The sequence below is a fragment of the Gadus morhua genome, chromosome 19, assembly GCF_902167405.1.
Source record: "Gadus morhua chromosome 19, gadMor3.0, whole genome shotgun sequence".
In the NCBI taxonomy this organism is placed as follows: domain Eukaryota; kingdom Metazoa; phylum Chordata; class Actinopteri; order Gadiformes; family Gadidae; genus Gadus; species Gadus morhua.
This window is the reverse complement of record NC_044066.1, coordinates 8,554,489-8,697,999: the sequence shown is the minus strand read 5'-3', so window position 1 is coordinate 8,697,999 and position 143,511 is coordinate 8,554,489. Positions and strand designations below refer to the sequence as shown.

At 45.8% G+C, this 143,511-nt stretch overlaps 6 protein-coding genes and 3 long non-coding RNA genes across 15 annotated transcripts in view; 5 read left to right on the top strand and 4 right to left on the bottom strand.

The window, feature by feature from the left end:
* nup214 (nucleoporin 214) overlaps nucleotides 1-20,068 on the top strand; it is a 33,167-nt gene extending 13,099 nt beyond the window's left edge. Inside the window, exons 17-36 of one of the 4 annotated variants that reach the window (XM_030342558.1) lie at nucleotides 1-33; nucleotides 674-777; nucleotides 1,195-1,395; nucleotides 1,583-1,668; nucleotides 1,782-1,868; nucleotides 2,251-2,577; nucleotides 3,249-3,416; nucleotides 4,083-4,185; nucleotides 4,627-4,672; nucleotides 6,945-7,005; nucleotides 7,194-7,272; nucleotides 7,375-7,424; nucleotides 8,092-9,642; nucleotides 11,712-11,782; nucleotides 12,296-12,491; nucleotides 13,237-13,392; nucleotides 16,310-16,556; nucleotides 18,438-18,604; nucleotides 19,001-19,034; nucleotides 19,879-20,068. The exon at nucleotides 1-33 is cut by the window's left edge and continues 126 nt beyond it. In XM_030342558.1, the coding sequence (XP_030198418.1) occupies nucleotides 1-33; nucleotides 674-777; nucleotides 1,195-1,395; nucleotides 1,583-1,668; nucleotides 1,782-1,868; nucleotides 2,251-2,577; nucleotides 3,249-3,416; nucleotides 4,083-4,185; nucleotides 4,627-4,672; nucleotides 6,945-7,005; nucleotides 7,194-7,272; nucleotides 7,375-7,424; nucleotides 8,092-9,642; nucleotides 11,712-11,782; nucleotides 12,296-12,491; nucleotides 13,237-13,392; nucleotides 16,310-16,556; nucleotides 18,438-18,604; nucleotides 19,001-19,034; nucleotides 19,879-19,915 (3,804 nt within the window). In that variant the 3' untranslated portion in view covers nucleotides 19,916-20,068. Of the gene's footprint in view, nucleotides 34-673; nucleotides 778-1,194; nucleotides 1,396-1,582; nucleotides 1,669-1,781; nucleotides 1,869-2,250; nucleotides 2,578-3,248; nucleotides 3,417-4,082; nucleotides 4,186-4,626; nucleotides 4,673-6,944; nucleotides 7,006-7,193; nucleotides 7,273-7,374; nucleotides 7,425-8,091; nucleotides 9,643-11,711; nucleotides 11,783-12,295; nucleotides 12,492-13,236; nucleotides 13,393-16,309; nucleotides 16,557-18,437; nucleotides 18,618-19,000; nucleotides 19,035-19,878 lie in introns of all 4 variants that reach the window. The other 3 variants (XM_030342556.1, XM_030342555.1, XM_030342557.1) reach the window with 3 other exon arrangements.
* A 12,206-nt stretch (nucleotides 20,069-32,274) lies between these two features.
* fam78ab (family with sequence similarity 78 member Ab) lies at nucleotides 32,275-38,644 on the bottom strand. 4 transcript variants are annotated; one of them, XM_030341572.1, is made up of 3 exons: nucleotides 37,625-38,644; nucleotides 37,022-37,504; nucleotides 32,275-34,929 (listed from the first exon to the last, which is right to left on the bottom strand). In XM_030341572.1, the coding sequence occupies exons 2-3, from the start codon at nucleotides 37,342-37,344 to the stop codon at nucleotides 34,404-34,406; spliced, it is 849 nt and encodes a 282-aa protein (XP_030197432.1). In that variant the 5' UTR covers nucleotides 37,345-37,504; nucleotides 37,625-38,644; the 3' UTR covers nucleotides 32,275-34,403. The 4 variants fall into 4 exon arrangements, with proteins under 4 accessions (XP_030197432.1, XP_030197434.1, XP_030197435.1 ...); XM_030341574.1 differs by having other exon boundaries at nucleotides 37,022-37,325; XM_030341575.1 differs by having other exon boundaries at nucleotides 37,022-37,325; nucleotides 38,184-38,644.
* A 592-nt stretch (nucleotides 38,645-39,236) lies between these two features.
* On the top strand, nucleotides 39,237-44,613 carry LOC115532080 (inactive phospholipid phosphatase 7). The gene is made up of 4 exons (XM_030341570.1): nucleotides 39,237-39,328; nucleotides 39,437-39,565; nucleotides 39,793-40,583; nucleotides 42,681-44,613. The coding sequence occupies exons 3-4, from the start codon at nucleotides 40,082-40,084 to the stop codon at nucleotides 43,067-43,069; spliced, it is 891 nt and encodes a 296-aa protein (XP_030197430.1). The 5' UTR covers nucleotides 39,237-39,328; nucleotides 39,437-39,565; nucleotides 39,793-40,081; the 3' UTR covers nucleotides 43,070-44,613.
* Nucleotides 44,614-46,912: 2,299 nt separating this feature from the next.
* prrc2b (proline-rich coiled-coil 2B) lies at nucleotides 46,913-72,782 on the top strand. Its single transcript, XM_030341568.1, is given in 32 exon segments — nucleotides 46,913-47,095; nucleotides 50,671-50,848; nucleotides 51,139-51,313; nucleotides 52,154-52,256; nucleotides 52,396-52,459; nucleotides 52,570-52,713; nucleotides 53,050-53,155; nucleotides 53,157-53,430; nucleotides 53,932-54,062; nucleotides 54,163-54,329; nucleotides 54,695-54,782; nucleotides 55,391-55,562; nucleotides 56,312-56,711; nucleotides 56,903-57,186; nucleotides 58,103-58,301; nucleotides 58,666-58,870; nucleotides 59,541-61,757; nucleotides 62,354-62,502; nucleotides 62,846-62,946; nucleotides 63,166-63,307; nucleotides 63,598-63,674; nucleotides 64,712-65,011; nucleotides 65,308-65,409; nucleotides 65,673-65,853; nucleotides 66,190-66,287; nucleotides 66,707-66,834; nucleotides 67,327-67,567; nucleotides 67,947-68,096; nucleotides 68,548-68,627; nucleotides 68,779-68,851; nucleotides 69,359-69,568; nucleotides 70,092-72,782. Coding segments are annotated over 31 exon segments (7,080 nt in total). The 5' UTR covers nucleotides 46,913-47,095; nucleotides 50,671-50,733; the 3' UTR covers nucleotides 70,296-72,782.
* Nucleotides 72,783-76,650: 3,868 nt separating this feature from the next.
* edf1 (endothelial differentiation-related factor 1) lies at nucleotides 76,651-81,084 on the top strand. The gene is made up of 5 exons (XM_030341576.1): nucleotides 76,651-76,946; nucleotides 77,751-77,802; nucleotides 78,292-78,452; nucleotides 80,041-80,134; nucleotides 80,507-81,084. Exons 1-5 carry the CDS (start codon nucleotides 76,869-76,871, stop codon nucleotides 80,569-80,571), a joined length of 450 nt encoding a protein of 149 aa, XP_030197436.1. The 5' UTR covers nucleotides 76,651-76,868; the 3' UTR covers nucleotides 80,572-81,084.
* A 2,525-nt stretch (nucleotides 81,085-83,609) lies between these two features.
* On the bottom strand, nucleotides 83,610-103,336 carry prag1 (PEAK1 related, kinase-activating pseudokinase 1). Its single transcript, XM_030341569.1, has 6 exons — nucleotides 103,081-103,336; nucleotides 99,131-99,538; nucleotides 97,017-98,776; nucleotides 90,056-90,213; nucleotides 87,878-88,743; nucleotides 83,610-86,494 (listed from the first exon to the last, which is right to left on the bottom strand). The coding sequence occupies exons 2-6, from the start codon at nucleotides 99,413-99,415 to the stop codon at nucleotides 85,373-85,375; spliced, it is 4,191 nt and encodes a 1,396-aa protein (XP_030197429.1). The 5' UTR covers nucleotides 99,416-99,538; nucleotides 103,081-103,336; the 3' UTR covers nucleotides 83,610-85,372.
* Nucleotides 103,337-133,724: 30,388 nt separating this feature from the next.
* Nucleotides 133,725-134,272, top strand: LOC115532676 (uncharacterized). Its single transcript, XR_003974087.1, has 3 exons — nucleotides 133,725-133,912; nucleotides 134,010-134,103; nucleotides 134,187-134,272. It is a non-coding gene; the product is annotated as an uncharacterized LOC115532676 (long non-coding RNA).
* Nucleotides 134,273-137,370: 3,098 nt separating this feature from the next.
* Nucleotides 137,371-138,563, bottom strand: LOC115531861 (uncharacterized). The gene is made up of 2 exons (XR_003973957.1): nucleotides 138,166-138,563; nucleotides 137,371-138,067 (listed from the first exon to the last, which is right to left on the bottom strand). It is a non-coding gene; the product is annotated as an uncharacterized LOC115531861 (long non-coding RNA).
* Nucleotides 138,564-139,538: 975 nt separating this feature from the next.
* The window catches only part of LOC115531869 (uncharacterized), a 6,126-nt gene continuing 2,153 nt past the window's right edge, over nucleotides 139,539-143,511 (bottom strand). Inside the window, exons 2-4 of the long non-coding RNA XR_003973958.1 lie at nucleotides 142,364-142,458; nucleotides 141,969-142,048; nucleotides 139,539-140,220 (exon numbers count right to left, since the gene is read on the bottom strand). This is a non-coding gene — a long non-coding RNA (uncharacterized LOC115531869). The remainder of the gene's footprint in view (nucleotides 140,221-141,968; nucleotides 142,049-142,363; nucleotides 142,459-143,511) is intronic.

Below are 143,511 nucleotides of genomic sequence, written 5' to 3'. Positions count from 1 at the left end.
CCCCTGGACCCGCGCAGCGAGGAGCGCCTCAAGGTGGGCGTCAGGGGGGGTCACCGTCACCCTGCTTCTGCTGTTTCCTTAACTCCTGATCCAGAAGATCAGGAAGGAAGACGTGCACTTTGAGGGGGAATGCATTGGTGACTCTTTAAAATAAGTGTAGGTTAATTGACATTAGGTTATATAGTAATGCACGTTATTATTAGCGTTAGCATAGGGTTATGGGTTAATGGGTTGAGGTTAACCCTAATCCTATTAAATCCTTTCTAAATGAATACCCTAGTTAACATGAACAGCATTACCTAAGTTATAATAAAAAACATTACTTTAGTCAACTTAAACATTATAGAAGTACTAGTAAATTATAACGGACCATTAGTTAAATGTTAGTTAACATTTAGTTAAATGTTAGTTAATGCTCATGACTGAATTAACTAAGATAAGTAATGTATCCTAGTTATTAAGTGTTATGAATACCTTTTTGAAGGATTACAATGTTTTCGGTAGATTCCTTGATAACATTTGGTGATGATTTGTAGATTGTCTTTTTTGATAACCATCATTTTTGGGGTGAATGATGTGGACATTCCAAACGATGTTAGTCACACACCATCTATTATTCCCTCATGTGTGATCAAACGGACTGACGTGTGCTCCGTGCTCTGCCTGGCCCCAGGAGATCCGTCGGCTGTACCAGTACGTCATGTTCGCCGTGGAAGATGTGAACGACGTGTTGGACATGGAATGGGAGAAACACCTGGAGAAGAAGAAGAAGCAGAAGTAAGGGTTGAAAGAGACGGGCGATGACATTACTCCTGGGATTGGTCCAAGCGCAGGCCTACTATGTTATAGAGCCCTAATCTTTTTATTTTGCCTCCAGCTCATGCTGTGACTTGATCAACTTAAAGTTCCCTGCCTCCAGTGACATGATTGCTCAAAAACCAATAGGAAGCGAACGAATTTATATCGCCCCTGTCGCCGTTTGCTATCAGACTTCAGATATTCATTTGAAAGTCTGAATTGGGAGACTATAATAATGACCAAACACGGTTCGACATGGGAGTTCCCAGTGTCTACTGCACCTTTTAACCCCGGCGGTGTTGATAGCAAGCCTCCCCAGTGGATCAGTGCTACATAATGCTTGATCCGGTTCATGGTTATTTCACATTAATGAACACAACGTTGTCGTCCACCCAGGCACATGATGGTCCCCGGGCGAGAGGCCCTCTTCACCACCCTGGCCAACAACCTGTTCATCATCAACCAGCAGAAGAGCCGCCTGGACCAGCTGGTCAAGGAGCTGTCCTCCCTGCACCTGTACACTAAGACCACCGCCTGGACCGCCGCCCCACCCGCCGCCGGCTCCTCCTCCTCCAGCCAGACCTCCACCCCCGCCAGGTAGGAGGGGGGGGGGGTGCCCCGGGGGTACTGGGGCAAGCCGGGACTGGAGATCTGGGCGCATGGATATGGGAAAAATGATATGGACATCGATGACAAAGAAAATGTCCAATGTGTATATATGTGTAGCTGCGAGTTTAGAGGTGTTGTGGTTAGATTGTTGATTGCTTTGATGTTGTGAATGCAGTTTGGACCGTGAGCTGGAGAGCTTGAGGGACGCTCTGCTCAAAGCCAAGCTGGACACTACTTCCCCCAAACCCTCCAAAACACAAGGTAATTTAAACCGGGGGTCAACAGAGGTCAACTCATCAATGCTTCCATTGATTTCTCTACACACGGTGTGATTGTTGTTCTCATGTACTCGGTGTGTTTGTTGTTGTTTACAGCCAGCAAGTTGTCCCCAGTGAAGAGGTCCCAGCTGCGTAACTTCCTGTCCAAGGGCCAGATGCCCCCTGTCCGCTCCACTGCACCAGGTACGGCAGGAGGCTTCCTCCTTGTGACCATAAACTCTTCTTGGTTGGCCGTTTTTCCTCTCGGCCATGGTTCCACCAGCGCTGTTTTAAAAACAGTGGAACTCAAACCAAAAAAAAACAAAAAAACTTTATTCATACAGCACTTATCATACACGGACAGACTCAAAGTGCTTCACATCGGCATACAATGGAATGAAATAATAAAATAAGTAAAAGAGACGTTTTATTGGGTAATTCTTCTTTAAACCAAGGTACGGAGATACCTTTATTGTGTGGGTGAAACCCCTCCTGGCAATCAATCACATTCTGCTCTACCAGTCATTAACAAAGGAAATGACCCCCAACAAACACTTCTAATGTTGAACTCCCCCCCCCCCCCCAGCCAACCTGTCCCGCTCGGCCTTCCTGTCCCCCAAGTACTACGAGGACCTGGACGACGTGAGCTCCAGCTCCTCCCTGTCCCCGTCGCTGGAGGCCGGCCTGGACCCCCTGGCCTCCTACCTGGAGCCCCACCCCGCCCACCTGGAGCTGGAGGACGAGCTGGAGGACCAGCCCCTGCCCCTGCCCGTGCTCCCCATGCCCCGCCACCCCGCCGTGGTCCGGACCACCTCCATCCAGCCCGGCTTCGGGGGGCTCCAGTCCACGCCGGCCTCCAAGATGGCGGCCACGCACAGCATGGGCGTGGTCCTCAGCCCCATCGTGTGCCCAGGTACGTGGAGGAGGGCACCCGAGTGCCGACTAGTGGTTAATAGGCCTTGTACATCGCAACGTCACCACCCAATGACCTCTGCCATTTTGGGAGCATGGGGTCATTGTCATAACGGGGAGCCATTTTTATAACCAACCTTGGTTACGGTGTTTTTATTTAGATCTAGGATTGTACAGTACTACAACTCTCTCGAGTCCTCTCAATATGGTGGAGTATTGCCGATACAAAATCCCATGATGCATTCTGAAGTACAAGCCCTCTATTAGTGATAACCGTGTATGTAAAACAAGCCCAAACCTACAGTCGGGCGGTCCCCACATTGACACTTGAGACCTTGTGGAGTGTGGAAAAGTTTGTAAAAGTGACGCTTACTCATTCAGCGATGTCTTATTGTTTTGCTGACGGTTATCCAAACACAACTAAAACATGTATTCTTGATTGTTCAAATTGATGTCCTAGCCATCAGTTCAAGAGGGCAACCGGTAATGTTAAGGTTCATTTACCTTGCTTTAAGCCAATTCATATAGGTCAAAAATAGGTGTGAATGTCTTTAAGATCATTGAAAGTCAGTCAACGTTTTGCAAATCGTATCATTTTAGAAAGGTGTTTCTTTTTCTTTTCTTCTTTGTGATGTGTTCACGTCCACACATCCTGTTCACTTCCTGGTCCAGTGCCGACCAATAAGATGATGCTGGTGGGAGCCGACAGCACCGCCCTCGCCACCAAGACGGTGAAGCACGGCGCCCCGCCCACGGAGAAGGCCATTCCCGCCACGCTGCCCGCCCACCAGGCCGCCGCCAGGGCCGCCTTCAGCAGGCAGATGGCCAATCAGAAGCCAGGTAACCGGGCGGGAGTTTCAGGAGCATTATGAACGTTTAAATAAGGGCACAAGAACCTCGTGTTGCTGTTTTGCGCTTTATAGATGGAGACTATAACCACCTATGATTCGCTGATGGAGAGGATAGCACCTAATATGCAAACGTACTTGCACACCCATATAGTCTGATAGGGGCAAGGTTGGACTTATTCAAAGTCAAAGTCAGCTTTAATTTCAATTCAAATTGTACAAATGTACAAGACAAATGGAAGAATCTGAAATTCGTTTGTCTCTGACCCACAGTGCATTAAGTATAAAAGGATACAATTAGGTAAGACGAAATAAAATAAGTAATATTTACAATAAATTAATTTGAAATAGTTCACAGTAGTCTTGAATAGTGCAAAGGTAGGAAAACCAAACGATGAAATTATTGGATTTAGTATAGAATGCAACGTTAACTTCTTTGATCGAATGCTGCTTATTTAGGAGTGTATAGTCTGTAATATTGGAAGACAAAATGTCTGTCACTAGGGGGAGACAAAGACGCTTAATGGTGAACTCCCAGTGTTGGTTTGGTGCTTGGTTTGTGTTACTTGGTTTGTACCTTTCATGTACTGCACATTTAATTTGTGTATGAAATCAAACATGACATTTTTAATCATGCAATTATTGTGTATGCGTTCAGTGGGGTCCCTGACTGAGTCCACGCTGAAGACGGTGCCTCAGGTTGTCAACGTTCAGGAGCTGAAGGACAAGAGCTCCACAATGCCCCTTTCCACTGTCATAGGGTACGCCTCCTCCAGCTCTGTAGTGGACCAATCGCATCACTTTAAACCACTTCCCGCCGGCCTATTGACCAATGGCATCGCTTTAAAGTGTTAAAATGATTCATACCAAACCACCTCGTTCTAACTTGACACATCTAAAGACCATAGAATAATGCAACTAAATAATAAATAGTTTAATAATATAATTAATGATACAATTCATTACTTTCTTTCTCCTCATATGTGTAGAAAGTGTCTTCGCCTGACTTTGTGTCAAGATGCAATGGAATATGTGGGAAATGGAGTTATTCAGTGACAAATATACAACATATGTAATATAGTTCAAGCAAGGTATTTTAAATAACATGTTTAGTTGGACTATTACATTTTTGTATCTTTTGAATAAAGATATTTATTTAATTATATATTCTGATTATAAATATTTTCTCTTTACCTCCTCAGTTCCTCAGCCCAGGGGTTTGCCACCGTTGCCAACCAGGCAAAGAGAGTACGTATCTTCTGTTTCCATCCTCCTTTTGAGTCTTCTTTCCACCACCTTAGTAACGTCGGTGTGCAGCCCTAAAGTGACCAACTTGTCTTACGTTGAGAAGAACTAAGGCCATCCCCGATCGACAGAGTAGTCTGATCAGTGGGCAGATTCATAGAGTAAACAATAAAAAGTCAACAATGTATCAGACTAGGGTTGCCGCGGTGTGGACATTTTCCCACGAGTAATACAATATAATATAATTTTATATATAATATCACAGCCAAAAGCTCTGTTCGCCTCCGGATGGCCGTAGCGCGGGGAGCTCTCGTAGGGATTGGGCTTTGCGGGGTTTGTTTACCGGCGTTGCTATGGTTACCGGTCTTGTGTGTTCCAACGGTTTATTAGGTAGCCTATCTATTATTATATCCATCTATTATTATTACATTTTTATTTTCTTAATTATAATTATATTATTAATTTCTACTGATACTTTTTTTTTTTATTACTGGAAAAAATAAAAAAAAATAACTGTTGCCGGTGTGTCCTCAACACCGCCAACACCGGTAATAGCGTATACCGCGGCAACCCTATATTAGACGCTTTTGTTCAAAGTGACTCAAGGTTTATATCATTAGGTAGGGGTTAGACATCTTGGGACATTCAGGTTTGATCCCAGAACCAATTGCCTCAGAGTCAAACACTCCTCTCTAATCATTAGTTGTAGCCCTGATCATCATTATAATATGATTATTATTGATGCATTTCTTGAAAAGCGTTCAAATGGCCTAATTCCCAGCTGTCCTAGCGTTCATAATATAGCAGATACAAACTAATTGTCATCATACATGCACCTGGTGCTCGCGGACTCCCCCATCACAGAACCCACTGGCTACAATGTGCAGGGCTGTGCGTCTGCCCGGCCGGGCTCCCACACTGTTAACACACGGCCCTGTGTTTAAGGGGAGCGGAGGGAAACCGTGTTAGCAGCAGGGGTGAGAAATGCCCTGGCTCCCTCCCGAGCTGGTGGTACAAATCTCACCTGGGTGGGGAGCCATTCATACATACACACAGAGACTGTTACGCTGTGTGTAAAATAACAAAATAGACGCCGATCCTCATTGTGTAGCGGTGTCTTCTGGCAGGTACCCAGGCCTCGTCGCTATGGCGGCATGTCTCTGCCAGAAATCGCGAGGATACTCGGTGCACACAAATGATTACTGCAAGCCCTTTAACTGGCGTTCGCTACTGGCGGCAGAAGCTCGGGTTGACCGGTAACTGGAAGGTTGCTAGTTTGATCCCCGGCTCCTCCTAGCTGTGTGTAAAGGTGCCCCAGAGCAAGGCACCCCACACTGATTGCTCCTCACGAGCTGGCTGTCGCCCCGCGCGGTAGACTCCGCCGTCGGTCTTTGAGTGTTTGAATGAATCGGTTTGGATAAAAGTGTCAGCAAAATCCCCTACATGTAAATGTTCCCGCAGTATTTCTCTGATCATTTGAGCAGTCATACCGCCTGTGTGGAGGAAATCATTTGTGGAGCCTGCACGGAAAATGAAGCAGGTCTTTGCTCTCGTGCACCCAAAGGGTTTTCCCTGCGTGCTTTTTTTTTTTCGGATTTTCGGTTTTCCTTTTGGCCCCAAGTTGGCGGAGTCAGCCCAGGCCATAGAATCCCTGACTGTGATTTGCGATTATGATTTGTCGCTCTCATCTATCACATAAAGCATTGACCTGACTCAATTTAATGATTGTGTCGTATCACTACGCACTATCACTAACTTTGTTACAGCGGGTCAATGCTTACTATTCGTGTAGTTTCCCTTTTTAAATCAATGGAAACTTTAAAAATTGTCTCGCCTTGCTTTAATAGCAGAGCATCTTCCCTGATCAGCATTTTTACGTTTCTTTCTCCTGGTCTTTTGATACTCAAATGCTGCTAATCTTCAAGGCTTAGGCTATGGGTCACTCTGCCTGATGAACCTGCTTCTATTCATGACGCGCATAGGAATATGTTTTGCTAACAACTGCAAAACTGTCTTGAGGTGACGTGTACAAACACAATGTTTTCACTTTGTCGTTGTGGGTACCTGTGTTTGTAGATGTATAGCCCAAAATGTTAATTGGATACATTCTAAATACTATCTGCATCAAGTGATATGGAATGAGTCTGAAGTCTGGGTCTGAATACTTTGCGAAGCAGCTGTAAACAGCGTATCTGTTTTTTCTTACAAATCCCTGGGCATGTTTTGCTTTGTCATTCCCTCCTTGTGCTCTAAACCGTGTGCTTTGTCTCCTCAGAATCCTGCGCAGGGCGTCTTTAAGGTGCCTGCGGAGAGCGCTGCATCCGGCTTTGTGTTTGGTAAATAGTGCCACATATGCACACAAAACACACGCATTCTGATGTACTGAGTGAGCAATTCATGTTAATGTTACTCCATGGGCGGCATCGCAACTCGTTGTATAGATGAATATGCTACGTATATGTATCAACATATATATCTATATTAAATGTCATTGTTTTGTGTGGTTGTGTATCTATGTTTTCAGGGCCCAAAACGGACAGCCCGGTGGTTCTTCCAAGTGCCGCTGAGCAAGGCAGCAGTAAAGCGTTCAGCTTCACTCCGGGGTGAGGCCACCACCATGAATTGAAACCTAGCAAATGGGCAGGGCATCTAAAGAACCAGTTCAGTCCTCCGGTGTGGCTCTAAGCATATTTATTTATTTGCAGGGCCTCAAGTTTCAGCTTTGCCTCGGTTTCGCAGGGATCTGGAAGCACAGGTAACAACATCACCTTTATTACCTAGCAAAGGTCGCAGATTGACAGAGCTTTACTATTATTTATTATTGAATAAGAGCTTGAAACTATCAAGCCAAAGACATCAAAACTATCGTCATTTCTATGAATAACATTCAAGCTAATGCGCTGACAGTCCGTCGAACAAAGCCGTGTTCATTTGGAAGCCTTGGTGGTGAATGCCATATTTTTAGAATCGTTCCTAACATGTCTCCCACACAGCTTCCTTACTTTCATGCAGTACGAATGATAGGATATCGAATGCCATATATGGTAAATAGAACATTTCACTAGCGCTTTTATCCAAAGTGCTTTACAATATTGCCTGACAGTCCCCCATTCATGCACACCTTCACACACCGAGGGCAGAGTCAGCCATGCAAGGCGACAGCCAGCTCGTCGGGAGCATTAGGGTGAGGTGCTCAGGGACACCTCGACACTCGGCACAGCTAGGAGGAGCCGGGTATCGACCTATATATGTCATATTATTCCCATCATCACATTTGTTTCTCATTTGATTCCCCAAGTCATACCTCCCTAGCCACAATTTATAGGAAAGATAGGATTAAAAAATGACACTTTGAACCTTCAATGAAGGCCCAGCATCGTTCCCTAACGTCCTCTTCCTCCCTCCCTCTTCGTCCTCCTCAGGGAAGGACATGAGTAAGTTTGCCTTCGGCAAGAGTGTGTTTGGCTCGGCCGGTGAGGAGCCCTTCTCCTTCGCCTCCAAGTCCAGCTCCCCGGCGCTGGGCGTCAGCACCTCCTCGGCCACCCCGCCCCCCAACATGTCCGGGGACCCCGCCCGGCCCTCCTCCACCACGCCGGCCCTCCGGGTCGTGGAGCCCCAGGCCCCCACGCCCACCGGCGGCGAGACGCTGGGCAGCTTCTCGGGGCTGCGCGTAGGCCAGGGCGAGGAGGAGGCTCCGGCCTACGGCAAGTTCTCCTTCGGCGAAGCCGCGGCGCAGTTTAGCTTCGGCGGCGTCAGCCCCGCCCCCGCCGCCGACCTCGCCAAGGGCCCCGTGACGGCGAGCTCGGGCAGCGTGTTCCGACCGCCCGACTCGAGCGCCAAGCTGGGCTTCTCCTCGCCGCCGCCGTCGGCCGATGCCGCAGCGATGCCCACGCTCAGCAGCCTACTGGCCGCCGCCACCGCCGCCGCCGCCAGCCCCCTGGACTCCCCCGAGGAGCCCGGGCCGCCGGGCGCCACCCCGGAGCCTTCGATGCCCGCCCCCTCTCCGTCTGTCGTAGAGGCGGCTCCGGCGGCGGCCCCCCCGGCCACGCCCGTCTCAGAGCCCGCGCCGCGGGCCCCGACGCCTCCGGCGCCCACGCCGGTCATCGCGGTGTCGCCTGACCCCTCCCCTGCCCCCCCGGCCTACTTCACCCCCCCCACCACCGCCACAGAGGCCCCTCAGCCCCAGGCCCCGGACCTCGCTCCCCCCACAGGGGAAGCCCTGCCCCCCGCCACGGGGCCCGACCCGGCCCTAGGCTCCGCCCCTCTGGAGCCCGTCCCCCAGGCGCCGCCGCCGCCGTCGTACCAGGCGTCCACCACCACCGCCGCCTCCCCCACGCCGGGGTCCATCTTCGCCCAGCCCCCCCCCGCCCCCGTCTCCACGACGGCGAGCAGCATCCCGGAGGGGCCCAACATCAACACGGCCTCCGAGGCCACGGCCACCACGCTCACCCCGACCGTCACCAACCCGACCGCCGCCGCCCCCGCCACCACCACCACCTCCTCGGTGTTCGGCCAGCCGGCCGCTGACCCCTCCCCCCCGGCCCCCACCGGATTCGGCTCGGCCGCGTTCGGCGCTCCCGCCGGAACCGGATTCGGGAAGTCCCTCTTCGGCCAGGCGACCGGGTTCGGCCAGCCCGCCGCCGCCGGCGCCACCGGCCCCGGGGGCTTCTCCTTCGGGGGCCCGGCGTTTGGATCCCCGGCCCCCGCGGTCAACATGGGGGCGGCCGCGGGCGCCGGGGGAGGCGGTGTGTTCGGAGCAGCCACCGCCAACAACGCCAGTTCCTTCTCCTTCGGGTCGGTGGCCACCGGCTCGCCCGGCGGCAGTGGCGGAGGCGGCGGCGGCGCGGGGCCCTTCGGGCAGAGCGCGGCCCCCGCGTTCGGCCAGCCCAGCCCCGGGTTCGGACACGCGCCCGTGTTCGGGAGCAACACCACCACCACAGCCTCCACCGGGTTCAGCTTCAGCCAGCCCTCCGGTGAGTCTCACGAGGACCACTCAGGGGGTTTCATTTTAAGGGGGTTTGCATTTCCAGCGGCGCAAACACAGAAGGGATAGTTTGTTTGAGCCCGGAGAGCACAATTAATGTCTGCAGTTTTTTCGCTTTTAAAGACAAACAAACACCCAAAACAACAAACAGAGTTTGCTCTTCCTGTATGGACCCAAGGCTCAGCGCAGTAGTGGGCATAAGCCAATATAAATGCTAACACCCAGAGAAACTGAGGTGAACCCTGGAGTATTAACACAGGATTTATTACACAGCGTTGTGTTAGGGCTGCTTAGCCTGGCTTTTCCTCTGATTTTCACAGTTTTATATTCCACCATAACTAATCCCCATAGGGACTTCAGGGCATGTTTTCTCAAGGCACGTTGGGCCGTGGTCCACCACGAATGAATTAACTAATTAACATTAATTCACCGCCCTTTCCGTTTATCCATGTGCCATTATGCTTGGAATGCTATATAATTATGCTTATATATCACGTTGTGCTACATTAAAGGCCAGTATAGAATTCAAAACTACAATAACGGCCAATGTGGAACTTTGAGCTATTATAAAGGGCAATGTAAAATTAAGAACTACAATAAAAGCCACTATGGAATGTAGAACCACAATAAGGCCAGTAAGAAATGTAGAACTTGAATAAATGCCAATATAGAATGTAAAACCATAACAAACACCCATTTGGATTGTAGGAGGACAATAAATGTAGAAATGCAATAAAGTCAAGTATGTAAAATAGAACTACAATATGAATTCTGCACTGCAAAAATACCTGCAGACATTGAGTGCCAAACTGCAATAACAAGAATCCAACAATGAAATGTAGAACAAATTGAACTTGCTACCCCAGGGGGAGGAGAGTCAAATAAATGAAAACATTTAATGCTCCTACTATTATTACATCTGCCCTACCAACTAGAGGGAAGCGAGGGCAGCCAACCTAAAATAGGCCTGCATATTAGATTTGGGATCAGCTTTAGGGCCGGGGATGAAGTGTCTTATGCCCGCTCCAGCAGTTGCTGTGAGATTTGGTTCAGACTTGAGCTCTTAAAGAGGGGAGGGGCGGTGGCTCCTCCATTCCCCAAGATTCCTCGAATTCCCTCCCTGCTCCTTTTTAACACACACACACACACACACACACACACACACACACACACACACACACACACACACACACACACACACACACACACACACACACACACACACACACACACACACACACACACACACGTGTGTAACAGTTTAACCTTGGTGTGGCGGTGAAGACAGCTGACGGGTCAGTAATAGTACCGGCGTGACTCTCCCACGCCTCGCCTTGTTTCCGAGTTTAAACGGATTCACCGTTTGTCTGAGGTCCGGCGGGTAACAATTCTGACATTCTCCACATTCCCCTCTGTTACATCACAGTGGTCCACTTCTTCAATCCAATGATGTCAAAAGAATTAGAATGACAGCTTTAGTACACTCTTTTTTTTGGGCTGTCAAAGAAGGTTATGGCCATGGCCGTGTTATAACCACATCATCTTCATATTCAAATGAATGAATGCAGTGATAAAGTTTAAGATGCATAAAGATTACTCATCTCATCCCCCTGTATTTCACCCCAGGCTTCCTCAGTTTATAGTCTCTGGGCACCAATAGATTAGTGAGCAAGAAATTGAATGAGCCTCAAAATCAATTCATTAGCTTGCCTTTGGGCAGCACACACACACACACACACACACACGCACAGAACACTCACTGCCAATGTGATTCTTGAATTGTGGAGGACATTAAAAATTGATCTTTGTGGATTTTACACGTATTACATACATGTACTCTATGCACAATGTTTTGTCAGCTATACTTTTGACATCACCAAGGAATTCTGAGATATTTTTAATAGTTCTTTGTATGGATCTTCATTCTCTCTCCAACTTCTACCAATGGTATTCTACTTAGTATTAAACCTACTAGATGGCTGGTTCTCAGGCTGAGGCCTCTCCTCCACGTTCCCCTGCTGTTTCGGTTAACCTGCTTCACTCTTCTTCTCCCCGCAGCGTTCGGAAGCTCCTCCTCCCCCTCGGTGTTTGGCCAGCAGCCTAGCGCTGGAGCCAGCGTGTTTGGCCAGGTACCTCCCACCACCACCACCACCTCCTCATCCACCACGTCCTCTTCATCCATCTATCTGTCACCTGATTCAATAGCACCCTGATTGCTGCAGTAAAACACTGCGTGTTTGAATGGCACGGCATTAACCACGTAGACATCGCGTCTTGTCGGGGAACCAGGTTTGATTCCCGACTGGGATCTTGTGGCCGGGGGGGGTAGGGTAGTCTACTGGTTGGGGTGTTGTACCCTTGGCCAAGGGTGCCGGGTTCGAGCCTGTACCACGTCCTGGGGAAAGATGCTAACTCCTTCTCGCTCATTGATGATATGTCCTCTTAAAACACTTCTTCATTTGGAAGGAAGCGTCTGCTTTCTTGTGTTTGCTATAAGAAATACTGAGCAAGAGGCCTAACCCCCACCTGCCAATTTGTGACATACATACATCTTAAAACCATAGATATTAAACAGGGGATGGGGATGGTTCTGTTTAATAATTGACAAAATAAGGTATCGATGACAATCAAACTAATTTCCCCAGCAGCAGCAGCAGCAGCCCAGCGGTGGTAGTCTGTTCGGGTCCAGCCCCGCCGGGACCCCTGGCGGCGGCGTGGCCGGAGGCGGGTTCTTCAGCGGTTTGGGCGGGAAGCCCAGCGAAGACGCGGCCAACAAGAACCCCTTCGGGGCCCCCGGCGCCCCCTCCCCCGGAGGCTTCGGCCAGCCCGCCCAGCCAGGTAGGAGGGCCCGCCCTACTGGTTCCTTATTGGTCTAACGTATCTGCTATCTGCAGAGTAGCCACAAGCGGCCATCTTGGTTCCATCTTGGTGCTCAGCGGCCATCTCGGCTCCATCTTGGTTTTGAACTTAAGCCTTCACTCCCATCACGCTGCTAGTGGGAAAAGATGGAACCAATATTATTAAAATAGAATTTATATTTGGCAGTAGATGCAAAATCTGTGTTTATACCATGGTCTGGGGGAATACTCGATTCTGATTGGCTGCAGGGTGTGCATTAACCCCTGATATACGGACACCTGCTAAGTAGTTCCAGTCAAATTGTCTGTTCATCCTTCAAAACGAGAGCTGGTAAATTGTGAAAGATGCATTAAACTGTAATCAATCCATTATCAGTAATAAAGCTAAGGTTCTAAGGCCTCCGCCTCGCCCATTAATTCCTGATAATGGACACCTCGTCAGGCTTTATTATTATATTATATTATTATATCATATTATTATTATTATAGTTTAACTTTAATGACCAGGCAAGTGTCACCTGTGCTTCAAATATACACAGTATCGATAAAGTAGTTAATACATGTATTCAAACCTCAATGTCCACATTCTACCATCCATGAGCAAGACACATAACCCTTAGCTCGTTAACAACATAAATAATAATAAATATGTATTAAAGCAATACATTGATGGTTAAACGTCATTCAAATAAAAGAGCGCATGCTGTGCGTCTCCCGTCCTCTAGGTGGAGCCGGTCTGTTCGGCAGTGGCGGCGCCAACAAGAGCTTCGGCTTCGGCCAGACGGCGTTCGGCGAGCAGAAGGCCAGCGGGACCTTCAGCGCGGGGGCGGGCAGCGTGGCCTCCCAGGGCTTCGGCTCCTTCGCCAGCCCCACCAAACCAGGTCCGCACCCCCCTGACTAACACATCTGTACTGCTCTCTGTCTCGCTCTCTCTCTGTGTCTCTGTCTCTGAATGTGCGCACACACCCAGTTCTATCCCTGTTCTTGTTGACGTTACAACTACTGTTGTCGGATGTTATAACTACTACTAGTCACCGGTCAACATGTCTACATCACCCCATAGACTCATCACATACATGCCGCCATTATTTCGGCCTGTGATGTCATCAAAGCGCGCCAAACCTTCCCTGGAGGAGGGGGTGACGTATTTCTTCTTTATGTTCCTTCCTTGATGATAAGGAGAGCTTTTACTTGTCCTTACTCGGGGTTAGGGAAGGGTTGTTTAATGTTTGCTGTGAAGCACTTTGAGGCTGGAAAAATTGCCTAGACATCAATTTAGCTACTTGCCAAGGTATGGAGGGTACCCTGTATCCAAAGGCACTTAAAGTGAAATCGGATGCATTCATTAATGAATGCATGAGCAAGGTATAGGATGGGCATCGTGCTCAAGGATGTGCTTACAGATAGGCTGAGGACATTGGGGTTCCAACCAAGAACCTTCTGCCTGGGAATCCAACGCCCCCTGACTACAACACTATCCGGTCGTCAGGCCTGCGGGGAGTTTCCAGCATTCACTCGTAGCAGGTCTATCTTCAGTCGGTCCTATCTAGGCAGTGTTCAGGGGAGTGAGGGACCCATGTGCTCTGAGAGATAAGACCACCAGCTGTGCTGCGCCCACACCCCCAGTAATACACGCTGTTCGATCAAAAGCAAAAGGCGTACCGAGTCAATATTTTTCTAATGATACCGATAGCCTCTTTTCACAGAGGCTTCGTGGTAGGATAAACACAGGTGTCCCTCCTGACGCCAGCCCAAACTAGGGTCGCTGTCCCTGATTGACCATCGACCCTGGTGCATCGAATCAGCAGACCCATAATAAGTGGTAGTGCAGCACCTGCGTTTGTCCTGGGCGAACGACGCCCGCTGTGAAAAGAACCCACTGGATGTGAGCGCAACAGGGACGCCGCGGCTGGCCCCCCAAACGGCTGTTCAGACCATGGTCGAAGGCAGGTCGTGTCTCAGTCGAGTATTCACAAACACCGCCGCATGCGGAGGAGTCTGCTACTCGGCCGAGGTTGAAAGCAGCACAGACGGAGACGTATCCTCCGTTGGTCTGGATCCCCCACAATGCCGTGCAGCCAGTCTGCTGCTCAGACGAGAGGAGAAATACAATGGCAAGCACAGGCCCCGAGTTTGTATTCAGATATAAATTATATTGACTTAGTTTAACCTCTGATTCTCGTTTTGACCGAGAAATCGACAGTGGAGTCCCAGATTTGTCATGCTCATTGAAGACGTGTGTGTGGACGTTGGTCAACTGTCGGTACTTTGCCGACATCGTGATGTCGCGGCGCATTGCTCCCTTGGAGGTACGTCTCGGCCACGTCTCCTTTACGGGTAACCTCATACCTAAACGCAGCCTCCAATAGATACCGCCCCGCCAGACAGCAAGGCAGCGGGCAGCTGTCCTCCGTTTGGGACACAGCCATTGACCCTTTGTCCTCGTGGTTATAGAGTATACAGTGTATATGGAGTATATGAGCGATGGCCTCACCTTATCATGTTGGCCCAGATGAACAGTACAGAAATAAGCTTTGTAATCTACCATGGCAGTTCTGTCGCAACAGGGCCCCATGATGAACTTCTGCATTCTACTCATGTTTAGCCTTCGGTAAAATGGCAATTAAACCTGTAGATAAGACAAATTAATTAATAATGCCAAATGATGGCAAACATTTTAGAAGTAAAATTGTATTGCCTTTGTACATAATGCAAGCGTTTTATAATTTTTGTTTGTTTCTCCTTGTTAGTGTGGTAAGGAGAGTAAACAGTATAGAAAAATCATAATGATATATATTGACATGGTACATTTTACAGCGACTCTAGTATTTGTGTAGTTTCTCTTAGTATAGGATGACCACTGATACTACGCACTTTACGTAGTGGTGGTTATCACGTTACCACCCAGTATATAAATAATTCACCCGAGGATCTCTGCTCACCAAGCTGTAATTTCAGCGCGCCTTGCCTCTACTGCTCCTTTTCACACCCTTCTGAAGCCTTGGTCTTGAGTGATCAATTGTTGTATATAATACAGCTGTGAAAGTTTATTTACGTCTCTTAATCAAACGGTAGCGTCGTGTAGTTATGGTAAACTTGTGATCCCATAACTGCTGTTGTGACGGACAGCCAATCGGGGCGCAGTGCCACGGCCCGTTAGCCAGCTGGTTGATTGGTGATTGATATCATCTGTTCTCTGATTACAATCACCTGGGAGCCAGGTGGGATGGAATAAGTCATTTAAGCGTCTGACAGATGGTAACTTGTGTACTTTTTTTTTCTTTCATTATTTTAATGTTTGTTGCTTTTATTCTATATTTTTATTTCCTTTTTTATTAATATAAATATATTATATATATATATATATATATATAATTTAAAAATATATCTATTTTTTTTAAATTGTATTAATTAATAATTGTTATCATTACTATATCATAATTGGCTCTATCTGCCCAGCGGGGTAATGCAGCTTACCTTCTGTCTCATGGCCATACACACCCCCTCTGCTGGTTTCCCTCACACGGCGATGCGTCTCCCTCACGGTCACCTTGTCTCCCTGCCGTCATCCGCCCGGGTTTCAGCCAACAAGTGAAAGCGGGGCTAGAATTTCCATGTGTTAACATAAAATGGGTCAAAATATTTCAGCAAGTATTGACTTCGGACCATGTACACCGATTCAATAATTAAGTACGTAACGAGAGGACGGACGTATCCAATGCCTCCAAACCATGGAACGGGGAACCGGGCATCTTCAAAACGCATTAATTTATTAATTAACTTATTTATTTCCTCTAGGTGGCTTTGGCAGCGCTCCTGTGTTCGGAAGCCCCCCCTCTTTCGGGGGAACCCCAGCATTTGGGGGCGGGGCAGCCTTTGGCTCCGCCCCTGCCTTCAGCAATGCCACCATGGGATCGGCCATGGGATCAGCCATGGGTGCCCCCATGGGTGCCAGCATGGGTGCCAGCATGGGTGCCAGTATGGGCTCCCCGGCGGGGAAGGTGTTTGGTGAGGGCACAGCGGCCTCCAACGTCGGAGGGTTCGGGTGAGCGCCTTATTTATTTATTCAACTCACATTTAGATTGCAGTTGTTTTTTTTGGACAGTTCATATTCCTCATACTGATACCGATTCTTACAATAAGAGTTAAGCTGAAAGCCGATGCAATGTTTTATTATTATTCTTTGGTTATTTATTCCCCCACTTCAGTCTTTGAGCCCTTCTTCACATTGTCTTTGAATGAGCACAAATTTAAAAAAAAAACAAATTTATGAAACAGCCTTCTTTCAAATGAGAGTTTATTTTTGTGAAGAATCACAGTGGTGTATGTCTGGTGTTAGTGAACAAGGCAAAATTCGGCCGATGCCGATGTATGGCCGAAAGATCGGTGCAACCCTACTATAAAAGGAATCACTGCTATTACCATTTACGTTGAGGATTTCATTGCTACTTTATTTTTACCATCCCATTACTTATTTCGTAATATAATAATAATCATCTTCATCATCACCCGTACTCACAGGGGGCTTCACAGGCCCACAATATTATTGCCCCTAACCATAAGACAATATTATATTGGCTTAATATGATCTTTGGGAAATGTCATGATGACTCTTTGTCGAGTGTGAAGTGATCCATTTATTTTTCCAATCCCATTCATTCTGTTGTGCTTACGAAAACTGTCTCACTACGTGCCTTCAACACATCATTGAATAAGTCTTAAACAAAGCTGTTTGTAGGGCAGGTCTTTCTTTTAATGAAGGGTCTTTGTTTGTATTTGATGGTGGGAAAGTTGACGAAATGTTGCTTTTAGTCCTCAGACTGGAAAGGGCAACTCTGTAAGAACACCAGAAGGGTAGGAGGGGAAGAATGAGAGGCCACACAGGACCTCCTCCTCCCAGTGATGAATAATAATACTTTACAATTGTATTGCATTTTCCTCAGGACCCAGGCCTCATGGGTAGACTAGGAAGTTCATGTTATTCTTTGGGATGTAGACTGTAGTGAGTCTGGAGTTGAGGCCAAAAAACAGCTCCATGCAGCACTGGATTATTCCCCTCAGATAATCCCTGTGTGTGTGTGTGTGTGTGTGTGTGTGTGTGTGGGGGGGGGGGGGGGGCTTGCTTGCTTCGTGCAGATTAAGCTGCTCTCTGCTTCACCCTTTCCCCTCCCCCCTGTCACCCTCCCCCTTCAGATTCTCAAATTGGACCTGCATCCTGTAGACAAGATGACAGAACCCAACACCCCCTCTGCACACACGCTCACCCCCTCTCCTCTCTTTCCCCCCCAAATAGAAGGTGTTTTAATTTTGGCTGATCATTCATATATTTTCACACCTGACAAGTTTTGTCTTTCGTTTATGCAGCGGTGCTTTTGGCACTACATTAATTAGCAAATTATCAGGCAAGATGCTAACCAGCTAAACAAAATATTCAGCTCGTAGCTGAGTTTAGCAGATGCTAAAGAATTCTGTGAATTGTGATTAACCCCAAGAAAACGTGCGTTGTTTGTAGCATGTCCCGTTCTGTTCGCGATCTTCACTTCAAGATTGTGCATTGATGTTTTTCCTCATATTGGAGCAATGTAATTTGATAAAAAAGAAAGAAAGCTGTGCTTGACTCCACATTTTACCAATACTTCCTCATGCATCTCGGATCGAATTACATTTCTTTCATTAGATCCACGAGGCTGCCTCTTTGTCCTTCAGCGTTACCTCCAGTGTTTGGGGTTCGCTCATGACTCCCCTGCATGTGGCTCAGTCTAGGCCCGGTTGCCACCGGTTACCACCATAGCGGGCGTGGACACCGACCCCCCCCCACCACGCAGAGGAACCAGCTCACAGCAGGCCCACCCGGTCGTAACCCACCCGGATTCTAACTCCTCTTTAACACCTCTCTCCCCCTCCTCCCCCCTCCTCCCCCACACAGCTTCGCCTCTCCCCAGAGCGCGCCTTCCTTTGGCGCTCTAGCCAATCAGAGCGCTCCGCCCTCGTTCGGGGGCCTGGCCCAGCAGGCGCCTGTGTTCGGGGCCCAGCAGGGGGGCTTCGGGGGCCTCGGCCAGCAGCAGCAGCAGCAGCAGCAGCAGCCCCAAGGAGGTGGGTCCCAACAGTATGTCGACCCCCCCGTGACGTGGGCTTTTTATTACCGCACCTCACATGAATTAGTGTCGTAAACGTGTACATAGTGTAAAGGAGCGGAGAGGCACATTCTCCGTCACACATATTACAGCGCTATTTAAAATGATTGATGATGATTTATTGACTGAACATTGAGTGGTTATTTAATAAATCTGAAACACTAGAATACTTAATACCATGACTGATAAGTCGGTTGTGTTGAGTTAATGTTCCGTATTGAATGGTAGCTATTTCGTATTTTCCTTTAGATGTCAGTGAACATCCATTGGGTTATTGTTGACATTAGACACAGGAAGACATTTTAGATGAATAAGATCAGGATGTTTTGATGTGAATGTATTTTCTTTCCGGTAGGATTCTCTGGAGGTAGTTTCACGTCCCCAGATCAGTAAGTACTGCGTGTGTTTGCATATTTTTGGGTCTTTTTTTTATATATGCTCTTATATTACAGGATATGCCATATTGTTTACCTCGGCTTGGCTTTTCTCTCTCTCTTTCTGTCTCTGTCCTCTGTCTGTCTATCTGGTCTCTGGTCTATCTGGTCTCTCTCTCTGGTCTCTCTCTCTCTCTCTCTGGACTCTCTCTCACCTGTTTGTGTCACATGGACCAGTACACCATGGCGTGTGTGTTTCAAAGGGCCCCAATCCCAGCTCCAGGTGTCCAGTTTATAAGCAATCACATGCCCTTTCCAACTCTTATCCCTTTGTGACATCACGAGTGGGCGTGTTCACTCAGACATATGACAGATGTCTCCTATCTCTCGGTCTTCACCGGTTTCCACTAGTCACCTTCTCATTACACACACACAACCCTTATTCTGTGATTGACATGCTACTCTTGGTCATGCAGTGCTTGTAAATGGTTGTTACTGTTCCAGTACGCAGTCAGATTTGACTGTGTACTCTAAGTCCCTTAAGGTAAAAGTGTCTGCTATATGACTCAGTCAATTAAACTGCCAATGCTGAGGTCTTTGACTGGGAGCGGTGATATGACTTGGCTTGTAAAAGTAGTTTTACTCTCTGTCATTAGTATTCGCAACCACAGGCCACAGAAAGAAAACGACACAATTTATTCTAATGCAGACTTTCTCTTTATTCATCTTCATTAAATGGCAAACGTTTAAATGCTTTGATAGAAGAAAACGAAAAAAAAATCGTAAAGCCTTAAATAATGTAACACTTTTATATGAATCTAACTTTTCTGCACTTTTGTTTTTTGGTTTGTGTCAACAGATCGCCAGCAAAAACGTTTGCCAGTTGGAGGAGCTAGCATTGGCTAACACTATCTTCAGTCAAACCCAGAGTTCATTCTGCCTCACATCCAGAAATCAGTTGAATTATGTAATTTGTCAACACAATTTTATTTGTAAACATGTTATTTCAAACTTTATTTTTATCAAAATAAATGACTTTTGGTTGAAAAGGCAGTGTTGTGTTTTATAAGTAATAGGTTTAAAAGAAAGCTATGTGTTTCATTATGGTTATCGTCTTGTGGTAACCAATATTCAGAGCTTATCTTTGTCATCAGCGTTCATGTTTAGAGCACAAATCACTAATGCTTCACTAATTCAGTAATTTAAAATACCGTTCTAAATGCTCTGAGTAAGGGTCATTATATTGAAGTGTTTATAGTATTGGACTAAAACTGTTTCTCCTCTCACTGATTTAAGGGAATATCTTCTCATCATGCGTTTAGACGATAAAGCTGGGCATCATGATGGGTCCGTGTCTGCATTTAACGACCATACAATGCCATTCAAAGATGAATGATCGTATTTAATTATTACTCAGCCCTACTTCCATCCTCATCATTTTATTCAAATAAATCAAGCTGTCTCTTGCCGTCATACCATGATTGGCAATAATACATCTAGTAATGTTTTCACGTACTTTACAGTAACTCAGGGTTTCTGAGAACTTTCATTGCCGGTTTAAAACATTTACCTGATTACAGCGTTTTAGGGCTTTCTTTGTTGAATAATGACGCAAAAATGGACCATTGATTTGCAAACGATTCAGAAACCGCCATTTATTGCAAGCTGTTTTAATGGCCCATTGTTCATAGATGAAACATTCTATGTTACTGTTCTAAAACAGTTTAAATCGGCAATACTCAAACGGCCCACTTTTCACAACCAGGGAAAACCCCCATTTACATTTGTGACGTCAAAAAGTGAGACTATGAAGTGTGGCTCGTGATGAATCTTCATGTGACACCGGGTAGTAAAACCGGAAGCCTTTTAACATCACAATCCTCATCGGACGGGATTTGTTCTTCTTGCTTCGTATGTGATTCAACCTTTTTAATATTCAAACGGTTCTCCCACCAGTAGTTCCAGCTGTAGCTAGCTTTGCTACAACACTGCTTGTTGTAACGAGAACTGACGGCATACATGGGTGCATGGACCTTGTGTCACTGCGACCGTCAACCCCAAAATACCCCCCCCAAATCCTTACAACCGGGGCGCGTATCCCTGTCGCTCTCACCGGCTTATCTCGCGTGTCTCACTTGGCAGAGCGAGAGGGTCCCGACCGCTGTGTGGCTTCGGAATGTGTGTGTCAAAGAGTGTGTGGACGGCCCTGCCTCCGATTGGGGAAGGAGGAGTGCTTCACTGGCCCCCTGATGCCTTGTAGAGACTCTCTGAAGTGGAGCCCCTCCAGCTCTCCAAAATAGACCGACCATCCAACAGCCATGAGCCTTTTGGATCTAATATTACAATATCGTTTGCGTACAAAATTAAATATTTTTGGTATGCTTTTCGAAGTGTCCCTTCAAAAAGAAAAAAGTGACATGTTTTGAGTAAGTTTCTGTATGTGTGATTTAAACACTTTAATTACTGGTGTTTGCTAATGAAATAAAGCGAGGTACCAGTGCAGTAACGGAGCCTAATGCTTTTAATGCTTTAAGCCAAAGCGGATAAGCTTAGGGCAGTTTAATCCCCCCAGGATGACCACTCTGCCAGTGCCGCGGACACTAGTTCACGATTGTCCCCATTCGCTCTGTAAACAAAAAAATATTTGGATGATATATTTCTTCTATCATCCAACCTTCAGCTTTTGAGGCCGTTATTTTTCTCGGGATGGAAACGGAATGCTCCCAGATCCAGACACTCCTGAGGACAGCAGCTGTCCTGATAAAAATAGCCTGGCCTGAAGCACCACCACCACCACCACCACCACCACATCTCCCAGCTCCACGCTCTCCCCCCCCAAAGTGTTAGTGAGTGATGATCAGCCACTCACCCTCCTTCGCCCTGGGACCCGGTGTTCCCGTGGTATGTGTGGTGTCTGGGAGTCCTCTGGCCATTTCTAGTCGTTCTTCTTGGGGGGAGGTGTGGGGGGGGGGGGGGGGGGTGTAGGCAGTGTCATCAAAGTTATTTGGGAAACTTGTTGATGAGGTATGTGGAGTGTTTCTCGTGTGTAGTGTCAGACATACATTTATTTTGTCTATTTGCAGCACAACGTGCGGACAGATTGGTGGATGAATACAGACCCTATAATCTTTATACCGGACACATCCCATACTGTCAATTTTGAACTTCAACTCTTTTGATTTAAGCAGAGCAATTCTTAATAACGTGAGAAACTACAATCTACAAATAGCCAGATAGAAAATGATCACTTTACTCATTAATATAACTTGAATGCTCCGATCCCAATAGATTAGTGTGCAGACACCAATGGACTAACTGAGATGGACTCAGTGGTGTGATTTGGGCGATCTCAGGTGTTTGTCTTGTACATTTCACCACAACATCCAGACCAAAGGGTTAAAGGGCCCATGCATGTTTCCTCATTATAGACCATGACTTCAAAATCTATCCACTTGTGACATCAAAAGTGGGAGCAGGTCCAACCAGACCCATGAATGATAGATGACGATCCCCAGCAACACAGAGATGATCGAAGATCCACTGTACCGTCTTAGTTAACAGCCTCACTTGTGATGTCACAAGTTTGCCACCGTCTGAAATGGCAGATGTTCATGTTGGCGTCGCACTCTGCAAGGGAACTTGAGCCCGGCTTGCTTGGCCGGGTCAACTTGCTGCTGCTGCAAATTTAATGAGGAAGTCTGCCCCATTCGTGGAGCGACTTCCTCGGCACTGTGCTGCTGGTTCTAGGCTGGCCGTGTTTAAAGGTTTCTCTGGGAAGGCCAAAAGGAGCAGGTTGAGAGAAGATTGAGGCTGACTGTCAAACATAATGATAAAAACTTTATGGATATCCCTTTAAAAAACAACATCACAAAGTGCTCAATGTGGGAAGAATAGGGGACGAACTTGGAAAGCACAAAGTTTGAATAGGGAAAAAGGTAAAACAATGAAAAGAGTTAAAATTCAAATGCATGTTTAATTAATAACCATATTTGTAAATATTTAAACACAAATTTATTAAACACATTTTAGACCATTTCTTATTTAAAGGATGTAATTCCGGAATGAAAAAAGGACAAAAACAATGTCTGTAGAGAAATATTAGTACTCAAACATGAATGGATTTAGCTTGACTCCAGTAATTAACTCAGTGTTTACCTGCCAGTCAGATCAGCAGGCTTTGGGCGGGCTTCAAATGGAGCGTCAGGGCCACGATTGGTCGCTGCTTGGAAAGTGACGATTGGTCACTTTCCAAGCAGCCACTTTTTCGCTCACAACACAAACTCTTTGACTGTAGAACATTGAACCAGGCCTGTGATCTGCCATTGTGTTTAGGATGACTACACTGCAGGTCATCATAATACTTCAGAGGTATTGCATCTGTGAAGTATTTGTGCCTTTGAGCTTTGTTCATGTTTTTTTTACATATGTTTGATATTTTCAGAGGTCATGGCATCTAGCTCAAAGGCACACACAGGTCAACTGTGGCCATTGGGGTTTGAATCCAGTATCGACCAACTGGGACTCGGATTAGCCCGACCGTAGACCATCCTGCCCCATATGGATATGCATGCAAACGATGCATCTTTTACTATAATCTCTTCTAAACATTTCCCTTTGATGAGAGTGTGTGAGCAATATGTTTGAAGCCATCTACCAATGGAGCCATGTGGTTGGAGTAACATCACCGTATGCTGAGTCAGGGAACCACTGTGAAACCAGCCTGAGGATGCATTCAGAGTTTTGTGTTTTGGCTGGGGATTCTTTTAAATGAGCCGTCTAATCGAACATGACATGGACCGGCAGTTTAATTAAATGTGATTGCAAAGGTGTGGGGCCTGACAAGAGTGCCATTCCACGCCAATATCAGAGAGCAAATAGGAATGCTTGAGATCTCCTTTCTACGCACACGTTGAATAAATATTTTTGGATAGTACAATAGGATTGAATTCAATAGTTATACAAAATATGTTTATTATATTTATCAAATAGATTTGGCTCTGAATGCAAACACTTTGTTAATTTAAGATATTCATGTTAAAAAAAAGTGAAGCTTATCCAAACCCCAAAAACCGAAATCTGAATTTAATTGATTGATTGTTGTCATGTTTAAAGGCTTACATGACAGGTTGACGTGTGTGTACTGTGTATGTACTTAATGGTTATACTGACACGCCGTTTATAGCAGAGCTGTGTGGAATGATAGAAGTTGTCTTCAACACAGCTTTCCACACTAATTTAATACTTGAACTGACGTCAGAACTATTTTCCCACTCGCCTCTCTGGTTTTAAATTGCACCTTTGTGTGATAAACGGTTCTCTTTAGGTACAGAGTTGTGTGTCAGACAATGTATGGAATTCTGTTTCCTGCTACTGATGATTAGAAGTACAAACCTCCACATTTAAATTTTTAGGGGTTAAGATTCTTGCAACTCATTAACGTATTAAAGTGAAACTATCTTCAGAAACACTACAGAAATTGAGAAATGAACATTTTCTTGTGGATAATCACAAAGCTACGTTTACAACGCCACTGTGCAAAATATACTATTTGACATAACATAATGAATGAATCTGTTTACGTGAATATACTTACAAGCCTCAAGACATTGTTTGCAGTCTTTTTATTGTATTGCTATTTGTTGCCCATACGAAGAATGGCATGTCACCTTGAATAATAATAATAAGTCTGTGTGTCGCTCTATGTATTTCTTTCTGTCCCTCTATGTCTCTCTCTCGCTCCCCTACGTCTCTCTCTCTCTCTCTCTCAAACCGTTTTTGCTGGCTGAACGCGCACCCTTAAACCCCTATTGTCCTCCCCGTAAATCATCCATCCCATTTAGCACACGTCTACGCAGCATGCTTTTTAAAGGTGCCTGGGGCGATATTTCAAAATCATCCCCAAACAAACACACCCCAACACAAATTATGTTCGACTTTTGTTCGCCTTCTACAAACAAGTCAATGAAACGATCGATCACACCAACTTGTCATCATCAAACTACCTCCCTGTTGTGTAAACATTTGGACACCAACCAACACCCAACACCCAACACCCGACCCATCACAAGCCACAACTCCTCAACAGCCCATAGATTTCTTGGGCGCCCTGATATAGTAAAGCCGGGCTCTGTATCCTGGATTGGAAAAAGCCATTGGAGTTGTAACACAGTACCACCACCACACAGAGTATTAATAGTCCTGACCCGCTGTGGTGCCGTGCAAAATAATCACACTGTGATTACTTGGCCTTACCAACGTGGACAGGTGGTTTTCTTGCAAGATTGTGAGGGTCACACGCACACAAACAAACACAAACACACACACACACACACATGCACACACAAACAAATACACACACACACACACACACACACACACACACACACACACACACACACACACACACACACACAAATACACACACACACACAAATACACACACACACACTCACACACTCACGCACTCACGCACTCATGCACTCATGCACACAGACACACACGCTAGTGTAAATATAGCGGTGAGCATACAGTGAATGAATGTGTGTTAGAGCGAGAGAGTTATTTGTTATTTGGGGCCCAGCAGTCTTACTGTGTCAAAGCAGAACTTCAGGAGGGAGACGGCACTGAACCTGGGCAGGAAACCAAAAATCAAAAGGGGCGGAGTTACGCCTTGTTTCCTGTTTGGTTAACAAAGAAAAACTCACCCACTTAACCTTTGAAGATACTTTTTTGAACAGTTATCTACAGCTGGCCAAGTTTGTGTTAACCCAATTACGCGCTCACAGATCCCGCCTCCAGAAACATGATTGGTCCGTAACAAATATGAAGCAATGGAAGGTGAAACGACCCCATTGACACAGATTACAGCCCTTCTGTCTGGGAGACTAGATTCTGTTGGTTCTGTTGAAGATGGAGCAAAAAAGACTGAGCTGTTATATAATACGTCTAACAAATTCTCCTATTTTCTGGATTAAATCGTTGCTCATCTTAAGGTTTCCTTTTGAATTTCATCAGAGGGGTGAAAGGTCAACTCGTAGTGAAGACAATCTCTCTGCTGATTCTTTCTGAGCCCTTGCTGAGCCGAAGAGTTCAGAGTTTGCGGCTCTTAGCATAGCCAGCCTCTTAGCATGGCTCTTAGCTTCCATGCTAGTGCCGGAGATAACTTCCAGCATACCTCCTAAGCACGCCGTGATAGGGAGCTTCTTTAAGCCCTCCCATGGCTCACTAAGGTCTTCAACAGAGCGGCGTCCAAAAACCCTTTCGGCCTCCCCTGCCAAGGTGGAGTGGGGCCAAGCCCAGTCAACTGAGGTCGTTGTTGTTTTTTTATGAATCCTATATGATAAATGTGTTCTAAAAGCCGAGTCATATACCTATAATTATCATGAAAACATCAAAATATGAGTTGAATTCTACATCTTATGATAATAAAATAATAATTTACCAATAAAAATACACTTACAAATGGTTGGATGATTGCATTGTGTGGCGAGTATATGGTATTAAAAGTAAAGACTATTTCTAATTATTTGCAGATAGAAAGATTATATATTCTTTACTCAGGCATTGTGTGTCAAATATATATAAAAACGTATTTTCTGACAGGTACAGAGAATAATAAAATGCTGCATCCAGCCAAAAGCATAAATGTCTGCAGTCATTTTCCCAGCCACTATGTGATTTGCTGCTTTGCCCTTGAGTGGAGTCTGTCCAAATGTGTTGAAAAAAACAATTTCATACTTAATAACAATGTCAGCCCAACCCCCTTCCTCCCCCAGTCTGAACACCCACAAACCAAAGTCAGTAAATTCTGCTGTGTGGCGTGGTGTTAAAGCATGACTCAGCAGTTTCCCAATGACCAAACATCAATCACATCACGCAGACTTATTACACTGGAGGTCTCTCTGCCCCTGAAGTCCTACAACACAGACACACTGACACAGAAGCACAGCAGCGTGTGCATTTGTGTGAAAAGTGCTTGCAGGCTAAATTAGCAGAATGCTAACACAATTGGTACACCTTGCCTTTATTTGATACAGTCTTCAGTCTGAAAACACAACGCATTCTAATCTTGGTTGGCCGAATTTCTAAATGCCCCTCTATGCGCCGATCCCTAGTCCTTTTTAAATAAAATAAATCATGGTTTTTTCTTTGTACTAATGTTCATATTTTTTCTATTCTATTCTATTTCTATTATCTTTTTCAATTGCTTTTTGGTAAATGTGTCCTTGTAGTAGCATCCATCCCTGCATTACACCCAGCAGAGCGTGCACTCTGCCACAGAGCAGTACATCACCTGGCATGTTCTTTTGTGTTGCCTGGGCGTCCATGTGCAGCCGTTTCCCTGGAGGTTGTAAACATGAGAGTGGGCCTTTCTGAAAGATCTTTTTTTGTTAACGCAGCGCTGATGAGTATATTTCATGGGGCTCTCAGCTGTGAATGGCTGTTGAACCCTTTCTCCCCAGGGTTAGGAGTATATAACTTCCGAGAGAGAGAGAGATGTCCTGGTTTATGTAATCGTGTTAATGTCACGGTTCAGTAGTCATGACCAAATGCTGGAGGTCTGTGTAGGATTCAGAACATATATATTGGATTGTCTACTTTGATTCACTTTATGATTCATTTCTACATATTCATTTTCCTGTCCTGCTGTTAGATACAGCTTGATGAGAACAAAAAAGCTAAAATCGTATTTTTAATCGAGATATACCCAAACTGAATGATTAAGTATAACTGTCAACTAAAAGCTAGCACAATGATGTGGGCTTGTTACGTTATTACTTTAGAACATTAACATTATTTTGTCAAAAGTGCTCTAGTGCTCAAAAGTGCAGTCTAGTCAGCAGAGCATTGAACATGTGGACCATATATTGTCCAGATGTCATTAGGAGCTAAAATTAAAAAGTGCCCAAATGTGGTTTAAGTTTAGAAGCGATAAACACTGCAATCATTACATCTTAGCATCAGACAGCCACTGACACCTCAAAACACACACTCTATAATTTTGTTACTCAGTGAAAGAAGCCATCGCAAATGCTTCAAGACAATAACATAGCTGGCCTTATCCGCTATGCAGAGGTGTTTATTTTAACCCAGGCATGGCAATATCTTGTTTCTAACAGCCGTCTCAACAGCTCTGTTAGTAGTGAGCCTCGCTATAACAAGAGCTTTTCATCATCGGAAGAAGAGAAGAGAACGACTGGTCCTGAAAGCAGTGAGCCATACAGTGAACGTGTGCTAGAGAGAGTGATCTGGGATACAGCAGTTCTACTGTGTCACAGCAGAACTTCTGGGGGGAGACGGCACAGAACCTGGTCAGGAAACCAGAAACTGAAAGGGGCAGAGTTACGCCTGGTTTCCTGTTTAGTTACAAAGAGGTTCTATGAAAGAAAAACTCATCCATTCAACCTTTACAGACACTTATTGTGTAGGTAAGGTTTACAGTTACAGGTTACAGTTTACTACTGCTGGCCAAGTTTGTGTTCGCCCAATTGGCCTGGACTGGACCTAAAAAAGTCATCCATTATGTGTGTGGACCTATGCACATCAGTTCTCCTCATGTTGCACAAGAAGATGAGTCGGAATCGACACAGCAATTAAAGCGTAGAGGAAATGTCGCATTCACTTCCTCTCTTTGAATTTCCACTCAGTTAAAGCAATATGTTCCTTTAACCTAGTTTCAATTCCAACCAACACACACACGCACGTACACATGAATACATGACCCAATTAACGCATCTGTTTGCATAATGATTGTGTCCTTAAGAGAACAATAATGACCATGCCTGTGTGTCTATAAGATACCCTTTGTTGATAGTGTCCAATAGGAGTGAGACACACCTATATTATACAACTTCTTAAACACATTGGTGCATCCATTTTTCGCACACCCATTTCTGTCACACTAAAGGAATGGTTTTCACGAGTGAGTGACTTCCCAATGCTCATTGTGGTGTTTGACAAAAGCTTACCGTGTGTGTGTGTGTGTCTGTGGGAGTGCTGAGATTAAGCCAAGTGTGTCATCTGCAATACTTTATTTGCAGCTTCACTGGCTTCACTTCTCGGGGAAGCAGAATCTGAAAAGACTGTTTAGGCTATGAGACTTTCACTTCAGTGTCTTCTCAACACACATCACGTGAAGCAACACGCAAACACCCAAAACCCAAACCAATTCACCCAATAATGATCTCAAGGAGGAGGATGAAAACCATGGATATGATGAAGACAATTATCAGTATGCAAAAGACAATTATGATGAGGCTGAAGGCAAGTTGGGTGTACGCTGATGAAGATTATTCAGAAAATGGAGATGACGATGAAGAAAATGGTGATGATGTTTATGATGATGAAGATGATGATGAAGACAATGGTGATGATGATGATGAAGACAATGGTGACGATGATGAAGACAATGGGGACGATGAGGACAATGGTGATGATGATGAAGACAATGGGGATGATGAAGATGACGATGATGATCATTATGATGTTGAAGTTGTTGATGATGAGTACATCTGTTATTGACCCCATTTTAGCCCCCGACACCTACGCAATCTTCAAATCCCTCACGCTCATCAGAACGTGTCTAGAGTTGTATTGGTAGTGATCAGGCAACTTTTGTTTGATGTGTGTGTGTGTGTGTGTGTGTGTGTGTGTGTGTGTGTGTGTGTGTGTGTGTGTGTGTGTGTGTGTGTGTGTGTGTGTGTGTGTGTGTGCGTGAGACACACTGTGATCTCTGTGATGGAATCAGATAGAAGCCGGGCCCTTCCCCCCGGGGGTCTCTGCCCCTGATAGAGGACAACCACACAACCTTATTGTGTGTGTGTGAGTGTGAGTGTGAGTGTGAGTGTGAGTGTGAGTGCGTGTGCGTGTGCGTGTGCGCGTGCGCGTGCGCGTGCGCGTGAGCGTGTGTGTGTGTGTGTGTGTGTGTGTGTGTGTGTCTCTCTGTATGCGTGACCCAGTGAGAGCTAACAGGAATCGATTGATAAACTACAGCAGCAGCAAAACAATAGCTCAGTTTCCATGCAACAAAAGGTTTCTATGAATGCAGATTGTTTGAATGGCTTATGAGCACAATACATCACAAAACTGTAAATTCACTCTTGAGTACGGCTACTGTGGATTCTCATTCTGCAAGCAGTTAATGTTTAAACGGCCAGCCGTTCTTTAATATGAATGAATTACAATGTAAACACTCTGTACTTGTAATTCATGAAGAACTAGACACAAAAATGATCTTCGATCTTCTGTCGAAGATCACTCTTTCATCTTTCCCTTGTGTGAACCCCTCTGCCTCAAACTCACACACATGCACGCACATGCGCGCATACGCACTCTCTCTCTCTCTCTCTCTCTCTCTCTGTCTCTCTCAGACTCACCAACAAACAGTGTCTTAATGTCTCTCTCAGACCCACACCTAACATTATGATATTTATTAAGTATAACATGTAACATTATATTCACACACTGACATATAACAACTAGATTTGTTCTTCAATTCACACACACACACACACGCACACACACACACACACACACACGCACACACACACGCACACACACACACACACACACACACACACACACACACACACACACACACACACTCTCTTTCTATCTCTCAGACATACGTAAACAGGCACACACCAAACATTTACACTGACACACCCACAAACTTCAACCACGACCTTTGACACTTGACCTCACTGACATGTCGGATATCATTTCAGTTTAGCTCTCCTGTTCTGCTCTCGCACAGTGCAGACTCCTTCTAGGGTGTCCCTGTATCTCACTGCAGATCTAATTATTCCGGCACTTCCTACCTCATCTCTCTCTCTCTGAATCTCTCTTACTCACTCTCTCCTGCTCTGTCTCATCCTTACTCTCTCACTCATCCTCTCTCTCTCTCTCTCTCTCTCTCTCTCTCTCTCTCTCTCTCTCTCTCTCTCTCTCTCTCTCTCTCTCTCTCTCTCTCTCTCTCTCTGTTCTTCTGTTGCTCTGTAACCCTTCCTCTCTCCCACTAAAATTGACTTCCTCTGTCTCTACAGCTGTCTCTCTTCCTCTAGACTTTATTCTCTCTTCCTCTTCCTGAGCAAGGAGATAACCTTTTTGGTAACTTTTACATTTTTAATTTAACTTATATTTTTCTTTAAATGGCAGAATATATTTTATATTGTACTCAGAAGAAAAAGTCTCCCTTGCGACATGGCCCGATATTCACAAAATAATATAGTATGGTGGCTCTCACTGATTTAACATTGGTATTGCTTCCATGATTTATGATGCTCTGTTTTGCTGTTTCATGAAAGCCAATAAAAAGCCTTAATGACAAATCCAGCCAACCCCTACCTCATCTGCATTCCCCATATTTGAGCTTTGAGGCTCGAGCCTCTTGTAGATTAATGGTTCACTGGTCATCCTTTCAATTATGGGGGCTATTCAGCCTGTAAAGCTGTTTCTGTGTGTCCGTGTGTATGTGTGTCTAAGGGAGAAAGCCTGCATTTGCCTTTATGAGTGTGCATGTATGCGCACCCATTTCAATGTGTCTGTGTGCTAGGGTTGGTGTGTGTGTGTTTGTGTACATTTGACTATGTGTCCATGCATCTGTATGTGCGCATGTGTGTGTATATGCATGCATAAATGTGCCTATCTATCCGGTTATTTGTGTGTATGTGTGTGTGCCCGTGTCAGCATCTGATTCTGGTGTGTTATTAAATCGATGTGTTTATGTGTATGTATGTTTGTGTGTGTGTGCACATGTGCCTGTCCAAATGTTTGTGTGTTTGTTCGTGCACGCGCCTGTCCAAATGTGTTTGTATACGTGCATGCATGTGCCTGTCCAAGTGTGCATCGGTGCGGCTGTGCGTGCACATGCCTGTGCAAATGTGTGTGCATACGTGCGTGCACATCCCTGTCCAAATGGGTGTGTGCGTGCGTGCATGTGTGCATGAGCTCGTAAAAAGCCCCATGGTTCCTCCAGTGTGTGGACTGGTGTGGCCCAGAAGTGGGTCATCTATATGCCAGCCGGGCAGCAGCCAGGATTAGACCTGAATGCCGCCGCCCCTTCAGCCACCACCACAACACACGCTGAGGGAAGACGCCTGAGCATGGAGAGAGGGGGAGGGGGGAGTTGACTGGCAAGTCACGACTGTCAGAGAATAATGAGTTGGAATTAGGTTGCACATATACCCCGTTTTTTTGTTTTTAAATTGAAGCGTTACAGAGAAAGGGGATGTTGAGGCAGTGATGTTTAGAATGGTTTGATTGTTTTCATTATCATTTTTGTTTATTGAACTTTTCGTGTGTACACAGAAGAGGTTGAATGGGTTTTGGAAATGAGGGAAGTGCGAAAGAGTAGTAGAGACAATAAGGCTTGTTATCTCACACATTTGAAACAGCCTAATTTAAAAGCGGACTTGAAAGAGGAAACAAAAAGAGATGTTCTGTATTTTTTCCTTTCCAAAAGGGGTGAGGTACCGTCTTTATTCATGAGAAGCACAGTAATCTCTTCCAGCTGCCACCGTCAATAATAAGTTATGATCCGTAACTTAATTGATCAGATGAATGGGTTGTTCGACAAAGCCCTGTCCACCTCACACCAGTGGATAGAAAGGAAGACATGATGAGGAAAAACACAGTGGAGGGCGACATTGTGTGTGATTCTTTGTTTCTCTGTCATTATGATCAGCCACTTCATTGATCTGCCCAGTAACAAGAAGCCCTGAGATGAAGTGTTAAAACCATGAATCAAATCGAGATTTCAAATGGAGATTTTTTTCTTTGTATTTCTCCCTCCTAAAAGCTAGTAGGTTTGTTTATCCCCCCATGAAAATAGCAGAGCCATGTTGTGCTATATGCATCCAAGTGTTTATTGCTGAAGCCACTCTGTGTGCATCTATATTTGTATGTGAGGGCTGCGTGACACGCGTTGTACCTAACCCCCCACCACGCTCCAGATCGTACTGCTGGACTTCCTGTGAATGAACCTGTGGATTGCTTTGTGTACGGCTGCGTCTGCCCGGGCAGACGGAGGGAGATTGCATGTGTGAGGCAAACAGCAAAAAAGATTTATAATAAATAAGATTGCATTAGAATTCTGAACCAAAGGTCCCACGCGGTGGCCAGGTGGTCCGTAACTAAATCCAAACATGTCAGCACCAAACGTCCTGGAAAAAATCGGGCTTGATGAGCAAAATACTGCATTGCACTTAGTTTAAGGCAAAAGACGTTTGCCTTAAAAAGCATTTTTTTTTTTAACGTAAGGCAGCATGGATAGAATGTCTTGCAGTTGAAAACAACATGAAATAGCACTTCATACAGTTTGTTTTCAGTCGCGTGGAGCACACAATAGTGGCGCTAAACAATGACAAACACAGTTGAATGCACTCTTTCCCAGCCCCATAAATAGAAATACAATTGGTATTCATGAATATTTTTACATACATAAATGTAACATTATATTCACACACTGACATGTAACAACTCAATTTGTTCTTCAGTTCACACACACACACACACACACACACACACACACACACACACACACACACACACACACACACACACACACACACACACACACACACACACACACACGCACGTTCCTTGACCCAAAACAAGAATATAAAAGAAAAAAAGGAAACAAATTTTGCATCTGTTTTCCAGTTTTTTGCGATGAGTTCGTTTAGCACAGTGAGACCCGACCTAAGTTGAGGGTAGAATGGTTGCAGGTGTTTAGACCTAGTTTTGAAAACGGAAAAGTTTCAGTAGCACTTGAACGCAATAAAAACATAAGTTTCTAAAATAACTGGTCGGCTATTCCCCAGCATTTTGTCCTCGTTGTTCTCTGGCTCTGTCTCTAATCTGTGAAACGATTCTGAAGAGGAAAGACTTTCAGGTGGGAAACTTCAAAACGAACAACACAAAAATATAAAAAAAGTAGGAGATGACTTAACTTCATAGGGATTCAAGGCCAGCCCGGTTCACCGGATGAGTCAAATGGATCGGTCAGTTCAAAATGGATCGGTCAGTTCAAAATGGATCGGTTCAATTCCAAGTGGACCTTCCCGTTCAAAACGCCCGCTCCGTTTATCAAATGGATCGGCCCGTTCAAAAGGCATCAGCCCGTTCAAAACGGATCAGGCCGTTAAAAGTGGACCGGCCCTTTTCAAATGGACCAGCCCTTTCAAAACGAATCAGCCCATTCAAAACGGATCGGCCCGTTCATAATGTACCAGCCCGTTCAAAGCAACCGCTCCGTTCCAATAACGGACCGGTCCATTCAAACGTATCGGTCGGTTAAAAATCGACCAGTCCATTTCAAAATCCACTAATCCGTTGGAAAAAAAACGCTCCAACCCTCCCCCCCCCCCAGAAGAGGATCCCTCCTCAGTACTTGGGCGGGATGACCACCACGGCCTGCCCCGCCTTTGGCCGCCACATCAGCACCTGGGCGTCGTTCGCGTTGGGCTTGACCATGGCGTCGTGCGAGATGGGCTCGTTCTTGACCAGCACGCGGGGCTGCTCCTGGGCCACGGGCTCCCTCAGCGCCGCCCTCTGGCCCAGCGGCTTCTCGGGGCTCACCTGGATGTGCAGCTTCATCCTCCAGCGCACCGTCTGCAGCACCAGCGTCTCGTCCGTGGCCTGGTTGATGGCCACCAGCCACGTGACGAAGCTCTGGTCCCGGCGGATGCTGGTGAGCTGGGGCACGTTGCTGTCGCTGACCGGGACGCCCCAGGTCACGCTGGGGTAGAAGTTGTCGTTCATGCTGACGCTGAACTTGCTGTCCTTCTTGGTGGGTCCCACCACCGTGCAGGTCTCCGTGGTGTTGCCGTACCAGGGGTAGTTGACGCCGTCCGAGTCGCTGATGACCTCGATCTTGCCGTCGCGGAGGTCGGGGAGCTCCCAGCTCGACCTTGAGGAGACAGAGAGCGGGGAGATTATGATGGGGCGATGTGAATGGATGGTCTGGTTAAAGCTTGTTTTCCTTGAAGGTCTTTTAAAGTAAAGGAGCTTGCCTGTGTGTGTGTGTGTGTGTGTGTGTGTGTGTGTGTGTGTGTGTGTGTGTGTGTGTGTGTGTGTGTGTGTGTGTGTGTGTGTGTGTGTGTGTGTGTGTGTGTGTGTGTGAGGGAATCTCCTGGCTTTCAGTCACTGTGAGAGCAGTGAGTCAGCAGAGCAAACACAGACACACACAAACACACACACACACACACACACACACACACACACACACACACACACACACACACACACACACACACACACATTGCACTCTATTACAGGAAATGTGTTTCAGCAACTAATTATAACACTAATAATTGTTTGTATATAATGTTATAACCAGTTCTAAATAATTTATTGGTGTATAACACAACCGACTATTGAAAGAGGTGAATTTATAGGAATGTATTTTGCTATCTTTCAGCAAAATACATATTAACAATTATTTTCCAAAAACATCAACAGTTATATAAATGTCACCATTTTCCTACTTTGTATATCCAGATGGGCTTTGGATTCAGTCGATCTTTAGAAGAATTTTTTTCTTTGGAGATTGTGTGTGTGTGTGTGTGTGTGTGTGTGTGTGTGTGTGTGTGTGTGTGTGTGTGTGTGTGTGTGTGTGTGTGTGTGTGTGTGTGTGTGTGTGTGTGTGTGTGTGTGTGTGTGTGTGTGACAATGTGTGTACCGGTATACATGCAACACAACACAAAAAATATGAACACATAAGTATGTAGTTTAAGTAATGCAAGTGACATATCACAGTGCAATGAGTAACTGACAAATTGAAAAATTGAAAAAAATACAATATATACATATTCTGGCCAACTTGATTATTGATAAATAATTTATTTATTTAACACATATGTATTTCTCACTTAACTTCTTTCTACTTCTCTCTCTACTTCACATTCTATCTCTCTCTATCGCTGCTTCTCCTTCTCTGTATTTTTGCAGGAGGGGTGGAGCTGGTGGGGAGGGGACCGGAAGGGTTAATCTTGGGTCTGCAAACATCTTCCCCCGCAACTGGTTCAGATAAACCCCAAAGGCTAGCATGCGCTAATAATATAGATACAGGAAGCAGCAAAACAGCTGCTTACAAATGCAACCATGTCAGCCCTATAGTTGGACAGGCTCAAATGTAGTGATGGTTGTTCATGGACTAACGTGTTTACAGTCATTTTTCGTATTTAAGATTTGTTTTAAAACTAGTATTGGATGTGGTCTAGGTAACAAACAGTTTGCCTCAACTGTAGGGAGGAAAACTGACTTTTATTACTCTATAATCCCCCCTATGTTTCTAACTTTATTAAGTTATACATTATAAGGAAAATATGAAACACAACATGCACCTGGACTTGTCAAACCCAGTAAAACTCACAATGTATTTCAAGTTTGACTGTTCCTTCCTATCTCTTGCACAACAACTCGTTCTCCTTTCTTGAAAGTGTGAGTCTGTGTGCTCATTCACATTCATAGGCAGAGCGGTGTGTTTTATCTTTCCGTAATAGACCCTTAATACATAGAAAGCATTGGCCTTTATAAATAAAATAATAAATTAATTGGCTCATTTTTATATGCACACCAAAGCTATATGTCTTTAGAAAGTAGGTCTCATTCTTGTTCTTTTATTACTTTTAATAATTACTGTCTCAAGTATAAAGGTCTGCCCCTCCCAGAAAATTGTCAGATTTCCTCATGTCGTAAAGCCACATTAACATTTCAACCCTACAGTACTCGACATTCATCTCCTGCTCACAACCCCAACAAGAGAGGGATATCTACAAAAATAGGCTATATATATCTTACACTATAAACCATATATAATACAATGTCTAGATGAAATAGATGAATAGAAACATCAATGTGACAGAGAGAAAGCTCTGAGTTAAACAGCGCCTGAGGAGAACACATATTATTCAGAAAAGCGTTAGTCAGTGAACGGATTATCAACAGAAATCCAAAGAGCAAACGATGCAGATCCTCGGCTAGCAGCGATCCCTACTTACATCCCCTTGTTCCCGTACGTGTTGTAGAACTCCATGTGGTTGCACGCCTGGATCCAGCCGACGGTCCACGTCTCTTTGCCGGCCACGGGGGGCACCTGCACCCGCGCGAACGCTCGGAAGTGAGGCGTCCTGTACCGCAGCACGACGCTGGAGGACTCATCGATGCTCGTGGGATTGGGGTCGATTGACGAGTTCACCTCCAGCACCACGACACTCTCTCGGAAGCTTTTGGGTTTACACCTGATGCTCTGGATGCAGCCCATCGCATTGAATACCACCACAGTCCACAACAACGTCCAGAGGTCTGGGGGGGAAAGATGCATGGACACAACAGCGAAACAAAAAAGAAAAAACTAAAATCACGACAGTTGGATCAACATAGTAGGAGTAGTAGTTGGTCTAATCCAAAATATAGGCATAGAAAGTCAAAATGCGGGTTCGGTGTCTGCCATGCACGTGCCAGCAAAACTCCATCCAGTGCTACTGTTGAAAAATAAAATAAAAAGAAATAGTTGTCTTCACATTCACGGGCACATGCTTTAACGCTGAATAAAAACGAAACTCCATCAATGCAAAAAAAAAAAAAAAAAAAAAAGCGCTTACGCAACCACGTGCTGTTTCCGTGTCTCGCTCGAAGTCGATTGACAGTTATCGACTCCTCGCTGTTTCCTGTACTCTGCAACTGCACCCACGGGCGCAGGGAGTCGCTCGACCTTTGACTGTGTGCATCTCTTCTGGTCGTCGCCGACGATGGCGAATGTTATGGGTGTGATAAACGGGTTAGTAGGCTAGTTTGTGCGTATAGTTGTGTGCTAAAAACACCACCCAATAAAAATAGTGCCGCTGCATCGCCAGACTGTTTCAGACCGAGCTTAACTTCCAAAAGTGTCGTGCCATGATAAGGTCAGTGTGCCCCACACAGCGCCTTGTGGGACATTGGCGTCCGTTAAAACGTGCACTTGTTTTTGGATGATTTAGAAAGAGGTTGGTGTATGCTTGCACTAAAAGAGGCTACATTCCTTGGAATATGCAGTATTCTCAACAAAAAGGGGTAGCTCTATGGATCAATTCAAATCCCCCCGTTTTTCTTTTATCTATTCCATTGGTAATTTAAGACATGGTGCAGAAGCAGAATCAGCAATACATAAATCAGCAATTTTACCGGATTGAAACCCGACTCAACACAATGAGCCTGATACAGTTCCTTGGACTTTGCGTGTGTGGTCAGAGAGGTAATTCCATTATCTCCCGACACACGTCCCCTCTGTCAGCGGACGGCAGCTCTCTCATTCCTCCGCTTCACACATGCCGCTCTTCCACACGCATGTCGGGTTGAACCTTGTCGCCCAGTCAAATCCAAAGGCAACCTAGGTCAACTTTTAGTCCCAGTTTCCGGGATATTCTAGTCACTATAATAAATTGACATTAAAAAAAAAAGCGTCCTTCTTGAGATGTATGCAAACGGTCACATCGCTTGACTTAAACGCGTGCCCCCGGAGTTCCGCCGTCGCGGGTCAATTTATCCTGAATTCCGACACCGACGGATATGTCCCCGTGCACGTCCCATCTCCACGTCCGCGGCAGGTTCACCCTCCCGCACTGCTCGCTCTCTCGGCTGCCTTGACAGCGCGAGCTGCTTTATAAGTACATCTGAGACGAGACTTCCGTTCAAAGACCCGGTGCCTGATGGGAATTGTAGTGTGCTATTAATTCCGTATCGAATCGATCTTTTTTTAATATATATATTATAAGGAGAGTGATAGCAGGTTAGTACGATATTCAACTGTCATTCAAAGATGGGCTGGGGCCTAGGCACTGACGTGGGAAAATAACGACATTTCGTCTGAGTAGGCTAGTCAATAGGCCTATTGACGATCTATAATATAAAATAGCCTACCTAATGAATTGGTCTAAATTATATAGCTGTGGAGGCAGATATCGTTACAAAATCAAGGACAATTTAATTAACTACAGTTTATCATTAAGAAGTAGGTTTGCCTATATTGCCTAGTTGCCTACTCACTGGTACGGCGGTGGCTGGAGAGTGAGCTATTAAAAATATCATTTTTTTTTAAACATTTGAAATAGTTTTATTTGCCATTATTGTTTTGTTTGACACTCTATCACATTAAAGGAGGGAATACTTGATATAATTTTCCTCTAAACTGGGTTTGCCAGATGCGCGAGACAGAAACAAGCAGAGCGCGCGCTCCTGCCGTGTTGCGGTGCGTTTAAGCACCTTGGAGAACTCCCCGTCCGGAACAGCGCAAAAACAGAGGATTCACATCCCCTACGTCATATCTAGCGGTAGCTAGCCCTACACACAGGTGGTGCACAGTCACTGGAGGTGAAGAAACGTCCTACTCCCCGGATACTTGTAACCGCATATGTCTCTTTTCTTTTTTGCTTGTGTAGGACTATATCCGTCCACGGGCTAAAAGTGTCTCGTGCCGCCTAGGATTCCGCGGATGCCGAGATGCACGCAGAACCCGCGCGAGATGTCCAAGTGATGATGGCGTACGGGCCGTTCTCACCCATCGTCTGGTAAATCAGTTCGCAGTCATCCATTTCCTGCACAATAAATAACACCTCATGAGTTGTTGTTGTCATGTTAAGATGTAGGTTGATGATCTACGATACAGCCACGGACTGGTTAGGCTAGCTGGCCTAAAGCAGCGGTTAGATGTGTGTCGTTGTGTTATTATTGTGGCGCGCGACGTTATGGAATAACAACAATGTTCTTATATTGTGATTTTGTTTCCACGCTCTAGACCCTGTTTCGTTGGATTGGCGGAGACAAATGCCCATCACCCCTCTCTCTCTCTCCCTTTCTCTCTCTTTGCCTGCACGGGTCGCGGTGTATAAACAGCATGGCTAACGCGCATTCCAATCAGTCTAAATATATCCATTAGAGAGCTACAGCAAGGACGAGCTGGTGGGCTACAATCGTGATCCTTCCTGCGACAACTTGTCATCTGTGATCTCTCTTATACTTAAAACGCCTTGAAAACACATTGTCAACATAGGCGTTGGTGGCATCTCTCTGGACCCGAGGCCGACATGCCCTCCTCAAGCAACAGCGTGAGATCTCGGACGCGGGACCGCAACAATGTGCTGGGCAGACCCGAGTTCATGTCCCTAAACCAGCCCATGCGGGCCGGAGCGCCCGCCGCCGAGAACCGAGCCAGCTCCAGGAGGCTGTCGCAGATCAAGCCCCAGACCAGTCAGTCGAACGAAGAGCCCGCTGACACCGCCGGCGTCAACAATAACAACAAGGACAAGGACAAAAAGGAGCCGGGCAAAATGCCCGAGGAAGACTGCATGCTGCTGAACCCCTCCTTCAAGGGGATAGCCATGAACGCGCTGCTAGCCATCGACATCAGTCTATCCAAGCGCATGGGGGTCTGCGCCTACACCTCGTCTTCCTGGGGGGGCTGCCGCTCCATGGTCGCCCTGCTCGAGCTCACCGGCTTCGGCATCACGTGGATCATTGGCACTATCGTGTGTCTCACGAGGAGTAACACGCTTGCCGGACAGGAGGTTCTGGTCAACCTGCTACTGGGTAGGCTAAATTCGATTCCACTTGTTGCTAAATCCTGCACTTGTGCAATTTCAAAACCCACACTTCTAAGCTGTGCCACCTGTTTGTGGGTTAGCTCCCATGGAACAAAGATAATTCTTTCTGTGGTTAGACCAGATTTATTTTACATAATAATGACTTTTTGTATTATTACTTTTGTCATTAATATTAGTGCATTACTTGACTCCTTTGCCATCGTGATGCATTTAGTTTAGAAGTTGGCTATTGTTTTACCTTTTACTACAAAAAACATAAACATAACTCAACAAAATTGACCTTGGCCTATCCCTGGTGACCACCAGCAAATATTGACCTATGAGACCCCACCCCTTTCCCCTCACCGATCAGAACAACAACAACCCCCTTCACTGAACAGGTGTGATGCTATAGTCACCATATTCAGAATAAATGCATGAATAACCATTCCTGGGTCCGGGTGTTAAAGAAATTGAAGGTGACTGAAAATTACTTATTTAGTCATATATTAAGTCATAACATTTGCTATCTCATAATTACAACATGAAAAAAATGCCATGCAAGAAAATACTTGGTTTCCTATTCCTTGTTTGGACTTGCATTTATTGTGAATCACATAATATATATATATATATATATATATATATATATATATATATATATATATATATATATATATATATATATATATATATATATATATTTATGTGTGTGTGTGAGTGTGTGTGTGTGTGTGTGTGTGTGTGTGTGTGTGTGTGTGTGTGTGTGTGTGTGTGTGTGTGTGTGTGTCTGTGTGGCTAATCCAGCCAATGCAAAACTCCTTTCAGGTTGTCACTTTCATAGATATTCTAGTACAACCTGCATAGCCTACTGAAATGTATCAGATTAGGAACACAGCTCAAAGAAGATGGGGAATAACTGTTGCTAAGGCTTTGGCTTATAAAAGCTGCCATGGCTTGATGTTGATGCTTGGCACGTGTGGGCCCAGCTATTCAAAGTACAACATCATCACCAAGCTGGAATATACTGGGCTCTGGCGCTGCAGTATAATGGTTGTGAGTTGACTGATGGAGTAAGGGGGCTATTTAAAACCATCCGGCTAATTTAACAAAAAATGAAAGCAGCCTGGAACTGCTTAACAGAGCAGGACAGATGGAAATTAAATTAATGGTTGAAACTCAACAATATCAACCAAACCGAACAAGGAAATTCAGTTGGACATTGGATATATTTATTCAAGTAAGGTTAAATCATATAGTCCTCGTTGGTCTCCAAACCCATTTGCATTGTTTCTTGTCAATAGTACATACAGTCCTGTAAGTTGATGAGGAGTATCTCTGCATCAATAATAAAATAGCGTTACTTGAGGACAGCTTGTTGTTTTCACATTACAGGCCTTAATCCCTCCATGTAAACAAAATAATGACCCTCCAAACATGCATACATACAAGTTGTTTTATTAACAGGGTAAGATCTAAAAACAAGAGATATCCATAACATATCCAAGAGGGATGTATTCACTTACACACCTGCCGAATATCTTGGCAAGAAATTGGAAAACCCTATATTAATATCAAAGTCAGCTAAAAAAGTTAGCCTTGGAAAGCAGTTGGGGTTTTGTATGAACCCCGACTTTAGGGTTGTTTATACCTCTTCACTGTCCAAAACACAGTAAATTGGCACCGCCGCAGTTATGCGAGAGGCCTCTTTGGCCACGCTAGTGCATAGTAATGGGGTACCCGCTTCGCTACGTAGCCAAGACGGAAAATAGACTCTCCGGCCATTCGATCAGCGTAGGATAGGAGAAACAGAATAGGTCAAAATGACATGTTTCTGCAATGGATTTCATTTAACCTCATTTTCTGATGAATAATGCACACCTGATAACCCTTTATAACATAATTAGAAGTAAATCACGGATTTCAACTGTCCATCCATCGTACTAATATGGAGCGAAAAAAGATTGCAATGATCACCTAACACAGAACTACTTTTCCCTCAATTTAGCAAGAGGGTTTTTTATAGTTCTTCACATCCATTGTTCTTGCAACAATATATGAACGCCCTTTAACCGATCCCCCCCCCCCCCCCCACTACCTAAAGCGCTGCTTCTGGACGTGCTGACCATCGCGGGGGTCCAGCGGCTGGTGAAGCGGCGGGGGCCCTGGGAGATGACCCCCGGCTTCCTGGACTACGTGTCCATGGACATGTACTCTTTCCCGGCGGCGCATGCCAGCCGCGCCGCCATGGTCTCCAAGTTCCTGCTGTCCCACCTGGTGCTGGCCGTGCCTCTGCGCATCCTGCTGGTGCTCTGGGCCTTCCTGGTGGGCGTGTCCCGGGTGATGCTGGGCAAGCACCACCTCACGGACATGGTGTGCGGCTTCGTGCTGGGGCTCCTCCACTTCAGCCTGATGGAGAACGTGTGGCTCTCCTCCGGCACCTGCCAGACTCTCATCTCCATCAGCACCTTCAGCTGGGGCGCCTTCAGTTAGACGGCGGGTCGGCCCGGTTAGGTAGTGGCTGCTGGGCACGGAAGCTCTGCTTGGACCGTGAAGGAGCTATGACGGGGGGTTTTGACGCGTAACCATGTGGTCCTAAGATTGGTCTTGTAGCTTAGCTTTACACCGTAAACGATTCTGTAGCGTGGTTCACACAGCGTGAACGATGCTATTAGACTCAGGTTTTTCAGGGCTGTGAGGCTTTCCGATGTTTTTTTTTAATCCTTGTGTTCCTAAGAATAGATGGAAGACTTTGTAGCGTAGCTTTACGATGTAAAGGTTTCTGTAGCATATTTTTACCCAATGTAAACTATGCTACGATTCTCTGGGTTTTAAAGCTGCGGTCTACAGTTTACAGCAATGTATTGTATAAAGAGATGTGTTAAGGTGTGGTTAAGTTCCTCATAAACGCTTCTTTGTCATGCAAAGAGATCCAAAAGTCATGACATCATTCATAGTACAGTGAATTTCTTTTAAGTTGTGAGTTACTTATCATTAAATCTACCCACATACCTCGAAGCTCGTTATAGAATAATTCTGCTAAAGGAACAGTGTATGTATCACTGATGTATCCTTTTTAAAGTTTAAATCAACATTTTATGAAAGTTTTAAGTTTATGTTTTACTTAAAACAATAAGTACTTTAGATACTTTCCGGCTCTTGGCTGAAAGTATTAAATCTGTTTTTGCATGAAATACTTTCACTTCTTGTTTCTTCTTTTTCCTGTTTTTATTTTTTTAATTTCCTCTTCTTCTTTGCCTTGTTACTCAACATATGTGTAGTTAAGAAATAAATACACGTTTTAAGGTTAAATATGCTGATAAAATAAGCTATTCTGATATTCAAATGACAAAGGCTTTATTTTCTGTAAGTAAATATGTTAAGTTGTGGTATTACCCATACCCAATGGCTGTCCTTCACATATGTGTAACATTTTATTGTTAATATTTGGTTGAAATGTTCTTTATGCAAAAAATATGCATCATATTAATGATTCATTTATTTTGGAAAGTTCCCCTCCATGATTTCTAGGCTTAAGGTAATTTAACTTTGTTGCCCTATCTTCCACTTTCGTTCTCTATCTCTTCTGCAGTCTATGCATTGGCTTAACAGCTGAACACACTTAGTTTGTACGTGTGGTTAACTGGCTGCTCCACTCAACGACTAAAGTGCGTTAGTGGATTTCTGTGAGACTTTCATTGCGCATGGTTTTGATTAGTGTTTTAGAAGTGAATGACTCTGTTTTTTGTAACTGTTCATTGAAGATTAACCTATTAGCCTACTTCTATTTCTAACTTTGTATTGAATAACTATGAATCTATAGGCTTAACAGGATATTATTGTAGCAGAATGTTTTATTGAAAAACTTGTCTTATGCATCTGCATGTTTTGTTTGCTATGTAGAGTTTTTATGGAGCGTTTCCCTGTTTTTCTTTTATAATAATTGAGTTTGAGTTGAGTTGATCTTTTAAAAAGCCTTCTTTATTATCTATTTTTTTGTATTTGTGCATGCATATAAAATATGTTATTGGCAATCATACGATTGTTTTTCTTCTTTCTTTTGAATTTGATTTTATGTGTGTGAGTCTGTACATGGATACTTGATTCTGCATCAGATCACTCATGCTAGCAGTTACGCAGGTGCTGATGAGAATGCGAGTTCTTTTGAAAGAAACAAGTGCACCAAAAGTCACTGTTATGGTTGTAGAATCAGTATGATTAGATGATGCATTCTTTGTGATTTGGGTGCATGAGAAACCAAAAGATTACTAAGGTAATTCTGTAGGCGTAGTGCAAAATTCCGAAGAGTTGAGACAAAGGTATACACGTTGTGGTTATTAATAAAGCCTCATCTCCCTCATTCTGATCTCTGACACTTGAAGATGAAACAAAAACTGATCTTAGAATCTGAATGATTATTAAATATCAAATGGGAAAACACAGTCAGGGTCAAGAGTTCAGTTTGATTGTAAAGTTTTGAATTTGTGGAGAACATTTTTTATTTTTATTTTCTATGGTTGTACAATACTAATGTTTAGGTAATTTGCACCCCATACAAATTTCTCTAGATTAAATATTTTAATCTTGAAAATTACCTTTCTGAATACATTCCAAAAAATATAAACAATTTGTCCTCTTAAATGACAAATGGGGAAAAGGGGTTAACGCACACGGCACCAATGTCTCAACACTAACATCTGAAACTTAAACTGAATTTTTATCAGCTGCCAGTCTTCAATTCCCCATAGTCTTACCACAAGTCATGTGACAGGAAACGGTGTAAAGGCCTACCTTGCAACAGTTCAAACCTCAAACTGACATTGCCTTAAAAGGTGAACTTCCTCAGTATGTCAAACAAATCCTCAGGAGTAGGCCTACATCTCTCAATAAAGCAGAGACTCAAAACTTGCAGCAAATATGCATGTGGTATGGTACATTTATTCCAGAGGATTGGAAAAAAAAAATCGTACATTTGAATCTGGGTATAGTGCCAGTATGCCTAGTGTTGAATGTTTTTTGGAAGATAGATAAGCCCTGTTATTTAATTGAGTGTTCATCAAGCCTATAATATATTTCATGTTATCCTTATCCAAACTGATGTTTTGTCTTGCCAAAAATACAAAATAATAGAATGTTTTAAAAACATCAGCAAAGTACCACAATCGATTCTCTTCGTTAAACAGTTTTTGTGCGGCATTATATCAACTAACGTGTATTTACCGATGAAGAATAGAGCAGTTTACGCAGATGCATCATACAATATAACAAGTGCTCCATCTAGAGGTTAATGTTCAACAGTACAACAGCACTGGTATGCGGTTAAGTTTACATTCAAAATAACTGATCCTTCCTCTTCTTCGAGTCCTCCCTAAGGATGGAGGAGAACAGGGAAATCGCGTTGTTGAACAATCATCTTTATTATTATGTATGTTGATATATGAGTTAATGTATGAGTGTTAAGTGATTATATGAGTGTTTTGCAATTAATTGAAAGAGTCCCTATTTTACCTCCAGGTATGAGACTGATTAGTCATACAACCCATTTCAAAATTGATATAATTGTATAATCACAAGTTGTGTCTACAACGTCTACCTATCTGTCGTACATCGAGGTTGACTTTGAAACGCTTTGAAATGCCTCATTAACAACACCCCTGGTGGTAAAAAAATAATCGCTTCAATAAATGCCATCGCCTAGGCATCGATGGCTTACAGGAAATAAGGACCTGCTGCAAAGCCTCATATTCTTTGTGACCTGAAGTTCTTGTCTATTTTGATGATTATGACTACCACTCGATATCCTCTGGAGTCTTTGAAAATTCCTAGGCTCAGATCCAAGACATTCAGTAGTTTTGAAATCTTGGTTCAATGTGCTTGAAGCGGAGGAAAAAATGTGACACATAACTGTATGTCTTGCATCATAGACCTCTCACTTTGGTCAAAGTATACATTTTTAATACAATGTGAGAGTTTGTAAAATAATCGAATAGAAATACATACATTTTTCCATTTGCCTTTAAATGTGTTTATCTGAATGGATAACATATTATATACTTGACATAAATAAGGCAGCCCTATGAATATGTTATTTCCGTAATCAGCAAAACAATTGTCTGTCATGTCCATCTTGTGCTTGGCTTTATTTTAGAGCATGCGTTTTTCCCCTGCCATTTGATTGAAACTATTTTCAAACGCAATCTCTTTAACATGTGTGTTTTTATTTCCAAATACTTCACACTGACTGGATGTTCATTTGTGTGAACTACAACCGTTAGGGGCAGTATTGCTGACTTTACGTCGTATAGTCCGCCTACGTTTTTCTTTACGGATAAAGCAGTCTGGCGACCCTCTCCACTCCCAATCTCATTTCTAGGCCGGGTTAGTCCCAGCAACAGCGCTGTTTACAAGAGAGCATACGACTATACAGCTGTACAATCGCCATCCATCCTTTTAAGAATTACACTTTTGTGGATATACACCAATACCATTCATCTGGAAATTTATAACGTCAACCAAACGGTGAGTTATGGATTTGTTATAACGTATAAATGTCCGACATTTTTCGCTTTCCTCCGGCTTCTCTTTTTTATTGTGGCTTTGTTCTGAGCGGCAGCCATTTTTAATCGCCTTGTCCTGTCTTTCCATCGCCTTCTTCCGACGCACTCAAAGCCTATAAACGTATAATTTGCATTGCATGTACTACACATATACCCACAATTCCAATAGAATATAAAACGGTCAGTTGTCCTGCAAAAACGATGTATTATCGGCCGTCGGGTTTGATTCGTGGCTCAGTAAAACACCGGAACTTTTAACCCAGTTGCCCTAGTTGTACAACAAGCTGAGGCTGCGTTTACGGTCGATGCTCAATCACTCGATTCTGTATTTTTCGGGAAACTAAAAAACAAATGGCACAGCTATAGGTGTCCATTGTCTACCTGTCATTATATGTGCCGCTATAGTTGTGTCCTACGGCAACAGTGACATGTACACGGAGCTGTTTACATCGCCCTTCTCTCTCAGTACCGGAGCCTCCACGGAGGCTCGCTGGCGGACAGAACGTCCTAGGGCCTTGTTGATGTTCGCTCCAATCAGGATCTCTGAACGGGTACTGATCCCATTAATCAGTACCCCGGTGGTGGACTCCGGTTCACGTCCGAGGTATCATAACACTAGTCCCCCCCATTTGTTGGTTTTCTCGCCCATCTGGCCCGGTGTCCGTTTCATGGAGCTCGGATGAACGCTGGGGTTTTGACGTGACGATCGTCCACTTTCAGGGAGGTCAAGCGGGCTGCTGGGGTGGACAGACTCCCGCAGAACCGAGCTGGACGGCCGACGTTTTTCATCACATTGTTTTTTTCTTATCGCTTTTTATTTCGATTTGAGGATGCTTGTTAATAAGTTTCCATGCTGAGGCAATGAGCCGCAATGGCGTCCCTCTGATTTGAACTTGGTGAGCGTCAACCCTTGGTATTTTTTGGGCTGAATCAAAACCCCTTTTTCGGTCGAAATCATAATTTTGTGGGTGATGGTTTCGGCCTTTATTGCGGGAACCGTTTCGTTTTTAAAGGAATCCTTGTTTACATGCATCTGTCGTTATTTATTGAACGCTCAATGCTGATATTGTTCGAATGGGGTTGGCTTTGAAGTAAGTGGTCTTTGTAAAATATCAGTGATGATCAGTTGGAAAATAACTATACACTTGCCTAGAAATCGAGAAGATCATGAAATGTCATATTTTGTAATTTGGCTTTTTCATTTAAATACAATTGTAAGCACTTGGTCATCGTGACCATTCACGGATCCCTGATCGGGCCTTTGAAGCACAGACCGGCTGCACGTCAATCTGTAATGGCAACATTATCATGTCAATTGTTATTTGCAGCCATGCAAGTACACCATTAAAACAGTTTCATTTTGAATAATTTTAACCCCATTTAGGCTTGGAAATCATTTTTATTTGATCCCAACATGCTGTTAAATTGGAGAGGCATTTGTAACGGTTACAGTAATATAGGCCTCACTGTGTCAATACATCATCATTTTACCAATCATTGGCCAATCGATTTACCAGTCAATTCTATCCCATAGCCTTTGTAACATTAAATCTCGACCAGATATGGCTGGCAAGCTAGTTGTTTACCTATGTTCCAACAATCTATGCTTTTTGTCTCTGCTCCAAGGCACAGGCCGGTTCTTGGATAAACATGAATTAAGAAGATCAATATATTTAAGATGGTTCACCCAGTTCAAACTTGCCAGGGATTACCCTATTTCCCACTAACTTCCCTGACCCAAGTTGTGGGTTGAATATGAAAACAATCTGAAAGGCTGTGTTTAGTTTGGTTGTTGAGTATTCATGTAGGCTACAATTGATAGCTGCAGTGATGAAGATAAATCTGAGGGAAGGAATCTAAAGTCACTGTACAAGTAATTTAAAAGAGTGGCTCGAAATCCATGCCACTGTGTAATATATTTTTCTAAATGACCAACTATTTATCTATATTTTTTAAGATGATAACATTTCTTAAAATTATAGGTTCTGTAACAAAGTTCCATCTTGTGTCAACTGCCATAATACATATTTTCCAAAATGTCCCTAAGTTTTCCTTTTTAAGATGGTAAAACCCATTGGTTCTTTACCTGGGATAATCTTGCAGAGTGCAATTTTTTTACTTTTCTAAGATATTCTGACACACTAATGTAATCTCTGACTGTGCAAATGTATGTTATTTTTTAACCTTAAATGTGGTTTGTATGTAGTTGCAATTAAGAACCACTCTTCTCTACCACAATTTATGGTACATTTCAGAAATTATTTGGACCATAGGCATGTAACTATGACTGCTGGCATAATTTTAGGCTTTTTCCCCCAGTGTACAATCTGATAAATGTTGCCGAAATCATGTGTCTCCCACAGAAACAACGGACCAAATCGAAATCTCTGACATGATTTATCTGACAACAACGCATTTCACCAATCCCATAATGTTCTTTTAGGCTCACGACGTTGATGAATATTCACCACTGACTTCAGAAATTTGATACATAAAAGAGCGCAATCGCAGCTCCCTCTGGAAATTATTGATGGATTTTGGAAACAATCTTTGAGATTGTGACCCAAAAGGATTACTGTGAAATCATGGCTAAATCCAGACCTTTAGCAAGGCGTGCAGGGAAAAGTTGTTAATCTGCTCGATATAGATTTGACAATACATATTGGTGGGGGACGGTGTTGGTCAATGGAGATGCCACGCACACCTGTTTATCGGCCAGCATAATGGATTGGCAGGTGTCGGACGGATTACTGCTTCACAATCTCACCAATCATATTTTTATTATACTGTCCTTAATACCTACCCCGAGTGCCAAATCTTTGTTTGCAGATTGGAATTCCTGATTTATTGGGCAATTTAATATCGTTCTTTTATCAGCATCGGCACGGCTCTTTTCAATGTAAACAATGGGTTTATTATATGAATTGAATTTTACAAGCAGTTCCATGCGGAGAAGACTTAATCGTCATGGAAACCAGCTCGGTATTCCACAGCAAATTCTTACGGTCAGTGTAGGTGGTGCTGATGCAAAGATACTTTTGTCCCGCCAGTTCTATTGTGATGCAGCGCTAAGAGTTCTGTCACCCTGATGATGAGGAGCGAACGTCCTGTCGGTCCAGAGAGGGGAAGAGTCGTGAGTTAGATCGGGTGTTCTTGTCTGCATCATGTTGCCAGGCAGTGTGGCGGAGCTGAGTGACTGAGTTGGACGGGTTATTGTACATGTCGGGTTCCTTGGATGTTCTGTCCTGTAGGGATGGTTGGGAAAAGGTTGTGGACTCGGGAAATCTAGTGTTCTCATACTCCAAATGTTGGAAAGAGCTTGCTCCCTTGGCATGACAATAATGTAAAAATTGCTTTCTATAAATGCACTAATCACTTTCTATAAACCTCAACGCCCAGATTCGACGCACGGGACCCAAAGATTCTACGCCTTAAGTTCTGTATCGCGATGCACAGCCTTTGTGGCCCGTTGCTGGCGCCCCTGAAATATCTTGGCTGTCCATGGGTTTTGATTTGTTTTCTCTTGTTTCCTTACAGATTCAGAAGGCACTAGGGAAAGACGCAACAAAAAATTTCCATACTCGATGACATTACATCGCAATGTCCGATCGTTTGGGGCAAATAACCAAGTCCAAGGATGGGAAAAGCAAGTACTCCACACTCAGTCTATTTGACAAGTACAAGGGAAAATCAATAGAAACACAGAAAAACGCAGGTAAGACATCAAGCTGGTGACGTTGTCACAGTGTTTGTTTTGTTGATAACGACCCCGCAATCCAATAGAATTCTGTTCCTCAGCGTATTGCAAATTATTATTATTTTTAACATATTCTATAATATCCCAGTGTCCTTTTTGATTGTTCCTACTGGCACAGTAATACTTGTTACGTTTGTCCCTCTGTCACCCACCCCAAACGTTACTATACTCGTGCACCGCTTCCTTTTCGTGACCCGACCTCATTCCCTGTTGCCTTCCCTCCCTGCGTTGCGATTGGCCCCCGGCAGTTCCACGACATGGCTTACAGAGTCTTGGCAAAGTGGCCGCAGCCCGGCGTATGCCCCCACCCGCTCACCTGCCGAGCCTGAAGTCTGAAAACAAAGGAAACGACCCCAACGTCATTATTGTGCCCAAAGACGGAACAGGATGGGCAAACAAGCAGGAACAACCGGATCAAAAGAGGTGTGTGTGTGTGTGTGTGTGTGTGTGTGTGTGTGTGTGTGTGTGTGTGTGTGTGTGTGTGTGTGTGTGTGTGTGTGTGTGTGTGTGTGTGTGTGTGTGTGTGTGTGTGTGTGTGTGTGTGTGTGTGTGTGGCTCACATTGTACAAATGCATCACGTGGCCGGGTCAGGGTCGCCACTCATTCCATGGTCTTGCCCTGGTGCAGTAGGATCTTGGCAAAAAATGTAGGGGAAAATAAAACTGACGGCATACAGCAAACATGGAGGATGAGGAGACCACCAAGAAGGAATTTGTATTCAATTGTCATTTTCCATCATAGGCAAAAACATGACCATTTATTTGTTTTTATTATACTAGTCAGACCATTTATGTAGCCACCGAGTACACCAACCTTGAAAAATTGTGGGGTTTTCTGGTGCAGAGAAGTGGATGGATGTAAGGGAAAGGTTCCTGAAACATTCTGCTACCTGATGATTCACTCAGATATGGACTCTCTTTTTATCTTCATACTGGCATCATTGAAGTCATTGAATGGATGCCGGTGTGGATCTAGGAGTAGAGAGGATGTTTCATCAAACTAGTGAATAGAGGTCGTATAAAGGTGCACTGATTGTGAAGTGCCTATAGGAAGAAACCAGTGGCTCAACAAAGAACAGAATATTGGATGCCTTTTTAATATCATTGCGTCCCTTTTTGTCTTTGGAAAAAAGGCGAGAAAAATAATTTGTTTTGACAAGTGACTGCTGCAACAGACAACAGTAACAGGGGGCAGGTTTACTCTTGGTGTTTGTCTTTTCTTCTGAGTTGCAGGCAACTGATATCATTATTTTTTTGGTTCCAGTTCTATTGCGTTAACAGCACAGCTGCCGGAGTTGCAGCCGCAGCTGGCTTCACAGAAGTCCGTTTCCAATCTTCAGAAGGCCACGCCAGTAGCCAGCCAGGAGGTCAGTTTTCCCCAAGTCTGAATCGGTTCCCTCTTTGCAATATTACCACTGTATTACTGCATTTCATTATGAGGTTAATTCAGGTTGAGCACAAATGTTCCTGAGCTGAGCTTAATCAAAATGTGTTCAATTTCCATAGAGCACAAACCCAGGTGGACCGAAGCAATGGGCCCAGCTAAATGGAAAGGCGAAAGAGCTAGATGGTACGTCACCTTTTTGTGTGGGTGTGGGTCTGTGTGCTCTCTCTAGGGCCCCTAATTGGTCACCTTTTTAGGCAAACCTTCTAAGCGTTCTGTCCACATTTCCTCTGCAGGTTCAAGGGTCTTAAACCGACTTCAGCCCTTCTCTCACGAGGAATTTCCCACGCTGAAGGCCGCTGGGGAACAGGACAAGGCTGGCAAGGAAAGAAGCGTCTTCGATCCGTCGTATGGGCCCGGACCAAGCCTCCGCCCGCAGAGTGAGTCCCCAGCTCTGTTTACCCAGCATCCATGGCAGAGCAGTGCAGGGCCTTGTATTGACTAGGGGCGGCCGACCCACAGCCCCGATGGCACCGTGTTGTTGGTGTCAATTACCCGTCGGCTTTAGTATCCTCGAGCAAGATGCCCCTGCCTGCTGCTCGATCACATGTACCTGAATTCACCGAAACCGGATAAACGTGCCTGCTGAATTAAATTAGATTAAAAAAAAAAGAAGTTTATTTTGTGTTGGTTTTGTTATCAATTACCCAGCAAAGGCACACGATAAAGTCCACTTTGTTTCCTCATGAATCCGATGCTTGTCCACGTTCCTCCAGATGTGACGAGCTGGAGGGAGGGTGGTGGCAGGAACCTGCAGCCCTCCTCGCCCCTTGGTCCGCCAGCCGACCCCGAGGGCAAGCCCCCTGCCGCGGCTGAGACCGGCGCCTCCCCCGCCCCCCCCCTCCTCCTCCTCCTCCGTCCCCTCCTCCAACTCCAACTCCTCCTCCTCCAACGCCGCCGTCTCCTCCGCCATCGCCCCCGGCATCTCCACCTCCTCCTCCCACTCGCTGGTCCCGGCCCAGCCCGCCGTCCCCGACCCGAAGGAGATCTCCCTGCGCCCCGCCCAGCCCCTGCGGAGGACGGTGGTCCCCACCGCCCTGCAGCACCAGCTCCACCACACCTCCAACGCCGTCTACCACGACATGCTGCCCGCTTTCGTAAGTGCCGCAGTGGTCTGCACGGCGAAAACTCGAATCTAAGGGTCCAAAGAAGGGGCTTTTGAGGAGCCCTTTGTAACCCTAAATGCAGTGTGTTGTCAATGTTTAATTAACGAGTGCTCCCTCCTCTCTTGGCATGATCTTTTTCTCCGTTCAACATTCACTTTGGGTCCATCTCCCTTGAGCCCGTTAAGAAAAGCATCTGTGTTGTTTTTGAACTTATAACGCACCAAATCAACATTTTGCTGTGTGCCTCAAAGTGCATGCATTTAACTGCGTGCATTCAAAGCCTTATCAATACTTAAAAGGACGAAGTCCCTGTGCACAGCCTTTTGATTCTCAGGTGCGGGTGATGTGCAATAGTATATCAAGTCAAAGAAGTGTAAAACAACCGCACACTGGTATAAGCTGATGAGCTGATTTATTTTGTGAACAATCAATACTCAATACCTGTCTGCCATGTCAACCCTCTTGATTGTTTTCACGTCCCCCTCTGATCAGATGTGTTCCAAAGACACGCGCGAGACCCCCGGGGCCGTCGACATCGCCCCCGTCGCCGCGGTGACGGCGCCCGCCCGATTCGACAACAGGCCCGCCCGCCAGAACTTCACCAACGCTTCAGAGCACGTCAAGTACGTCCCACCCCTGAGACGTTTACGTCCCTGTTCAGTTTCCTAAACTCTTGTCCGCTTGGAGCCCGGTCCAACCCTTCCTCTTCCTCTCCGTCTGCAGCGGTGACGTGCGCCGGGGGGAGACACGCTTCGTACGAGCCCCCGCTCGCCCCTCTTCCCAGCCCATCCGCCGGCCCGGAGAGAGACCCCCGCGGCCCGCCATCATCAACCCCGAGGACCTGAGGGATCTGGACGAGCTGGACGTCAACTGTGAGGACGGCTGGGCAGGTACGGAGAGGACCGGTTGTGTCTAGACCGCTAGCCAGGGCCAGAGCAATGGTTTCCGCCCTCCTCCTCGTTCTATTGAGTTTCTTTAAAGGTGGGCGTACATGGTTCGCGCTGATCCAATTTGCGTGCGAGGGAAATGATTAAGACCTCATGATGTTACTGTGGAGGTTATTTTTGTAGAGCTGTGGAGTTATTTGTGTCTGGTGTTTGTTCTTGCTCGTAAAATTATGTTTCCATCATTCGTTGCAGTCATCCGTGAAGCTCAAGCCATTACAGTCAAACACGTGCATAAAGTAATGCAATGTAACTAGTTCATACAGTTGGGATGTATCCTCCAATTTACTTTGTAACTTTCCCCCCCCAAGGACTTCACGAAGAGGTAGACTACGGAGAGAAGCTTAAATTCAGTGACGATGAAGAGGAACATGGCGGCAATAAGAAGGGCAAGATGTGGTGAGTCTCTTCGTACCACGCCGGGAAAACGAAATTTAATCAGCATAAGCTGCCGAACTACGGCCACTTGGACAGATTACACGCCTGTCGTGATAGAAGCTCAATCGGCACTTTGATTTGGGCCTTTTTATATGTGGAAAAGAGACAATGTTGAGTTCTCTGTTGGTGTGCTGGGGTAGGGCTGGGGCATTAGGATTATGGCAAAAATCATAATCACGATTAATTTGGTCAATATTGAAATCAGGATTATGGAACCGATTATTTGAGTTTGAGTTTCAAACATGATTCAATTATTCTGCATTTCTCTCCAAATATAAACTTTGTTACAGAACTTTGAAATTTAAAAAGTATGTACAAATCGAAAATATTAATAAAATGTGTATCCAGTTTTTCTTCAATTTCTATAAACCATTTAATGGCTAAAATAAATCTACTTAAAAAATAATCTACTTGATTATTCCTTTGGAGATTGTTTGACCCAAAATTCGAAATCATGATCGAAATAAGTTGAATTGCACCGCCCTATGCCAGGGTCACGGTGCCTAACCGTCGCTCTCAGTTAAACAACGAGTGTGTCCCCTTACTGAACGCGCCGCCCCTCGCTTCAGGGCCGAGTGGGAGCGCCAGAGGGCCAACCAGCGTGACCGGCAGGCCTCCGTCAGCTCCAACGACGGGGCCTACCTCCACGAAGCCGCCGAGGACATCTACACCCAGCACCACCTCCACCACACCGAGCCCCAGAGGAAAGTCAACGGAAAATACTCCCCCGCCGAAACCCAGGTACACACACGCACGCAGTCACTGGCCGTTGGATTCATGTCTTTACCTCACTACGGTTTAAGCGTGGCCTTAACAAAGTATCATGATCATGAGTGGCTTTATAAAGATCCTGTATAAATGTTGTCTCTCCTTGCGTTACCCATGTTTGTGTCTGTCGAGGGGGAATGGCAGAAGCAGCCTAACGGGGCCACAGTGTGTTCTCGCTCTCTCCACAGTGAGATGCTATTGTTAATTAGGACAAATGACCTTGCAGTTACCATGGTTATGGATGTCTCCTTCTCTGCTTGGCAACGTTTTGTATAAAAAAAGAAATGGTCAAAGTTAAACACGAACAATGCCGGTGTTCTACAGGGTCGTCGTTTCATGCAGACAATCCTTCAAAACCACACGCATTGTGTGTGTTTTCCCATTTTAAATCACTATTTTAATGAACACAAGCTTGACAAGATGGATGACCTAATCCTGGCTGTGGCGGGGTCTGCATTCCAACCAATTAGATCACTGTTCAGCCTCCCTTTTATTGGGATGCTCCAAATGCATAACCTTTTTAAATTAATTGTATCCCCAACTCGCATATTTCAATATCCTGTTCACCTTTTTATACTACTAAACAATTGTTTACAATTACACACGGCAGCGCAAGAAACCGTGTGTGAACCAAGGAATACTTCCAAGACACAATGCGGGGCGATGCGACCAGGGAACCCACCGGGCTGACCAGGTTTCCCCCCAACTTCTCCCCCCTCCAGGCCCCGCAGAAGAGCTCGGCTCCTGGCCCCGCCGCCGCCGCCCCCCACCCGGCGGAGCCCCTCGAGGACCAGGACGACCACCTGCACCCCGCCCAGCCCGCCGCCGCCGCCGCCCCCAGGGCCAAGTTCGTGTCCCCCGATCTGTCTGAGGCGGTGGAGCGCGCCCGGCGCCGCCGCGAGGAGGAGGAGCGGCGAGACCGCGAGGAGCGGCTGGCCGCCTGCGCCGAGAAGCTGAAGCGGCTGGACGAGAAGTTCGGCAAGACGGAGCGCCAGACCTCGCGCTCCGACGACGGCAGCAAGGACGGCGAGGGCAAGGAGCCCGCCACCGCCGCCGCCGTCGCGTCCCCCAAGAGGGAGCCCAGCAAAGCCCACCCGGACAGCTGGCAGTACGCCACGAAAGGTGAGACGGGGGTTGGGGGGCAACACCGTCTAGCGGGTTTGGGGCATTTATTTATTTATTCAATAAATCAAACCGAGCCAGATTAGGACTCTGATTCACGCCCCTCTGCGGACCAAAGGGAAGCAAAGTACTCGCTGTGCGAGAACAATGACATCATTTCCCATTTTCTTTTGAATGGCCCCTCCCCACAGAGGCCAGCGAGTGCCCCCCGGACCACTCCCCCGGCTACGAGTACCGCGAGGAGCCCTGCTTCCCGGCCTACCGCGCCAGCGAGGACGACGCACAAGAGCCCACGTCCCCGCAGAGCGACGGCAGCGCCGGGCGCCAGACCTCCAAGCCCATCGCGCCCCGCTTCCAGAAGCAGCAGGCCACGCCCCCTCCGCCACAACAGCCGCAGCACCAACAACAACAGCAACAACAGCAGCAACAGCAGCAACAACAACAACAACAGCAGCAGCAACAGCAACAACAGCAGGTCAGTCCTTTTTTTTACTTGGTGTGTTGGGGCTAAATCAGTGTATCAAAATCAGTCACAGTGATCAATGGAGAACAAGGAGGGAGCATGAAAAACACAAGCGAGGGGGAGCTTCCATTTGTCATGTCGGAACGCAGGAATAGACCTGGGTTACCAAGGGGAATGCGGCCCCTTTCAAGTTCATGCCCTTATGCCCTTATCCCATGCTTAAAAGATGGGGTAGGCAATTTGGAAATGCCAGCTAGATTTAGGAAGTGTCCAAGCAGAAGAATCCCAGCCCTCCCCGATGGCCTCCCTTCAAAGCCACTCCCCCAAAACAAGTGGCTCGCCCGCTTGCTTTAGTGATGGGTCGGCTCAGCCTTGATGGATGCTCCGGTCATGCACAATGATGAGTACACACAGGTTGCTGATTAATTAGGGAGGACGACAGACCGGTTAGCTATCCAATCATATGATTCAGGACTCAAAGTATCATTGGACTGACTTATTTCAGGCCTGCAACTGCCAGATTCTTTTATATTTTTTTATACCCCCAGAGCTTTTGAATTATTGAAAGCTGTCGAGATGTTCAGAAATGTAAGCAGATTGCTTGTGAGATAATTTGCTTACACCAGCATGAATATCTCTGTGGAGCACGGGAAAAGTCCTGCTCGGGGCTGATAGAGCTGGTATGTGCAGGGGAATCCATCCAGTCGGTATAGCCCCAATTAAATGATAGTATTGGTATTATTCCATAAATAATACAGCTATTCACTCACACTGACCTGGCCAGCTTTTTGTTTTTATTTCTTTCGTTGTTTTTTTGCGGACGTTTACATTTTAGGATTTGTAATATGTTGAAGCTGAAGGCCCAACATTACAGACAATCCTTTCCTTGTGTCGTGTGTCCTGATGTGTGTGTGTCTTTCTTCTGCAGGAGCAAGTGTACAAGATGCAGCACTGGCAGTCGAGCCACTCGGCCAGCTCTGGCTCCAGCCACCCCCAGCGCGGCTACTACCCCTCCCATGTGCTGGGCTTCGACCCCCGCTGGATGATGATGCCCCCGTTCATGGACCCCCGCATGGCCCCGGGCCGGTCCCCTGTGGACTACTACCCCAACTCTGTCCACTCTTCAGGTAGGCACTGACCCATCGGGTTCCTGCCTCTTGTTGGTGGAAGACATGGGTGGACGGGGTGGTCTGGCGGTCGCCTCAGCCATTGCTTTCTCTTTTGGGAAAGTTATTTCAAGGATGGAAGACATAGGAAAGCAGGAGCGTGGTTATTGTTGTTGAGATGAACAAATCGATTTCACAAGCTTGAATAGAAAATGATGATTTCTGATGAACATTTAAAAATGTTTAATGTTTTAAAATAATAAACAAAATAGGATATATTTCATTCCTTAATTCTTGTATTCCGAAAGTATATAATACTTCCAAATGACAAAACAGTTGTGCAACATAGCCTAAAGTTTTTAGTTTTTTTTTTCTCCTGCTCTAGGAATGATGAAGCCCATGCTTCATCCAGACCACCTCAACAGTCCCGGCTCTGACGACGGCTGCCATCCCAGCATGCACCAGGAGAGGAGGGCTCCGTCCACCGAGCCCTACCCCATGTGGAACCAGGACGGCTACCCCCTGCGGAGCTTCACGCCGCCCTACCAGAGACAGCACGAGAGCTCGGAGGGCGGCCGGCCAGACGACCGGTGAGTGCGAGTCCTGAATAACGTAATATCGCACGCCTCTTTCACAACGCGCAGCTCGTGCTGATCATTTAGCGGCGAGCGGTGTAGGTGATGATCGCCGGCGTGGAAATGCCAGCCAATCCGTTCCACCAAATTCCCTGCACCTTACGCGTGAGCTATGCAGCGGCATTATCGGCGCGATCGCACACGCGTTGCACGAGTCGCCGCCGTTCGCCGCTCTGCTGTTGAACCCCGTGAGCCAATCACGACGCACTCAAAGAAGGTTGTGACGGCGCACGCTTAATCAAAAGGATTAGCGAAACTAGCGAATTGGGCAGACCCACCGTGATTTCAAACCGCAGTGATCCAGGCACAAAGGTAACGCGTATCCTCGGGGAAATGAGAAAGGTGGACTTCAACATCACGACGGTGGCGTTCCGTTAAAGGTGAAACGGCATGTCTTGTGGGCAGAACGGAAATTGCCGCCGTTGACAGGAAAATATACGTAATCCGGCGGTTTTACGTCTTTCATGTGTGAAAGGCGTAATGCTTGCGGTACAACAGCATGAAGTGAAACGCTCCACCCTGCCCTGTATTTGGAACTTTTAGCAGAAACGCGCATGGTAACGTTACACTTCTGATCGCTTTATCTCTCGTCTTCGCCCCCCCCCCCCTCCCCCCCTACCACCAGAGGAGACCTCGGCTGCCCCCAGCAGAGCGCTTACGAAGAGAGGGCCAACGAGTGCCTGGAGCCCCCCGCCGAGGACCTCCCTCACCAGAGCTACCACCAGAACCCCCGGGCCCCCGACCGGGGGGAGCACCAGCGCCACGACCAGGGCCTGCTCACCACGGCCCAGGGCCACGGCCAGCGCTCGGACGGCGACTACCACAAGCACGACCCCAGAGAGAAGCACTCAAAGGACGGCCCGGACCCGCGCGACGAGGCCTTCGACCAAGGCTCCAAGGACAGTTGGAGGAGAGACGGCGGCGGCCAGGCTAAGGACGGAGGCTCCGCCGGCGGCCCAGACCAGTGGGCCGACGCCGCCCCCAGCGGCGGGCCCAGCCAGCCCCCCGAGGGCGGCGGGCGCACCCTGGTCCGCAGGACCGGCCCCATCAAGAAGCCCGTGCTGAAGGCGCTCAAGGTGGAGGACAAGGAGAACGAGAAGCCCCGGCCCGAGCCCGAGGAGAAGATGGTGCCGCCGTACCGCCTGGAGAAGGAGGTGCTCACCAACGTCTACGACCTGAAGAAGGACAGCCAGCCCATCAGCAGCCGGCGCGCTGCCTCGCCCGCCGTCGAGAAGCAGCAGCAGCAGCAGCAGCACGCGGAGGAGAAGCAGCAGCAGCATCAGCCTCTGCCCGCCGCCGCCAAGCCGGAGAGGGCCATCAGCACCCAGACGGAGGACGCTCCCAAGGAGGGCGGCGGCTGGGACACGGGCACCAAGAGCAGCCAGTTCGCCAGGGACGAGACGGAGGCCCGCGACTCCCAGGCCCCCCGTCGCAACAACTGGATCTTCATCGACGAGGAGCAGGCCTTCGCCGGGGCCAGGGGGACGGGTCGAGGGCGGGGCCGAGGATTTCGGGAGTTTAACTCGAGCGGAGGTGGACGAGGAGGAGTGGGCGGAGACAGGGAGAGAGGAGGCGGGGAAAGAGGAGGAGGAGGAGGAGGCCGGGGGGCTAAAGGGGGAGAGAACCTTCGCGGTGGCTACGGGAAGAACAACAGCAACAGCAGTGTTAGCAGCATCAGCGGCGGCGGTGCCGGGGGTCGTGGCGTGAGCCGCGGCAGGGGCCCGCCCAGAGACTTTGTCCAAGTGGAGGACATCCAGAGGGGCAAGCCCCGCCGACGCAACGTCAGCGAGACCCTGAGCGAGACCTCGGAGTACGAAGAGCTGCCCAAGCGGCGTCGCCAGAAGGGGTCCGAGAACGGCGAGGGGTACGTGGAGCCCGCCGAGGGGGTCCGCAAGGCGGACCGGGACTCCTGGAGGTCCAACAAGACGTACGCCGAGGACCAGGCGGCCATCGACGCCAAGGAGAAGGCCAAGGCCGGCCGCGGGGGCTTCGTGAGCCGCACGCTGCCCCCCAGGATGAACGCCGCCCCCGCACCCACCGGCGGCGGCAGCGGAGGAGGTGGAGGAGGTGGTGGAGGTGGTGGTGGATACAGCAGAGGCTTTGGGGGCCCCAGGGACATCTCGACCTGGAGGGGCCGCGGTGCCCAGTACACTGGCGCCGGGGGCCCCATGCAGGAGAACGGCTACGGCCCCGCCGCCGCCGACGCGCCCTACCCGCGCCGGCAGGCCCCCGCCGCGGAGCGCGAGGCCCTCAAATACCCGCCCAAGTTCTCGGTTCCGTTCGCCGAGAACGGCGGCGAGGAGCGCGACGGCGAGTACTACCCGGACGGCGAGAGCGCCGACCGGCAGGCGCTGAGGCGGCGCCGGCCGCCGCGCCAGGACAAGCCCCCGCGCTTCCGCCGCCTGCGGCAGGAGAATGAGCCCGGCTCGGGCCAGTGGAACAGCGAGCAGTACGCCAACGGCGGCGGTGGCGAGGGGGGCTTCGCCAACCCCTGGCCCAACCGCCCCAAGGCGGCCGGCGAGGAGGGCTGGCCCGCCGCGCACTACCCCGCGCAGCACGGGGGCCAGGCCGAGGAGTGGGAGTCGGGCTCGGAGAACAGCGACTTCGGGGACTGGAGGGAGAAGCGAGGAGGAGGGGGCGGGCTCCAGCAGGGGCACGGCGACGGCCCCTCGGAGCACGGCGACGCCGGGGAGAAGCGGGAGATGTCCAAAAGGAGCTTCTCCAGCCAGCGGCCCCTGGTGGAGCGGCAGAACCGCAAGGGGGAGCCGGCGCTGCTGGAGGGCGGCAAGGCGCCGTCGGGCAGGGCCGACAGCTGGCAGAACGGCGGGGCTCCCTGTAAGAGGTGAGTGGTGTCGGGGGGGGCCCTCAGCGTCCCTTAGAGCCGCCCCCTAGGGAGATTCAGGACCTCGGAGAAGGAGGGGGAGATCCGAGAAAGTCGACTCGGGACGGATATTCGGACAGATGCCTTGGCCGTTCCTATCAGATTCGACTCTAATAACGGCTTTGGCGTGTTGCGTAGTGCGCCTCTTCAAGGTGACCTCGATGCAGAGGGATGGCGGTATAACATCCTGCTTGAAGTTAAAGTATCACTCGGGTGTTATTGCTGACGGTACAGTTCACTACTTGAGCCGTTGTGAAGCAAGAGGCAATATATTCAGAGATGATACTTTTCACAAAAATCTTTCGTGACAAATCTGGTCTTCTATATATGGAAAAATATCCATAGCTGTGGTTGCTAATGTCATGTGTGTCCTTCATCCTCTTGCTAAGCAGAAGTGTTTTTTTTTTTGCCATTTTAACTGACGAAACTTGATCACACACCCAAGTTGCCTTTCTTTTAACCGCTGTGAAACGGTTTGTCAAACCGCAGTACACCGCGTGCCAGCTTCCAGCCTAACCGGTCCGTTCCCCTCCCTCCGTTGCGCTCTCTCTCTGCAGCAGGAGCCCCGAGGCCTACGTGGATCAGCCCGACGACAGAGAGCCCAGCGACCCCTCTGGGAAGAAGCTAGACAAGGAGCTCAAGCAGGGCTCGGGGAAATCCGACATGGTGGAGCCGCTGTCCCAGTACGACCTCAACAGCTACCCGAGTAAGTTCCTCCCAGGTGCTTCCTCCCAAAATATGCTTTTTTAAAATATTGTATGTTTTTACCTAAGCGATTTATCGTATGACAAACCCAAATGATGGGTCTGCTGCTCTTGTGCACCAGGGCTCGTGGCCCACGGTCAATGTGTGATACAGTCACGGGTGTTTATTCTGCCCTTTGCTGCCCTGGCACATGAAAAGAGCACACAGAGGACCATGACAGGAAAAGTGCATGCATGGTCACTTTGACAAGTGAAACAGTAGATGCAAACCCATGCTCAGTAATTGGTCATATGTAATCAAATCCCGGATTCGAGCATACACATGAATTGGTTTTCCTTTCACAGTTGAGAGTGAAGGCCAGGGCTCGGACTCGTACCAGGACGCCCTGTCTAAGAAGCAGCGACGCCCCCAGGACGACGACCGCAGGAGGAAGGAGCAGGCCGCCGTAAGTCCTCATCATACATTAGGGGACCACCTATTCCCACATCCACGTCTAGTCAAACCCATTGGTTTGGAGGGGCGATCTCTGCATTGACATGCAGTGCCTCTATTGCAATGGTCTCGTTGAATAAGGTCCTGTTCTTTGGTACCCACGTGTCACACATAGGATAATGAAGTATGAGTGTGACGAGTGTTGATGGTCAATCTTCTCCGGCTTCTTTAGGTTCCACTCAAGAGCCGACCGCTGGCCTCCAAGATGCCCCCCCGCTTCGCCAAGAAGCAGGGGGGCATGGGCATGGAGCAGCAGGAGGACTCTCTGTCGTCCAACAACCTCGGCACGGAGATCTGGGAGACCAACAATTCAGGTAAGGGCATGTCTGTGTGTGTGTGTGTGTGTGTGTGTGTGTGCATGTCGACCCAGGAAAACATTTTTTGGCTTGGTATTTGTGCCATTTTAAGAATGAATCTAGATTTAGAAAATAATAAGTAAAGGCATCCTAGATTAATAGGGTTAGTTTTTTAGTTTCCAATGTCGTTTTAGCCCTTTTCTAACACTTTAAGACTGGATGTGATAAGCCATTGTACAGTATTTCCTCCTTCCTATATTTTAATTAACCCCAATGTTTGCATTGCGTTTGCCCCTTTCCTCCTGTAGCTCTGTCAGTGCAGTCTTCAGGAGGAGACTCCTGGACCAAACAAGTGTCCTACACGGGCAGCGAGCCCAACTCTGAGGTAAACCCAGAACCCAGAACTCTGAACTACACCTAAAGCACCCACAACATAACTGCGGAACTCTGAGCTACACCTAAAGCACCCACAACATAACTGCGGAACTCTGAGCTACACCTAAAGCACGCATAACATAACCCAGAACTCTGAGCTACACCTAAAGCACCCACAACATAACCCAGAACTCTGAGCTACACCTAAAGCACCCACAACATAACCCAGAACTCTGAGCTACACCTAAAGCACCCACAACATAACCCAGAACTCTGAGCTAAACCTAAAGCACCCACAACATAACCCAGAACTCTGAGCTACACCTAAAGCACCCACAACATAACCCAGAACTCTGAGCTACACCTAAAGCACCCACAACATAACCCAGAACTCTGAGCTAAACCTAAAGCACCCATAACATAACCCAGAACTCTGAGCTAAACCTAAAGCACCCACAACATAACCCAGAACTCTGAGCTACACCTAAAGCACCCACAACATAACCCAGAACTCTGAGCTACACCTAAAGCACCCACAACATAACCCAGAACTCTGAGCTACACCTAAAGCACCCACAACAAAACCCAGAACTCTGAGCTACACCTAAAGCACCCACAACATAACCCAGAACTCTGAGCTACACCTAAAGCACCCACAACAAAACCCAGAACTCTGAGCTGTACCTACAGCTCATTTCCCATGACTTTTCCAGACGTAAGGCCTGTCTTGATGACGTGCATTGGTTTTAATTCCACACAATGCATCGCAGGCACTCAAAACGGTCTGCGCTCGTAATCACTGGCATGATTGCGCTGACATTGGTACCGCATTAGCATCGGTTGATTACCTACAGAATATCTCCCACCGTGAATTGTTCCATTTTGTTTTTTACATGTATTGTGTCTGCCACCTTCTTCTTGTCTAACCCTTGACTCACCGCCGTCCTGTATAACGCACCTCAGACAGTGGTAGTAGCGCCGTGTAGAGCGCCTCTGTGTGATGAACGGCCCTCTAAACGGACTCCCGTGTGGCCTGGTGCCCTCCAGGACTCGGACGCCGGGCCGGAGCAGAGCAAGGAGCAGCACAAGCCCGGCCCCATCGGCAACGAGCGCTCCCTGAAGCACCGCGGCAAGGGCCCCGAGGCGTCGGAGCGGCTGGAGGGCGTGGGCGGGCCCATCAGCGCGCCCGTCAACGGCGTGGACCTCCACGGCGACCCGGGGCTGCCCGGCCCGCCCATCGAGTTCGGCGTGAGCGCCAAGGACTCTGACTTCAGCCTGCCACCGTGTTCGGCCGCCGTGGCCGTGTCCAGCCCCGTCGCCAAGCTGCAGGACCCGCTCAACACCAACGTAAGCGGACCGCCGCCGCCGGCTCGCCCGTAGCTTGGAGCCGCCTCGCCAACATCTTGACGCGAGATGAATCGAAAAGGCTTTTAAGTTTAGATCCAGTGGATCTAAAGTGATGGCTCTAAATCTCAAGATTTTGTAATGGTCTTGAATCTGAGGGCGGACAAGATGAAGCTTGCAGTGGTTTGAAATGGCGAACGGGGAAGACAGACGTCATGCTAATTTGCCCCGTTGCCTGAACCGTTTGAATGGAGCCACAGCCGTTGTACTAACCCGTCGTTGTCGTCGTTGTCCCTCAGCCGGCTCTGAACCAGGGCATACCCATGCTGCGCTCCAACCACCTGCAGCCAGGCATGAACCTCAACACCATGTCCTTCCCCAGCGCCGACCTCACACTCAAGGTACGCCGAGGCTTGCCTCAGAACATGTGCATTACCGGGAGTTGATTATTGAGCAGTCCAGTAGCCCAAAGAACTCTACAAGTAGACTGTCCCAGATCCTTTCATAGGGAAGGCCTCAGCACTGGTTAGAGAAATGAATTATGCCAGATTGTGTGTGTGTGTGTGTGTGGCCCCTGCTTTTATCCCGTAAGGGCGGTGTCACTGAAGGGTTGAGTGAGGCATTTGATGGCTCTTAAAACATTTTAAATTCTGTTTTTCCCCAGATGGAGTCGGCCCGCAAGGCGTGGGAGAACTCCCAGTCGCTCCCGGAGCAGGGCTCCCCCGTGGGGGGCGTGTCGGGCTCCCAGCCCCCCTGCTCCTCCAGCGTCAGCTACAGCTCCTTCGGGGGCGTCTCCATGCCCCCCATGCCGGTGGCCTCCGTGGCTCCCTCCATGTCCCTGCAGGGTACACTGCCCCCTGCCTGTTCATCATTGCATTGCATTGCAGTTGTTTATTTATATGAATTGCTGTTTATGGCTGCTTTTTAGTTGGATTTTTTTCTCCTCACAGTTGTTAATTGTCACAGTTAAAATAAAAGTATGTTTTTAACGACGTGCTTTTATTTACCCTCTAATCTGTGATAGTTAATTAGTTTTATCGGCATGTAATCCGATCTCTTCCAGCCCTGTGTAACCCTTTAAAGATACGGCGTGTACTTAACGGGTTAAAGTGCTGGTTGCAGTCGAACTGAGCCCTTACCCCGCTGTCCCTGCCCCCCCCCCCCCCCCCCCCCCCCTCCAGGTAACCACATCCCCCCTCTGTACCTGGACGGTCATGGGTTCCCCAGCCAGCCGCGCCTGCTACCCCCTTCCATGGCCCAGCAGCAGAGCTACCAGCAGGTACAGCCCCGCCCTACACACGTCCTACATCAGGGCTACAAGGCAAGTTTCCGTCCGTCCGTCCAGAATGTGTGTCGAATGTTACCGTGTGCACAGCCAACCTTTTGTATTACTTGATGAAAAATATGGGACAAAAAAAAAATGTGTCCCAAGTACGACCGGAGCGAAAATGTCTTTGTGGATACTGTATGCGTGCACAAGCAAGGTGACATTGTGATGTGCAAGCTTGATGTTACCTTGGAGTGTCTTTATTCTATGCTGATCGACAGTGATTTAAATAATTTCAACGACATCCCGTCCTTCAAGTGTAATATTCTACAAAATAGCCGGGCGGCCGTTGGCTCTGGCCTCTTACTGGGAGGGGGTCGCTCCTGACACCAGCGGCGATGGTAACCGGGTCAACCGTTCTGTTGCAGCAGGCCCAACAGGCCCAGCAGATCCCCATCTCCCTGCACAACTCCCTGCAGGCCCAGGCCCAGCTGGGGCTCCGTGGGGGCCTCCCGGTCTCCCAGTCCCAGGAGATGTTCAACTCTATCCCCCCGTTCAGGTGAGACCAAGGCGGCCAACGTGGCTACTCTCTTAGATTTTTTTTTCAAATTTCTTTATTAGTCATAACCCCTTGATGGACCCATCTCATTCTCTAGGGGGTCCTGTACAACCTAAAGCACGATAACAACTTATTAAGAACAGATTTCTTTATAACAAAAAATCACTCATTTGTTTTGACCAATCGCGTTGCTCGAGGCAGAGATCTGTTAGCGGGCGATTGGCTGATAAAGGCCAACTAGTACGTACAACGCTGTGTACACGGGCCACTGTAGGAAGACTCAGAAAGATCCCCTTCTGTAAGCTGCGTCCACTTGCACAAAGGAGTTTCTTTTCAGTAGAACGTCTCCGTAAGGACACCGTGGACCAGGCTGACCTCTGCCCCGTTGAGGCTCTGCTTTCAGGCTCTGTGCTGGCCGCCTGTAACATAGTAGGACCGCTACATCCAGGATTAGTGTTGAACCAGTCCTCCTCCTCCTCTCCCCGCCCACAGGTCCCAGGTGTACATGCACCCCAACCTCTCCCAGCCCAGCCCCCTGGTGCTGTCCGGGGGCGGCCAGCTCAAGGGCCCCTACTCCCCGTTCCCCGGCATGCAGCCCTCGGACATGGTCAAGTCCCAGTCGGGCTCCCACTACCAGCCCATGAACGGCAGCCAGCCCATGGTCTACGACAACCAGATGAACCAGGGCCCCGGCATGGGCTCCTCCCAGCTCATGGACTCCCAGCTCATCCAGGTGAGCGCCCCCCCCAAAAGGCCTTCAGTCAGGGTTGCACCGCTGGAACAAAGTCTTTGCTAATACGGATTGGCTGATGTGTGTGTATATATATCTTCAAAATGTTGTGTGCATACAAATACAGTCAATGGGAATAAAGCGTCCCCTTTTCACGTTATTCAGAACAAAACGTAGATTCGGCTATAGGCTAGTCAGCCATTTTGACACCATCAACCTTATTTCAGCCCATTCATCGGGGCAAATGATTGGTGCCCTCAAATGATTGGACAGTCCCATGGGCTCCCACCATTAACATGCACTCGTTAAGGCATGCAGCCATGTGTCCCCGTCACCATGGAAACGGTTTGACCCTCCCCCCCCTCCTCCTCCCTCCCCCCAGGTGGCCATGCCCCTGCCGGGCTCCCAGCTGCGCTACGGCTCGGCCCAGCAGCACCTCATCCTGCCCCAGTCCATCCAGCTGCAGCAGGGCCAGAACCTGTCGGTGGGCGCCCCGCGGCGCATGATGCCCCCCGGCTCCCAGCAGAGAGAGGTGAGCCCCGTCCCGAGGCCCTTCACCACAGACCCGTTGGGGACCTCACGCAAATGGGCGTGTCCACCCAGACCTATGATGGAGAGAGATGGCCCCTGGTCTGTGCTTGTGACGCGGGACTAGATTCTATCCGTTTCCACGGACGCTTGTGCATGTGACGTCACCGGCGGCTTGATTCGTGACGGGTCTTAAAATAGCCAAAGTGGTTAAAGAGCAAACAAAAAGTCCATAAAAAAATCGAAACTGTACAAAGAAATAGAGGCAACTGCAGACGGGGACGGTGGCCTGACTGGCTGCAGCACAGTGGTCTCGGATAATCACTTTCCTATCATTAACGTGACGCTCAGGGTTTGTCCTTCGGTGTATTCTCCGTTGGCTGTGTCGTAACGCCGTCTCCCCTTTGCCTCGCCCTCCCTCCCCCCCTCTCTCCATCCCTCTCCCCCTCTCTCAGCCCTCCCAGATGGAGATGAAGGGCTTCCAGTACGCCGACAAGCCCAGCCACTCCCCGGGCCTGCCTGGAGGGTCCTACAGGTGGGCAAGGCATGGACACGAGACGTTTCTACCTCCTCACTAGCTCAGCGGATCATTCAGAAATACCCGTGGCCGCGCTGTTGGTTTCCCCATTGGCCCGCCCTCGCTGACGCGTCCACAGGTGTTTATTTTCTCTCCCGTCTCTTCCCAGGCCGGGGTCTGCCAGCCCCAGTGGGAAGCCGTCGGGCCCCGGGGGCCAGCTGCCTCCACACTACACCCAACAGGTAAAGCGCACTACAACACACTGTTTTTCTGTGGGCCCACTCTCCAGAGATAAACGTCTGTAGCCTGACGTCGCTAGATCATTTCACAAATGCATAATATAGTCCGGGTCCTCTTGCTGGTGTTATTTATTTATTTTCAAGCCGCGTTGTCAATGGGTGCAGGCGCAAACGCCTCTGGACGCAGTAGGACAGACCGACAGCCAATCAGAGCGGCGGAACCACGCGTCGGTAGAAGCCAGCTTAGTGGTTTCTTGACCGTGCCTACATGGTGCTCCCCTAGGGCGCTACTCTGTGCAGTCACACCCGCCACACACACACCTGCTGGAGGAACGCTGGTGACACCAGGTCTGCTGGAAGTCTGTCCGTCTGTCTGTCTGGAGGCGGCGCCAGACGCCTACGCCAGAGCTCATAAAGGTCGAGCTGGTAGTCTGACCACGCCCTGTTCAACAACCCTCCTCCCCGTCCCCATCTAATCCTTCTGCCCTCCCCCCCCCCCCCCCCTGTCAGGTGGCCCCTCCCCAGGGCAGCATGGTGATGCACATGCGGCCCCCCACCACCGGCCCCTTCCCCACCCCCATCCAGCGGCCCGTCATGCAGGTCAACAAGCCTGTGATGGTCCGCTCCCCCCCGTACCCCAACCCCGGCCGCGAGCCCCCCCACCCCACGGCGTCCTCGGCCCCCGAGCCCCAGATGAAGGGGCCCGAGGACTGCGTGAAGGTGAGCCACCCCATGTAAATATAGGTAACTAGATTTAATCCATTACTCTCTTCTACTCTCTCTCCGGGGCCTCTCCCCCCGTGCCTCCTCTGACCTTGTCCTGGTTTAAACATGCACTGTGTCCTCTGACTGTTGATCTTAAGTGTTATGTAGAAAAAAAACATTAATATGAAGGTAGTTTTTAATTTGTCCAGTCTGTTTTTATTTGTGGCTTATTATGACCATAAATCCATTAAAGTGGGTTCAATTACTATCAGCCTTTCTTATACTATTTTAAGGTAGTATAGTTGTGGTCAGGATACAGTAAAATAACAATGAGGATTAACCTAACAAGAATGTAGTGATAAGGATGTCCTTTATATCTGCTAATGTTAATTGCCACTTGTTTTACTTAGCCTTTACTTTGCCCCCCCTTGTTGCACCCCACCCCCCCCCTTCTGCCTACACTGACCGGTCCCTTGAACTGCCTGTTCTGTTGCTCGGGTCCTAACAGTAGCCCACTTGCCTCTCCCTCCTGGAGCAGAGTAAGCCCGTGGGGGAGACCCCACGCCCGGCCCTAGGGCAGGACCCAGCCCCGCCGGCCGGTGGGCCCACCAGCAGGCTCCAAGACCCCCTCTCCCCCCCCTCCTCGGCAGGCCAGGCCAAACCAGCACCGCCGCCGCCACCACCACCGCGCACCGGGGCCATCAAACCACCAGCCGCCAAGGCAGAGGAGGGAAAGGCCTAGCCGGGGTCCTCCCAGCTCCCCCCACAACGTCCTGCCCGACGAAACCCCCTCCCTGTAAACCAAGCCCGCTCCTCCATCACCCCCCCCCAACCTCGCTACTCCCCCCCCCACCCCACCCCACCTCCCTTCGGCAAGGGGATGGGTGTGGGTGCTGCAGAGGCCACACATGCTGACGGGAAACCAACCCCCCCCCCCCTACAAAAAACTGTCTTGACACGGGACACATATAACTCCACCAAACGTATAGAGATATATGATTATATATATATATAAATGTATACAGACACAATAGACACTCTTCGATGCAGACCTCCTCCCAAAATCTTTTATTTATTAACGCTGATGTCCTGTGTTTTCCTTTCTGTCCTCGCTCGCTGCTCTCTCGGAGAGGAGCCTAATGGAACGGAGAGGATGTGTTTGTTTTTATGTTAGCTTTCTATAAAGTCGGGGAGGGGGTTGGCGGTGGCGGGGGAAAGGCACCACACAGATTATTAACACGTTTCTTTTGTTCTGCGAGCCGTCTTGCCAAACCGTAGTCTTTTTAAGTGGACTTTGCCCTCCGGACAGACTCGCCCGGCACGCGTCATCCGCCGGACCCCCGAGTCTGTCGGATGTTTTCAAGAAACAACACGGTCGAAGCAGAGGGACACCTTGCATATTAATTTCCTTTTGACCCTTTTTAGCAATTATGGAGTTGGATTTTTTTTCTTTCTTTCATGTCACCTGTTTGTCTCACTCAAGGACTTGTTCTTCAGAAATAAAATAAATCTTAACCGAAGTTTTTGATCATGTGTGTCCTCATGGCCCAAGTGAAGTGAACCTCGACAACGTCACTTGGCGAGTAAAAACCGACAGAACTGCATAAAATTGGTAGAAAAACTTTTTGGTTTTCCTCCAGGGAACGTGATATTTGCATAATTATTTTCTAATTTGTTGCTTGCTCTTAATGTATACCGAAGCAAAAAAAAAATACACAAAAAAAACAACTGCAAAATCTAGCGGACATTTCGGCGCAATCATATTACTTCCATGGGATCGTCACTGGCATCGATTCAGCGTGTGCATGACCGGCTGGACGTATGCAAACTAACAGGACTCTCATTCGGGACTTTGCAAACCATTTAAAGAAAAGAAAAAAAGACTGACGAGAAGCCGGTGTACATGATGCGACAGCGTGTGGATTTCTATCCACTCTCAAATCTCTGTGCTTGCTCTGTAGTTCTGGGTGGGGGAGGGGATTAGGTGGGGTACAACATTGACAATTACAATTAGGGCATTTAGCTGACGCTTTTATCCAATGCGACTTACATCGGTTAATACACACATTGACCCACATTTCTAATGGATGTTGACCGCACACCCCAACCCTCACCCGGCTTTCCAACTAAAGATAATGGAAATGTTTGCTTTGTTGTCACCTTTCTGTTTGGGTTGTAATGAGTTTGAACCTCTGTTACGAGGAGTGTATTAAATGCATTATATTTTCCTTTTGGTCCCAAGATGAGGGTTAGCATTTTCCTTTTTTAGGGTTCCTCAGACGGATGCTCTGTAATTCCAGTAGAAACCAGATCTTGTGGGAATTCAGGTCATCTTGAAACAACTGAAATTTGATCATTTAGCTTCTGGTCGCTCCAAGTGGCACTAGCAATAAATGCAGTCCAACTATAATCACAACCATGGTCCAAAATATATATACCTATAGTTTTCATTTTTAACAGTTGATCATAATAGGGAGAGACGTTTAGTGTTGCTTGTTGACTTTCTGTATGATCTTGGCTAAAGCTTTTTGTGAGCACTGCGATTCCAGTGGACTACGAAGGAATTTTTGAAGTGTCTGTTCTCTTTGGAAAATGTGAATCCGTTTGCATCATTTATTCATTTTTATATTGTTTTTTTTGTAAAGGATGCTCATTTTGAGCCTCGCTTTGCCAACGTCATTACTGGTTATTAATGTTACTGCTTAGTATAAAAGTCATCCAAGACACTACAAAAAAATGATTTATCCTTCATGACAAATGTTTCACTGGTATATCTGTAAATGCCATACTCCACTGTAAAGTCAACCTTTTTGTCAGTAAGGGGAGGTTATAAAACATGCTCTTTTTTTTGGGATATTGTATCACTAGTTAAAAGTGGGTGTTTTAAAATGAAAAAAATACAAGGTCACTGATGTGTGCACAGATTGAACAGATTTCAGTTTGTTTTGGCTGTGTTTTTTCGCCTCTTTTAACCCTTACTGCTGAGGTCCGAGATGCTACTTTATTGTACCTGCACCAAAATGTCGCCCTGTCTATATATTTTTTTTGTACTTTCGAGATGCATATTTCATTTTATCATTGGACCAGCGCTTTCTAGAGCTGTTCCAGCGGTCTATTCTATCAGATCTTCATCCTTTACAGATATTTTTGGTCATTACTTGCCCCTTTCCTTGTTTAAAAAGAGCTTATTAAAGAAAATAAATAAAGCGGTGGTGATTTTGCAAATCTACTCCTGTTTAGGCTGTTTACCTTTTTTTTTTTTTCTATTGATGTTAAGAAGGTAAATGGTGAGACTCCATTTGTTTCTTAAAATAAATGATGAGAGTTTCCAATGTTTCTGCAACCAAATCATACATTTTATTACACAAGTCTACTTGATTTTGGGATTCCATTGTGTGCCCGCTTGGCTGAACACTGAAATAACAAAAAATATATTAATCTATAAACATAAATATCGTAGTATGCTTTGATTAAATATATTAACGTTATATTTTACAAATAATGTATGAACACAATACACAATTGTCAAAGTGGCAGTGCGTTGGAGTGACGTCAGAGGGAGGAAATTCCTTAGTTTTTTTTTTCTTTTCCGATGACAAAGGGGCCTGTCCAGACTTCTCCGTACTGAACTCTGCTCCGACTTTGTGGACGACTCGGAAGACCCGACACGTTTCAAATATATCGCTCACATTGAGCAAGATCGAGTCGCTAATCATCACGGAGAGCTGCTAGATCAGGTAAACACAATGTTAAACCTTCACACTGCGTATGCCGTCATCTGGTGCAGGTAGAGGATCGCTGTTCCTCATTCTGCGCTCCGTATGGACTTCGTGTGCAGTTTACGCACACACCTTGAAATCAAAATACGTTGTTCAACCTTTAAGTAACACGCCGATTAAAGTCTTATCTACTCGGCATATCATTCGCACGTTTTATACCGCAATCCAACATTCATGGGGGTATTTTAAGCAGTTTGCTTAATTCCAACTTTCTATGTCTTCCTTTACTAAAAGTATTATTCGATGATTTAGAAAATATTAATGAGATCAATACCCGGGGTAAATAATATTGTTTGTTAAAGTAGGCCTACTTATTCCGAACTACTTTCACCATTTGTTATTCTTTGGCACTTTTGCTGATCGCAAATGCAAAGGTCAAAGGCTTTTGTGAAAGCAAGGACAAGATTGGTTAATAGCCTATTCATGAATAAACAACTGAATAAAAAAATAACAAAGTTATATTAATTTAGTGTGATACAGGTGTGTTTACATGTATTCAAAAGTAATGCATTGTGTGCAGATGTAATGCGTGATTGCTTGTTTTTGACTGCAGGATGTCTACGAAGGGCGGAGTCAGGGCCGACGAGGGGCTGTTGATGATGCAGGAGCTCGACGATCGTCTCAAGGAGCAGATTGACAAACTGGAGCACCTCCGCCTGGCCTCCACAGAGCTGAAAGACTTATCCGGGGTACATTGCTTAAAAGTGAAAACAGGCTTAAAAAAAATTAAAATAACCCAATATATTGTCAGGAAAAGCATATTATTATGCATGAAATCCTTAATGTAGGGGAGCCCCAGTGTTTCCAACTGATCATAATTTGCGTGGGTTTAAATTGCTTGGGTGAACTTGAGATGCTTGGTTTGAATTTGAATGAAAAATACGTTAGGAGATTATGAAGGCTCCTTTCCTCTTTATGGATTTGACCCCATCTTAATTTTTGCTAAGGTCTATGTGGAGATTCAAATAAGCCATTATTTTTGTTAAACTCAACCCCTCTCGCAGCGTAGGCTCATTGCAGAATTTGGCAGTTGGCGCATACAAAATGCTTTGACCAGGTAGTTTTCTCGAATAGTGCCCATAAACCCACCAAACCACATGTTTTGATTGTGTTTGACCAAACCACTACGCATTCTCACAGTAGACATTAGAGACTGAGAGGCGTGCAGCTAGAATCCTTAGAAGTTATTCTTTAAAGTAATGGATGTCCATGGCTTGCTAACTGCCCAAATTCAGAACATACATTCACCGCAAGAGGGGTGGAGTTGAACATCCCATCTTGACATAGAAATTGTTAACAATTAACCTGGTTCTTAGCAAATCTGTGAAATCCTTTAAAGTGCATTTTTTTTAATGCATTTAAATGTAAAATGCAGGCTCCCAGATCACCTTAGAGGGATCGTTATTCCCCTCCATAGTTTCATAAATTAAGGGCCTCAAAAATACAAGGAATAATTTGTAATGCTTGAGTAACGAACACCTTGACTAACCTGAATTACATATTTGGAAATACAGTATGGCTTTCTGTTGTTCTTCACTTCAACACAAACCTATTTTGAGACACTTGGTCCATATATGACTGGTCTCTGTGGTATTTATTTTATGATTTCATGATTTTCCCTCATCCCAGAGCAACGGGGATCTGAGCCAGTCCATCACGGACCATCTCGATTGGTTGAACCATCTGTCCGAGCGTGTGGAGACTCTTCAGATGAACACAACCATTTTTGCACAGGTAACAATCCTTTAGGTGGTGGGAACCCAAAATGAAAGTCGTCGTTATTGAACTTGATCCAGAGAGTAAATTATATTTGATTATTCATTCGGAGAGTCCTTTGTTCCGAAGCGACTTAAAGTGAATCAATATACAGGTAATGAAAGTGCAGGTAGGAAAGGTAAGGGAATCTTGCTCAAGGATGTCCACAGGTACCCCTTGGGCTGCGAGTCCACTCCACCACTGACTAAACAAATCCTTCTATTGACTACACTATTCTTCCCCAAAATGAATAACTTTTTTCAGACAGAATGTTTACTGTCTCTGAGAAGGGACATCAAACATCATCACAGATCTGCGTATACATGCAGGACACAAAGTAGGTTTATGGTTTTACTATGTATGGCCATCCGGGGTTCAGTTGGGTTGCAGTAGCTCAGGACCTCTCAGTAGCCCTCTCACAACTGGTGGGTTGCCAGTTTGATCCTTGGGTTACTCCTGGCTGAAGTGTCGAGGTGTTGGAGACACCCAACCCTTGACTGCTCCCAGTGAGCCTGTCAGTGCCTTCTAGGGTGGTACATGTTGCTGTAGGTGTTTGCCAATGCGTAATGGGTTAGCGTGGCTGTTAAGGCTGAAACATGCAGTCCATGTGTATATGAGTTGGTTCTGTTGAAATGACTTGAATTGACTGACTGTGGCTCTGACAGAGAGCTTGTTAGAGCTATCTGAGTTTAGATTGTGTTTGGGGGGGTTGCCCATACATAAAGTACTGGGTTTGATCGCCGACAACATTCATTCAGCCAATAAACGAACCGCACCGTTTTAAAATATTCTACAAGGGTTTGTCTTCATGCTCCTCTCTTAGCCTGTGAATGGTACACTATAGCACGATGAGTCTGTGCTATAGTCCTTTTCTCACAAACAACGGTTGCTGCTCCTTTTCCAGATGAACCCAAAGCCTCGCGCCTGGGGCGGGAAGCCCGGGTCCAAGCAGAACCCCCACAGGGGGCGTTACCATCTGGCGGACGACGCCCAATCAGAGATGGGCTGGCCGACTATGCGCCGGCGCCGGGACAGTGACGCTGGCTCTGAGATGTCGTGTTCCTGGTGAATGGAGTTCTGGACGCCATGTTGAAACGTTGAAAGAGGATAGAGAAATGTTGTCTTTTGTCTCAGTTCATAATAAATTGTGTCAAACTTTTTTCTGGGCCATTGCAATGGTTTGTGTTTTATTTTAATTATTTGTTTTATTATAATTATTACACAACAACTGTTCCAACATTTGTTGTGCTAGTTTTATGTATACTTTTATAGATACATTGCTGGATGGTGCAGGTTGTGTGATGTACTATTTTGAGTTTATGAAGGTTATGAAGGTTTCGACCAGTAGGTAAAACAATTAACTTTAACGTTTTTTTAGTTGTTTAAGTGTTCAAAAAAGAGTGGAACCTCTGAACAAAATGTTGTGTTGAATAATGTTTCTGATGATTTTTTATTTGTAGTGGCTTTCATTGCATTAGATACATTGTCTATTGACAATGTCCAAAATTATTACAAAAGCGGATGAGGTCATGATAAGTTATAAAATAAACCAAATTGTGCCTGTAGGGGTCGCTGTGTTTCCCTACATGTTGTTGTTACTGTAGGCAACGCCATTATAAATAAAGCTACGGTAGCACGCTGACACTTATAGGAGAGGCGATTGTTTTTCTAGAAGTATCGTCGCATAGCCTTGTAGAACCGAGTTAATACGCACATATAGTGAGCACTTATCCTTGTAAATAACTTATTTGTAATATATCGACTAAAAACCACCAGTCAAAATGGCAGAGAGCGACTGGGATACCGTGACGGTCTTGAGGAAGAAGGGTCCAACGGCTGCCCAGGCCAAATCCAAGCAGGTACGGTTCAATATTTAACACACTAAATACCTCGGGTGGACGGATAGCTGGCTCTCAAAATGTCGTATATATTGAGACTATCCAGATTAACGAATCTAAACCATACAAAACCATTCCGACGACGGGGATGTTATTCTATTTTTGCTCCATGGGGCTGTGAGCAGCGATCACATAAGCACGATTTGTTACGAGCGTAAACCAGTGCATTTGTCCATCTGCTAATCTACATCGTGGGCTCCAATTGAGTATGTCGTCTTGACGTTGTATTGTCGTTCGAACGGGTCTTAAACAATGGTACAATAATATCTTAAAATCTACCCACATAGATAGCGATCATGTTAGCCCAGCCAGACTACACAAAAGGGCATGCGTGAACGGCCCATGCGTTGAGCCCCTCAGCTCAAACCATACAATGGCATCCAACTCTTATGCCACCAAAAACCTTTCTCTTCACGTTTGTGTCGCACTATGGTGAAAGATGGTCAATGTTGCAAAACAAAGCAAAGCAATCCAATTTGGAGAAGCACAGAATAGGTGTGCTAAGGGATGATTTATGACTCATAGTTTCAGTTTGAAGACTTGAGATTATACAGTTTGTTCAAATTATCGATAGCAATGGCTTGTTTACTACGCAGATGTAATGCTTTGCTTCAGTGGCTAGGTTGGTCAGGCTCCCTTTTCGCGTCTGATCAGGATATTGCATCATCCGGATCACCGTTCACGGCGAATTATGGTGCATTGAAACAAGTTTTGATATTGCAGAGCGACATGTTTCAAGTTTGTACTTGCCCATGCTCTTTCTAGGCCATCAACGCTGCTCAGAGACGTGGGGAGGACCTGGAGACGACCAAGAAATGTAAGTTGTTTAAAAGATCCTGCCAAGCTTGGCATCGGTTCCATGCATATTATTTCAGCTAAGTTACCATCCATGGTAACCAAAACATCTAAAATGGCCAACCAGTTGCACTCCTGTTTGTATTTGATCTGGCATAACCTGACGAAGATCCAAAGGTGTTCGACATGTTTGTATTGTATTTATGGGTATAAAAACCAACAAAGTGTTGAAGCGATATGGCAACTACTCTTAGCACTGCGTTACCACCATGTTTACATCAAGCCATTTAGTCGACACCTTATTTCAGATGTCATTTTTAAATAAAGCTAAGAACAATCAAAATTACCTTGATGTATGCAAGGGTTTTGTGACCTCGTTGGTGTACAACAACAACCACAGTGGGAGTGCAGAGTAGAGGCCCACAAACGTTTGCCGCATGATCATGAATTCTGCTGACGCGATGCCACCGTGACGTCCATCGGCCTCACCCCATCCCTCTTCTCGCCACAGGGTCGGCGGGTCAGAACAAGCAGCACTTGGTGACCAGGAACACGGCCAAGCTGGACCGCGAGACGGAGGAGCTGCACCACCAGAGGGTCTCTCTGGAGGTGGGCAAGGTGATCCAGCTGGGCCGGCAGAACAACGGCCTTACCCAGAAGGACCTGGCCACTGTGAGTACCACACACGGGCAGGGGGAGCACTAACCAACCAGGGGGAGATGCTATGGAGGCACTGGACGCCTTTTTTATTTGTGGTGTGATCTGCACATCAGCAATCGGATCTGATCACTGTTTTGATCACTGATCAAAACGAATGTTGTCGAGGCCATCGTTGTAGTCGATTGGTGCAAGTTTGTTGCTTTCTCGCGTTTGGAAGACGGCTCCATCTGCCGATGCAGGCGACTGAGTGCACGGCAATGGGGCCGCCTAATGCAATCTCGCGGACTGCGCCATCGGTAACTGTTCTGAGGTAGAAGTAGTAACAACGGTACTATCTAAGATATAGTACCCCATTGTTTCGACTACAATTTGCATTTTTTTGTCGAAACAATGGGGTACTATAGGGTAGTCTTTGTGAGACTACCCTATAGTAGTCTCACAAATACTACCCTACAGTAGTCTCACAAAGACTACCCTACAGTAGTCTCACAAAGACTACCCTACAGTAGTCTCACAAAGACTACCCTATAGTAGTCTCACAAAGACTACCCTATAGTAGTCTCACAAAGACTACCCTATAGTAGTCTCACAAAGCAGACAAGCTCAAATCTTGATGAACAGGGCGTTGCTGGAGGCGTGGCTCTGTAAGGGCCGAAATAGCTAGCAGTGAACGTAAACTAAAAGGTGTCTTTCTATAGTGTTCTACACACTTGAGAAATCCCCTAATTAAAATCCCCTTCTGAAACCGTCCTCCTCTCGTGCAAATGAGTTTCTCTTCGGAAACCCTCCTGATAGAAACTGAAACGGGGCATAGCGTTCTGGTTTTCGCTCTGTGCCGTCTCGCCCCAGAAGTCCTGCCATAACATGGACTGCTGGCTCCAATATCAACCCTATAGTGACAAGTGGGAGTGTCCACCCAGATTTGTTAATCATTAACAAACCGACCAACCTACCCTGGTAGTCTGATCTAGCCCAACACATGTGGGTGGACACTCCCATGTGTTGAAATGGCTTGGACGGTCAACAACACGGCTATCCCTTTAATCCCAAGCGACCTGTAGGGATTTCATGTTGTCAAGGAGCAGTTTGGACATCTTGCTCAAGTATGCCTAAAGGTAGGCTGCAGACATTGGAAATCCATCTCAGATAGAAAGAAGTAGGTCGGGTTTAAGAATGTTGCTTGTTGTTTCCCCTTGCCATGGTTAACATTTGCGCTGTATTCATTCCTGGTTGCGAGTTAGTCATGTGTTTGAACTGTACTGCGTTATTGTGCTACAATACGACACACGGATTGCCTAACTGCATTCCATCGATTTAATCACAGCTATTGGCAGACAATGTAAACAGGCTCTTTAGAAAGTGTTACTCTTGCTAAATTCTGCATTGAACCGCAATTCGGTGCATAACGTGTGCTATGAACTCTCTGAAACAACACACTAAATCTATAGGGTGGCACAGGAGAAATGAGGGAACGATGGAGATAACTTCTCGATTTTATCACAGAATTGTTCGGACGATAGGGAAATGTACATAATGCAAGGAAATATGAAACCATTGATGGTGTGTCAATGTAAATGACTGGTTTATTTTTCTTCCTCAGAAAATCAACGAGAAACCACAGATCATTGCGGACTATGAATGCGGGAAAGCGATTCCTAACAACCAGGTCATGGGCAAGATCGAGAGGGCCATCGGTAAGGTCACCCCGCCACACGAGACACACTGAGCACGTGCAAGGCGGGCTGAGGGCGGCACGCCCACCACCTTATGTAGCTCCAGGCCGCCCACGGAGGCGTGGCAGCCTCAAAGGATTTAAAGGGGTGATATCATACCGCCATGCGTGAGTGAGATAAGCCGGTACAAGCCGTTTAATATCTCCCGTTTCCTGTGTTTTAGTGATACTAGGCCCCACCTGGTAGATAATATCACCCCCTTTAAATAACTTAACGGAACTTCTCCGTATTACAGAAGCTTCAAATACAAGGTTATCAATACGCAGCTCTTGTCTTCCCTTTGACCTTCGACCATTGACCCCGCGACCCTCCACACGTCTCTCTCCGCCACAGGCCTGAAGCTGCGGGGCAAGGAGATCGGTCTGCCGGTCGACCCGATAGTCCCCAAGAAGAAATGAGCACAAGCCTCGGAAATCAGCCCTGCCGTCCCGTCTCCCAGGGACCTACAGGAGGCCACCCCACCCCGGGGTCCTGCCTCCTGTCTGGGCTGATCGGGCCAGCGCCCCCCGGACTCCCATCCGGACGCTGGCACCTCACCGCAGTACAACAACCCGCATCCCGGCTGCACCCCACTACAACGACTCCTCCCTCTCCGACCGGCATAAGCGAATGATTCGCCGCTTGTGCTGAAACGTTACAGATATAAAGGCTGACCGCGCCCACGTGTGTTTTCTTACTGCTTGCTCTATGCTTTGGCATGATGATAAAGAAGTATGACTTTTATTGTTTTAAGTTGTTTTTTTTGTCATGGCCAAATGCATTGATTTGATCACCAGAACGGTCTGAATCGAACTTCATTTTGCTTGATTTTTATACTTTTTGTTGGAGGTATTAGATGAACTTCTTGTTGAGCATGATCGTTGTGCTTCAATTGATGTTCAAATAAAGTTTGGCAAATTGGGAAATCATCACTCTTGTGCTTTTCTTTTTAAGTTTCCCCTAGGCACCTGTTTGTGTAAGTAGTTTATATGGAAATGTAGCACCTTTACCTTGTAGTAAGGAGGCCACGATCCTCATTCAGTCTGGTTGTAAGCGTTTGTATATGGCCGGAGTACACCAGCCAAGCAATAAAACAAGGTGTTGCCTTTATAAAATGTGACGTCATTGTCAACAACGGTCAGAGTTCCCATTTATTTGACAATATAAACAAATTTGAGGTGGAACAGGATGTCCTCACCAAGAGTTCTGCAAAACGTGTGGCATACCACTGTTGTGTATCTGCATGCGTTTTGACTTGCGAGTTGAATGCCTTATCAGGTGGAGTAGCAGCTTTGTGTTGGTGTTCCTTTAGCATGAGTTTTTCCATTGAGTAAATGTCAATTGATTTTTAAATGGTTTGTCGTAATCTACGTCATACTTGGTGCTAAAATGGCACCACTTTGAATAATTATTGTAATCACTCAATTCTTCAGTTGACAAAAATAGTAGTTAACCTATATAGCCAATGGGTGTCATTATCGCACCATAAATATCCCACGTGTTATAATTATTCAGAGTTTTACTGAGAATGTGTTTATATTTATTTAAGCAAATCAAGGTAATTTTCCTTGAGTGTTCAGGTGAGAGAGCCCAGGCGTGAATTGGTCGTACTCCAGTTCCTGTACAAAGGTAAACAGAATCTGGTCTACCGATGGCTCATAACCAGCAGATGGCGCACCGGGACTTATTCAGAGAACCATAAAGACGCCAAGTCTGTCCTTGAGAAGAAGACTGTGGATCTGATGGTTGTAGTTAGAGACTTGATTTGGAACTTGGAGGTTGTGTAGGCTGCTTTAGTTAAAGTAAGCCAAGTAGAGGTTTTTGAAAAAATTATAAACAAATGGAAATATTGTTTTGGGTTTACTCGGCAAACAAGGCTTAGTTTCTGGAATAATTATTGGTTGATCCACTATATATTGTCTTTTTTGTGGCTCTTTGTCTGGGAGAAAGATAGAAAAAAGTTGTCAGTTTTTTTTTTTATTGTGAGCGTGTTTCTCTCTGGTTGTGCGTGTGCAGGCCCGCGTTCAATCAAAAGAGAAACAGAAAATGTTTCTCGAGTGACTGACTTCGTGTTATTCCCAGGAATGCCATTTTATTGGTCAAACCGCCACCATGGCAACAAGGCTCCACCTATGATGGGACAGAAATCCAGTGGTTTTGGAGCAATGATGTGAAGCAGAAAGTTAGACGGGAGGAGTCAGTGCTCCCCCCACTCCACACAGACACAACCACAACCACCCTGTCTGTATCATTACCGGGGCTGGGCAACCTGCAAAACGTATTACCGTGATAATTATGGGGAATACTTTACAGGATTCCAATAAATATCATGATGTGCTGTTGATTTCCAAATGCATTGTAAATGGTCTCACTGAGGGTCATTGAAGTATAAAAAAAACACCCTCAAATTTGATCATTTTAAGTGCATATATTGTCATTGTAATCAATGTGGACTAAGACTGGGTATCAAGATAAGTCGATAATCTTCATTCCATGACAATAAGTTATATATTCAAAGACGATAAACAATAATAATGAATTGCACAGCCCATTTACTAGTTGATATCTTCCAAGTCTTACTTTCTTTTTATTACGCACAAAACCCATATTTGCTAGGAAAAAAGGTCAACCAAAATAAATAGATAACCTACAGGTTTTGTATGTTTGGCACAAAATATGCACATTTGTTAAACTGAAGCCTTTTCCCCCCCAAAGGATTACCAATGCTGCCTGAAGCAGGTGATTCTGGTGTTGTTGGCTCTTAAAGGGTTTGCAATGTAATCAAAGATGGGGTATAGATAAGAAAACACGGAAGCAAAACATGAAGGGCATGGATCTGGTCTATGTCTTCTGAGAGTAAAATCTATTCAGTTTATTGATACCCCACAAGGGACCGGGCTAATCGGTTGCATTTATATTCCCAATAAGTGGTAACTAACTCATGAAGTTAAAATTTGTAACTGCTGAAGCACATCACGTATTGATCTATGAACCGAATCATTAGGAAAAATAAGTCATTGTTTAGATCAGTAGCTTATCAGTTTCATGTAAGAATCACGATTGCCATCTTCTTCCAAACTTCCAAAAATCAATTAGATTGATTTCTATTTATGTTTTCCCTCCTTTGTGTTAAACACACATTTGTGTGTTTACATTACTCAATCAGTTGACAAATGTATACAAATGAAAAAAATATATGTAAATATCTTAAACACACTTTACTCTGCTTTCATGCTATAACTTACCGGACCACCTTCCTGAGCACTGAGCGAGCTGAAATAGGTCCTGAAATCAGCACCCCTACTGAACCGAGAATCGCTGCCAATCGAGAATACATTTTGAATCAAATCGTGACCCCAGGAATCGCAATTGAATTGAATCGGGAGCTACTGATATATTCCCAACTCTTGTTATCAGTATGGTATCGTATTCGCCAACAAACACATAAACACGGATGTAATTGTGAGAAAATATATGCAGTTTATTGATGATGGTGAGGCCCAACCAATTACATGTCCTCATGTACTGAATGGCACAACGGCATGTCATTTCAACACAACATACGCCATGAAAACCCAGCATGAGGACTTTATTTAGTTTTTACAATTGTGGCAGCACAAGACTTTGTTCTTTAATTAATGAATTAATGAATTAAGTAATACTTCTAGCGAGCCAATCGTAGGCGAGGGAGCCAAGAGTGACAAAGATAACTGCCCCGGACATCTGCTGCAGATCAGAAAGAAATATAAAACAAACAATACGTCAAGTTTTAACAAACAATGCTCCAGTGACTACTACAGGACAACAAATGATGTGTCATAAATATTAACAGTAACTGCTGCTACATCCACAGTTTTTTTCTTTTACTTTAAAGACCTGCTTGGGCTAACTCTTATTCAAATCATCTACAAATGTCTGTACAAAGTTCTGCCTTTTATTTCCAGAACACAGTGTGAAAGTCCAGTTTCACAAATATATATATCTGTCAAGAAAAGAAACGAATATAAACATGTACATATCGGTTTTGCAGTCACTGTAACATATACAGAGAACAAAAAGGCACTGGGACTCAAGTTATAAAAATGAACATAATGTATTTTCAGGACTGTAACCACACTGTCATCCTATGTACTAAGGACGCAAATATTGTTTTAGCAAATCAAATATTGAATGGGATTGGGCTATTATTTTGACATTGACATCTGACATGTTTTTCCGAATTAATCAGACTTTTATTCATTGCAAGGAAGTGACCAGTAATTGTCAAGCAGTTTTGTGAACTTTCACTTCCGCTGACCTTGTGTAGTTTGCTGTTTATCTGCTTGATGTGCCTGAAAAAAGTAAAGTACGGTTCTATCAGACAACTGAATATCTTACCGTAATAAAACATTTTAAATAATAAGAAATCTTTAGCTGAGCTGGATAGTGTGTTAAAAAATCGAATAGGTAAAATGTTACATGTTATAACGTTGGGTTGGTGGTGACATACGGTTGCTAGTTGATGAATACGATTACAGTGTCCGGGATTCTGACCAAACGGTTGTTGGCCTGACTACTACGGCTCCATATGGCAACACTCAATTAGACGTGTTCTTTTCAACGTTTTAACGGCCGAGTCTTTCACTCAACGGCTGCGCCACACACACACACACACACACACACAGACACACTCATACACACACACGCACGCACGCGCACACACACACACACACACACACACACACACACACACACACACACACACACACACACACACACACACACACACACACACACACACACACACACACACACACACGTACACGCACACGCACACACAGGCCTTGTGTCTTTAGTCCACATGGTGAGTGTTAGCCAGCCCAGTTAGTCCAGTGAAACCAAGCAATATACAGAGTACGACTATATAAGGGCGTATGTATGGCGGACAGGGATGGCGGAAGCGGGCTGTCATGCATGTAGCATTAGCATTAGCATGTGCAGGCAGGTTCACATTATTTTTGATGACGTCCAGTGTCTTTCTTTGTTTCGCTTTTCTTTTGCGTTTCCGGACAACAAAAGAACCCTCAAAAGTCTGAAGAACGAATCCACAAATTGGGGCCGTCATTGGTCTCTCCGTCTCCCTTCACCCAACCGGAGGGTCAAGGGTCTCCCTCTCTCCACCCCACCTCGGCTGGTGTGTGTGTGTGCGTGGGTACGTGAGTGACAGAGGGAGCCAGGGCTTCACTTGAGGCAGTAGAGCAGCTCGGCCGTGTGGCACAGCGACAGCGGATGGGCCGAGGAGAAGTACTGGCAGCACAGCCAGTCCTCCAGCTCGGCGTTCCTCTCGGGCTCCAGCGAGCGCTCGGCGAACTTCATCATGAGCAGCGCCCGCTTCACGTCCAGCCAGTTGAGGAGGCCCTCGTGGCGGGCCCCGTCCCCCACCACCCCCCCGCCGCCCCCGGGCCGGGGCCTCTCCCAGGGCTGCTCCATCAGGTCCCGTCGCGGGCCCCAGAGCAGGCTCTGCAGCACGCGCTTGGCCTCCTGGATGTGGATGCGCTTGATGGGGTCGGGCTGCAGCAGCAGCTGGGCCAGCCGGTGGAGGCCGGCCGAGTACAGCGACAGCGTGGGGATGGGCGGCAGGTCGTGGCAGCGGTAGTCCTGCTCCTTCAGCGCCGGGCTCACCTCGAAGGGGTTGGCCTGGTGCAGCAGCTCGTAGATCAGGATGCCCGTCTGGAACTCGTCGAACTTGCGGTACTGCGCCGCCGACACGATCTCGGGCGCCAGGCGCGCGTGGTCCCGCTTGAGGCGCGGGTCGGCGCTGGCCGACGCCGCGTCCTCGGCCGACCGCCGCTTGGCCTTGGCGAAGTTGCTGATGAGGAGGCGGGGGAGGTGGCGCTGGCTGTCCGCCGGCGGCGAGGTCCCGTCGCTGGCCGCGCCCTCGCCGGGCGGCGGCTGGCGGTGGTGCGGCACCAGCAGCAGGTTCTCCAGGCAGAGGTCGCGGTGCGTGACCCCGCTCTCCTTCAGGTGCTCCAGGCCGTTGCAGAGCTGCAGCAGCAGGAAGCACACGCGGCGCTCGTAGGCCTCGGGCTGCGCCCGGTGGAACGCCTCCCACTCCCGCGCAAAGTCGGCGGCGCTCTGGCGGGGCACCTCGCGGGTGATGACCACCACCCGCTCCGGGTCGGCCTGCTGCTGCTGCTGCTGCTGGGGGCCCGGGGCCTCGTCGGCGGGCAGCATGCTCTGGGGCACGCAGGCGTTGAAGTGGCCGCAGTCCTGCTGCACGTTGAAGTGGGAGGGCACGCTCTGCTGCACCGACAGGCCGTACAGGGGGGCCTGCCGCGCCTCCGCCGACGGGCCCTTGCAGATCTGCAGACGGAGAGCAGGGGGGGGGGGGGGGGGGGGTCGTCAACAGGGCAGGTTCAATGCATACTAGGCCCGTTGAGAGGAAAGGGCTCCGAAGGTAGAAAGCTGTTTCAATTCTCCTTCTTTTTGCTGTTCTTTTTACTGTTTCACAAGTCAAATCTAGTTTGATTTCTAGTCTGTTATTTGAACTCTCTCTCACGGCTCAAATCAAATGTCTATTCTGCATTTGCATGTCACACTATTACAAAAGATCCCACCAGTGGATTCGGCATTTGCCGAGGATAAATAGTGTTGTTTGATGTTTATTGTCTTAACATGAAGATCGGTAGTCGAGCTCCACAGAGCACGGCCACGTTTCATGTTAGTACTATGTTTGGATTTTAGGCAGACAGTAAAGATGAAGCTGGATACGAGTGTGTCTGGTAGGTTAGATGTGGAGGTGTGTTTGTGTGTGTGTCTGTGTGTGTGTAGTCCATGACAACAGGAGAGAGGGGGTATTACTATAAATCCTGCCTGGCATGTTGAGATTAATGGTTTGAGAGACATAAAGGAAGAGTCTGGGCACACACACACACACACACACACACTAACACACACACACACACACACACACACACACACACACACACACACACACACACACACACACACACACACCAAACATACACACACACACAAATGGCTACTGCTAATGACTAAAGGACAAAGGTCACAGCACACCCTATTTGTGTTGGTTTTCTCTCGCCCTGGGGGGTTGCGTAATGGTGGGCCCTGAGCAACTTTCCTCCAACAGCATGTACGACCTGTAGGCTGCTGCTCTTAACTGACTGCTGCAGAGGCAGTCACAGCGCTGGTTAAATGTCTTAAGCCCATAACATCAATCTATCCACAGCCTTGATAGGCGGGCTACACACGCACGCACGCACGCGCACGCACGCACGCACACACACACACACACACACAAACACACACACACACACACACACACACACACACACACACACACACACACACACACACACACACACACACACAGACACACACACACACAGACACACAGGCCTCAGGGATCAAATCAGATCCATCAGACCTTAGACAAGCAGATTAAACATAATAGTTCAATAAAGCACTAATAACTATGTCCCCTTAGGGAGCAGTGTTTACCATTTCATGGTTTCAGCTGACTTCTTCTGTTTTTGAAATTCAGTATTGCAAGAGAGTACCTTTTTAGAGACATATACATCAAGAGAAATAGGGCACCTTCATCCCCCCCCCCCCCCCCCTAAATGAATGCACTACGCTGCAGTACAGACGGACATAAGGGCCCATTTGATCCCCACTCAGCCTCAATAACGAGGGTTGGCCCTAGCGGTCCCCCAGGCGTACCTTGACGGCGTAGAGGTTGCTGGTGTCGGAGGCGCAGGCGGCCGAGTAGTACACGGCGTCCCCCGAGCTGCAGCTGGGCCGGTTGCAGGTCAGCTTGAACAGCGACCAGTTGCTCTCGTCGAAGCGCAGCGGGCTGCGCTGCGAGCGCGTGAAGTGGTCCTCGCACTTGAGCGCCAGCCGCCGCAGCGACTCGGCGTAGAGCCCCCCCAGCTTGGAGTACACCCCCTCCCTGCTGTCCATGTTGCTCAGCAGGGTCTGCAGCTGCATGCAGGAGCCCGCCGCGGGGCCCGCCTCCGGGGCCGACGGCGGGGCCGTGCTGAGCTGCGGCGACGAGGAGCAGGTGACGCTGCCCCGAGGGTGGACCCCCAAGCGGCCGCCGCCCACGCCCCTACCGCCGCCGCCGCCGCCGGCCAGGCCGCGAGCCTTGAGCGGGGGCGGGGGCTCGTCCAGGGTCCTGGAGCGGGAGGTCCGGGCGGAGGGGGCAGCGGCGTGGCAGCGCTCCAGGGACTCGCTGGAGGAGAACAGCAAGGGGCCCCGCGGGTCCAGGGGGCTGGAGGGCAGACTGGACCGGGAGACGGAGCCCGGGGGCCCCGTGGGGCCCAGGGCGCCGGGGTCGGCGGCCGACTGGCACACGTTGGTCTCGGAGCCGGTGAACGGTAGCCGCGGATACGCCCGGACGAAGGGCTTGCCGCCGGCGCTGTCCGGCGCCGAGACGGTGCGGTTGACCAGCTTCTTCTCGGGAAGCGGCGGGGGCGTGTTGTGGGCGAAGCTGAAGGGGGGGTCCGGCTGGGGGGAGCCCGGGTTGGAGGCCAGCGGGCTCCGGGCGAAGGGGGAGGAGCAGGTCCTCCTGGAGAGGTCCCGGGAACCTGGGGAACGCAGAGAGAGACGTCAGTGACGTGGGAAAAGAATTGGTTCATCGGACTAAAGTTTTTGCGTTTCTTCGATTTTTGGGCTTTCATGAATTGATTCATTCAGCGGTCATACATAGAAGTAGAGTGAGAGAGTCAAGAACGGTGACACGTCGTGGACCCTGACCCTATTTTTTCTTCTGCCTATATGGGTGGCCTATACCTGAAAGTGGCTGAGAAAGTTGTTGTTTTTTCCCCGCTGATTATTACAACTATCGTGTTCCAACCTATGAGTTTCCTCAACCTCAAGGTCTGGATTCCAGGGTGGCATACAGAACGACTCCTGTTCAAGTGCCGCAGAGTAGTGAGTGAAAGGCCGGGGTTTGGGGAGTCCACGTGGATGGGGGATGCACGCAGGGATAATTGCGTGCTATCGCCGAAAATAAGCGCTTTCGTGGCACGGGCGGAGACTAAATAAAATGATTCACAGTAGGATTAAGCCACGCTCTTTGCTCATTATCGGACTCCATAATTATCTCCTAAAAAACGACATTCCCGAAGAAGTGTTCGCAATTAAAAAGAAAATGCTAGAGGCACGAACTCGAGTTAAAGATGATGTTCCTGATGTAATTTACTTCAGACAGTTATGGTACTGTATACGTAACCTCCTTAAAATGTAATTTAACCATAGGAACGGATTTCAAACTAATTCACGATGGATCTTTGAAAAGCAACAAACAAAAGGGATTTGTCAGAAACTGTCAAGCAGTTCACTATTTTAGACACAGAGACATCAAAAGAGGAAGAGAAGAGAGACGCACCTCTGCTTGACACAAAATCTCCTTCCTCTTTCAAATGACTCTTCTAAAAAACTTCCAAATCAGGAAAACTAAAACTCAGACTGACAACCAAAATTGGGTTCAGCCATGTTCCAGATGCTAATAATAGCGGGTCCAAAAGTATAAATAAGCCTCAGTGTGATTCTACTGGCACAGTGAATGTTGAGGGACTGTAGAGAGAGAGAGAGAGAGGTTTCAAATCATGTAAAATCTTAATTTGCTGTGCAGCCACCTATTAGTAAGCATAGAGTACTACGTAAGTACATAGCACTACCCTAAACACAAACGTCCTCGTATTTTTAAACCACTCCTTATCTCCTCTCCTTCCTGTAATACCTCTCTTCAGTTGACCAAGAATAACCATCCCTTTCTGCACTCATGCATGCTGCTCATGTCCCCGACTGTCCTCAAACAATCTCATGCTCCACATCATCACCACCACCCCCACCACCACCCCCACCACCACCCCCCCCATCATCAGCAGTACCCACCCGCGGCGTCCCCGGCCAGGCTGTCGGTGGAGGCGGAGGGCAGCGTGGGGCTGCCCAGCCCTCCTCTTAACGACTGGGTGAGGCTCTCCACGGACCCGGGCTGGCTGCTGGCGGAGCGCTCCAGCTCCATGCTGCTGCCACTCAGACGCCCACAAACCCTGCAGAGGGGAGAGAGAGAGAGAGCCGGGGTCAGCCAATGGTTAGGAGATGGCGTCCACCGTTTGGTCACAGGGACGCGGCTCCAATAGTGAATGCGTTGGAGTAATCCGTCGGTTTTTTCTTCCCGTTGTAGATTGGTAGCACAAACACCAACGACGATAATACCAGGCATTAATAGTGCAAACAACAACATTGATAATACCAGGCATTAATGCTTGATCCCCTGATTTGGGTGCTTGTGATTTGCTGATTGAATTGGTTGGATGTTGTTGGATTAGCTTGCTCTAATTTGTTCAATTTTTTTTGTCGTTGGGGTTTTCAATGCATGTGTGTGTTGTTTGCAGAATCTTGTCCATTCGCACTGAGTGATGTCTTGAGAGAGAGAGAGAGAGAGAGAGAGAGAGAGAGAGAGAGAGAGAGAGAGAGAGAGAGAGGTTAGATGACAACCGCATTAAGTCAATGTAATCAGTTAGTCGAGGGTAATGAGAAAACAATATGTACACTGAAATTATTTACAGCCATCTGCTTGCACCAAAAGACAGCTTTGTCTTCTGGTGTCACAGGGCAGATGGATTATTGCGCAATGTGGGATAGCCCTCCAAACAAAACAGAAATGTAAGCAAACCGGTCCAACACGTACATCAACTCATCGCAATTTAGCTGATTTGATTGTTTTGTTTTCATGGCTTCTATCCGTACGAGTGCAATCCTATATGGAATTAAAGGTTGTGCAGGTAAGATTCGAGAGTTGTGAAGAGAGAGAGCCTCAAATAGCTCCCTCGCTGCTTTTCTCACTCATTGAAAGGTGTTACATTTCACGCAACTTTGATTGAAAAGCAAGATTTCTCTGAACCAATCAGAGGAGAGAGGTCTGATTGGTCAGAAATTACCCTGGGAGCCATCTAAAACCTAATTGTCTCATGCAGAGGCGACGCAGACAACTCTAAACAGATATTCTCAAAGCGCTATTCACTCACTAACAGCTGGCTGATTGTTGTGCAATTTTTAACAAATAACATCTTAAATCTTACCTACAGCACCTCTTAAGAGACAGTATAGAGGAGATACTATATGGGAGCTAGTCACTTTGAATGGTTGATTAATCTCCATTCTCTCAATTTGCTCTTCCTGTAGTTTAAAACAGTAAACACAGTATACCCTGCATGCGAACCTCAACAGACTTAAAGCCCTCCATAAATAAAGGCTGATCATGTGGGTGGATGACAAGGGCGTGATTCAGAATCCATCAGATAGGTGGATGTGATCCCTGTACTTTTCCCCCTGGCCCATCCGCCCTAAGCCAGGAACAATGCGGTGTGTTGTCTCTGGTCTTATCGGGCCGGTGTTAAGGAAATGCCACAAAGTTATCTACCTGAAGAAGTCTTTTGGTCTGGGCTAATGCCAAGGCGACATGCCCAGAATATTCTGCCTAAATAACCACGCTCAAGGTAATCAATTAAAAAGGCGTATTGTTCATAGGATTGGTTACAGGTGAACTTGGCTCCTATTATTCCACCTCTTTTTCATAAGTAATCAAGCAATCATCAAGCCTATATCTTCATTACCAACATAAATTAGCATAACAAAGAGACAGCTAGAGATGGGAAAACATAGGGAAAGAAAGGGAAAGACAGTAGATCAAGGTCTTAATGCTCTTTGAGCTTTCAGGATACTCTATAGCAGTAGACAATGGCAGAATAATGAAAGACAGCGCAAATGGAGATTCAGGGGTGAAATGGTAATTCAACAGTATGACAGTAGCTGTGTGTGTGTGTGCGTTTGTGTGTGTATGCATGTGTGTGCATGTGCATGAGTCTGTGTGTGTGCGCTCGCGTAAGTGTAAGCTTGTTTGTGTGTGTGTGTGTTAGTGTGTGTGCGAGTGTGCACGTGCGTTTGTGTGGGGTTTTAGTCTATTTCCTGCAGATTTTCCTTGGAAATATTAGATTGGTTTCCCCCTGCTTTTCTCTTGATTTAATACCGTAATAGCGCTCTCCTGAACTGTGATCTAATGGGACGCCTGCACGGATTGTGTGTGCATGCATGGTGTTGCTCACCCCTCTAAAATGCGTAAGATATTAAATGATAGATGACAGGATCAGGCAGTGCACTGCATTGCATTGCATTGTGGGTCAATCCAACGCATGCATGCTGACACGAGAGGCCCGCCGGGCAGAATGTGCTGTGCTATAATGTTGTGTTTTTCATGCACAGAGTATGCATTACAAAATCATAGCTAGAAGCCTATTTAGACCCAGGCTGGCCCAATGGGTGGTGTATAATATTGCTAATAACAAACCCGAAACCACGGTTTGCTCTGGCCCTCGCAGAACGTAAACAAGCACGCCGGCATTTTGTGTGGACACATGCTATTATGGTATGTGGTATTAATAAAGCGTGAGTGACAAGCGGTGGGGGAGGGGGGTGGATGCTTTAACGAGCTTGGGGATAGTTGTGTCACGGTGACTAAACTAAACGTAAGGTCAAGTTGCAGCAGTCTGGTGGGGCCTCGGAGACATTTTAGACAAACAAGTACACATCTATACTTTTTGGTATTTCAAATACACGCAAGCATAAGTACATATAATTAATATGAACTAAATCAATATTAATATTAACAATATTTACTTTTATGGCCATGGTATACATACTCTTGTATTTTTATTTGAGAGGGTTCTGCAAATACATTAGTTCTGAATAGGAATATGTGTATTAAAGTAGATACAATACCTCAGCAAATATGCTAACACTTCCCCTGCATTGGATTTAGCATGCATTTTCTAGATAAGAAATGCATATTAAATCCGCCATTCTAGGGGCTGCACGTTGTTAAATAGTGCAGAAAGCTTATTCATCAGCGGGGATGGAAACCACTCTTCCTGTTACTAGATAACATGTTTACTGCGTTATCTATAAAGCCATATACAACCCGGCTTTGAACTAATGTTTAACCAAAAGATACTGCATCTCAGGCCATGTGGTTGAATCCATTCATATAGAGAGGTCTACTTAAAAAAATACTATTTTATTATTTATTTAAAAATATGCAATGCGACTTATCACTTTACACTTGCAGACAGATAAACAGAGAGACGTTTCGATAAAGAAAGTTTGAACGAACCAAGCTATATAGAGAAAGAGAAAGGCACTTCAAAATAATAATAGAATAATAACAAAAATATTAGTCTCTCCAACTGCAAGATAACACTGAGTTATTAACAATTGGCCAGAGTGCACAGGATAGAAGGTAAAACTGACAAATGCACAAAAGAAAGGGTGAGTGATAAAAAAGAAAACGTTTAACCAGCTTCCTTGCATCAGCGTTACCGAACCCTTATCTCTTCAGCATACACCTTGACCCCACCTACCCATGCCAACTTCTCCACCTTTTAAAGAACTGGCCAGGAAAGTCTAGTATATTCTCACACCCACTAGGTCAAATGATGCAATTGCCAAGCAGAAATGACAGCCGCTATTGCTGCTTTAAGCTTTAATGCTCGATATCAAAAACATTGGCTGCATCTCAAACTACTTGCACTTTTGAAAAAGTTCAAGCTTGCCGTCACGCACCTACCTCACATCAGAGAGCATCGGAGGTTTCTGTGTGAGGCTGCTGGAAAGATTAACGCTCCCGATTCAGAAGCATTGGCTCATCGTCGCACCGGCGCGCGGTGTAGTAACACAACCCTGGCCTCGGCACTGGTCATAGGTGTATTTACAGTCCCTCTCAGCAGGAAAAGCTACGGGTGACTTTAACAGGGCACCGAATGAAAATGTATCTTAAGCATAGCACCGCAAAGAATAGAATGTGACTACCTGCTAGCGCACGGCTTTTAGTGCAGTTTTCCCCCCTCGGTCGGGCAGCAACAAGATGCTATCTGGGTTGTAGAAGGAGATCAGGTTGGCTTTGTGGGAGGGATAGGCGATTTAGTAGCAAGTCTTAGCACATCATTTAGCAGAGTGTCCAACTCGCTCTTTGTAAGGGCATGGGTGTTCTATGAATTCGAAATCTAGGGGTGGCAACGGAATATAAGCCCGGGACAGTTTGTCAGTTGCCCCGGGCAACAATCTGTTCCTTAGAGCGGCCACACCCCCCTCCGGGCATGCTTCCTTGACTGGCTGACACGCCTGTCTTGCAACACACACACACACACACATACAGACATGAATCACACACATCCACGCACGTACATTAATGCAGCATTCAACAAACACACATTCACACACCTATTTCAGTGGCAACGTATACCTTCAGGGTAATATACGGTAGCTCTGAAGCAGGCGAACCAGGATCAGATAGAGATGGAGAGCATTCCTCTGACTGATCCAACACTGTGATAGCATCATAGGAGGATGATCCTCCAAAACCAGCCATCTGTGGGTCCTTTAATGATTCAGCACGTCTAAATGCTTTCTAAAACTGGGTGGGTGAGTGCACAAGTACAGCAGGGCAGCTAGTCAATAATCATAACTATTAGATAAATATCTGTTTGTATCTTTTGAATTTATTTATAATTTATGATTGAAATACTTTTAATATGTATTTTGTATCTATTATTTATTGGTATATATTCTATCATATTATAGATATATAAATATTTTTTTGTTTACTTTCTTCATTCCCTATTAATCTATTAACCAATGTCCTCCAACATTTGAATTAAATACTGAAATTGAAGTAGCTGTCAATGTTAAGCCCTAGACCATGGTAGTCAATCCGACGCCTTAAACGTTGACGGTGACACGACCGTGTGTGCTTTTGTATTATTAATCCTCCACTACTTCCAAGCCTGCCTGTCTGTGTGTGTGCACTTGTTGATTAAACATAAAATAATATCATATCCCTCACTAAGGCGGCTGTGGACTGAGGAGACGTTCCCACGTGAATCTCCACTAAGTGTATTTTAATCAGACTGCTGAACACCAGCAATATTAAAGTGTGGAGCGAGACTTATCCCTGCTAGGATTAGCATGCACATTAAGCCCCCTGAAACATGAGTGCCCATAGGTGTTATTTCGCTACTGGCAGGCGGTGGGTATGGAGGTCGTTGCTGCCGCAGACACACTGCTGAGCTCAGATATCAACACACAACACGTCTGCAGAATCAATGTCGGAGAAGACTCGATCGTTTGCATTTTGCCGACGTTAAGACTTTTGTTTTTTAAGCTTTATTCTTTACTTTTCAGTCACCGGATCCTGCACTTCTGCTGAACAGTACTACTACTACTAATACTTATAGTACCATAACTAATACTTAATAATCAATATGTAATTTATACAATTCTTCAAGCACGTTTCATTGAAAGAAAACACTAAACACTAAACTTGAGCAAATACCATCTGAATAAAAGAGTCTCCATGCTTGTTCTATAAACTATATGAATGTCATGGGAACACAGCGTTTATGAGCAGCGTATGGTTATAAATAAGTCCGCAAAGCCCACAAAACGTACCGGCTCTACCCCACAGCCCTTAGGCATATAACCCAAAGCTTTATTTAGTGGCAGATCATTTTAATCCTCTAAGTGAAGTGTAACGCTATCCTCCGCAGGATGTATTGTTAGTCTAGTGTTGACGCAAAGTGTTTGTTTTGACTGTTAAAAATCAGTATTAACTCTAGTTGACGGCTGGAGGCCAGTGCTGCCAAGATAGGCATACTAAAACAACAGATAAGTCTACAATGACAACAATGCTAGCCAAGCATGAATTTTAGCACTAGGAAAAATGCATTCTCAGATAAAACAAATCTCAAACAGGCGATTGATCCAACGTGTGATATATTATAAATGGTTCAATGAGGAATCGAGCTATCAATTTAAACATGATTAATATTGGATTCACAAAAATAAACTCAAGACGACTCTATCAGTTGGAGAGAAACGCCGGCAGGACACAAAGAGGCTTCTGTCTTTGTGTGTCAATATCAGTGGGGCGTCGGGATGTCTTTTTTAACACTGCTCGTGTCTATTGTACAGCAGCCAAGACAAATGCACTGCAGCATGGCACTGTGGGGGTCCATTTAACCGACTTTTGTGTAAAAGACAACTGAAAATGTCACACTCCTACGTTGAAATAAACAGGCGATTCATTGGAGGAGCACCCTGGTACTGCCGCAAGGGTTTCCAATGGAGGCTGACGCAAAAACTGAATAAGACTGCTATGAAAGGAGAGGGCACAGTGGGGTTTGCATGGAATAAGGGTGGGGGGGGACACAGGCGTGTGTGTGTGTGTGTGTGTGTGTGTGTGTGTGTGTGTGTGTGTGTGTGTGTGTGTGTGTGTGTGTGTGTGTTACAACTCAATATACTATAAATCATCCATAAATATGTTTCACGACTAAAACCGAATGTGAATCAGCCAGCAATGACATTTTAGGAGTTGAAATTGGACCTGAATGTGCTTAAAGCTTTCGCATGCCGGTGTGAATAGAATGTGTGTAGAATGTTTTGTTCTATAATCTACCATTCACTTATGAAATGATTATACAAAGGCATGATATTCAAGTTCCTCATTACCCACTTAAATAGGAAATAGGAAAGGCTGAGATCAACAGGTGCCTAGTAAAACAGTAATGCATCTTGATGATTTAACTCAAATCCTCTTTGAGTTCTCATTACATAGCTTCTCACAGCAAACGAAACACTAAACCCCCCATTTAGAGCGCTTCCAAATAACTCCCCCATTAAAAAATACACCACATCAATCATTCCTTATTCCCCTATCAGATCTCACCCCGTAGGAAACCTCACCCTGGACTGTGGCAACAAGAGAGCGCCGTGCACCGAGAGAGGCTGTGAACCCTCCTACCTGTGGTGTTTCTTGGGCGGCGGCGGTGGCGGTGCTGTGTTGGACTCATGGCTGGCGGCCTTCTTCCCCACTCCCAGCAGCAGCTCCGTGGAGGCGGCGAGTAGCGATGCCTTGGCCAGCATGCTCCCAGTATGCCCCGCTTCCTCCCCTGCACCAGTGGCTTCCCGCTGGCCCTGACTGACTCCATTGTTGGGGGAGGTCGGCGGCTGGGCTGGGGCTGGGGCCGTGCCCGTTCCTATCACGGCCGGTGGGAGGTTTCCCTGGCTCCTCCAATCTCTCGCCTCCCTCCAGACGGCGGCAGTGTTGGCCATGCCGACCAGCCGGGAGGTGCTCGCCGACTTCACCGCCTCCCTCTTGGTGTCCCGATCTCTCCTCTCGCCTTCCTCCTCCTCCTCTTCCTCCACGATGCGGCAGTTCCAGGCGGAGCCGTGTTGGGTGAGCTTGTGCCGGCGGTCTGCCGCCCCGGCCCCACTGGGAGGACCTTCTTTGGGGGAGAGGAGGGACAGCGCCGGCAGGTCCGGCAGCGGGACCGGGGAGCAGGAGGACGGCGACAGGCTGGAGGCGCCCAGCTTAGGGGAGCGGATGTTCCTCTTGGGCGGAATAGGGGGGCTGGACTGAGGCTTGTGGTGCGGCAGCGGGGAGGCGTGGCCGCTGGGATCCACCGGGCTGTGGCCGGGGCTGGGCCAGCTAAAGGCGGGGCTGGCGGGGTCCTTGCGCGCCTTGGGGCTGAAGTGGCACTGTGTGCTGACGGCCGAGTCCGGGCTGGTCAGGAAGAAGGTCCGGTTGTTCTCCTCCGTGTGCGCCGCGACCACGCTGATGGTAGCCCGCTGGCCCTCGCCCGAAGGCGGCTCCGAGTGGGCCGACCTCTGGGCCTGGTTGTTTGGCTTGGCAGTGGTCTGAGCCTGTGTCCCGTTGCTCTGGTTCCTTCGCTTCTTCTTGGTGCTCTCGGCGTAGATGGGCTCTGCGTCCGTCGGTCCGTTGGGGGTGGCGGGAGATGATCGGGGGCTTGTTGGGGTGAGCGGGCTTTGGGGGTGCTCTGGACTCGAAATGCGCCCTCCTGGGGTCCTCTCCGGCCCCGGGAGGGAGTCGGTACTGCTGTAGTACGAACAAGAAGAATCGGAAACGCTGGCCGGTTCGGACACGGGCGGCGGGGAGTGGAAGGACGCTGGAGCATTGTGGGTAAAAGAGTCCAAGGTGAAGGCGGTGGAGGACGACGAGGGGGAAGTGCTGGATGGCTCTGCGGTAAGGGTCACGGGACTCACAGTGTTGACGCGGTGGTTAAGGACCGCGGCGGGGCTGGAAGGGAGGATCTCCGTGGAGGAGGGTACTCCTGCTGATGGGGATAAGGGTATTCCCGCTGACGGCCCACAGGGCTCCCGGCTAGCGGCCTTGCCCAGCCCCACCCCACCATTTCCTTTATAAGTGCTCTTGGTTGTCCTTGTGGTGGCGATGGAGGTGGTGGTGGTGGAGGAACTAAGTTGCCTAAAGGTTTCTGCGCTGCCGTTCTCCTTTAAAGTCCGCCCCGCCTCCTGGAAGACGAAGATGCTGCTGGTGTTGGAGTGTTTGGCCGCGGTGGACTGGCCCATGGGGGACATTGGCGCATGGGGAAGGGGGGTGTAGTAGTTGGTGCAGTCCGTCTTGGAGCCAGGGCTCTGGAGGAGAGCGGTGCGAAGGCCGTTGGCGCAGCCGTCGATGTAGAGCGGAGACAGGTCCAGGAGCTTCTTAAGGTCAAGACGCTCCACTGTGGACTTCTGGTTCTCCTAACACACACACACACACACCGGACACACAAACGTTTTAGAGAACAGAAACAATGACGAAGAACTGAAACAAACGATCCGATGCATTTCTAAATCGCAGGACATACATCCATTCAAATACTGCCCTGGGTCACCTCTTCACTGTAGTGAAACTATTTTCAATAAAGAACGTCGAAGGAATAAAACCCATCTACCAATGTCTCCAACTGGCCAATCAACCCTGGGATTTTGTTTTCTCTCCAAATCATTTCGGTTTCGAGTTCAAATAATCCAGCAGAGGATTCCGGTGAAAAAGTTAAACAGTGCAGTAATCAAGCTCAAATATAAAAACATCCACCCTCAACGTGTCCTCACCTGCCCGCCGTTCATGTTGACATCAGTCATGGCCTCGTTTGCGTCATTGGAGTTCATCATCATGGTAGGCTTGACGGCGATGGTGGGCTTGCTGTAGGGTGACGGAGAGGTGATGCCCGGTTCCTCATCACCACCTCCCAGGCCGGTCCTGGTCAGGCAGACCGCGGGCAGACCCCCGGCCGGGCCTCGAGCCGTGGACCGACAGTGGGCGCTGAACGGATGGAAGCAGTTCTTGCACGAGCCGGGTTTCCACACGTGTTCTGCAAAGTCACTGCAGGCGGACATGTTTGGTTCGATCCGAGGACGGTCAGAAGCGCCGGCTGAAAGCTCTGTGGGTGAAGGTCAGGGCTGACATGGCTGCTGACGTCGGCGGGTTGAAGTCGTGTGATTTGTCAAGTGGTTGTTGAGCTGTGTGATGTGTCACATGGGAGTTGGGGAAAGAACACAAGGGGATCAATTGTGATAAAAGAAATACAGAATCACAGATTTAATGTAGTTTAAATTGGATTAAGTAAATGGATTAAGTAAATTGTAATCACGTTACCATACACATATCTACAGCCACATCTTACACAAATGTAGTATAGCATCTTTGAAAAGGAATCAGAGATGGTCAGAGATATTAAGAGATAAAAGAGATAACAATTATAGAAGTGTAATGAAATTATTACAAAAACTTCAAATGAAAACCAAGCAAGAGGCAAACAGAATCAACATCCTTCCCTGTGTAAACCAGCAAGTACCCCCCCCCCCCAGTGATTTGAGCACAGTGGGCCTTTAACAACAACAACTAATCAAGTAGGGAGCGTTAGCAGGACTACAAGTGAAAGGGAAATTCGACAGACACTGATCCCCTGAAGACCTCGACAAATGCCTGTCATCTGCACGCTGAAACCTCAAACAGATTGCGTTCATCTTTCGACCTGTGTTTCGTTCCCATGGCATCCTAAATTAGAGGTTCTTGGGTTTCCGTCCAACCAAAGGCCCGCCGGGGTGAAGCGAGCGACATAAAGGGCCCTCAAGAATGTCCCCCCCCCCCCCCCCCACGGACACATTAGAAGATGTCTGAGTAGCCCTGAGCATCTGAAGAGGTCGGAATGCCAGGAATGTGTAAAGGCGGAAGACTCATTGGGGTGAATCTCACACTCATGAGACAAACTCCCCTCCCCTCCCCCCAGACCCTACTCGCCCCCCCCCCCCCCCCCCCCCCCCCCCCCCCCCGGCACACACATTGCACTGACATCTTTTTCATGCGTGTGCCCCCCCTCCCCTTCTCCTGCCTCTCACACACGAACACACGCTTTTCCTCTCGCCTCTGGAAGTCCTGTTCAACTGGTGTGACAGTGAGAAAGCCAACACCGGTTTCGGGGGGGATGTGAGTGTACCCCCTCCTTGCATCTCGGTGTCACGTCTACACGGTTCTAATGACCTAACGACAAGCTTTGAGAAGTAGGATGCACTGTCCCTACCGCCCATATAAGACTTGTTGTTCTGGAAGTTTCCTCAGAGAAACAAAAGACGTCTGAGCCAAACACTTAAAATCCTATCAATAAACACTTCTTTGTTTAATTGGTTTAATTGACAATATGGAACATAGATATAATATATATAATAGCTTTAAAGTCATTTTTATAGTATTTCAATATCCACACATATTCGGTAGATAAAAACCATAGTCGGGTTTTGAAGGGTTACCGTTTTTTAAGTTAAAAGGGTGAGAATGGTCAGGGATTCTCCCAAGATTATTTGCAACTTAGACCTTGAGTTTAACCACCACAGAGAGTAACGCAGGCCACCGGAATCGAGGTTTCCTGGGAGGAACGATAGTGCATGCTTACATTTGTTACCCTTTGTTCTTTCTGACTCAGTTTAGGTTTGGAAAGCACCCGGCCGGGCCGCGAGCTGTTTGTTTAACAGATACTGCAGAAACACAGGGAAACCGAGCCATGGTGCAATCCACATGATGGTGCATGAGTCATATATATGGCAGGCAACCGGTGACCCGAGACGGTTCAGATAGTTTGCTACATGACTAACTTCAGATGGTACACACTACACAGGGGCCTCCTTGGGTAAAACCAACTGACAGGAAAAGGCCGATGTATACCTTTGTTAGCCCTTCACAGCAGGGACTCGCTCAACAACAACAGACTGTGGCATCTGGGAGATGCATCTCAAGAGGTTTCGGTCACTTGAGTTTTCCAGAGTAGGCAGAAAAGCAAGAAGACGTGTCCGAAACAACACCACAGTTCAACTGGAGGTATTTGTGTGGGGGTTTGGACAGGTTCAGTTCAAGGTTTGAACTGAGTCCACCTAAACACCTAACGGCCACATTCCCCACACTGGCTACAGGTCGATGTCCAATATTTCTCACTTCCTCCCGTAGAAACCTGGCAGGTTGTAGCCCTGGTACAAATTCAAGTTCTGCCTTAAATAAATATTCACCGAACTATGGATTTTCTCAAGGGTGTGTGTTAGGGTTTTTTGACATGGATGTGCCACCTCATAGTTCATCCTATGGACATTTAACCAGGCAAGACACAATGAATATGTGACATTCCACTATGTGTTATAATATTACAACCATAAATCCCTTAATGCAGAAACATGATATCAATATATGCAGTATAATAACATTAGAATAGGCCTTTCATAGCTGCCATGAATATATCTGAGAAATCGCCATGGAGGAACTACAAACGAATCACAAGAACACTCTTTTTGGTTTGGTAAATAATTTAAATGCAAAGGATGAAGGAGTGTAAATCCCACTTGGCAAACGACCTTTATGATTCATAATACCTGAAATGCGCCGAACTAACCAAACGCCCCTTCACGTAGCACGGTGCTCCGAAACGTTTCACCTGCGGCTATGATAAACAGAGCTTCATTGACCCACCAACACTGGCTGGTGTAATTGGGGGTCTCCGAAAACAATCAATACAACTGACATGTAGGCCGATGGAGTAGAGAAAATACTATGTATTTGTACCAACATAGCCTGGACAGGATCTCCAATCCTGTCGCCACACATGTGCCAACGACTCCCTTAGCCCACAAGTCAGGAGGAATAAGGTGAGGAAGGGAAGGAGTCTCACCCGCATTACCGTTCCACCACCACTGTAAATATTATACTTACAGTAACAACACTGGGTGTCTAAGAAATCACTCTTATTGTGTGTGAGTAGCTCCATCACTCACACACACACACACACACACACACACACACACACACACACAAACACACACACACACACGCATACACGCACACACACACACACGCATACGCGCACGCACACACACACACACACACACACACACACACACACACACACACACACACACACACACACACACACACACACACACACACACACACACACACACACACACACACACAGTGTAGGCTATCCATTCATTTTCAAACGCCGAGATCAATCTGCGTCGCAGAGTTTAGGGTGAAAACGGTAAACTTGTTCACAAGCAAAATATGAACGAAGCCCAAAGCTTCCGAATCTTGTGTGTTTTTATGGTAACACGAGACCGGATCGGGACCTATTTTTCTGTATCCGATTACTAAATATTGGCCGTCCCTGCGGTTCGTATTGGTTTAGGAAGCTTTAGCCAATGGACGGCCGATGAGAAATAAATGTGAAATTATGAGAATCACACGTTTTTTGTATACAATGACTCCGTCAACAAATACCCAACACTATCTCTATCTCATTAAAATAACCATTCCTTTAAAGTCACTCGTTGCATTATTACAATGGTGACATGAAATACCCACACATACACCATACCCACACGCACGCACGCACGTACACACGCACACACACACGCACACACACACACACACACACACACACACACACACACACACACACACACACACACACACACACACACACACGCTCGCAAGGTTATTCTGGAGAATACACTGGGCTTACCTGCTCGTGCTCTCGCTTGCCTAGCAACACAGAACCAGTCCCAAAAAAAAACTCAACCCTAAACTGTTCTGTTTTAGGAGTGGATAAATCGAGGTAAATATCCCCCGTGTGTCTTCCACATACAGAAAATGACAGACCCTCGACTGTGAAGGTATGTGCGGGGTTTTAAGTCCAGACAGGCGGCGGATACTCCCCGTTCGTGCTGCTGCTGCTGCTGTCTCGCGGTGCAGAGGTGGACTGGTGTAGGAGCGGGCAGCGCGAGGGTGAATCTCCTGCAGCGCGCGGAATGAGGGAGGGGGGCGGAGCTCCCCAAACTAATACACTATCAACACCCCAATGGCAAGGAGCCATTTTCTGGGATTGTATCCTTTTGTTTAACCAACAAAACCCCTGTTGAGGATGCGTAAAGTTTGTTATTTCGCTTTTCTAATTTTAGACACGTGTTTCAGTCTAGACTGGAGTCTACAATGTTTGTTAAAATAAGCAAAGCAATACTAGGGGTTTGTCTACTTCTGCCTGTGCCTGCCCTCATCCTGCACTCATCCTGCACTAACCGTTATCAATTGATGACAGAAACTCGGTGTTCTCTGACAGGTAATTGATGCCGTATAGCATTAGTCATGCCTCGCTCAGATTAGATACAGCCTGCACTGGAATTGTATTCCTACTTCAGTCAATAGCATTGGAAGAAATACCCCTGTGTTGAACCACTACAAATCCACCTCTTTATATTGTGGTCCATTAACTGCTGACGTTACCTATGCTACCACCTGTTACCATAGCTACACATTGAATACATGGTACCATGGAGTACTGCTACATGGTACCATCCATACCATGCAGCAAGTACTACCTGCTACAAAGCACATAAAGGAGGAGTCTCAAACACACAATTTGGAGACACAACACACACGTTGTGTCATATGTGTAATATATGGATTTGTAGGCTACTGATTGGCCCATACATGCTAACGGTTACATCCCTTGAGACCACAATGCTATAAAGATCAATTCTATATTCCAATAAAGCGTGTATCTGAGTAAAGTAAATAATAATAATAATAATAATAATAATAATAATAATAATAATAATAATAATAATAATGGATTGAATTTATATAGCGCTTTTCTAGACACTCAAAGACGCTTTCACAGGAAAGGGGGAACCCCATAAACCACTAAATAACATCAATCAACATCTGCTGTGTTGGTATTGGACATTGGAAGTTAGTTCAAACGTGTAAAATCAGCCTTATAGGCTCCAATTTAATCGTTCAAGCCCTAAGATTATGTAGAAATGGCTAAAATAACAACAACCAAAACAGAAAACAACAGAAAGAGAACTTTGCACTTTCGATTCTGATTTTGGATTGTTGAGGTTCCTGGCAAAATTCCTATCAAATATAAAATACTATTAACAGGGAGGATGATGAGAAGGAGACTAGGTGAATGGAATGAATTGGTGAGACAACGTTGAGTATGTTCTGCTACTTCCTCTTATAATGTAATACGTAACAGTATGTCAGTCACTGACAGGAAGGTTCAGGCCATGCATGGCCAACCCAGCACAGGAATTACAAATGTTTTTATATAATGTTGTTAGCGTGAATTATAGAATGGTCGGGGAAATACAGCCTCACGTTGTGGTGTCCCTGGACACTGGTCAACACTGGTGAACTTGCAGTGGGTTGACATGAATATGTTTGTGTTTGTTCATGTGTGGAACAGCAAAGAGTGGGGGTTTGCAACTTCCAACTACAAAGTCAAGGCCAGCAGCAAATTCCTTTTCTCTGATAGCTGAAATGTTATCAACATTTAATAACAACAACCGAAATATTCTCCTTCATGACTGTCATGAAGACAAACATATAATTACACATTATTTGCTTTAGCATTGCGAGAGGAAGCTAAACCCAGAGCAGGTAAATAGTAAAACCTAATAAAACACAACCCTGCCCTCAACTATGCTCTACCGTGATGGAAACTCTGAGCCACCTTATCCCATTTTGTATCTATAATAATGTGTAGTTTTAATAACTAAAAAGGATTTATTTAATAACTTCAAAGTAAGCGCACCAAAGTGTTCAAGAGCTGTGCCAGCAATCGTGTCCTGTCTCTCTCACGTTGGTTGATGTGATTAATTATTGAGCGGGAGCTCATCTCGAATCTAACTCAGTAGAGAGAGAGAGAGAGAGGGAGCGGGCTGAATTTTAATGTTGGAGTAGAGACACGCTTCTTATCCCCTACTGTACAAGACGCCACCCAAGAGTGAGATGGTACCAGCGTACTCTTTGAGAACACACATTCTGTCACAATGACTTAGCACTTGCACCCAGCACTTATGAAAGTCCCCATAAAGTGGCGCAAATTAGTTTAGAACTTCTCATTCCAAATCTTGCCCTTTTTGGTTTCAGGCCCAGGCTCTCTTTCGTCTCCTCCCAGAAATTCTGCTGTCACGTGGTAGGACTGCTGGACCAGAGATTACATATCATTACACTACGTACTACATCCAATATCTTGACACAATGATCTGATTCAGGCCTTGGTGGAGTGTCTAAGAAGACAAGTGTCATAAGAGGATGGATAGTAAGAGGTTTTACGCTAAAACGTCAAACACACGTATAAACAACCCAGTTGTTTATACGCAGTAAAACATTGGCCTTCTCGTTGAAGGACATTTCTTAATTGTCGAGGCTTCTTTAAACATACAAACGAAAAAATTGTGTTTGCACAGTTTTTCATGCCAAAATCCCAAATTTAGGTAAATTACTTATTTAGTATCATCAGGGAATACATTAAATATAAAGCAATGCATTTCTCAAGTGCTGAGTCAGTAGGCCTATCAATCTTAATTTCATAGATCCCACCCAATTTCCTTAGAATCGCTTATAGCGCACTTATATTGCTAAACTGACTATTCCAGTTTGTTAATTTCTCTTGCTTCAACACGAACCAAACCTCCAATGTCCCTTATCACCCAGCTGCCATATTGGTTAGCTGGTTGGGTAAACCTTCCACAATCTTAGGAAACAATGAGGACTCAATAGATTAGTTTTAGTTCTGCGTTTCATTACCAGCCAAGGGAACTAACCTGTAATGGCTGATTTTCTGATGCGATGAACGTTTTCGTCTTTCATCATCTATTTTACACACACTTTGATCCTCGTGTTTCAGACAGATGTTACAGCACACACAAGGGAAGAAGACAAGGTAGGGAACACTTGCTATGGGCGTCAGATGGTTTCACGGATGTGGTGCCCCATGGAGAACTTCTAATTGGTCACACTGCATAATGTGCTTTTGAAAATGTGAGGGAGGTTCTTAAACATGTGTTAAACATACTTTCGAATGAACGGAACATCCTTAATCGTTAAGGAACCATTCTGTTTCAGCAAAGTGTCTTTAATTTCCTTGCTATTCATTAGTAATTATCCAAACTATAAAAATACAATGGGAAATGGAATGCATGCCCTCAATATGTTTGTTTGGACTTGAAAACAAACCGCGACATTGTGCTGCTCAGCTTTATACCTTTTATAGTCCCAGTCACCCCAGGAGGGCCCCTCGTGAAAGCATATCCCCTTACAACACCACCAAAAGGTTGGGTGCTCTTTCAGACAGGACTCCAGTGGGGGAGCGAGAATACCCTCAACGAGTCAGCCAGCCAAGGAGGCATCGCCAAGACTGAAGGGTGCCAAGGAAGGGGAACACACGGACCCACACAACCCACTTCATTTGAGAAAGAGAATAAGATAAGCTGTCCATTTGAGCATCTTGGAACCAAGTCGTTTCTGTGGCTTGTTGTTGTCAGCTCAGTCTGCGTTTTCACACTCGTAAAGTAAGCGCGATCGGTGCAGCTAAAAAGAGCGATGTGTAAAACCAACACTATTGGTGTTCAGTGCTTAAAGCGCTATTCATCCCAGCAGGTAGCTTCTCATAAAGTCTCTAGATTCAAAGGACTCTTGCATCCTGTAAATGTGGCTATGTTCATAGGAACTGGGCACCAAGCGTGTGTGTGTGTGTGTGTGTGTGTGTGTGTGTGTGTGTGTGTGTGTGTGTGTGTGTGTGAGTGTGTGGTTGTGTGTGTGTGTGTGTGTGTGTGTGTGTGTGTTTGTTTGTGTGTGTGTAGGAGGGATTTTCTCAGTGCAGCACACAAACTATTGTTCACAAACACTATATTTTTGGTGCGAGTGTATGTGTGTGTCTGTATATTTTTGGTGTGAGTGTGTGTGTGTGTGTGTGTGTTTGTGTGTGTGTGTGCGTGTGTGTGTGTGTGTGTGTGTGTGTGTGTGTGTGTGTGTGTGTGTGTGTGTGTGTGTGTGCGCGTGCGTGTGTGTGTGTGTGTGTGTGTGTGTGTGTGTGTGTGAAATAGCCTGGCCTGTGTGTGTATTCTTGGTGTGTATGTGTGTGTGTGAGTGTGTAATCATTTGGTTGGTCGGTGTGTGTGTGCGTGTGAGAACGCGAGCAGGGGAAAGGTGCTTGCTGCTGGTTTCTGTCTAGCTGGGTTGCCGTGGCGACTGTGTTTAAATAAAGGGGTTGGTGTGGTTTGGAATGTAGAGATAGCGCAAGGCAGAGCCGCACCTCCTGCACACACACACACACACAGACACACACACAGACACACACACACACACACACACACACACACACACACACACACACACACACACACACACACACACACACACACACACACACACACACTAACAGTGTTGAATACATAAACAGCACATTTATTGGAGTAGCCAAATATTCGCCCAGTCTTCTGTTTATCAATTGTGTGGTCAGTTGTCCAAAGCTTTGCGAGTATAGTTTCTGTGTTTGTGAACAATAGTTTGTGTGCTGTACTGTGAAAATTCCTCCTACACACACACAAACACACACACACACACACACACACACACACACACACACACACACACACACACACACACACACACATACACATACACACACACACACACACACACACACACACACACACACAAGCCCACCCTGTGTGTGACGTTGTTTCTCCACTCGTCTTCATGCAGAGCTCCTCTACCTGTCACTACAAGCTCAGGCCCCGGAGATTATGATGAAACGCACACAACACACACGGGGACGTTTGGTTTCATCACGCATTAGAAGAACGGTGAGCCGCATGCAGAGCCCAGGGGAGGAGGAATGAATTCCTCCGCAACTTAAGCCAGGCCCTGTTGACACTCATTACCCGGGATCACTCATAACTATCATCATCTCAGAATGCAAGGTAATGACCGCCTGTGTTATCACAGAGATGTGTTAATCCAGGGAGTTGTGATGTCCCGAAGACTATTGTTTGAAGATTCTGTATTGTTGTTGATTATTCAGTGGATGATGTCATGAGGGACAGATCGTTTAGAAGGAAATAAAACGAAAGAGACTCGTTATTTATATTTGTATTCATTGTTGATGAATACAATGGAGTGGTGTCAAATTTATAACAGTACGTTTTTAAAAGAGCATGCTGTAAATACAATAAAATAATAAACTAAGGAAAAAAAGTATTCAAATATATGCAAATTCGATTCTGATGAAATAATAACGAGGACAAATCCTTTGATCCCTGGCCAACTTGGCTAGAATACAGCACTACATGACTAAACCATAGCGCCTAACGGGACCAGCCACTGTGAGGAAGTGTCATGCCGACCGGAAGGGAGAAACCAGCTGGATGGGAGGGAGGGGGAATCATGTGACCTCACTGACCCCCCCCTACATCCACCAGCTTGTCACAAGATTTTGCCCCTGGTCTGCTTGAAAACTTAAAACACACAAACAAACACACAAAGACACGCACACATGGCTTCAACAAATGCTCTAACCCACAAACATGGAACCCCCCCCCACACACACATACATACGCCCCCCTGTTTATTGCATTAGCTTAACCTATGTAAATGTATAAAACACAAGTGTTCTTTTATCATTGTTATTGGCGCTCCTCTTTGCATCTGGAGTGTTTTGCCAGCGTTAGTGGTGCGCAGTCATAGAGCAGGCTGTTTTATTCATTCTAAAGTGAGTGACAGTGAATACAGATATTCATGCCTGGGTTTATCGACACTCGCTTTCCTCTTGAGTGTTGTTAGAGGTTTATTACTCTCTACTCATTGACTGGCTTATACCCACAGCGACTGACTTTGCATGCAGACATATGTCATTAAAACACGTCATTGTCTAGGCAGGATGACTACAGATTTGATCCAGACATTTGGGATTGGACCCAAAACCTTCGTTCTAGTTATTTCGTGATAGCGATGCGAGATTGATGTCATTCATTAACTCAATTTAAAATTAACACTCTCTTCCATGTTATATAAAAGTGATGGATAGTCCATTCAAATACATCAGTATACATCAGTATTGTAATCAGTTTGGATGAATATTTGGTAATTTGTGTTGGTTGTAATTATTGTGACTTTAATGACTACAATACCATATATATATTCTTTACTAACTTGTTACTTACTGTAGGCCAGCCTCCCTTGCTCTACGAAAGACATTGCTAATGCAATGAACATAGCATACATCTTTCATGCTAATCTATGATCAGCATCACAATAACATCATTCACCTCATGAAGAGACTCCTGCCTTTCTATTGATTCAATGAAAATAATCATACAAGCTAAAGTACTACTTTGAAAACTCTCTTTTCCGGGCCTCTGGTGAGTTTAACCCTCTATTAACCCTTCGCATCTGGGTCACAGCTGTTTCACAAGATTTAGGCGGCTCTTTTTCCTGTGATTACGCTAATTGTCTGACAGTCCTCCCTGTCAATCACACAGTGATGCCAGGTTGTGGTTGGACATACTCATTCATTTATATGTTCTCTCTCTCTCTCTCTCTCTCTCTCTCTCTCTCTCTCTCTCTCTCTCTCTCTCTCTCTCTCTCTCTCTCTCTCTCTCTCTCTCTCTCTCTCTCTCTCTCTCTCTCTCTCTCTCTCTCTCTCTCTCTCTCTCTCTCTCTACCTATATCTCTCTGCCTTACAAAACTATCTTTCATTTTCTCGCTGTCAAATCAAACTGCCTTCTCGTACGTCTGTTTGTCATCTGTCTTTGTGTTCTGTTCCAGCAGGTAGAATCGGTTGCTTGCAGAGTCACCATCTAAATGGTGATTGGCTTATTTCTTGAATTTATGGCTCTGTGGCTCAGAGCCAAGTAAGTCTGGTTAACATTATATCAACAACAGAATCCAAAGAGTCAGCAAAGAAATAGAGACACATAAAGCATCACATACACATGCACACTCATGCACACACACACACATACACACACAATACATGAACCGCAACGGATTGAGTCAGGGAAGAAATAATGACACATAAAGCATTACACACACACGCACACTCTCATACATACACACATAGACACACACTATCTTACACACACACAGACACACCACACACACACAATAAATTGACGGCAGTGAATTAAGTGAGATAGAGACACATTCAGGCCCCGTTCACACGAAGCCGAAACGGGCGAAACCGTTACGGTTTCGATCTATCCGGTTTCGAAGTATCTCCGTAAAGACGAAGCCAAGCGAAACCGGGTAGATCTGTAGAAACGCTGTAGTACACATTCCAGGCCCATAAGGGGCGCCTCTTCTGGTACAGAAATCCAGAAGAAATGAAATAAGAAGAAGAGGCGAGCATGCGCATAAAGGCTGCCCTTATGCGCATGCTCGCATGTGATTTCTGAGACTCCGCGGGCTTAAGAGCCATTGGCTAGGAGGTCGAGGGGTGGGGCGATGACGTCATGGTTTGCGGTTTCAGTCGGTTTCAGGCGTACACACGAATCCAAAACGAAACCGGGTAGATTTGAAACCACCTCCGAGGGTGGTTTCAGAAGTTTGCGGTTTCGGTCAGCGGATTCGCCGGCTTCGTGTGTACGGAAGGCCGAACCGTACAAGACCTTTGCGGTTTCGCCATGAAATCGGCTTCGTGTGAACGGGGCCTCAGAATCACACACTCACACACCCACACATACTCCAACACATGCTCACACACTCACACACACACACACACACACACACCAAATCCACACTCTCATTCACACACACACATTCCCCCCCACACACACACACACACATTCCCACACCTACTCACACACACACACTCACACTCATACACACACACACACACACACACACACACACACACACTCAATACGTTAAGGGCAGTGAATTGCACAGGGTTCTTTGGTGTATGACATGATGTAGTGCTGTGCTGACCTGCAGCAGGCTGGCTGGGTGTAGAGTGTACGTGCGTCTGGGAACAGTGTGATTCACATGCAGCTCACTGCGCTCCCATTGGACGGCCGCAGATAGATACAGCCCCGGGCAGCGCACTCAGGGAGGCTTTTGTTCACAGCGCTGTGTGTGTGTGTGTGTGTTTGTGTGTGTGTGTGTGTGTGTGTGTGTGTGTGTGTGTGCTCGCTTTTGGTTGTTGCATCTGGGTGTGAGTTTGTGTGGGGGTATGTAAATATATAGGTCTGTGTTGGTTGCGTGTGTTTGTATTTGTATCTGTGTGTGTGTGTGTGTTTGTGTACATGTTGCCCTGTTGCAACCTCTAATCGTCTCTAACGATATGCATGAAAATCCACCGTGTGGGCGTATTCCCATAACAAAAACACACGCCCTCTTCTCCTGATCGATTGCAAATTGGAGATTATTCCATCGCCAAAAGTTGTCACATTGGTTCCCCCGATCAATACCATCCTGCAGGTGCGATTAGGTACACACACACACACACACACACACACACACACACACACACACACACACACACACACACACACACACACACACACACACACACACACACACACACACACACACAAATAAGCCCCTCTCTGATTAGAAGCTTTCATGAAGAGAAGGCAACCCATGCTGGTAAAATATGATAATAGATGGATTAGAGGAAGCTGATGGCTGAGTGGTTGGATAGAAATGGATTGTGGGAAGTAGCACATGACTAAAGATGACAAGAAGAGGAAGACAGAGTGCTTACAAAGGTCATATTTAACATGAGATTCACTTCTCTTACCGGTTTTGAGTTTGCGTGCTGCCAGGAATCTGCTACCTTTAAAAATTGCACAACATTTATATGCTAAAATCAACGTCAATAATGACGATGTCTCTTGTTAATCTTGTCAAGCAAAACACTACTTTCCTTTCAGAATGTAAAACATTTCTAACATAAGCTTGTAACAAAATGTAGCTGTATCTCAATCTTACCTCAATGCTAATCCCAATCTTAACTCAATTCAAAGACAAAATGGTAATCATTTTCGAATCATATATTCATATGCCATGTAATATCTTAACATGTATTATTACTTGTACGAAACATGCTGTTTCAAGCCATCTGTGGGCCCATGAAACACAATCCAAAATGGCCTCTCAACATTCACAGTTCAAACAGATCAACCAACAGCAGATTGAGTTGCGGCAAACCAGTCGATCCTGTGGCTCCTGATTCAGCACTTGTGCACAAAGCTATTGTCAAGTCTCAGCTTATATTGTGGTCCTGTGGCTTTTGTTTTGAAATGTGCTCCCCCCCCACAAATGCACTCACACAAAAGTGGACAATGGTGTTATTGTGAAGACTTAAAAAACAGATAGAACAAATGCTCTAGTGCCAGCATTCATCGATGAAATTGGATGAATGCATGACATTTGTAAAGTCAAAGTCATGCCTCAGAGCCAGACATCAACAGCATATTGTTTGTCCGAAGGGATGGCTAAAAGGGGGTCTGTTACGTAAAACACGGAAGGGAAAGGATATAAAATTGAAAAAGTGCCATTTTTGTGGTTTTGATTTCGGAATTACCTAGTACCAGAATATTGACCAATTTCCCTGGGATTTCATTCAAAACAAACACACACACACACACACACACACACACACACACACACACACACACACACACACACACACACACACACACACACACTCTCACACACACACACACACACACACAGACACACACACACACACACACACCACACCATTTCAGTTTTAATAGCACTTTTGAACATTTATTCAGGCTTCAAAATCATATATAGGATAACAATATTGAGCATGTAGCATAACAAGTATAACAGTTATGTGTGTTGAGAAAAGATACCATATGACAATCCCTTATCACTAGGAAGGTCATTGTCGCATGGCTGCCAGCCTTTACATATTTAATAACCAGGATTTCCTTGTTAGCTAAACATACACAGGGTAGTGTATCAGTGAAAAGGATGCTTTGAAGCATAAAATCAGTTGTAGAGTGTCTTCACTTTTAGGGTATTCATTATTATGCATGCATGGCTGTCTACTCTACCTGACAAGCATACCGGTTTATATTTTTAATGGCATGCAGAGCCAAGATGCACCCGGAATATAGACACAGTATTTATGAGACAGATTAACCTTGTGCATGCACGTGTGTACTGAGACATACACACACACAGACACAGACACACACACACAAACAAACACACAAGCAGGAATGTACAAATGCATACACACACATACACATACACACTCTCACATAAAGGCACGTACACACACACACACACACACATTCACACACACACACACACACACACGCACGCACGCACGCACGCACGCACGCACGCACGCACGCACGCACGCACGCACGCACACACACACACACACACACACACACACACACACACACACACACACATAAAGGTACGTACACACACATGCAGGCACGTACACACACACACATACAAACACGCCTAACCATTTGTCATGCTCTGTAACAATGAAATGAAGAAACCTCAGCTTAAAATTCCTTTGATGCCTTTAGTAGATCCAGTGTCAAATGCTGTTTAAACTGCACTTAAGCCAGCCTTAAAGGGAACACACCTATTCTGAGGGAGAACACACTTCCGTAGTGCCTAGCCATTACATGCCCCTGTCTGTTAAATATTAGTCAGTATAGGAAGTATTGTCATCAGATGTAGACAGTGCATATGGTTTCACAATCTCAAATCAGGATAACATCTGAAATCGTTTGTTAATCGCTTAACCACAAACAAAAACACAAATAAGTCATGAAAAGCTGTTTGTGTTGCAAATGAATAAGGCACAGAAAAATACAAACAGTTTTGAAACCGAAAAAATTGCGGCAACATGCGTATCTCGGCTTCTAAAAGAACCCTATCCTGCACGGATTTAACAACGCTGTGCTAAGAGGTATTCCAAGTAAAAAAATAACGTCATGCCTGATTCCCCCCTGATCTGAAAACGGTTATTCATGTTCACAATTTAACGTAACGTGTATTTATCCTCTGACACAGCAACTGCCAAAGTGTTTACAGTACAAGCAGATGGTAGCGATGAGAGCTGGCAACACAAGAGATACAAGTCCTGCAAACCATTGGGGCGGTGGGGGGGCTGATGAAGAGACCTGACTCACTCCTCACACGGCGGCTCTGGATGGAAAGAGGAAGAGAGAGAGAGAGAGAGAGAGAGAGAGAGAGAGAGAGAGAGAGAGAGAGAGAGAGAGAGAGAGAGAGAGAGAGAGAGAGAGAGAGAGAGAGAGACACACACAAACACACAATGAAAGAGAGGGGGAGAGAGAGAGAGAGTTGGGTTTGAATTTGTTGGTGGTCCTATTCAAAGGCTTCTCTCTCCCTCTCACTCTCCGTCAGATAGTGACCTCGCTTAACCACAATGAGGAAAAAGTACCTGTCTGGGGAAGGGGGAGAAGACATTCCTGACTGGTTTCTGTGCAAGTGCTTGTGTGAATGTGTGTGTGTGTGTGTGTGTGTGTGTGTGTGTGTGTGTGTGTGTGTGTGTGTGTGTGTGTGTGTGTGTGTGTGTGTGTGTGTGTGTGTGTGTGTGTGTGTGTGTGCACATGTGTGTGCGCAAGTGTGTGTGTGTTTGTACGTGCTTGAATGTGTGCACGTGGGTTTGTGCCTGTTTGTTTGTGTGCAAGCATGCACACATACATTGTGTGTGTGAGTGTGTGTTTGTGCATGCATGTGTTTGTGTGCTAGTCCTTATCAGGCTGCAGATCAGTGGTCCCTACCATTTGTTGACAAAGGTGCCACAGGTGCAGGTCTTTCCTGTTCTAGTACTTAGAGCCTGTTTAGGGTGTCACACAGCAGCCTTTCATGGGGATATATGGTTGGTAAAGAGTCATATCAGACATGGGTCAGTCATTTGTTTCCTCGGCTGTCCTCTCATTTTCACTCTTCTCATCTTGCTTCTCCTTTCTCGTATGTTTCTTCACTTATATTCTCCCAACTATGCTCCTCTCCTCTTCACTCCCTACAACTACTCTCCTCATATTTCTCCTCTTCTTGTCATTCCGTGTCCCTTCTCCCCTCCACTCTCCTCCTATCCTCTTGTTGTATGTCTTCTCCTATTCTCACTCATCTCCTCTTCTCTCCTCCTCTCTCTTCAATTCTCTCCTCTCATCTCCTCTCCTCTCCTCTCCTCTCCTATCTCCAGTCTCCAACATAAAACAATGCATAATGGATCAAGAGATTCTCCAACACTCCTCTCCTCTCTTCTCATCTTCTCTCCTCTCTTCTCTTCTCTTCTCCTCTTCTCCTCCTCTCCTCTCCTCTCCTCTCCTCTCCTCTCCTCTCCTCTCCTATATCCAGTCTCCAACACAAAACAACGCATAAAAGATCAAGAGATTCATGCTGATTTAGCTCATTTACATTATTCTGCTTTGTATTTCAGCTTGTAAAGCTTGGGTCAAACCGACCAATGGTTACCATGTCTACCGTTGACACTGCAAAGCTGCTTCCGATTCATCAGGGTTTGAGAATAGCCCTCAGCAATAGATCACGTGAGAGGGAAGACACGGTTGCCTGCTTGCACAGCGTTTGAAGCAAACAGAACATCTGTACTCTGTGTGTAGCCCACTATTGGTAGGTTTTATTTGTGTGGTTTCAGCGGAATCAGTTATGCTAATTACATACCTCAAGGGCCTATCCTGGTTCGACACACACCTAACACACACGCACACACACAAACACACGCACACACACACACACACACACACACACACACACACACACACACACACACACACACACACACACACACACACACACACACACACACACACAGACACACACACACAAACACAAACTGGCAAATGGCGACACAAACTTGAAGTGTGCGTTGAGTAATGTTGTAAAAAAGTATGTGGATGAAATGTGATGTGTTGATAAATAAAATAACATAATAATGCAAATGTTTGGTCACATCTTGCTTCTGTGAGCTGTGTAGAGTACGTTACGGAGAACGTATTCAGTTCGAGCATTAAATTATACACAGAGATGTGCTGAACCAGTGGTAGAAACTTTGTCATCAGACACTTTGTCATGTGAATAGGAGTTCCCTCCACCCAGGTTTTCAGTTTTTTCATAAAAGCCACATAATACTGTGACCACTAATGGGTCTGAGTGGCGATTCAATCTGCACTTTCAATGTTCCTTTGAATTTTTATTTTCTTTGTGCTCGCATTGTAGCCAACCCATTACACTAACACTTGAGTGTAGGTGGATAATGTGAATACATCTTATCACAAAGAGATTGCAGACCAATAATAACACACGTGTAGACATACTGTATGCATACACTATGTAAGCAGTCCCTCATTCAATATTTTAAGCAAGAATAAAAAAAAATCCCCAATGCTAAACTCTATTGTTGTGAATTTCTAATCCATCCCATGAAGTAATGAAGCGGGTAAACGGATAGACTGCTTGATCCGTGTTCCAGGGTGGTACCGGCCAGGGGGTTCCGCCAGTGGATTATGAGAACTGGAGTATTGTATCACAATGTATTTAATGTGATTATAAATCAGCTGATTGTCCCTGAGTGTGGCATACAACCCCAGGCCCTCCCAGAGCAACGCACACATGGCAACGTTTGAATCTTTCACGGATTAGACCTTTTACAGTTGTTTGTGTGTGTGCTAGCGTGTATATTTGTGTGGGTGTGTGTGTTTTTGTGTACCGTATATATGTGTGTGTTTGTGTGTGTGTGTGTGTGTGTGTGTGTGTGTGTGTGTGTGTGTGTGTGTGTGTGTGTGTGTGTGTGTGTGTGTGTGTGTGTGTGTGTGTGTGTGTGTGTGCGTGCCAGTGAGAATTGGCATACATATTGCAGGCTGTTGTGGAGGATATGAAAGTCAGATACAGCTATAGGATTCATTATTTAACTCCTACAGACTTGAATTGAACAAACCATAACCTCAGCAGGCCATCAACTGAATGCACCACCACTGTTTTATAGGTCGTGGTGTACATCTAATACAACACACATCCGTGTAGCCATTTTGAATAAACTGGCGCTTCTGCTAAAAGGAAACGTTCCCAGAACCCTCCAGAGGACAGCTGGGTCTTCCTGTTCAGGACAAAAGAAGAACCGCCTGGATTCCTGAGAGATGCAGGAATTCCTGCAGCAAAAAAAAAAAAAAAAAGACATTCCACTGGCATAACGCGACACCTCCTCGGCACAAATAAATCTTCCCTACACCCCTCAGCTCCCCTCCCCCCCACCCCCTCACCTCCCCCCATACCCTCCCCCCTCACCTATGCCAACGACTGCATAAAACCGTGCTTTGAGTCTTTTTACTACCGTAGCAGACATTGTGTATCCATACAATCCATTGTCCCACAAAATGAGTCAGACATGCCATCCTTCTTCCTCAGACACACACGTAAACACATACACATGCACACGCACACATTCGGCCCCTCCATCTGTGTTTGTTTGAACGTTTGATACACTCTCCTGCTGTGTTCCACTATCTGCGGTGTGGGGACATTTTTCTTTTTGTCTTTTTATGCCAAACCATCATTTTTTCCTTTCTGCCTTTGTTTGCCTTCATCCGTCCTCTATGGCCTTGTGTGTGTGTCTGTGTGTGTTTTTCTGTGTCTGAGTGAGTCTGTGTGTTTCCCTGTATGTGTATGTGTGAGTTTGTGTGGGTTTCAGTGCGTGTGTTTTTGATTGTGTCGATTTGTGTGTGTGTGCGTGTGTTTGAGAGTGTGTGCCAGCATCAATCTGTTTCCCCTCATTCGTTCCGATCCCTGACACATCCTTTTCCTCTCGGCCATAACTCTGCAACCCCCGGCTTGTTCGGAAGACTTCCTCAAGCAACTTTTACTGTTTCCTGTCTTCAGAGAACCTCTTTCTTTCAAGCTGAAATGTGTACAATGTATATGCACACAATTACTCTCAATACAGTACATAAGTCAAGTGATTATCCGACCTAGAATATCGGTCTTATATTTATCTATCTATTTATTAATTTATAGTTACGTATTTCCGCCAATTTCTTTTGTCCCTATCAAAAAAACGACAAACAACAAACAGTAGGCTGTAATCGGTTCTGAACGGTAACCATAGTGATACCACGTATCCACTATGACCGCCCAGTACGCCCAGACTCACTCAAACAAGGCTTCATCAGCAGTAGGGCAGCTCAGGTGCATCTCGTTCCCCTAACGAGGTCACCGTCCGGAACCCCCCCACCCCCCCTCCCCCCACCCAAACCAAAAAAAAGACAACTCTAACTCCAGCTCACTGGGAATGTAAATACCCACTGTGACTGTATTCCCTCAGACTAAACATGTCTTCCAGAGTTTCCTCAACACTCCCAGGGTGTTCTAGCTGAGGCTAGGGCATTGTGTGCACGGCTGATTGCTTCCCATACATTTGGCACGTTTAGCCAGCCTGGGACGCCACCACAAGGGCCCATTGTGCTCTTCCAGTAACGCCAAGCTTACTTAATTGGCCATGCTCTGTTTGAGTTTTTGAAGGAGCGCAGTGAGTGTTTCTCTCAGTGTGTGTCTGTATGTGTGTGTGTTGGTCTGTGTGTGTCTGTGTGTTGGTGTGTGTGTGCATGTGTGTGTGTCTAAAAAATGCAAGCCCGTTGATTTCTCAAGTAAACAGAAAGCCTAGAAATTGCTAAAACAAACCCAAGTTCGCGGTTTGAGCTTGAAAATAATTTAAGGTACTTCCTTTAATATTTCAGAAACGTGTTTTTCTTTAAATATATAATGTAATCCAGGTTATGCAAGCACATATTACCCATGCACAATCAAACAACCATAAACATGTAAACTAGCACACATTGGCACACATACGTCCTTCGTGCATGTTTTTAAAAGATTAATCACTGCCTTGAGAAGCTTTCCCATCAAGCAAGAGGACGTCCAACACTCTCTCTCTAACTCTCCCTCTCTCAATCTCTCTCTCCCTTTCTCTCTCTATCTCTCTCTCTTACTCTCTATCCCTCTCTCTGTCTCTCTCTCTAGCCCTCTCTCTGTCTCTCTCACTCTCGCTCTCTCTCTCTCTATCTCTCTCACTCTCTCTAGCCCTCTCTCTGTGTCTATCTCTCTCTCTCTGTGCGTGTGTCTCTCTTTCTCTGTGTCTCTCTCTCTCTCACTCTCACTCTCTCTCACTCTCTATCTCTCTCTCTCTCTCTCTCTAGCCCTCTCTCTGTGTCTCTCTCTCACTCTCACTCTCTGTGTGTGTGTGTCTCTCTCTCTCTCTCTCTCTCTCTCTCTCTCTCTCTCTCTCTCTCTCTCTCTCTCTCTCTCTCTCTCTCTCTCTCTCTCCCTCTCACTCTCACTCTCTCTCTCTCTCTCTCTCTCTCTAGGGTGCCCATGCTCTTGCACACACACAGGGCCAGTTGCCCAGAGGTCCTGTCCCTGCGGTGCAGAAATAGCATCACATGTGTGTCTTTCATCTGCTGTCTCGGCGGAGGGCGCATGGCTGGCAGGCAGGACATCCTCCACTGTGTGTTCCGCTGATCGCCACGGCGATAGACCCCTTAACGATGGAATGCGACTCAGATACAGAGGGGGACCCCCCCCAAGTAGTGCACTGCACACACAAACAGTTGACTCTGTTCGCACACAGCATGCAATGGGTCTGGGTTGTGACTTTAACGTGGATTTCTGTAACTTTATAATAAACTTTCAGTTTTTTCGACAGCATAATCTACTCAATTTAATTAATGAATCCATCTCTATTGGACACGGACAGCCTGTTAAAAATAATTGACTTAATGTTTGGAGATCTTTCTAGAAAAACATTAATAGAGACCAATTTTGAGTGACTTTTACAATTCTTTTAAAGAGACATCAAAAGATATCGGCTATCTCTTCTGCCATGCCTAACATCTAACTTCCTGTACATGTATCAAACTTCCTGTTTTGGGGGTGGCAGAGGAACAGAAAAACAGCCAGTCAATGATCTGTTTCCTGTTTGTGAACGCAGCCCCTGAAGATAGTAACTTAGTCCCGGGGGTCGTCTGATCTCATCACGAGGTGGATAAGAGGAAATTGTGCTAATTTTACATTTTACGTTATTTGGGGATGTGGAAATGCAAGCCTTGGATGTACAAAATTGAAGTGTGTTTGAATAGATAAACAAATGATTATTTGTGGGAAAAGATGAACAATAATTAATAATCAATATTTTTTTTGCATTGTAAGCACTATGATACCATCTTTAGATATTCATTTCCTTTAAGCGAAAGAGATTTTGCCTTCGACGTCAGCTAAAAATAGCTGATGTCGCTCTCGATCCCTTCATGCTCCTCTTCTGTTCCTCAAACACATCCCCACGTGTTTTTTGTGCTGCGTCTACACACCCTCACCCGTCTCACAAACAGGTTGGTGCGAAAGATAAATAAATACACAAACAGAGACATCAATTAAGTCATATATGAAGTTCAAAACATGCTTATCTCTGTTGTCATTGTTCAAGGCCAGAGCTGGAGGGATTTGGCATAAGAAGAATGAACATGTGTTCACCACACCTTGATAGACAGTATCTGGCTGTGGCCCTGCCAGCTGCTTACACTGTAACATTTTATGTGAGGACTTTATGAAGAACATGACAAGACGTGTACGGCGGGCTGGTGGCTGGCTCCGGAGCCGGAGGGGGGAGAGAACAAACACTGCGGGGTGTAGACACACGCAAACGCACACATGCACGCACACACACACACACACACACCCAGAGATACCAACGAAGACACAGAGACACACACGCCCAAACACACACACACACCCACACACCCGAAGATACCGGCACAGACACACATACACACACACGTGCACACATACACACACACACACACACACACACACACACACACACACACACAACCGCAGACACTTGCTCAGACTGCACACACATACACACAGGCAGGCACAAAGGCCTACACACACACAAACACATGCATGGGGGCCCAGGCATGCAGGCACGCATGCACGCACACACACACACACACACACACATACACCCAGCAGGGTGCCCACTGTGCCCCTCGGCATGCTCCCAGGGCGACACACCTGTGTAGCCCTACGTCAAGCAGGTATGATGCCGCAGAGACAGCTGTTTCCCCCACACCCAGCTAGACAGAAACCAGCAGCAAGCACCTTTCCCCTGCTCGCGTTCTCACACGCACACACACACCGACCAACCAAATGATTACACACTCACACACACACATACACACCAAGAATACACACACAGGCCAGGCTATTTCACACACACACACACACACACACACACACACACACACACACACACACACACACACACACACACACACACACACACACACACACACACACACACACACAAATACACACAGACCCAGACACACTCAAACACACACACACACACACACATATACACGCACACACACGCCACACACACACACACACAAAAAGATACATCATGCCCACCATCTGGTTGCTACCAGCAGAGTGAAGATGAATCGGAATGGACTTTGTCAGCAGTTTTAGTGCAATGTTCAGTAAGCGTTCGGTAATTTCACCCTATAGTGTGTATATTTCTTTGTAAACATAAGCAAATGCTGATGATTGTGTTTTAGAAAGATACTTACACACAAAGAACCCACATTCACAAAACACACACATGCGTACACACACAAACATACGCACTCATTTGTCTTTCTTCTGGCAAACTCTCTCGCAGAAAGTACGCACTTCCTTGGATCATTTTTTGCTGACAACACAATAAAGGCATTTATATGTTTCCAATAGGCCTTAAAGTAGGACTCATCACAGTCGCTAAGCAACAACAGTCAAGATCAGGAAACATTTCTCGTTTATGGGCATCTGTTGCCATGGGTAACAAAGGCTAGTGCAGCTGCTCCAACCCCCCCCGACCTTTTTTCGTGAACCTCACTTCCTGCTATTCATCCACTTCCTTCCTGCCGGTCAATTAGACACGGTGGTGGGCTAGGCTTACCAGGGTGCTGGCTTCCGGGCGACCGGCCCAACTGTAATCTAATATCCAGGCTCTTTGCCCCAACGAGACGTCTGCTCTATTGTTCAGCTGTTGTCACAGTGTGACTAAGCTTGGTGTGAACCGAGACAGATGTGTAGTAGGACGTGGGGACGTACGTATACAGAACACCACGACGCAGTTAGCATGACTGGCAGGTTTATTTTTCATTTCAAGAATTTATATATTTCTGAGGACATTGCCGTGACTAGGGTGGTTTGACCCCCGAACTGAAGCCTAACCTGTACCCCTTACCCCTTACCCCTCCTAACCTGCTCCTTAATGGCCTGTTTCAAAATGTACCATCGCCGCGTTGGCTAAAAGCACCTGCTAAACGACGAAATAACAGTAAAACACAACGGCAGTAAAAAAAAATCACAACTCCCAGCTCCATTCATGCCTCCCACACAATCCACCTCACCCCAGTGTTTATCACTCCCGAAGCAGACCGACCTCTGTCCGACGTGAAGCCCCTCCCTAGTGATGTAGCTGTCCTGCTGCACCACCACCACCACCACCACCACCGCGGTAACAGGACACTCTACAGGCCCAGCAGCGAGCCAGCTCACGGCCTTGAGAACCTCCCCGCTACCCTGGGGAGAGCCGGAATAGAAAGGGCTGATTCAGCCCCACCACTCTGACCTGCGTCCCACCCCCCAAGAGCCCCCTCCACCGCCACTCATCCTCTTATCATCCATCCCTTTTAACCACCGCACCCTCCACCTCTCTCTCCCCCTTACCCCCCCTCCATGGTCCCTAATATACTCTTAATAGAGAGCGCATTGGTCTGGGAACGTGTAACAGGAGAAGCCTGGGTGAGGTGGTGGTGGTGGGGGGACGGGGGGGTAAGTTGGACCCGCAGGGGAAAAGAAACACTAATAGCATCTCTAAACTGTGTGCATTTGTGCATTTGAGTGTGCGCTTGTGTGTGTGTGTGTGTGTGTGTGTGCCCTATGTCCCGAGGGTTATATATTCGATTACCAATTTCCTTGATGTTTGCTGCCATTGATCGGTTGATTGTGATATGCTCTATGACACACAAGTTCATAATGCACCTGTTTATATCTTATCATTTATTTTTTATTTTTTTTCATTTGGACTTTGACCCAATGCTTAAATTGAATTAATGAAATTTTCCTGAATAATAAAGAGACTAAATGGAAAGGGTTAAAAAAATATTATACAAAGGACTGACTGATATCTTGGTTTATCTTGATCATGTTATGTAATATATGTTTAGGTTACTTATGCAACTTTAATATCTATCTCACGCTCTCTCTCTCTCTCACACACACACACACACACACACACACACACACACACACACACACACACACACACACACACACACACACACACACACACACACACACACACACACACACACACACACACACACACACACACACACAAAGAACCACCTGCAGGGTGTAAATCATGGACTGGAATCAAAAAGACCCCCAAAAAGCTGTCCCGGCCTGGCCTGGTCAGCTGTGAGGGGGGGATCTCTACTTCATCCCCAGGTCCTGATTCGGCCTTTTGAAGACATGGGAGTCAGGTTTCACCATAACATGATATGCTTTGACATGGTAGATTTAAAGATGCTGCACTGGGGGTTGAAGAATGTGTTTTGTTTGTGTATTTGCTGTGTGTGTGTGTGTGTATATATGTTTATGTGTTTGTGTGTGTGGGGGGGTTATATTTATGTATGTGGTGAAGTGTGTGCTTGTGTGTGTTGTTTGTGTATTTGTAGTGGGGGGGGGGGTTGTTTGCATGTAAGTGTGTGTGGATGTGTGTGTCGAAGGGGGGATTGTGTGTGTTGTGTTTGCACGTGCACACATTGTGTTTGTGTGTGTGTTTGTGTGTGCGTTACCATGAGCTTAGTTGTATCCATGGACCAGCAGAACTAGACAGTGATCCATTGTTCCTTTGACTCCTCTTTTCTGAGATCAGGAATCACTGATAACATCTATTTAGAGTCAAGGAGTTCACCAACTTCTCAAACAACTTTCTTTCTTTCTCTTCCTTCTTCCTGCATACCTTTACTTCCCTGGCATGGTGACATGAAATGTATTTTTGGGGATTAAACGACTAGAGCAAATATGTGCCCATCCTCTTCAAAGGACTTCTAATTAGTTGCACTATCTAATCCACATGTGAATGCAAATGAACACATTTCAAATGCAATCTAATTCTTCCAATCCTGTCTGTTTAGTTTACTAATTCTAACAAAACCATTTAGATTAGGTCATCAATCCTGAGACACATTGTTTGATATATTGTCAAATATATGCAGTGGCGGCTGGCCGATCAAACATGTTGGGGCACAGTAATAGACAGGGGCAGGGCCGTGGCACCAAATCCTGAGCCCTGTATACAAGAGGTACTGATGGTTGGGGGGGTAGAGAACAATTGTTGACGGGGGGGGGGGGGGGGGGGGGGGGGAGTTAGAGAACAATTGTTGACGGGGGGACGGGGGGACGTGGCCGTGTGCGACTCCTAACACTATGGCCTGGTGGACAATTCAGAAGAAATAAAAAACTATTTATTTTTTATTTATTGCCATGGGCCCCCCCTCTGCCTTGGGCCCCCCCAGGACTGCCTCACTTTCCCCCGCAGTCCGTCGGCCCTGGACAGGGGGTCTGAGGTTCCCCCCCCATAATTCTTTTTGAATTTAATAGATTTGATTTCCTGTATTCTGGTGCATTTTGGGGATGGCAACTACCTATTTACCTACTTTTCATTCAGATTCATAGCCTACATCCTGACTTGCAGGGCCTGGACAAGCTTACACTGCATATACAGACCAACTTCATGGCCATTCCACCAGCCATTGCTATTTGACCCATTGTTGTTATTCTGATATTGAGACAAATCATGATCACTGTCCTATAGCGTCCATTTTTTGTGAGTCTCAATGTCTACTTCAAATGCAGTTAGAAATATGGGACAGTTGCTTCATTTTGTTTATATGCTACAGGCCGAAAGACTAAATTAATATGTAACTTACTTGCTCCTTTCAATTATAACATTGCTTGGGGAGACCAATTCCTCCACTGAAAAGGGTAGAAAGTGCTTACAACTCTCTGCTAGTTAGCGATCTATCTCCTCTCTACATGTAGTTGTGGTGCGCGAATGCTGCTGAGGGAGCCTATTTGATTGATTTGCTGAATTGTCCAATCATGTGGTGATAACAAAAAAGAAAAGCGCTACCATTGGCCTGGGGCGCACACTGGTGCGACCCGATGGCGAATCTTCCTGCGCCAATGAAAAGCAGTGTCTGCTTGATAGACAGCAAAAAGTTAGCGAGCTTACATTGACTTCAAGGTGGCCGGCACTCCTGACATGGAGGAGGGCTAATTTCGAATGTCCAATAACTAGCCAAGCCCAAATCATTGACGTTCAGACGCATTTAAATGGTTGCTGGCAGTGAAAAGCACGTCACACAATTAATCGAGGATAAGCGCTATGCCACTGGTCGTGAGAGTTGCTGGTGTTGTATTTCCTCGGACAAACGGATGAACAAAATGTTTGCAATGAGTTTCGGCTTTGGATATGGATAAACGGGGATTGAAAGAAGACACGCTGTTGATGGACGGAGGGGTCGAGGAGTACGAAACAGAATAATTAAGTCCTGCAAATTGGAAGGGCGTCATCCGTGCGGGACCTTTGAGTAGGGTCCAACTCATGGACCTATTATAGAATGGACACCGGATTCCAAAATGGCGCCTATTCATTCCAATGTAAACTGCTCAGTGGCGCAGGGCAACATCAAGGAGCGATATGCTTCCGCATCATGGGTCTACCCTACGCCCTATTTCATGACGTACCGGATGCATAAATATAGAACGCATGCGTGCCCATCCCCCCCACTCCGGTCCAACAACAATATAAAATGATACCGTAATGCACCTGTTCTTTGTCTTTGGGTCTGTTGAATAAATGGATCAATACATGATGAATCACAATGATCGCAAGCAGAGGACCGTGAGAGTTATTGAGCAGCAGATGAACCAGTCCGAAAATCTGACACGTTAACGGAGCACTGAACTAGGCCCTGTCGGATGCCATTTGTTTCACTACGACTCCTTTCAGCTGCACACCCCTCTTCCCCAGCGAGATAACGGCTAATAAAACGCTTGAGGTGGCGTTTTGAAAATATATTTTTTTTAGGACATGGCATGAAGGTAATTATGAGCCCTTGATTGATACCCAGACATTTTTTGCGGAGACACATTCCTGTTCCCCACTTGTATTGAAGTGATCGGAGATATCTACTTCTGGGTCCCATGATTTGAGGGACCCGTCCAGGTGGATTACGGAAGTATGGAGAGCTGCCCCCCAGGATAGGCGCATACTTCCGCAATCCACCAGTGCTCAGAGGCCAAGCCTGGTATTGCAGCTGTTTAAGCTGGCTGTGGACGGGGGTCCGTCATTTCATGTGGCCCAGAAGTAGATATCGCCGTCCACTCCAATACAAGTGGGGAACAGGATTGTGTCTCCGCAAAAAATGTCTGGATATCAATCAAAGGCTCATAATTATATTTCTACCCTGTTCTAAAAAAATGTAAGTTTTTTTCTTTTCAAAACGCCTCCTCAAGCGTTTTATTAGCAGTTTATGTTGGGTGGGCAGCTGAAAGGAGTCGTACTGAAACAAACGGCTCCTTGCTATGGACCTATTTTGAAGTGCACGGCTCCATTAACTTCCGAATTAAATTAAATTCCGAATTAACTTCCATTAACTCCATTAACTTCCAAAGTCTGAGATTTGTCCTTTTACTTAACATGAATGGCGTTGAACACGGATATATAACACATATATCATTGAAATAGCTGTAACAGGCACGGACGTATTGATTACCTGAATGATTATGGGAGACCTACGTAATTTTCATAATATTGTTAATTGTCTAATATTAACATTTCAGTTGCGTTGGTAGGTATTTCATTTTCATTTGCTTGTTTAGCTATGTATGACAGGGTTATGGTTAGCTATGTATGACAGTTGACAATGTTGGTGTATTACAATTCATTATTTGGGTGGGCTACTCCAACTTCGTTGCTGGTCGATATGTAAACATTTACTTTTGTATAAATTATTGATTGCATTTTTCGTAAATAGTTAGTTGGAAGGAATCTGTTTCTTAAGCAATAACATTGAACTGATTTTTTTAGGCCTACATACGTTTACTATGTTACTATGGTATTATATGGAGCAATCTTACATATTTATGAAGTTTCCAGATCAATAAATTTCTATCTCTTTTTATTTGAACTGCCTGTATGTCCTCTTGATTATAGTATTACAGTGTGTACCTTGGTTATCAGCTATCATAGAATGGTGTCCAAATGGCTGCATGTGTAAGAAATAGGATTTGAACCAAGTGTTACAATAAAAAAAGTTTTTATTACAAGACCCCCCACCCCAAATTTTAACAAAACACTTTTTTTGGCTGTTTGGCTGGGGCAGAAGAGTGGAAGGGGAAACAAAGACAGGTAGCCTAAAGAAGAAGTAAGGAAAGGAATGAGAGGAAGAACAGTGAAATGAATGAACAGTGTGATAAACGCAAATGATTACCAAAAAGGTTATAATTTATTTTTATGATTTAAAGTATCATTTGCCAACGTCCTTGTCACAAACTCATGTGTAGTAGTCCAGTAGGTGGCGGTATATGGGGAAAAACTATGATCCTCCACTAAACTAGAAGAAGAAGAAGATCTCTGCATCCGGTACGTCACGGACTAGGTCACGTGTCTTGGCCCCATAACGCGGAAGCAAATCGCTCCTGTATGTTACCCTGCGCCACTGAGCAGTTTGTATAGGAATGAATGGGCGGCCATTTTTCAGGCTGTGGTCCATCCTTTATTATGTCCATGATGTTACCCTGCGCCACTGAGCAGTTTGTATAGGAATGAATGGGCGGCAATTTTCCAGACTGTGGTCCATCCAGCTGCAGCCCCGGGGAACAACACTCTGGCGTGACAACCATAGGTGACAACAACCCTGGCGCGACGGAAGTACTCTGGCGTAACTTTTTTTTTTTTACACACCGCTAAATTGGATATCAAAGATGAACCATGGAAGTAAGTGTGACTGCCAATAGCTTAACAGCTTAATATAGCCTATTGAGTAATATTCATGTAAAAGTTTAGTATTCTCTGCGAACCGACTCGGATCTCGGATCTGACGGCACGCCCACACTTCAAGCGTTTTATTATTTCGCTCGGTCGTTGGAGGAAAACATGGACGCCAACCGGAAAGATGTTGTCGCGGTAGCATTGGCAGAGTACCAAAATAGGTAGGCTATATAGGCCATAGGCAGAGTTTTGACGTTTCGTCCGTCAATGGTCGCCTCTGAGCTTACGAATCCGGAGTGCTCCAGGAGAAACGGAGCAATACCCCCGGAAATCGAGGCGGCAGTATAGTCAGAAGTCAGACCATTCGCGAAAATAGATAGAGTAGTATAATATCTGATATCCATATATAGTGTATTTAACGTTTTATAAATATACGTTTTATAAATTATACTATATACCTGACCTAATTGCTTTCTTTTATTTATCCCATATTGTATTCACCGGAGGCAGAAACAAAGTGGAAGTGATAGTCCACCAGCCGGTGTTCACGAGTTTCAACTGCTACTTTGCAAAGAAAATGTTGCAGAAAAATCTGCAGCCTCATCACAGGGGGATGATGTCAAAACTGGTTTTATGGATTCGTTAGAAGAAAACGCTACATGGCAGCATTGATTGATTAAAGCCCAACAGGTGCGCAACCCCAGCGAGGCTGCTCTGTTGCCCCCGGCACGTAGATGCGGCACGGCGGACTGAGTAACGAGACCTCATTGAATGAAGCTGAAGTTATTATTTTGCTGTTTTAAATCGAAAATTTGGGGGGGGGGGCTCTTAAATAATTTATTAGGAGGTTTTTTAGAGCATCCTCCAGTTTATCAAAAACATCTGGAGATCAGTCAGTTTATGAACGTTAATCTATTGAATCGTGTCCCAGAGCAAGCATTAGTACAGTGCACCCTCTAGTTATGTATGCGTCAAAACAACTGCATCCAAGGGTAAATGTAGTGTATCAGGGATATTTCCCAGTGTCACTAATATGAAATGGCTGGAGATAAAATATAGGCCTTCCTAGACCTTCAAAGGAATTTAAAGGGATACGCAGAGGTATATGACAATTTGCCTGTTTTACCCAGATTGAGACGATTTGTTTAATCCCAAATTCATCATTGTGCGTCGAGAAGGGGAATTCCCCGGGTTAGCCGTGAAAATTGATTTTAGAAACAATGTCGTTCAATGTAATGTGACTTATAAGCTTTAACTAATCCCAGTGTCTTGGTGGTGCAAGTGAGAGAGCTCTTTGTTATCTGTTCTGGAGACGTGGGTTCAAGTACCCACCTCTGCACTAACCTTGGAATCCTACTACGATTTTGAAAACATGTAAATGTCTAAAATGTCATTGACAACTATAACTTTCGACCATGTACTAGTAAGTGTCTCGGTGGTGCATGTGAGAGAGCTGTTGGATATCAGTTCTGGAGACCTGGGTTCAAGTCCCACCTGACACACTCTCAGCTGGAACTCCCTGACACACTCTCACCTGGAATCCAGTTGGGAGTACAACATTTTTGTTAAAGTAACGGAGTAACTTTTATCAAAACGTCCCCTCCTCCGGGTGGTTGAGCTGTTGAGGATCTGTTCTGGAGTCATCGGTTTGACACCTACGGTGGGGGGTCTTATGGGAACGACTCTCTGCTGATTGGGTCCATTCTCTCACACATTCATTTCGAATGACTGTCTGTGAGAATGGATGGCTGTGAATGAGTGCACTCATTCACAGTCATCCATTCTCCCAGACAGTCATTCCCACTCACCCATTCATTCCCAATGACTGTCTGTGTGAATCGATGGCTGTGAATTAACTTATTCACAGACACATCCATTCACACAGACATTCACACTCATCCAATCACCAGAGAGTGATTCTCACAAAACCCCCAATTGCAGGAATCGAACCGGTGTCTCCAGAACAGATCCTCAGCAGCTCTGTCACCTGCGCCACAGAGACACCGACTTAGAAACGGAGAGAGTTAATTGTTGACCCTACAATACACATGACATTGTTGGAAAAAGACTCCAAACCAAGCTGAGTGTTCCTGCCAGGATTTGAACCCAGGTCATATACACGACTCAAGAACAGAACACATACAGCTCTATCCACTGCCCCACTGAGCAACTGGTTCAGACTTAATCAGAGTTCATAATTGACTTAACAATTCACAAGAAGCAATGTCGTGTGAAATTGAATGACAATTATGACCTCCAACCACTTAAGAGTAAGTGTCTCGGTGGCGCATGTGAGAGAGCTGTTGGATATCAGTTCTGGAGACCTGGGTTCAAGTCCTACCTGACACAATCTCACCTGGAACTCCCTGACACACTCTCACCTGGGACCCCCTGACACACTCTCACCTGGAATCCAGGTGGGAGTACAACATTTTTGTTAAAGTAAAGGAGTATCTTTTATCAAAACGTCCCCTCCTCCGGGTGGTTGAGCTGTTGAGGATCTGTTCTGGAGTCATCGGTTTGACTCCTACGGTGGGGGGTCTTATGGGAACGACTCTCTGCTGATTGGGTCCATTCTCTCACACATTCATTTCGAATGACTGTCTGTGAGAATGGATGGCTGTGAATGAGTGCACTCATTCACAGTCATCCATTCTCCCAGACAGTCATTCCCACTCACCCATTCATTCCCAATGACTGTCTGTGTGAATCGATGGCTGTGAATTAACTTATTCACAGACACATCCATTCACACAGACAATCATTCACACTCATCCAATCACCAGAGAGTGATTCTCACAAAACCCCCAATTGCAGGAATCGAACCGGTGTCTCCAGAACAGATCCTCAACAGCTCTATCACCTGCGCCACAGAGACACCGACTTACAAACGGAGAGAGTTAATTGTTGACCCTACAACATTGTTGGAAAAAGACTCCAATCCAAGGTGAGTGTTCCTGACAGGATTTGAACCAAGGTCATATACACGACTCAAGAACAGAACACATACAGCTCTATCCACTGCCCCACTGGGTCAGTCTTAAACAGAGTTCATAATTGACTTAACAATTCACAAGAAGCAATGTCGCGTGAAATTGAATGTCAATAATAACATTCTTATTAGCGTGCGGGGACTCGAACCTGTGTCTACAGAGCTTTAACCAACAGCCCTGACCGCTGCACCACCAAGACGCCCCCAGAGCAAGTTTGGAGGTTATACTTGACTTTAGCATTCACATGATAGAGAAATAAGATGTATCCATTAAGGTACCTCTTGAACCCTGGTTCTGAGCGGGGAACCTGAACCTACAGAGTGTCTGCAAGCTTGTTCTTAATAGCCGTACGTGCGGGGACTCGAACCTGCACCTGCAGAGTGTTAACCCACAGCCCTTACCTCCACACCACCAAGACACAGTTCATGATATTTTGGAGGTTATACTTGACTTTATAATTCCCACAGTCTAGAAATAAGATGTATCCATTAAGGTACTTACTCCATCAGGGGACTTAAACCCTGGTTCTGAGCAGGGAACCGGAACCTACACAGTGTCTGAAAGCTCCACATGAAGGTCAGCTTCTTAATGACCGTGCGTGCGGGGACTCAAACCTGCACCTGCAGAGTGTTAACCCACAGCACTTACCGCCACACCACCAAAACGCAGATCATAATGTTTTGGAGGTTATACTTGACTTTACAATTCACACAGTCTAGAAATAAGAGGTATCCATTAAGGTACTTACTCCATCAGGGGACTTAAACCCTGGGTCTAAGCGGTGAACAGAATCTAGGCTCAGCAAGAAAGGATGAGCAAATTCTTAATACCTGTGAGCTGGGACTCGAACCTGCGTCTGAGTTTTGATGATTTGACGATTTTGTTGATGGCGGTTAGACTTGACTTTACAACTCACATGATATAGAAAAAACATTAGAGAACATTAGTTGGACTTGAACCCCGGTCTCAGGAGTGTCAGCCAACTGCTCTCTCCACATCCCCATGAAGTTTAGGATCATTCTGTGGTCGAAGGCTATATCAATCAGTTCAATAGAAATATCATTACAGACTTTATAGACTTATTAGACTTACTAGACTTACCCTTTAGTTAATTCACATACATTAAACAGGAATTGAAAAGGAATTGAACCCTGGTCTCCAGACTGCACCATTGTTCAAATCCTGCTGATGTTTGTTTCAAGTAAGATAGAGCAAGGATACTATAACTCTGCAAATCAATAGATTCGGCAGTCGAAAGCAAATGCTAACCCGGGGAATTCCCCTTCTTGACGCACAATGATGAATTTGGGATTAAACAAATCGTCTCAATCTGGGTAAAACAGGCAAATTTTCATATACCTCTGCGTATCCCTTTAAATTCCTTTGAAGGTCTAGGAAGGCCTATATTTTATCTCCAGCCATTTCATATCAAGTGTCGCATGTGTAGCGCTGTGAATGAAATACCGCAGACAATCTAGAGCATATAACAATGACAGAAATCCTATTTGAACTTGTCTTTCATTATAAACATCACATCGCCCAGAAACGGTAGCAAAATCAAAGTGGAAAAACATCTTTGATATCACAGGGAAATAGATGTTTCTACTTCAATGCATATCTTGTATTTGTGGTTTGAGGGATTATCCTAGGTGTCATCCAACTCATTGGCTTCCATCCAACTTTATCGGATTCGCAATTGACTCTGACTGATCTCTTCGGTTTTACAGTAGGCAACAGAAATCTAAAATAAGATTGATCTCATTCGTAACAAATGTACTATTTCATGTCCTGTTTCATCTGCTGTTGAAGACTTTCATCATTGGTTCGACCCGTGGTTAAATTCATCAGACTTAACCGTTTCACCGGTTCGTCAGGGCCCATGAGATTGGTCTCGATAATGTTGTGTCCTTTCCTCTGTTTCTACGGATGTTGAATTCGGCGGAACGGCTTTACATCTGAATAGTAATATGAGAAAAGAAGGTCAGGTTATGCAAAGGACTACAATGACGAGCATCAAAACAGACTACAGAGGCAAAAGTACAAGAAAGCAAGACATCGGCGATCACAACTGACTCAAAAACACACCCTCTCAGCACTATAACAACGTGTGTGAATGTTGTCACCAATTACATTTTTCCATCACAGTATGCTTGGTACCTTGCCATGGAGGCACCGTTTGACTTCACTGTTGTAAGTAGGCATTATATTAAATGAAAAAATAGCTGACGATTGAAAAGATATGTTTAAAATAAGAATTGGATTTTTGACATATGTAAGGTTACAACATCGAAAAATTCATACTTGTATACATATTTTATCATTGTCGATTCTTGGAATATCCCCTTACTTTAGAAAGACATGCCTGTCCTCAGAAAATGGTGGTGCACAGTACTGCTTGAGAACTTCCACCTGGATGGGTATGTTTTTGTTTATTTCAAATATGAATATACACCTCAACCCCAATATTAACATAATATGTATAATTCCTACAATCCTTTCTCTTTATTTATACAGGCACGGCAGAAGGTTCCCACACTTCATGGAGGAGGCCAAACAAATGGCGGCTGGACTACTTCCATCAGTCTTCAGACTGAAGCGAAAAAGAGAAGTGAATGACGTTTCCAGTGACAGAATAGAAATAATATATTGTATAGGCTTAATATTGATTTGACTGTTTGATTCTTTTGACAGTGAGTTGGAGCTGATGGCTGTCAGCATGAAGAAGCTATATCTTTAGGCTTCTGTAGATTATGTTAAATAAATTGTGTGGAAACTTAGGTGTGGTTATTCTTCAATGTATATTTATATCAAATTATGATGGTATACTTTACAAAAAAATAAATTTGATTCAATTAGACATATTAAAACAATTACTTAATTCTAATTAACTAATTCAATTCAATAGTCAATTGCTTAATGAGTAAAGTGTATAATACACTATACCATTAAATAATTGTCTACACACTAAATCAGTTTATTTGTCTAAATAACATTAAAAAAATTAAGCACTAAAAATGCTTACTGACATGTCATAATATTTTTTTATTCAAATGTTTTGGTCTAATAAGTTTAATAACGCAAAGAAAAAATCCTGAGGTATTTGTCTAAATAACGTTAAACCTTTTTTAAGCTCCAAAAATGGTTCCTAACGTATCGAAATATATTTTTTATTTCTATCTTATGTTAATTCAAGCGAAAAATCATTTATTTGTCGATAAAAATAACTTCCGTCCAGCCACAGTACTTCCGTCCCGCCTGGGTGTTCTGTCACGCCAGGGTGTTGTTCTCCGGGGCTGCAGCTGGATACTATTGGGATCTTTGGCTGTTCAATGGGACTCAGCTCCCAGTTCCTCTAACGGTCTTCGATTCAAGCAAACAGAATTTAGTTTTAATAAGAATACAGAAAAGTTAGGAAAAACTTGTTGAAATCATTGTACACTGAACAAAGTGAAACCATGAAATTAATCCAACGCGTGTTTAACAAACACTATATGTAGCTAACACCAAAGGGTTATGGCGTGTGCTGGTGACATGAACGCTTTATTTTTGTACAGTTTGCTAAATTGTGAAAAAATAAATAAGAGACTGACTACATTTTGGTGTTTCAGGACTCACTTTCTTTCTCAAGGATTCTCCTTGTTTCCTGGTTTACGTTTCAACACTAGTCATTTCTCTCAATTTTCTACGATCATAATTCAAACTTGCTCAGGGTGAAAAAAAATAATAATTATGAAGATGAGATGTAGACGAAGCCTCTATTGTGCTTTTTATTCAGTGAACCCCCGAACTTAAAATGTAAATTGATCCTCTGCTGAACACAGAGAACATTCAGTGAACCCGCTGAGTCGTTATTAACCAAACAGAAAAACAGTCCCTCACATGTATACAATAAACTCAAGGACTCAAACAATAGAAGAACAGTCCCTTACATGAACACAATAAACACAAGGACTCAAACAATAGAAGCAGCAGACATGTTCTTTAAAAATTGTCATGTATTGTTAGGTCATATATATCCTCTGATCTTCTGAAACTCTGATCTTCTGAACTCACTGTCTGTCAGGGGTGTTTCTAGGTTTCTGAAACATCCGGGGCTTAGCCCAAGATGGAATAGGACAGGCACATTTTGTTGTATGCTTTATTGCGAATGCACATTTTTGTTCATAATGCTTTACCTAAAAAAAACAAATAGGCAGGTAATTATAGCTTTGAATAGCTACCTGACTGCTGCCTATCCCCAGACATCTAAAGTTCCATTCAAGTTATTTCAGAGTAAAATGAATACAAGTGAGACCGACCTTACATTATATCAGGGGTGTCAAACTAATTTTCACAAAGGGCCACTCAATGATGAAATGATAATCACACTAAGGGCCGACATGGAGTTTGCTGACATGCCTTCTTTTTAATCCAAAAAGTAAAAACAACATGTGTATGAATGTATTGTATACAACCTGCGCACAGGGCCATATAGGGTAGGTTTCATTTCAACATTTTGGGGGACAAATTATAGGTGGGGGGTATGGGGGTGCTCCCCCAGAAAATTTTGAGAGTCAAACAAACTTAATTTCCTTCATTCTGGTGGATTTTTATTAATCTATCTGTGCCTTTTCCACATCATTTTATAGTTGAAATATTTTGTTTTCTGTGCAGGAAAAGACAACATTCAGGTTCCTAAAGAAACAACTATTATGGAATATAATGCAGTAAGGCTCTCGGGCATCCTGGATTTTTCAAAACTTTCTGCAAATTTAAAACATATCACATGTTTTGGGTATTTATTTTTTAGGAATCATGATTCAGCACCAGTGTTAACTATTTATGACACTTAACATTGGTAATGAAATGACAGCCACCATTGGAATTGAAAAGGGTGAGCAGCTAGCTAGTTAGATAAATTGTAACTTAAGGCAAAAGTTGGAAAGAAATCATGTTAGCATTCATCCTTAGACACTTGACAGCCTACAGAAAACTGACATATGTTCTTCAATGCAAGTTCATCAATTCATGGCTTAAAATCTTGAGAACAGAAGAACAGTAGAACAGAAATTCCTAGCAGTAAGCTACGCAAGAGTCCCAACAAATGGGAGCATGTGCGACGTGCGGATATGGCACAGGCTCTGCATGCAGCAAAATAAAAATATATATACAATATTTTTTTCTTTTCTTTTTTTAAGAAAAAAGATTCGGGGCTAATCAAATTAGATCCGGGGCTTTAGCCCCGAATAAAACAGCCTAGTGACGCCACTGTGTCTGGTGCTGCAGGGAGAGCTTGTGATTTTCAATCCGGAGACTGGGGCTTAGGTCCTGGGAATGTCAATGGCATTGTGTTAAATTTAGTCTATTATTTCTAAGTCTGCTGTATTGTAAAGTCAAGTAGGTCTTCCGGGAATGTTCTAGTCGGCGTCTTGGTGATGCAGCGGTAAGAGTGTTGGCTAACACTCTGTAGACTCAGGTTCGAGTCCCCGCTCACACGGCCACCAAGAAGGGGGCACCCCAAACAGGTACTCGAACGTGTCTGTTATTTGTGTTCAACACTTGTTGGGCTATTGTATACTTTTGCCAAACATGGCATGGTTAACGTTAAAACATTCAATCAACATCAGACGTACTGTTAAACTGGGGTTGCATATTAATTCAGATTCAGATTCAGCTTTATTGGCCAGGTTTGCGAACAAACGAGGAATTTGACTTTGGTTTTTGCTCTCTATGTACAACACACAACATTTAACTTATTGTTAATATATAAAAAAGAAAAACAGAAAACAGTACAAATAAATAAATAATAAATATACGGTTAAGTATACCGAATAACAATACAATAAAAATAAAGTGTGAATACTAATGAATGGTAATGAAGACCGATTTGTCTTAATTTTTTGTAGGTGCACTGGATGATGCCCTGGAGTATATTGCTGAGCTGGAGGCAAGGCTGCAAGAAATGTCCATGGGGCCACAAACTGTCCTCAACAGATTTTGTGTGTCTGATCAGACGATGATATTACACTCGGTTTCCATCTCAAGTGTTTCAAGTGTTTTGGGAGTCTGTTTGCCCCTCAACACAATATATTGTTTATTGGAGCAAAGCACAGAGGATTGGACAAGAGGCGATTCCAACACCAAGCCCTTCAAGGAAGATTCCAGTCATTGATGAGTTTGTCATCTACTGTTGTAGAGTAGCAACTGGCCTTAAAGAACAGGTCATTGCTGACATCTTCCAGGTCAGCACAGCTGAGATGGAACCAACTCCAAGCTGGATATTCCCTCTAGGATTTGGGACATCAAAGGGCGAGGGTGAATCTCACTCAGCTTTGCTCCAGACACCAAGATGTGTTGTTCTGGTAGGGGCCCTAGAGGAAACGTCAAATAAAAATGGGACTGTTTTTTTTAATATTGTAGTGATAACAGATATATTCTAATATGCATCTTGTCATAATGAGGAAGTTTAACAGAGTGCAAATTGCAAAAAAAATGTCTTAGCAGCATACGCTCTGTAGAGTGTGTACTTGACTCTTCCCCACTGACTTGGGTTTTTTCACCACAATGTCACTCACAGCCTCCGGATGGATTCCCTGAAACGAACAACAAAAATTTAGTCATACAGGAAATGCTCATATACTCTAGACAAATACTGAAGTGTATGATTTGAACAGAGGACACAACAGCACACCTGTGTTCTAGGTTGATGCCACATCTGTGGTTGACTGGTACAGACCAGGGAAGGTGGAACCACCTCAAGGCCCAGCTGCACATAATGCGCTGTCTGGAAGAGCAGAGCGGTTACATGGCTACAGAAGCCTTTGCCCGCAGCACAGCTACTGTGCTCTGAGAGACCAAGTTGTCCAACAGCCTCCAGGGTGATCTGTGAACACAATAAGAATTTAGTTACTGAACTTAGTAGGTAGGACCTTGATATAAGGCCATTGGAAACCGGCAAGGAGTCTGCAACCGCAGAAAAGCCATGCACAAACTCTTGGGCCACCATTACATCTGTTGTTTTAGCAATGTTATAACATGAACTAGCCTAGATGTTTGTCCTTTTAATGCACTGAACAAATTTCCTTTATTTACGGCTTGTGCCTTAATGAAGAGGAAGAAAAATACATAGGTCTGTACAGCCACAACATTGCAGCAAGCTAGGTGGGCCAAGTCTTAAGCACGCTACGGTACTGTTTGTAAGAAAGAACAATGAAAATGACCTGAACTTCAGAAGAAGAGGAAAACTGCAACTGCAGCTGTTGGTCCAGACAGACTATCAAAACAAACAGACTTGGGCCAACGGGCCCTAACTCAGCAGAAACCTGTAGTATGTGGGGCTCCTCATTCCTCCTCATCGACTGGTTGCATCTACCTCTCACTACCACCTTTCCAACAACTATATTTGACAGTGAGCATATACATAATGTTAATAATATGTCACTGATCGGACAAAAACAAGTCAGCAAATAACTAGCTGAACCTATCCTTGGTTAACCTAATGCTAAAATGCTAACGCTACACACGGAGACTTCATAGCCACCATGGCTAATTATATTAGGGATGCACCGAATATTCGGCCACCGAACATGTTCGACCGAAAATGGCCCAAAACATAATGTTCGGTTTCGGCCGAAGGAGTGAATAAAGGCCGAACATAATACACAGAACATTTGATTTATTTATAAAAAAAAAAAAAAAAGATTTACTCACTTATTCAAAGGTACATTGTTCTTAAATTCTTGCTATAATGTCTGCTGGAAGGTTAGAAAACGTTCAGTATTAAATAAATATTTTATATCAATTTTTTTTATAGAAAAGCAAGATAAAAAAGTTTATAAAGGTCATTTAATTGTTTGATTTATGCAATGGTGGAAAAAAAAGACACATTCAGTATTCGGTTTCGGCCTTCGGCCAACTGTTTCAGTATATTCGATTTCGGTTTTGGCCACGAATTTATTTCGGTGCATCCCTAAATTATATTCATAATATTATAGTCTACACATAACAAATATGATCATTTTACACACAGACAATATTTCTGACGATTTATATGGATCGTATATGGTTTGCTTGTCATCACAAAACATGAATGAGCAAGGCCATTGAGTAGCCTACTGACAACAACAAAACACCTTAGACCACTTACCTTGATAATTGTGTACGAACTCCTCCACAAAGAACTTGTACCCCTTTCTCAGCCTGGACTGTGGTGTTGCTGAGTGTGACTCCACAATCTTCTGCACATCTTCAAATCGTAATTTTGGAAAACCCACCAGGGAAGTGGCGAAGAAACGCTGCATTTTTGTGTTGATGCCAACAGCTGAAATGACTTTGCCGGAAGAATGTTTACCCGGTGTGACGTCATTTCCGATTTTTGTGAGATAGGCCTATTGCATGATAATTAGATGTTTGACGAGTAAAAAAATGTTTAAAGTTAAAGATCCTAACAAAAAAAAACTATGAATCAACTTTAAAACAAGTTGCTCGACTTCCACTTCCCATAATTTATATAGGCCTCCTTGAAAACCAAAAAAATCGAACTAAACGCCTGTTTTTAGAAATCCATCTTTAACTTTCAAGAGAAGGATGGAGCAGTGCTTAGCCTGTCCGCCCCTAGCGGCTCCGGTCTGCTAGCGCGGCGGTGGCTGGCAGCAGTCGGCGCAAGGTCCACCAAGACTTGCACCGTTTGGGCCAGCCGACCCAAGCCCTCGTCCTCGGCGATCAACTGGGCGGCACAGATGGATTCCTGGGGGAGGAAAGGAAAAGGGTGAGGGATTGCATATCGGTGTCTTCTAATTTGTCCCTTCTCATTAGAGCCGTGCAACATGCAGTCATGGGGACACAAGACGTACGCTACTAACGAAATGGAAAGATGTGCAAGGAAAGTGTGCAACTTACATCGGAAAGCAAAATAACATTCTAAGTAAAGTAGAGGAAGCATGGATGAGCTTGCAACAAAATGCTCACTAATGTAGTCTCATGCGGAAAAAACACCATGATTGTTTTCCCTCTAGATACGTTAGCCCTTATCAAGCAGTTCTAGATGGTTAGTGTCCAGTCAGTGTGACGAAGCAAACCATAGCAGCCTCAAGGCCTGATTCCACCGGACGCGTTACGGCAACGTTACGGCTGCGGCACGTCTTGGCCGCGGTCACCGCAGCAGATAGGTACCACTCTAATCAATGAGACCATTTCCACCGGGCGCGGCTGCGGAACGTCTCAGCAGCGTCCCAGGAGCGGCTTGCCGTGCCGCAGCGCTATCATTCCGTAGCATTTCTATTTTTGCCGCAAGCCATTGCTGAACCGCGTCAATTTCAACAGAGCAGGGCAGGAAGTGAAAAAGTAAAAGCCATAGAGCATCCGGTCAATTTTCAAAATAAAACACAATACTCATGCTCATGTAGCCTATCACAACGTCATTTACGTACCAAATCATCATTTTTATAAGGGCAATGGCCGGAAGGTCAGAGCGTGGCATTTAATTGCAGTCGTTTTGGGAGTGGAAGTTGAGTACATTAGGTTTAGGAATTATCGCGTGATCTTGTGTGAATACGGCTGGCTCGCAAAGCACGTTGCGCCACGTAACGCGCCCGGTGGACATGCAAGCAGGGCAGAGTCGCAGCCGTTCCGTGCAGCAGCTGTAACGTTGCCGGCGTAACGCGTCCGGTGGAATCCCCGGGTCAGAACCAGCCAGATGGGTGTAGATAGTGGAATCTAATAGAAGGGTTTTAACCTGCATTATGTAGGCTGATTATTATCAGCAGCCTCTCTAGTGACTTGAGTTGTGGCTGCACCATTTTCAGATGACCGTTAATGTCAAAAGGTTTATCAGAAAAAAAAAAAAATGCTTTATCGTGAACAACTCACTGTATGGATCGACGTGTAGATCGGTGTATTATTCTTGAAAACTTTCTAGTTCTGAAATTGTAGATTCTTGTTTAATAGAGTTATTAGCTCTAGTGGAAAAGTTACATAGTGCAGGTTTAACCATTTCAATATTTGGGCGCACCGACTACAAATCCTGAGCCCTGTGATTATTAATGACTATTTCTATATCAGATCATTGTAAATATCAACAGGAGCTTCTGGGGTATGGGGCAACAATTACGATTAGGTATTTGGTTAGGCTCTGACACTCCCCACTATATGTTTAAGTCCTTAAACATATAGTGGCCATGACTACAGTTAAGTTGCTATTTGCTGAAAGTACTATAGTTTGAGTTTTAATTGGGTTGTTCAAATAATAGTTTGACGACTTCGGTTGCAAATTCTGTATTTGGGGGGAAGGGGTGTTATTGGAATTTAATTATAATTATCCGACACGCCCAGTGCCTCCATGCCATTGGTTAGCCGTACATCTCATGCCAATGACTTCATTTTTAATAGGTGCGGGTTTTAAAATTTCATTTGGATGGGTCTGGAATAGGCAGTGTTTCTACATGTAAAAAACTGGTAGGGCTAGGCTAACATTATTTATTCTTTTAAATGACGAACCAGTGTTCGTGACGTCATCTATTTATTTTCACAGTCGTGGCGATCTTTGTAGACGTTGACTCCGCCTGCTCCCGGCTATCCTGCACAACACAGGACTGTATGTAAAAATCTAGTACAACATCTGACCTGTGAAGGGCATTCATACGCTAAACAGCGTCTAAACTGCCGAAATCATTCAACAAAAATGGTATACCCCTTCACTTTTGTTAGTGTTTCTACTGGCTTTTCAGGCATACAGACATCCATCCAAACAAATTATGGGGCATTTTAATTTTGTTTGAAATTCATTTTTGGAAAAAGTTGCAGCCCTAATATATTACAAATAGAAATGGTAATTTTCCTAAAAAAGCCAGAGTATTTCAAAATAGAGATTGAGCTTCCTTCATTGGTCTTACTTAGTCAAGTGTCCCACCATGCTGTTTGTAGCCCTGGCTTGGTGTTTCCCATTCTTCAGCCCTCCACCCACAAGGACCTGCCAGGACAGCAGGCACTGGGGCCATCACAACCATTACAAATAAAAATATACTTTAACACTATTCAGTATGCCGGGCTTTTTGTTTTTTAACTAAGTGACTGTTCTCCATGTATCAGATATATATATTCAATTAATAAAGTACATTAGTGCAGCTTATAATCTTTTATTTGCCGACATCAAAACATTGCAAGAATGAAAGAATAGTTTTTAAAAGTTATTAAACTTTAAACTAAGCTTCCGTAAACCTCAATAAAATGACTGCGGTCAAGCCAGCCGACTCATCAAGATCGGCGGTCAAGCCAGCCGACTCAGTTTTTTGCCGTACCTGTATATACTAGCCATTACGGTAATAGCGTCTCAGAACTAGTTTCAAATAAAAGCATTCGTAGGGTACATACAAAAAGACAGTCAATACAAGCAAATACTATCAAAGGAAGTGTACGGCCATTGTGGTATTTACTTTCAAAATAAAAGCCCACCAAACATTCCAATATGAGACATATTACATATGATTTTGGATTCGATTTTAAGAAAGTGCCCTGTTATTCCAGGCTCATTTCACTTCAGGGTTATAGTTCACGACCCCATGGGGTCAAGCAAAAGGTTTCAGAACATTCTGATGTGGAGTTTCAAAATAAAAGCCAACCAAAGTTTCCAATATGAGACATATTACATATGATTTTGGATTCAATTTAAAAGAAAATGCCCTGTTATTTCAGGCTCATTTCACTTCAAGGTTATAGATCAAGACCCCATGGGGTCACACAAGAAGTTTCAGAACATTCTGATGTGGAGTTTCAAAGTAAAAGCCAACCAAAATCTCCAATATGAGACATATTACATATGATTTTGGATTCAATTTAAAAGAAAATGCCCTGTTATTTCAGGCTCATTAAACTTCAGGGTTATAGGTCAAGACCCCATGGGGTCACGCAAGAAGTTTCAGAACATTCTGATGTGGAGTTTCAAAATAAAAGCCAACCAAAGTTTCCAATATGAGACATATTACATATGATTTTGGATTCAATTTAAAAGAAAATGCCCTGTTATTTCAGGCTCATTTCACTT

Bases quoted from the DNA above. Each gene is read 5' to 3' on its own strand.
- fam78ab (XM_030341572.1), bottom strand. From the start codon at position 37,344: ATGCATCTTTCCCCCCCAGACCTCTGGACGTTGTTGTGGACTGTGGTG. The intron at 34,930-37,021 runs GTAAGTAGGGAT...TGTCTCCTCAAG, and splicing joins ACGTACGGGAACAAGGGGAT to GTCGAGCTGGGAGCTCCCCG.
- LOC115532080 (XM_030341570.1), top strand. From the start codon at position 40,082: ATGCCCTCCTCAAGCAACAGCGTGAGATCTCGGACGCGGGACCGCAAC. The intron at 40,584-42,680 runs GTAGGCTAAATT...CACTACCTAAAG, and splicing joins TCTGGTCAACCTGCTACTGG to CGCTGCTTCTGGACGTGCTG.
- edf1 (XM_030341576.1), top strand. From the start codon at position 76,869: ATGGCAGAGAGCGACTGGGATACCGTGACGGTCTTGAGGAAGAAGGGT. The intron at 77,803-78,291 runs GTAAGTTGTTTA...TTCTCGCCACAG, and splicing joins CCTGGAGACGACCAAGAAAT to GGTCGGCGGGTCAGAACAAG. The intron at 78,453-80,040 runs GTGAGTACCACA...TTTCTTCCTCAG, and splicing joins CCCAGAAGGACCTGGCCACT to AAAATCAACGAGAAACCACA.
- prag1 (XM_030341569.1), bottom strand. From the start codon at position 99,415: ATGTCCGCCTGCAGTGACTTTGCAGAACACGTGTGGAAACCCGGCTCG. The intron at 98,777-99,130 runs GTGAGGACACGT...TGTGTGTGTTAG, and splicing joins TCAACATGAACGGCGGGCAG to GAGAACCAGAAGTCCACAGT. The intron at 86,495-87,877 runs GTACGCCTGGGG...CTCCGTCTGCAG, and splicing joins GCAACCTCTACGCCGTCAAG to ATCTGCAAGGGCCCGTCGGC.